Here is a 142,890-nt window from a genome sequence, read left to right as displayed (position 1 = left end):
CTTTACCCACACGACATTACTAACCCGGATCACCCAGCCCGTGGGGATCAGCCACGTCGGGAGACCTCCAAGCTTTCATGACAAGGCATTTCGAAAGCCGACACAGGTTTACCATATGCTGACGAGAGGGGTCCCAGACCAACAACAGGTTAGGTCCCAGACCATACTGTGCCAGGAAGCCCAGGGGTCCTCCCCGACACCACCCCGGCGAATCCACATGTCTCTCGGCATCAAGACTCCCCTGATAAGCTAGTTACTCAGCCAGGGGGTGTCCCATTCCACCCATGTGGTCGTACTTGTCTTATGTTTGGATGAAATTCCAAGGAATCGGTCCTTAAGTGCGAGTGCGGGAAACCGTACACCCGGTACGTTCCCCGGTCCGCGGTTTTGGAAATTCATTTAGTTCGCAAGCACCGACCCAGGTGTCGGGTTTTCCAAGTCTTTTGTAAACCCAAGTTTTACCCAAGTTGTTATTCAAATTTTAAGTTTGAAGGCGTCCGTCGATACTCGCACAGGGTGCACGAATATCGAGACGCAACTAGATCGATACAAGGGGACATGATATAACAATTAACAAAGGAAGGATTAAATGCAACAAATTAGGTAGGTCCGCCAATCTGCCTTGCAGACGGGACAACAGATTAAGTGCGATCCTATCAATGCATAATATTTTTCAAGCAACATAATTAAATTTCAAATATAGGCTCAAGATGTTCAAAGGTGGCTTGCCTTGCTCGAGATCTGGAGCTTGATCCTCGAAATCCTCGCACTGCGGGTCTTCGGGCTCCGAAACTACACGCGAGACGGGACAACTCCACAAACGGCGAAAATAAAGCCCTATTAATGACCTCTAAGCGTGCCATTAGATAGATCTCGAGATTTGAGGAATTTTGGAAGTTGAACGGAGTCAAACGGATTTACGGTTGGGAAGATATTGAATTTCTAAGATTATTAGATTTTCGGTCTAAAGGAAAAGGATTTAATTAAATCCTTTTTGGAAAAGAAAAGAAAAGAAATGAAAAGAGGGAGGGAATATAGACTTTTCTCAGGCGGCTTGGGCGCGGCCCAAGAGAAATAGAGCGGTCCGGCCGAGCTAAATGGGCCGGCCGGCCCAAGACGCGCGCTCGCACGGGAGGGAGGAGAGAGAGAGCCGGTGGACCGGGCTCACCGCGCGTGGTCCCGGGTGGGACCCGCTTGCCGATTACTCGGTTCACCGTGCGGAGCGAGCACGCGGCGCGCGCGCGCGGGCGGGGCTAGGACGCGGTGCACGCGCGCGGTTCGCGGTGGACGCGGGTGCGGCGGGCCCACGCGCAGCCTCGCGGCTCGCGGTGGAACGCGCGCACGGGAGGGGCTGACCGGGATCGGCCCGACCCGATCTCGGCCGAGCTGGCGCCGACGTGGCTGCCACGCGGGCTGGCGGGAGGAAGACGAAGGCGCCGGCCGCGAATGGACGGCGGGCGGCGGCGGTTTCTCCGGGGCGCCTTGCGACGATGAGGGGCGACGGGGCGTACACCGGGATGACGAGGAAGAAAGAGAGGGAGCGAGCCAACGGCTTGGATTCGCCGGAGGGAGTCCGTCGGCGGCGGATTTCGGCGGCGGCAACCGGCGGAGAGCAAAGGGGGAAACGGCGACGAGGTCACGAGGGGCCAATTCCCGGCGGTGAGAGCATCTACGCGGCTACGAGAATCCGTTGCTAGCGTCGGATTGGGCGGAGCTACGCCGAGCGAGGCCGGCGACGAGCGGGTGCTACGGAGCACGGGCGGCGACGGCGGCGAGCACACGGCGAGCGATGGCAACGGTCGGGGCAGCGCCGGCTAGCTACGGGGAGGCTACTCGTGCTACTGCCGAAAACTAAGGGGGAGAGATGGAGCGAGGAGGAAGAACGGAGGGAGGCACTACCGAGATGAGGAGGGGCGCTGTGACGAGAGGCCGATGGCGCGGGAGTAATCTCTCCGGCCTCGGGCCGGGGAAGAGGAGGAAGACGAGCGCCCGGAGTCCCCTTCCGCGTCCACGAACGCACCGGCTCTCCCGGCGCTTGGCGATGAACGGCGGAGGCGAGACAGAGCTCGGAAGGCGGCGGCAACAATGGCGATGGGAGGAGAAGAGAGGGAGGGCGCCTGGGCTTTAAGGGCGGCAATGTCGGTTTGGAACCGACTTGGGTGGTCAAGGCGCGAGCTGGCGCTCGGCGCTCGCGTCCAATCGGCGACAGGGCGGAGGGAGGATGACGCCGGCGGGAGGAAAAGGGGAAAAGGAGGGAGAGAAAGGGGGGCTTGCCCCTTTCTTCTTTGGGAAAAGGAGGAGGGGAGCGGGGGCGTCGCGGCAGAGGGAGGAGGGCTCTGCCTCCGTCCCTTGGCGGCTTGCGCGCGGAGTGGCGGGGCCGAGGCGATGACGACGGCGATGACGGCGGGGCGGTGTGGAGCGGAGCGGCGACACGGGCGACAGGCGCGGGCAGGCACTGACGACGGCGGCGACCAGGCGGTCGGCCACTCGGCACGCGCGCGCGGCTTGCAACGGGAGGCGTGGCGGATGGAGTGGCGCGGCTCGGGCACGCGCGCTGGCTGCGGGGCCGAGTGGCTGCAGGCGCGGCAGGGCAGCGGGGCCGGGCGGCGCAGACGCGACGCGGGCGACGACCACGCAGGCGCGCGCGCGCGAACGACGCGCGGGGAGCGGCAGCGAGGGAGCGAAGAGGAGGGCTCGGCTCGGCGCGGGCGGCTCACGCGCACGCGCGCGGGCAGAGTGGAGAGGGAGGGGCGCTCGGCGCGGGCGGCTCACGCGCACGCGCGCGCAGCGCGCGGGCGGAGCGGAGGGGGGAGAGGGAGAGAGGGAGCGCTCCGGGGGAGGGGAGGGGGAGAGAGGGAGCGCGCCGGGGGAGGGGAGGGGGAGATGGGCCGAGAGAAATTCGGCCCATCGACCCCGGGGGAGGCAAAATAGACTTTTGCGGAGGAATTTGATTGGAATGATTGGATTCGGAATTGAACTCGACGATAGATCGGGGATTTGAGATCTTGAGATGGCACGGACACTAGACGACAAGCAAAGAAACAAATTTCGCAATTAGGGTTTCTAAGAGATAATTTTCCCGCTAGGCGCCACGACGGAACGGGCGCTACAGAACACGAATGAAAAAACTAATTTCATAACTCGCCTGGAAAAAGCAAGACGAATCTTTTAAGCCTAACTAATCCGTCATTAGCACATGTGGGTTACTCTAGCACTTATGGCTAATCATGGCCTAATTAGGCTCAAAAGATTCATCTCGTGATTTACATGCAAACTGTACGATTAGTTTTTCTTTTTATCTATTATATACTAAAAGTCCATTAAACTTCCTACAAACGCTCTCAAGCTGCCATGTGGTGCTCTAATAAATTAGAGAAAATCTTATAAATTCTAAGAAAAAAGCAAAACATCTACCCCTTGATTTTCACTTATTTTGGTCGGTCTAATATTATACACCGTTAGATAAAATTGATCTTAAAACAAACCAAATACTATGGGTCCCACCTTTCCTCCTTCTCCCGTGCATGTGTACGTGGGTATATATATATACACGTACGTACCGTGTACGTACACCCTTCTTTTCTTTTTTTCTTCTTTTTCCATTTATATAATATGGATATATACTTTTTTAAATAACCATAAATTTACAACATAAAGAATCTACCATCATATAACTCACTGGTAACTAAATTAGCTCTACAATTTTTGAAAATAAAATTTAAACCATTATATGTGACCATTAAATTAATAATGTAATATAGTTTCCACTTAAACATGTGTACTCATTATTTTTACTATTATTTTCAAATAATGCACTATTTTAAAATAAAGTTTACACAATTATATTGTGTACCTATCAAATAAACAGTTTAAGATGTATATTAAACCGATGGACCCATTATTTAAATTATCGGAACTATTTTTTATTACATCGGACTATTATTCTCAAATAATGCATGGTTTCAAAATAAAGTCTACACCATTATATTATGTACCCATTAAATTAACAATTTAAAATCTATATTAACTAATGTACACTTACACTAGAACCGGTGGACCCATTATTTAAATCATCTGATATATTATTTGCTAATAAATAAAACGTCCGAAGTTCTTTTTTTTGCCCGCTGCACAATGCACGTCTGCACCTTTACTTTTTGCACGCGTGACAAAGCATCGTGTCTGAGGCATCTAAGGTGATCACGACTACCGCAGCACTACCATTTTGCTACATATCAAATCATATATAGAGATGATGCAGCGAGAGAAGAATTAAGCACTGTGGGTTGTGTTTTTTTCCAACACTTGGCTTTGTTTAAGCTGAAACCGAGAGTTGATTACAAAATAATTATAATGTATTGTGTTATGTCGTATTTGGATTTTGTACTATTTGTTTGTATAGATGAAAGAAATCATTATGTTATAAATGTGAGCACAATATTAACGAATATCAATAGCACTCTTACAAAGACTAGGGTGTTATAAGGGAGTTTAAGATCCTCTTTTTTTTTCCGATTCCATAGTTTGTAAATGGTGTCTTTTTTAAACAACATTTTAACTTTTTAGAAGTCAATTTATTCGTTTATACCCTCAAATAGCTATCACATAAATCAGATAATTCATCAATTTTAGCTGTCCTAAACCCTAAGTAGTACATATTTTTTTTATGCAAGTCATGGTGATCAGTAAATTGGGGATCAATGGATAATCAAAGTCGTAAGATGAATATGTAAGTGCTACTATGAACAACTGTAAATAGGTGTCAAAATTAATTGCTACTAATTAGACATCTAATGGCTTGCTAGCCACATAATTAATTTCTCTCAACATGTATATAAACATGCACGAAGCTGGAACAAATATTACCATATGCCCTATACATATATATTAAGCGGTTAATATTCTAATTACACGTGTTAAGTCCTTTAAAATTTCTTAAAACGCTCTCAAGCTGTCACGTATTAGAAATTCTAAGGGGAAAAGAGTATCAATTACTTGATTTTTCACTTAATCGCTACGTCCAATATTATAAACCGTTAGATTAAATTGATCTTAGAAAAAACAAAATACTGTAAGGTCTCACCTCTCGTCCCATGGCATAGGTATGCACCTACATACATGGGTACGTACGCTTCCCCTCCCTTTTTTCATTTTTCCCTTTCTTCTTTTTTTCCATGCATACACTTCCCTCCCTTTCTTACTATATCATACACCTTCTTGAGATGATTTAATCATAAGAATTTTGAGTATCTTGCTCTTGTATTTTTCATTTGTGGCCATACTACACGGTATGCATATAGATGGACTGTATGATACTTAACTAGCAATAGTTTCTTATTTACTCGAGAAAAAAAATGATTTAAAAGTCATACCTTAAGAAAAAGTTTGTAAATGGTTTTTTAAGATACCTTAAGAAAAAGAACTTTAGTTTGCCCTTCATCTATAAGATAAAATTTTTGAATAAACAATAATTTTACCTTTCAATAATATAAGTGCCCGCGCATGTGCGCGGGCCACCTTCCTAGTTTATATTTAATGCTCTATATATGTGTCTAAAAATTCGATGTGATATTTTTTAGGAAAAGTTTTTGGCAACTAAACAGGACCTAAGTACTCCATGGCCACAATATACATGTGAAAACGTCCGGCGGAGAAATGACCCTGCAGTTCCCTCCCGACATCGTCGACGTGATATGTCTACTTTCAGCTTCTTGTCAGGCCACAAGCCCACAACAAGCTACAAATAGATCACTTTCAGAATCCTACTTCATGCGGCAGCAGGAGAATCTTGCCTGCTTTCTTGCAAATTTACGAGTGCAGTGGACGTCATGCATGACCCATATATACATGGCGGCTCATCGTGTCATCGTAATTAAGTGTGACTACGCGTTGCGCCCGAGCCGTGTTTAGTTGGAGAAATTTGATAATTTTGACAGTGGGGACCCTAGCGGATGCACGTGTCATGGGCTCATGGCGATAACGAACTCTCAAGACAAGGACCTTGATGTGTTAGACAATAGTAGCATATATAGTTAATTACTTACTTTTTCGTCGAAACATGACTAGGTTAATTAAACTTTACTGCTACATTTTGACTGGTGTACAGATATACAGTACAATCCATGATCCCAAAGTCTCCATTTTAGGTAATTGAATTTAAAGTTTACGTGGATTTTATACGGTTTACCACGGTAACCATAATAACAATGAAATGAGACGTAGATAACTCTTACTCAAACGGTATAAAAACCGAAAACCCTGATTCAAACTAACATGGCCCGACCCAGACTATCCGATAATATATCAGGCCAAGATCAGGCTTATCTAGGTCGGGCTCGGGCTCGGGCCTAGCGTTTATGTCACCATCGAGTCGAAGGTGGTGCCATCGATGCACCACCATCGCCATTAATTAGGGCATCCTGATTGCCGTTGGATAACTTGGATGTTGCGACGGCAGTAGGTTACTAGGCTGCTCATGGTGGAGGAGTCCAACACCGGAAGGGTGGCAATATGGAGGCGGCCAGCGAAGATGAGACCACCACGTAGGCCCCTCGGTCACCCCTCTCGCCAGCTGGGTAGAGAGGAGGTGATGGCTACGAGTGGCTTGGGAGAGAGGAGTTGGCGGCGGTGGGAAGAGAGGCGGCGGGGGCAACGAAGCTTTCTTGTGCTCATTGGGGAGAAGCGAGAGAGGAGCAGTGTGTCTTGGGAGATAGATGTGGAGGAGAAGAGATAAGATCGACAAAGGACTTAGAGGAGTAGATAAGATCTGTTGGAACGTGGCTTGGTTTGGCTTGATTTTTATGGAGACCGATTTTGTAAAAAAAAAAACAGCACCTATATATAATATAGATGTTGGTTTTTTAATTAACAAACACATATAATATATTAAAGGTGTCTTTTTTTGAAAAAAAACATGATGCTTATAGCTGCTCAAAGGTGTCGGTTCTATATTTTTCCATTCCATGGGGGTAAAAAAATGTCTATAAATACCAATTTTAGCATTAATTTCCAGACCTAAAGTGCCACCCTTTTGTGATGCTTTTTTTATAGTGTGATTATGTCCTGCAACCTGTACGGGCTTGGACAATTCATGTCCAGTCTTGGTTCCTAGGACAAAAGCCCAAGAGTTGGCCCAACAAGACTATATATGATGGAGTAAGTCCACTTGCCATCCCACATATTTACGTAGAGTTTAATTGGCATCCATAAATTGCAATACTAGAAATCTTCATCCCTCATCTTGGCAAAACCGTTTAAGTCAGATCCCATACCGGTATGATGGATGGTTTCAATGACACTGCAAGTTGATCCGGTCTAATCGTGTTGACTAGGCATTTATGTGGCAAAAGAAAGTGGGCTCCATATGTCATTCTCACTCGACCTCGACATGCATGCTAGACGACATGGGTGACACACTGGCCACGATCTCCCGAGGAGAGGTTGGCCTTGCATTGTGCCATGGCATACACCTGCTAGTAGCTGGTGCCATAGAACCCACCGTTGCTCCCGCCGATGTTGGCCTCCATATGTGCGAAGGCGGTGTCGCAGTGCATCTCAAAGTCAGTCCCACTATTACCGCCCTTTCCACAGTTCTTGAACAAAATTTGGGTGTCAGACACCTACGGGAACTAGGATATCTTGTATAGTGCAAGGCAGTGGTGAGCTGGATTCGCGCGAAGACAAAGGCACCGTAGATGTCAGACTAGAAGGACATGGGGCAGGAGATGCAGGCATGCAGTCAAAGACGAAGAGGTCCCCACGACACTCGAATAGAGATGGAGGCGGAGGAATTTGACGATGACAACAAAGTCTTGTAGATCTTGGTGGAGGCGGACTAGGACAGGAGCATGGAGGATAGCACCACGATAGTTGGGAGAGGGGGTTACCATGCCGGGGGGGGGGGGGAAGCTCTTGTTGGAGCGCCCTCATCAGCCTGGGCGACTCATGGTAGGCACCCGTTGCGGAGATGCGTGTAGTGGTGGCGGCATGCCCCGCATTTGCACCTCCACGTCCTCATTGAGCCTGGAGAGGGTGGAGGCGGCGCTACCGTGGTAGGAGGGGGTGCCTCCGCCGTTGTCAGAGCTCAATGCCCACCTTACCGCAGTAGCTTGCCTCGCGCAGGCCTCGAGGGCAAGGAGCTCGTCAATGTATGCTGCGGCGTTCGGCAAGGAGGGAGGCCTTGTCCATGCCGGACATGCTAGCCCGGGTTTTCCTCCCTCACCGCTTCATTGGCCTTGTTGCTGACCTCCAACCGCCGTTGCCGCCTCCCGCAAACAGGTTCGTCTGCTGTCGCCCCTCTCCCCATTGGTGAGCTCCTGGGGAAGAGAGGATGGGTCCCACATGTTTTTATTTATTTTTTCTAACTAAGATGCCACGTTAGGCAAAACTACCATTCATATTACCATGGAACCTCACTTGGACGGTTTTGTCAAGATGAGGGATGACAAGTGGACTTATTCATTCTTTGTGACTTACCATCCTATAATAGCCACCTTTTTTTTCCCCTGATATGAGCCCAATTAGCTCCTTTTATAAAGGTACCTGCAGGCTGCAGATTCTCCAGGCAGAAAAAAGGCGGCAATACGAAATTCCATCATCCCTGCCACAATTTTTTTTTTGACTGGATGCCGCAAAATGCATTGATGCCGAAAGTGCTTATTGCCTAATTAGAGCTGGAAATGGAACAAACCCTTTAGGGCAATCCTTCATCTGAGCATCAAACAAGAGTGTCCTCATATAGTTAGGCAGAATGTAGCAAGAGACAACACGCATATTCAGATTACATTATTATTATAGCTTCCCAAAAACAAAGACCACCCACTACAGCAGCAAAAAGGGGAAAAATAAAGTGCCAAAAAAAGGTGTGATCGATCAGGTGATGTTCTTGTGCAGATACTATAATCCCATTGCCACACCATGCTGGACACAACAACTTACAGATACGAATGACACCATATCATGCAATCTCTACTTAGTACTAGTAAATATAAATACTTCCTCCGTTTTATATTATAAGTCTATTTACTTTTTTCTAAATCAAACTTCTTAACCTTAATCAAGTTTATAGAAAAACATAATAACATTTTCGACACAAAACAAACATATCATCAAAATATATTCAATGAAACTAGTTTGGTGTCACAAATGTTGCTATATTTTGTTAAACTTGATGATAAGTTTGACTTAGAAAAAAAATGAAACGAGGAGTAGTAATTTATGACCAGAAATGAAAATAGTACTATCTGAATATATGTTGGATGATTGACTCTTCCTATGGCTGCCCGATGCTCGATCACTCGCTACCTGAACAGCAGCCGCAGCAGCAGAGCGCACAAAGGAAACGCTTCAGAATGTGATTCCGCATTTCGCCACGGCGGCAGAAGCGGACCCGTCGACGGCGACGTTCCTCGCCGTCGTTGTGGCCACCGGCGACGGCGACGGCGACGGTAGCCTGTGCCTCCATGTAGATCGATGAGATTGCGAGTAGTGTGCTCAGTATATCGAAGTATTCTACGCTGTAGTTAGTTACCTGATACAAAATGTGTGTGATCAAGGAGATGATCTTATATAGGGTTCAGAGTTGAGAGTTCAGAGTGACTGAAACAGCGTAACTGAAGTCTGAAGACCGAATAAAGGCAATAGGACACAGAAAGGTAACACCCTTTCGGCAGTTATATATATATATATATATATATATATATATATATATATATATATATATATATATATATATATATATATATATATATATATCATGCATGATACTACTGAGGGAGGTTAGTTAGTTAGTTACTACTAGTTAACTAATCAATAATTGCCGCACTGAAAATTCCTAATAAACTGTACTTCAAGGTAACAACAGTAGACACGTTAAGGCTTAAGATACTGCGCGCAAGGAATTTCTTGTGGATACAAAGGACAGAGCAAAGCATCTTGTTACGGCTTGAAAAAGTGATCTTTTTTTTTTCTGGATTGGGATTACTTCAAGCAAATATGTGCCTTGTAAAGGTCATATAATTATTCAAAACAGAAGAGATGATATGGTCAAGATTAAGATTGTTTCAGGTCCGTATATGGTAGGATACCAATACCATTGAGCTCATCTAAAAGCTGAAACTTTTGTGGAACAGCTACTCTTTCAGTGTATACCATGGAGGCATTTATACCGAACATGGGTCCTACAGTCCAACTGAGTCACATAGTCATCAATAGCATCTAATCTTTTCATAAGACCATCACTAGCATCTAATCTACGCTTTAGTCGCTGTATTGGCAAAGTTACAACATTAACAATTCCTATGGTTGCGGTATAGTATCTGAAGAAGAGCATCATCAACTTAATGTCGGCCAGCTTGTGATTAACGAGAACCCCACTCCCACTAACCACAGAGAAAGAGTTAATTAATTATCTTGCTCTTTCCAATGTTCCAGTTGAACTTTGAATGCTAATCTGAATTGCCTAGTGCTCATACAATGTTCAGAAAGGCAGCAGTTGATTCAAACGACCAGAAAGGAAAGACTCAAAGATGCAGTACATTCATAATTTCATATGCCTTTGTACAAAGAATATTTGTAAGACCCATGCTATGATTATAATCTGACTAAATCAAGCTGTTCCAGGTTTGAACGTGTAGTTAGCAACTACGGGCCACAGAAGAGAACCTCTCTTTCAGTCACAAGTCAGTCTCACAGACTGAGTCAGTGATCAGAATATATGCTTTTGCTGGCCCAAAATCAGTTGAAGAACTAGAATCTTTCTCAGTGCATTTTAGGCACTGAACTGGATAACTACTCTCATTTGTCTTCTGGTTTATGCAGAGAACATAGAGCATTTGCTAGAGTATGCAGGGAAGAAAACCTTTTTCAGTCAGAAGTCACAAGGCACAGAATGAGTCAGAGATCAGAATATGAGAATAGATGCCTTGCAAACCCAAAATCAGTTAAAGAACAAGAATCTGTGTGGGTTTTGAGCACATATCATAGGTATTTTAAGCACCGAGTTGGATAAGTATGTGCCAGTCTTCTGGTTTCACTGGAAGAATTTGGGGAAAAAAATAAGTATGATACTCCTATTTATGCCTCTTTTAAAACATGGAATGTTTTCAATTCTTATGAGACTAAACTTACTCCTCTGAATATCTTTGGGTTTCACAAGAAGTCTTATCTATTATTCTTCCCTTTTTTTTCTCTCCGTTAGAAATAGTTTCACGGGATTTAGAGCAAGTCCAGTTTATGTATTAAAATGAGCATTTCATGAATTAATTTACTTACCTACGTAACAATGTGACTTGGTACTACTCCTTGAATGCATAAGGTGCTTGTTTATCATTGCATAACAAAAGTTTGTTAAAGCCAATTAACAAACCGAAATGGTACTCCATCTATCCCATAATATAAGTGATTTTCTTCATAAATTTATCCAAAATATAAGGGGTTTAGGATCCTATTACAGTACTATAATCTTCACCTACAAACTTTTATACTAGTTTACTCCACTACCATATACTTTTATACTAATTTATTCTCCCACCTACTAACTTTTATATTACTTTATTCTTTCACCCATCACCCTTTGTCACATCACATGTCCTTTACTACTTCCTTAATTCTTGCCAAAAAGGGTATAATCGCTTATATTCACGGACTGAGGGAGTGCTTACTAGGCTATGTTCTTCCCCTCCTTCTCCAACTCCACTCTCATTTTTCATGCGCACATAAACAGTGTGTTTTTTCAAATAAATTATACAAAAGTTATTTTAGAAAAAAAATCATATTAATCCATTTTTCATATTCTTTTAGCTAATACTTAATTAGTCATACATTAATAGTTCATCACGTTTTCCATGCGGGGAGAAACTCTTACCTTCCCAAAGCAGCCTTAGAGCAGGTACAATAGCAAGCTATAAACATATTTTAAAGAGATAAAGGAAGAGAGAGAAGAGCAACGGGATACAGATCTATAGCCAGCTGTAGCACGGGCTCCAAGACATAATGTTTGTATGACAGGTAGGATCAATTATTAATAGTATAATAAGCATCTATTGTATGATTAGCTATTACATTGACTATAGATGATTTGAAGTTAGTACTTGGATATACTATTAAACTTGCTCTTAGAGCAAGTACAATAGCAGGCTATAAGCCAGCTATAAACATATTTTAAAGAGATAAAGAAATAGAGAGAAGAGCAGCGGGCTACAGATTTGTAGCCACCTGCAGCATGAACTGTCGAACTCCAAGACATAATGTGTGTATGATAGGTAGGACTAGGTATTAATAGTATAGTAAGCAATTATTATATAAATCGGCTATTACGTTAGTTATAGATGATTTGGAGCTAGTAGTGTGCTATACTATTAATATTAAACGGCCCATTAGGCCGTGCACCTAGGGACGCCCGGGGGTGCGGGGGCGGAGCCCCCGCGAAACGGATCGTCATCCATTTTAGGGTTCCACCATATATATACCTCTTGTAAGCCGCCGTGCGGCGTTGTAACCTCACCCCAGATATGGTGAAGATATTTTACTGCTAGCGCCTGTGGTTTTTTCTCTCCTGTTTTGGGAGGGTTTTCCACGTTAAATCTCGTGTCTTCTGTGATTGATCTATTGTTCTTTGTCGTTTGTTCGCTTATCGTTTCCTAACACTGCGGGCTAATAGCCCATGGCTAAAGCCAACTATTAGTACAATAGATTGTCTATTGACTGACTGAATCTCATAATCAAATAATTAATTATGACATGCACATATCAATGTATATGATCAAGAGTGAATTGTATCATTGTAGCTATTTGTGTTGTGAGATGAACTTTGTTCACCAAACACCAGGATCATATCACAGATCATACCAACCAATTTCTCTGTAGTACTAAAATTACAAAGCACTAGTGTTTGTTGGCAAGAAGAGCTCGTGAGAAAGGAGTGGATTTCTTTGGCTGATTTTCGTCAAACGATGTGGCATCAGAGTTTTTCACGGCACAGTTTTCGCTCACGATCGCATGGATGGAAGACGAAGCACGCGGAAGGTGATGAGATCGCGCACGAACGGCGGAGATGGATTTGCACACCGCTGGGGGAAGGGGATCGCGCGCGGTGGGCGAAAGGGGATCGCGCGCCGCGGGGTAGGCAGTTCTCACGGGATCGTCTGAGGACGTGAGGGCCCCACAAACAGCGTTTTTAGCACTAGGGTCGGCTGCACACGACCAATACTGCGTGGAGAAAAGTGCTAACGCCGGGCGACAATTTAGTCGTCCGCTTTATTCTCTCTCATCCACATAGGAAATTGATGATGTGGCATTATTTTAGAGCCCGCTGAGTCAAATTATTGTACCTGCTCTTACAATGCATCCCCTGTTCCAACTTCCAAGTGGATCGCATACTTCTGTGAATGACGGTGCGACGAACACAATGGCACAGGCGAGCGCCAGCAAGGATGGGTTACACTGACATGTGGGCCCGGACAACTCCGTGACAATGGGACGTCGCGTTGGACGACTCGCCGCTCGGGGTCACCCGCGAGCCGCAACTAGTCCACCGCCCTCTCTCTCGCTTTCTTCTCAAGTCCCAACTCGCGCGAAGCGGAGAGCGAGAGGCGAGAGCGAAGTGAAGCTTCTTCGTGGCGCGCGCGCCTCGAGTTCGTCTCTTCCCTCCCGCGGCCCAGGCAGCGCCGGCCGGCGGCGCTCTCACCCTCCTCGTTTCGTGGCGCCGCGGCGGATCAACGCGGTGATGCATTTTTTATTTTTTCCTGATTTTTTGGGGAAAGTTTCGCGCCGAACGAGTTGAGGGTTCTTCTAACTAGGGGAGCCGAGAGGAGGAGAGAGCTTTTATTTTTTCTACTATATTTGTTGGGGTTTGATTCTGATGTTTTTTTTTTGTATGGATGTTCTAGCCAGTTAGTGTACGGTGACTCCGTGAGTGGAGAGTGGAGAAGGGTTTAGCACTCAAACTTTTTTTTTTCGAACTTTTTTGTGCATTTATCCAGGGAGATGAGACGCGATGCATTTGGCTTGTTTTTTTTCCGGATGAATTAGTTGCTTGTTCCTCGCTCCCGAATGAGTTCTCGACCATTTTTTATTTTTTATTTTTTTTGCCTTGTACTAGATTCGCTGTTCGGAGCTTCAGAAAATGCAACCATGGTGATAGTGGGTGGTTGGTTAGCGTATGAACATCGTGGAGCATTTTTTCTCTAATAATATATTTTTTTCAGGAGGTGATGTTTAATCAGCCTCTTCTGATGGATTTCCTAGCGCCTACAGTTTCTAGCCATTTGTAGATTTTTTATATCGATTCTAATGCGCAGTCAAACGCATGGGCGAATTTTCACTCGCTTCCCTATGCGGTGCTCTGAATTTTCAGTTTCCAGTTGCTGCTTGCTGCGCTATCAAACTAACACCTTGTGTTCTGCGCAGCTTCTCAGCACTTGCTGTCAAGTTTGCCGGCAATTGGTTGTGGTAAATATTAGTCAAGTCTGAAGTCTCCATCTCTCGGAGATAATTATCTTTTAATAAATAGCCCTGTATCCATTCATTTTTGTGGTTCTAATTGCAGCCGTCGCCCTTGTCCTTCTGAATTGGTTATGTGAGCTGGGGATGTGAGTGACAAGGCTTCGTCCTGGATTGGTGGTTCGCTAGTTGCTGCAGTTCTTGTTTTTTTTGGGGAATACTGGTTGCTGCAGTTCTTGCATATCCTGATAGGTGTTTGTGCCTCTTTTTGCCTGTTTCGCATGAATATTTGTTTGATTAGTGATTAGTGTCGTTGGTATGGTTTGAGTTACCGCGTGTGTGCTTTTAGCTACGGATTCAGAAAGTATTTTTGATATAAGTACTGTTTGAGATGGAGTGCCTTTTGGCTTTTAACAGATTTACCTGCTGAAGTATGACCGATTTTTTCATGTGTATGTCGTTATTATGCTTTATGTAGACAGTTTTCAGTCTCTCCTAACGTTCTTTTTAAGATAAAATGACATGTGTACTCTGTGTTTACACCTTTTCTACATTTTGCTTTAGTTTATTATGGTTATCCCTTTCTTGGGTCTTAATGTAGATTCAAGCAAATTGGATAACCAATCTTACATATTACTCTATTTTACCAAGAATGCTAGAGCATGAATGGTGTCCCTTGTATTTAACAACTTTTCCTGAAGAAGCTTTATAAAAATCTGATTTGCTGTTGTTGAGTGCGACTGAAATAGAGCAAGAATTTGCTTGTAGGAATGCTTATCAGAGTAATCTTTTAAATTTAAGCGCATACCTTCTGTATACAAGAATATTATACTTTATATGCAAGTAACAGAGATCATTTTACTTATCTACTTCAGCACTTAATGCAATGTCATCTAATGCAGTGGATGTTGGGTTCCGTGTAAGGAAATGTCTGGCCAAGAGAGAGATGATGTTCCAATGCTAGAGCTACAAAGATTTCCTACTAGAAGTGTATCGATGTGTATACCTGTCAGGGATGATATATATGAAGACTCAATCATATCCCACAGTGGTCCTATTTTCACCCCAGCACCAACTCAGTATACATCCGTGGCTATTCCATCAGGAAACAGAGACATGCTCGATAAGCTGCCTCGTCCAAAGGTTAAGAGCAAACCACATGTTGTTACGCCGGAAGAAGTTGGAATAAGTAACTGGCCTTATGACCAGCATGTTCCGAAGAACAAACACCTGATGATGTACTCTGAGCCTCTGGGACTGTGTGATAATCCTGATTGTGTCGACTGTCCTCGTGCTTGTAAAAACAAAAGGCATTTCCAGAGAAGTTTAGCTCCGTTTGATAACAAGGTGATATTCTCAGTCATGAACACCACTGACTTGCCACCTCCCTTTAAACACATTTCCTTTTGAGAAAAGCATAAGCATATTGATTCATGTGGTGGCTTGGATTGGAGCTCTATATTAAGAGGTCTTCAAAACTATTTGGTTGCCTTGTTATAGTTGTCAAATTTTAGATGTTTATAGATCAACTGACTGACTCTTGATTCATTCTGTGCAACCTTTAAGGAAACAACTGTTTCACACATATTGTATTTTCATGCTTTAGCTGTGGATTATTTGAGTTATCTAAGATCTGTTTGGTTTGACAAATTAAACCATCCTATGATTAGTCAATTATAGGGTCATCCCATGGTTTTGGAGGCATGATCCCGTTCCTCATTTTCCTACCAAGGATATGTTTTAAGGGATGAAGTGGTTACGTACCACTTTACTCTATTCATTGAACCAAGCAAGTAGCTAGCCAGGTTTGAGCTAGAATCCAATGGTTGATTGACCAACATATTCCTCAAACTAAAAGTCCCATTAAACATTCTCAACTCGCCCCTTTCATAAATGTTAAAGCACAAAACTGAAGCAATGTAAAGAAATTTACATTGTACAAATCCCCTAGAATTTATTAAATTCAAGTGGTGTTTTTATTTTTGAACTTTGCAAAGCTGCAAATTTTACAAATGACTTTAAATCATCATAATTGTCGTTGTTGTTGTTATTGTCACTGTCTGTTGTTGACTTTTTGCAATTTCTTGGAGTATTTGTTACTGGAATTTATTCATGTCTCCGTGGCTCTGTGCATCTCTCTACTGATGAATGTGCTATTGATATATCTCGTTTATTATTGTAGTTTCACAACATTCTTTATGGCTACGGTGATCGATGGAAGAAGAAAGCTGGGCATTACCTTTCATACATTCCAATTATGAAGCCACATGATAAGGCTGTTCATCGGTGGAACCAGTTTTTTGTGATATCATGCTTGCTAGCCATATTCAATGACCCTCTGTTTTTCTTCCTATTGTCAGTAGATAAGGTAAGGCTACAAGTTTGACAACTGTTATATGAAAGAATGGACTGAGGCCATCTCTTTACATGTTCATTTCTTTCCTCAATATCAAATGTTGCAGATTTACATCCACAATGGCTCTAACACAAATGAGCCCACTACTATTAGTCTGTGTGAAGTGTCATTGTCAAGCCACTAGTACAGTTTGAACATGTAGGCTAACGCTATAAAAAAATCAACCATAACAGTTCATCTCAATTGTTTCTATTCTTGCAACTATTTATATATAAAATTATATTACAGAGAATGGATCCAATTTAACCACAGTACATATATGTATTTCTGTATATTTGTTTTTTTGTGGTGCAGGATTATAAGTGTATAGTGTTCAACTGGAATTTCGCGATAGCATTAGCTGTTGGAAGAAGTGTGACTGACGCCATATATTTTTTACACATGCTTCTTCAGGTGATATATTAACATGTAATTTATTGTATTTATACTTTTCCTTCTCCATTAAATGAATATGCAGATCCAATGTATTCTTAAGTGAGATGATTGGTTTATTCTTTTAATTTCCTATGATGGGCCAAATACACCTTTTGGATTTGCACAGGTTTTGGGTGCATGTACATTATGGCATGGCTTGTTGGACAAAAAACTGCACATGCCCTTAGTTTTAAAGAAATCTCTTAAAAGTTAGCATGCAAGGCTATTATATTTTTTCCATATGTTGTTTACCATGAAGTAGTAATTTTTGCAGCAGAGGTTTTCCTTCTGTTAAATATGGAAATCTACTTCCATGTTTAGTTTCTTCTTTTTCATGATAGTACTTCTCTATTTTATGAACTATGTGGCATTTTGGTTATATTAAGATTCCAAGATGTATTTATATTACAAATCCAAGAAAAAGCACCATGCTCATACTGTCATACATTAAGTGTTCCCCGCCAAAAAAAAATGCTCATACATTTGAATAACTTTTGCAGTTCAGGCTAGCATATGTAGCACCGGAGTCGAGAGTAGTGGGAACTGGAGATTTGGTTGATGAGCCTATGAAAATTGCTATGCGCTATCTTCGTGGGTTTTTTGTACTCGACTTATTTGTTGTTCTTCCACTCCCTCAGGTATTGTATGCTTTGTTCACTTTGACATATGTTTGCCATATTAGAAAGCGGAGTAGGTTTGAGTTATGTGACCGATGGGTTTGCAGCAATGTTCTTTTTTCCATTCTTCCTTCTTCTGTCAGCACCCAGCACTCTTCATTTCTTCGAAAACCCATTAGTTTTGCTTGTTCGTACTGGTCCTGGTTAATATATTACAGGTGGTTGGCCTGATTTGGCACAGGTGGTTTGCTGTTCAAATGAGCAATAACCAGGCTGATTTGGCCTGGTTAAAGATGAACACTTTGCTGTTTGGCATTGCTCATTTGAAGCACTAAGAGGCTTCTGACACTGTAGTGTGAGAGACTCAAGAACTTTATGCAATTAACAGTGTAGAATATAAGGTAGTTTTCCTACATATCTTCAATCAATATATTGAATGATTGTTCCTAACTAGTGTCAAAACAAATCTATTGGAGCTATATATTTTTGATCTGGTCTAAAGCTAGAAAAGTTACAGACTTCTGCAGGCTAATTGCTTACTACATTATCTGAAAGAGACTGTCCTGTTTTTCAGAAATTACTTTTGTCATATATGTATATCTTTGATGATTCCATTCCTCCTTGATTCAGGTGATGATATTGCTAGTTATCCCTAAATATGTGGGATTATCAAGTGCAAACTATGCAAAAAACTTGTTGCGTGCTACAGTTCTTCTTCAGTATGTACCACGTATTATAAGATTTGTGCCACTGCTTGGTGGTCAATCTACAAATGGATTCATTTTTGAGTCAGCATGGTCTACTTTTGTGATCAATCTTCTAATGTTTGTTTTGGCTGGGCATGTCGTTGGTTCATGTTGGTACCTCTTCGGACTACAAGTAAGTCTCTTCTTTAATGACAATTCCATATGGTATATAGCTATGGGCGCAATTAATCAGATACTTCCCAACCACCCAAGCCTGTTCAGATTGTATTCAGAAAGGCAGGTCTGTAATTCCCCAGATTTGGAACCATATATTTTGTTGCCTATCAGTAGGTTCTGTTATCTTTTTCAAGATTTTTTTTCTTTTTCCAATTATTTGGAGTTGTCATTAGCACGTTGGACATAAAGTTGATTTATCAATGTTACATTTCTGCTATGATCTGGGCTAACAGGTACTGGATTACAGTATAAACTGACCATGCAACACCAAAGGTTGGGGACTCAGGGTGTTACAATATCATACCTGTTTTCACTCAACATTCAACTAAAAATGTTCACCTGGGATATATTCTCATTTGCATTTTTTTTAGATAATGGAAGCTTTATTTAGACTCAGTTAATTACATTCTCATTTGCATGATTGTCCACTTTACTGACTTGTTTTCTTGTTTTATTCGATGATTGAAAAAGCTGTAGTCAGAATATTGTTGAAGCTACCAAGTATATATAAAAAATATATCTCATTTTCATTCATGTTTTGTTGCAGAGGGTTAATCAATGTCTACGGGATTCTTGTGCTGCATCAAACATATCAAAAGCGTTGTGTAATAATTGTACAGATTGTGGAATTACTGGAATAAATAGGACCAATTGGTTGAACAACTCAGACTTAACTGGCTGTTTTGATACTAAAAGCGGTAATTTCCCTTATGGCATCTACCAACAGGCAGTGTTGCTAACCACAGAACCTGGACTTAAGCGTTATATATATTCGCTCTTTTGGGGGTTTCAGGTACCTTAATTTCTTCTTATAAGATGAATTTGTTGTCTTTTATCCATATGGTTAGGAGTGGGTCATTGTATGGGTATCCATTATCCACTCTTAATTCAACTAAAACAACTAAATATGTTTTTTTCTGTCGCGTTACATTTTTAACCAGTAGTATCCAGCTGTATATGGAAAGGAGGAAAGGTTCCAACCTCCTTCCTAAATATCTACTCCCTTTTTTACCCAAAGCAATGGGCCACTGTTGTACTTCTGGTCCAGCTTTTTATCTTTTATATGCCTTTACTGACCTTACTATCTTTTTTATTTTCTTCAATTATCTGATGCAGCAAATTAGTACATTAGCTGGCAATTTGATCCCAAGTTACTTTGTATGGGAAGTAATATTCACTATGGCTATTATTGGACTGGGGTTGTTGCTTTTCGCATTACTCATAGGGTCCATGCAGAATTTTCTCCAAGCTCTTGGAAAAAGGTGTGCAGTTGTACCACAAGTTTATCCTATATGAAGTGTACTGATGAGATGCCAATGGGTTTAGTATATATACATGTAAATGATGTTACACATATGCACAGAATTGAAGAGAACACAAATAGCAACAACAATCAGTTTGAATAATAGAAACTGTGCGGCACTCTGGTAGTGCCTTTTCCTAATGAAGTCTGATAACTAATGTTCCAAAGGGTATATGTTTTTTTTTTGTTTTTTTTGCAGGAGACTAGAGATGCAATTAAGAAGGCGTGATGTTGAACAGTGGATGAGCCATAGGCGGCTGCCAGAAGATCTGAGAAGGTCTTATATCTTCCAAATCAAATAACTGAGATATGAGGAAACTGACCTTTTTTTTTAATTTTCTTTCCTTTCACATTATTAAAGAAGTAAACATCATATTACCTGAAAAGGATATAAATGTTCTCCTAGATCTGTTTACCTAGTGAAATGTCCGGTTTCAGGCCTTCAGTGGGGTAAATGAACTTCAATCCAATTTAAAATGTGACTAAGAATCGAAATGGAGAAAACTGCTACCATCATGTTGTTTTAGTAACAATTTCGAACAAGGGGGAATGGATGAGTATTAGAGATAAATGCTGGAATTATATGCATACATATCTTGATAATGTAAAATGGCTAATATTTCAAGCAGAAGATATAAATGGTTAATAAATCTGACTTTTATTCATGAGTGAAGATAGTACCATTTTTTCTTCGTGTTAGTACTAGTAAAATGTTTTGTTATCAACAAGCTGTAGTAAGTAGTAACACATCAGTAACAAACCCCAAATTTCTATGCTGCAAGGTGAGAATGCCTAAAGCTTTGTGGGTGTGCAGGAGGGTTAGATCTGCCGAGAGGTTCAGCTGGGTAGCTACTAGAGGAGTGAATGAAGAAGAGCTTTTGAGCAATTTGCCAGAAGATATTCAAAGGGGCATACGCCGCCATTTCTTTGGGTTCCTTAAGAAGGTTTGTTGATTGTGTCTTTGCAACTGTTTTTTCCTCTCCATCTTCAATTAGTTGACACTTGACACTGGGTAGGTGCATATTTTAATTATTAATGCAAGTTTTCCTGATAGCCTGGACATATCCCCGTTCGCAATTGCTTCTTGTCTTTCAGATAATTATTCATGTAGTAACAACTTTACTAGGTACCGGTATGAGTTCCTGTTACTGGTACTGGTTTTTTTTTTTGAATGAATACTGGTAGTGGTTTTACTCAGTAGATCCTTACACAGGAAAGGACTGAAAACAAACTTCCTGTAGACCAAGTTAATCCAGGTGGTACAGGTGTAAAATTTCGGTTCTGTGCGGATGTCTTCTTTTGAATTTTGCTTTATGAAAGGAAACAGCAAGTTTTGCGATGTGTATATGCTTAATGATTTCCTCTGTTTTGCCTTCCTTTTTCTTGCGAGAACTCTGTTTTTCTTTTAAGAATAATGATATGCGACTCTGTTTTTCTTTTAAGAATAATGATACGCCACCACCAATCCATTACAGCCCCTGCACTATATAGTACTGGGTGGCTGCGTACTTGTTATCAGAATCAGAATAAGTTCTGTTGCCTATATCATTGGGGTTGCTGTGCCATCATTTAGTTGATCTCATGATGCCAATGCACTGTGCTGGCATAGTTCCAAGTCCAGTTGCACCGAATATGTTTTATGTTCAACTACTTTGTCATTTTTGCATATCATGAAAAATTTCTATGCAATTATTTTTTGGAACTTGAGGTGACTTTAACTTGCACTTTCCTTCTTTCACCATCTATTTTAGGTCCGGCTGTTTAACCTGATGGACAATGCAACCTGGGATGCAATTTGTGACAAGCTAAGGCAGAACTTGTATATTACAGGAAGTGATATTCTTTATCAGGGTGGTCCTGTTGAAAAGATGGTTTTTATAGTCAGGGGTAGATTGGAAAGCATCAGTGCAGATGGAAATAAGTCTCCCTTGCAAGAAGGAGATGTTTGTGGTGAGGAACTCCTTTCCTGGTACTTGGAGCAATCTTCAGTGAACCGAGGTCTGCAAATGTTATGCTTTCTTGACTTCTCGTGCCTTCTGATCTTTCCCTTTATTATGTCATCTAAAATGCTACCATCCTACCGTATCAGATGGTGGGAAGATCAAGTTGCATGGCATGCGTTTGGTCGCCATACGTACTGTCAGATGTTTAACAAATGTTGAAGCTTTTGTACTGCGAGCACGTGATCTGGAAGAAGTGACTTCACAATTTTCAAGATTCTTGCGCAATCCACTTGTGCTAGGTACAATCAGGTAAGAAAATACCCGAGCAAATTACACCTTTATTTTATGAATCACAAAACAATATAGTTAATTACTAGTATTAGGTATTTAGGTTGAGGAAAACCCAAATTAATCTAAGCAATAAATCAAATCGAAGATTTAGGGCCTATTTGGCACAGCTCCACCTCCACCTCCACCCCTCCTGGAGTTGGAGCTCAGCCAAACAGTTTCAGCTCCACCAAAACTGGGAGTGGAGTTGGGTGGAGTTATCTCACAAAATGTACTAGAGTTGTAGAGCTGGGTTTAGGCAGCTCCACAACTCCACTCTAGCCTCAACTCCTAGAGCAATATTTAGGAGTTGGAGCTGTACCAAACAGACCCTTACTCCTACATAATTTCAAGTTCTATTATCGATGTGTGACAGGAAATGTGCGAAAAGTGTATTTATTTCTCCCAAGTATATTTGTCTGTTTTCCAGCAAATAACCTTTCAAAATATTTATCCATTGAGGAGACTAAGACGTACCACCTCTGTAGAATTTTATAGGGTGTATTTTAATTGATAAAACTCTTAAGGTCACACTTTGACAGTATATTCCTGATATCTATAAAACTAACATTTTGTGAAAGTATTTGAAATATAATATACTTGTACTACTACTTCCATCACAAAATGAGTTCATTTTTCACCCACTTTATCAAATCCCATGTAATTGTTTTTCACTTTATCTACTTTCAATGCATTTGTCCCCTACTTTTACAAATTCCAATGCAATGATTGCTTAAAAATGAACTTATTTTGGGACAAACGGGAGGGGGCAAAAAATATCTTATTTTGGGATAGAGGAAGTATAATTTTATACAGTAAATATACTTATAATTTGAATAATCATTAGTCAAAGTTCACAAAGTGACTTCTTTTTCAAATCAAAACACGTGGAGTGTGTAGTTATTTTAGACTTTTTTATTTTTTGCCCTAACTAGTTATTTTAGACTTTTTTATTTTTTGCCCTAACTAGATTCTTTGAAAGACATAATTAGGTTATATTATGGCGGTGTCGTCATGTTTCCTTGTTAACTTTTTCTTAATTTTTTTTTTACTTCATAGATATAGGCACATGGTGGGATATAAACATATAAGGTGAAACAGATGAAGTAGTTTATTAATGAAAATGTTTTGAGAGCTGCTTATTTGTGCATGATTTATGTGATGGATGAGCATTGCTCTCTCCATTTAAAAATATAGGGCATATAAGCTTTGACACGGTCTTCAACATAGAACTTTGACTATTAGTTCTTTTGCAAATATTACCAACGACTATGAAATGAATATCATACAAAGGTATTTTCAAATATGAATTTAATGATATCACATACGTAACACACAAATACACAGCATAAAGACACTCCTCAGATGCGCAGTCTATTGTATCACATAGGAATTTTGAATTTTTCAATTAGTGTAGCTGGAGCCTGGAGGATATCATATTCCCATGGCCCTAACTTACTCTGTTCACTGATGCTTTCGTGAACATGAAAAACAGGTATGAATCACCTTACTGGAAGAACCTTGCAGCAAATCGCATCCAAGTCGCATGGAGGTATCGGAAAAGGCGACTGAAGAGAGCTGAGATGCAAAGGTTGCAATAGAAATCAAGTCGGCAATTTTCGGTTGTACAATCACGATCTACGGGGTATGCATAGTCGGACGTCATATAGCGCCATGTGCACAATCGGCGTATGCATAGTTTGATACTTGGATGTGCATAGCGGACTTTAGCCATTCCACTATTTCTTGTGTGGGGGAAGTAGGCTGTTAGTTTTGGTCTTGTCGGTTTTGTGCAGGTTCACTAATTTGTGTTTCCTCCCGTATAAAATGAGATGTAGAAGACAGCCGATGTACATAAAAAGGAAAAGAAGTTCCCTAAAAACTGTAGATGAAAAAGAAAAGTCAATTGACTAGGAAAGAGGCTTTTCAGATAGTTCTCTGTTATGAAATTGTTACTGGTGGTTTAATCCTTTCCTCCCCGAATTTTGTAAAACGTATTGAAGATTGCAAGTTTGCAATTGGAAAGGACGACCCAACTCTAAACAATACTTTGCTATGCTATCTATCTACGGTGCAAGCGGGCAGGCCCGCAATGGTTCGTGAGTCTACCCACTTGCACCCTTGTATCTATCTATCTTTTTAAGTTGGCAATTTTGCCGGCTTATCCTTGGACCACGTGGCACCCTTAAAATTTAAGATAGATCTAGGAATTACTGATGGTAAGAAAAAAGAGAGACATTTACAATGCACCAGAAAAAGTGAAAAAGTTAAGAAGGGAGGAATGAAGAACTTTCTCAAATGTGAACTAAAATAGTGATATCTATAACCTTCTAAAAACTGATGAAAAGAATCATAGATCAGGATTCAGGGAAATAATCGCAGAAATCTCTACATCTAGACTCTCCAAAAGTAAAGGGGTAGACAAATCCGAGCTCTAACAAAAGGAAAAAAAAAAGGCAAGAACATTGAGGCGATGATCTTTTCCCGGCGCTTCTGCACAGAGAACGAGATCCTAATCCTCGGATAAAGCTCCACAAACGTTGGTGCATAGCGGACGTGGTGCGTCTATCCCCGCCACACACCGCAGCATAGCGAAATGGACGTGGTTGCTATCGCCCTGAGCAAAGCGGCTGAAGTACCACTGACAAGTAGGTCCCATAATATTTTTTACTGTTTTATATGACTAATATGTGGGCCTCATATATTATTTTATTTTTTTTTAGAACTGCTACTGACATGTGGGTCCCATTAAGTTTGTAATGCCACGTAAATGCCATGTAGATGTAACTGTTATGTAGGACAAATAGACGCTATGCCAGTAAAAACAGCCATCAATGATTCAATACTATTCCCTATTAGATTAGAGCTATATTTGAGGGACCCACATTAGACATTTTCGAAAAATCATGTGAACGAGGGAACTAATAGGCTATTCCCAATCAGATTCGAGCTATTTGACGGACTCACATTAGACATTTCTCAAAGATCATGTGGACGGGGAAACTAATAGGTGATGATCTGGCCCAAACAGCCCAATTCTCCCCTAGCCTACAACACACAGCCCATCGCTCGCCCCACCGCAGCACGGCCTACTCCACCCAAGAAAGAGGTAGCCTAGCCTGCCCGCCCATCACCTCGCGGAGAGGTAGTAGTACACTAGTAGTCTAGTACTACACGGGCCGCCACGTTTGGGTGCGGTGTCGTGATACACGCTACACGGCCGCGTTGGAGATTCCGCGACGGCGGAATGCCCCCACTACCCCGCCGTCACCGGTGGTGTGGTGCAGTTTTGTCTTTTGCGTCACTGCGCACCCACCTCGGTTTTCTCGCACCGTCTACGTAGCGTGCGTTCGGTGCAGCCATACACGGAATATATTTTTTTTGGGGGGAGGGGGGGCACAAAATTACTCTGGATTTGTTAACCATCTCACCGGATTTTACGACCAGAAGGGAGAAGGCCCCCCTCCAAAGATCCGTACTGTTTTTTTTCTTTTACCCCATCTGAATTGCACCAACCACGGCAACAATTATTTATGCAGGCTTGGGTGGGTGGTGGTGGATACCCATTCTCTTTTCTCTCTCAGGTGCAATCGTACGTGCAAGTGACAATCTTTTTCTGCATGGCCGATGGCTCCTGCCACTATTTACTCGGAAAATCACGGTGAAAATCCAGGTCCTGCTGCTCGTGCTACCACCGACCGACAGTTGAAAAGGCCACCGCAAAAATGCGGCAAGAATTCACATCGCCGGCGGCCAAAATGTGCACCCCCAAATAGGAAGGAATTCGTTGCGTCGCATTAATGGTGCGCGATATGATTCGGGCCTGGCTCGTCGGCCTTGGGCGGCGGCGCCGCCGCGGCGGCGGGGTTCCTCGCCGTCGCCGGCGGCCGGTGCTCGGTGCGGCCGAGCTGGCTGGCGCCGCCGCGTCCCCCGCCGCCGCCGGTGACGCTCCGCATCCTTCCCTTGCCGAGGTGGTGCTCGCAGAGCGCGTAGCCGACGAGCGTCGGCTGGCTGCACCGCCACCCTCGCCCGTTCACGCGGCTGCACCGTGACCCCTCCATCAGCACCGCCGGCGCGCCACCACCTCGCCGCTTCTTGGCTCCACCGCCGCCGCCGCCATTGCCGACGCTCTTCTCCTCCTCCTTCACATCCACGATCACCGCCGGTGCAACCGCCGCCGCCGGCTCCGACTTGCTGCCCACCTCGCCGCCGGTGCATGGCAATGGCACGCTGCCATTAAGAACACAAAACGCATCATTTGCACACACAAACAAACAAACAAAACATGACCAAAACTGATCAAAAATGTGATCAAAATACAAGTGGCAATCTAGTGCATTGCCCCTGGAACTTGTTGTGCCGAACTCGCTAGGTGCCAAGCAAGATTACGCGAGGGTACAACCAAACCAAACAGGCTGTGGCCTGTGATGCGAGCCTGATTGATCAGCAGAGCTAGAGACCAAACAAAATCCATCCACCCCCAACAAGAAGTGGCCTAAATATAATTGAATTATTATGGGTGGATCGATGCGTCCATCAATCCATCATGCATGGGTGGTGGACATGCCTACAGCCCGTTCTGTCTGACAGGAAGTGTACTACTAAATGTCTAAAACCAATTTATAATTGCACATTTGCATCGTCACCCACTATGAAACAGTAGTAGTAGTAGAACCAAAGAAACTAAGAAAAACAACACTAATAAATGGGAGTAGTAACCTGATTGAATGTGCATCTACTATCATTCTATTGTAGTGTTGTTCAGTCAACTCAAATTTCAAACAGACTTTGTTCTGTCTGCATTTTTTGCAGTTCTTCAGCACTCTTACCTCCTGTGAGCATCTCCAGCTCCTCCATGTTCTTCACCAGGTCCCTTGCTGTCGCTGCAATCCACTCCATTTTCCTGGGATATCAATCGATCGAGTTGAGGCCAAAACACACAAGTTCTTTCGATTCAGCTAGATCTAAGCCATCTGATCCAAGAGTGCAAGAACCAAACAAAATCTGCAAGCAGCACGCGTACCTGCTGCAACAATGCCAGGCGCCGCCTTGCCACCCCGGACGATTTCTTGCCAAGATCCACATTCCCATGGTGGTGCAGCTGGTGCAGCCTCCTCCCAACACCATCGCCACCACCACCCTCCCGGCTTCTTGCTGCCGCATTCTGGGTTGCAGCGGTGGATGTGGATGGATCTGAGCTCTGCAACGAAACACACTGTGGCCTCCTCCTAATCCTCATCGATGAGTGAGAAAGAAACAAAGAAACAAAGAAAGAGAGAAAGAAAGAGAATGAGAGAGATGGCAATGGAGGAGGAGAAGGTCGGAGATTTGGGGATGGTGCAAATTAAAGGAGGAGAGCTTTTGGTTTTATTATCTTTTGGTGATTTGGTTGATGGTGCCTTTGGTTTTTATGGCTCATCATGCTTTTGCCTGCACTTATTTATGGAGGAGAGAAACCAGTAAATAGAATACTAGCAGATGGTGCAGTTTTCAGCACTGCCTTGCTGCTGTCTGTCTGGCTTTGGCTCGGCTTGCACATGCCTCCCGCCGGGACATCGCCGCGGCCGTCCGATCGAGGGAACGGACGGCTCGGATCGACCGGATGCGTACGTCCCCCGTGATGGGTGGCACCGGTTTTGTATCCGCATGCGCAACGCCATGTGCGCTGGGCTAGCTAGGGAGATGCATTATATTGCCGTCGTTCGCAGAATTTGCAATCTGGCACAGTGTACATGTTGGTTGGTCAATTAGCAGGATATGTGTCCAGTGAAGATGACACGCAATCAAAATGTTAGGAGATGAAAATGTTCATGTTCATGCTCATTATTTTTGCGTGTAATTTTTTCAAGCTGTTAAACGGTATGTTTTTTTAAAAATTCTATATAAAAGTTACTTTAAAAAATCAATTAATATTTTTTAAAAAATAGCTAATACTTAACTAATTATACGCTAATCCTCGCTACCCGAACTCAGCCTAAGACCTCATTCGGAAGTGTGCATATTATGTGTGAGGATTTTAAAGGAATTTCGTATGACCGTGTTAAAATTATGGTAAGCCTACACGTGAAATCACGGGTTTTGAAATGCAAATGGTTGTTGTCGTAGGAATTATTGGGGGCTGTTCGATTCAGCTAGGCTGAGGTTGAATGATGCAGTAGACTAGCAGAAATTTTGCTTGCTAGGTCTTTGTTGCCCCGTGGCTGCAGCGTCAGCCGCAGCTAGCGATTCTGAACACAGCAATTATATGTCAATAGGATTGTAGGATTTTGATTATGGTTCAACTGAATAATTGGCTATAATCTCTTGAGCTAAAGGCTACTAGGATTTATTTCCATTACCCAATGAAATGTTAGGGAGATGGCTACGGTCATCTTTGAAATGTAGGAATTGTATTTTTTTTATGGGGTTTTCACATAAACTAGTTCAGTTTCAGTAGCATTAACGTGAAATCTAAGACAAAGCTACACCAAGTTGATCATAGAATAGTTCACCTGATCCTGCCACTTAGAAACGCAAGTGGCTTATGCTAATGACTAATATTTTTATGGGTTAACACACGATGGGTATCTTCTTTTTTTTTTTGCGGGGCACGATGGGTATCTTCTTGTTTTTTGTTTGATACTAAATGGATCGTGCATGGAACGAACGAACAGTCAGATCAAGTGGGGGCAGTGAGAGGGGGGCGGTGATTAGTCAGATTTAGAAGTGGGAGGCTGGGAACAAAGGCTGTGTGTTCAGCGCAAAGTTTAAATTTTAGTTAAAATTGGACATGATGTGACTGAAAAATTGTGTGTGTATAACAGGTTGATGTGATGAAAAATGACTGAAGTTTGGATCCAAACTTTAGATCTAAACACAGCCAAACAGGGACGTAAAGCAAGCAAAATTTGGGTTTGTGTCAGGTCATGGTCAGGGACATGGTGTGTCTATGCATCCAGCTTTTGGCCAGCATGGGGGGCTCAAAGAAGCCAATCTCCTGCAGACTCTGGGCTATCGGCTGTCCATTGCACAGGTGATGGCCTGATGTTTCCACACTTGGGTAGTCATATCCCTTAGCTAATGCATGCTTAATTAGCCTGGCCGTTTTAATCAGGTTCATTTCGGTTTAGATTTTATTCAGTTAATCCCTATTAAAAAAAGATTGAGGACGATTTATTTTATACCGTGGAATTATTCTCCATTAATTCCTTTCAATCACCTTGAAGCCGAATAAGGCCTTAGGAGATTTTTTGTTTTAAATAAAACGCAGTATCCAACAAGTTACACGTGAGATCTTTATTTTAAGATGTGGCGTCTACTGGAAGACATGCATTGACAGGTTAGGTTGTTCCTAATTGTAGCAAAACTTGCATGTCTTTAATCATTAAAAGAAACAGAATTTGGTATCAAAATTCACACCATAATGGTGTGGAAGGACCTTGATGTATGTTTTTTTTTTTTGAATGAAAAGACCTTGATGAATGAAAGGACCTTAGACATATGAGAAAAATATGGTAGTATTATTTTTCACCTAACCACAAGAACTGTGAGCTGGTCTATTTTTTCTGTCGTTTCATACAACCTCTCGAATATTAATCACTCTCCCAAAACATAACTATTTCTAGCTGTTTAACAGGAAAACAAAAGTAGCTATATTATGGAACACAGAGAGTAGATAGTTATAAAATAATCTTTTTTTTGTGTGTGGGGGATTAAAAAAGATACAACAGTCATTTATAATAAAAAAAATCTCAATTCCAAATCTGATCTATGATTGGAGAATATAGATCAAATTTAAGCTTACATATTCATGGAATGATATATTATATACTTCTTTCGTTTCACAATGTAAGTCATTCTAGCATTTCCCATATTCATATTGATATTAATGAATCTATAGATATATATGTCTAGATTCATTAACATTAATATAAATGTGGGAAATACTAGAATGACTTACATTATGAAACGGAGGGAGTAATATGTTAGTTTATAAAAAAATGTGAGTATTGTAATGGCATGCAAAGATGAATGAACATTCTTAAGGGAGGACGGGTTCAAGTTCTAAACTTGACACAAGTACTCGCATTTACTTTACAGCTAATTATTTTTTTTTAGTGATAGGCGACGTACCAGTCGATAGCAAAGCGCCCGTGGTGACTTCGTCAATCTCAAAATATACTAATACAACCTTTCGAAAATGCTTATAGGAGTAGGGTGTGCTTGTGTGTGTTCGTAGCGTTGAGTATGCGTGAGTTATGAGCACCTACATTTGTACTTTGTTTCTAAAAAAATGATTTTCCTGGTTTCCCCACGCCACACAGGCTAGGACATCAAATCTTTTTGGTCCATGCGTCATAGGCACAACTATTCATTGACCAAGTTTTAGAAATTGAGTGAAATGCACCGTTAATACCTTGACTTGCGAGGTGGGTGCAATTTAGTCGCACATTTTGTAAAATGCTCTAACAAGTCACACATCTTATTTTGGGGTGCAAATTACATAAAACATGTGTCGTATGGAGTGTTCGCAATGAAGATATATGCTATGTTAATTTGTTTTGCAAACATGGTCACACGATCCATAATAATACAACGTGCAATACTACCGGTACTAGCTAAAATCCAATTAAAGATGAATTTTGTTATGGATTGCCAAGTACAATATAGTCGTGTTCATTGAAAGCATGGGAAGTAGCATATACATGAAAATATAAATGTTAATATGTAATTTTAATGCTTATCCTGCCCACATTGGTAAGAAATGCATTATGTTATGTCAATATGCACTCCAATTTGAAAACAAACAATCCGTGTGAAAATGTATTTAGTAACATTTACACCATCGAAGCAAGTTGAGTGACTTGTTTAAGCATTTTGCAAGATGAGTGACTAAATGCACCCACCTCGCAAGTTGTGATACCACCGGTGCATTTTACTCTTAGAAATTCCTTTAGAGATGAGTAAATTACAACCCTAACGAAATTGGCTATTCATTGATAAGCATTAGAGTAATGATGGATTTGTGGGTGAATGACCGTACCCCCACGGATTTTAAATCTTGGTGCTGACAATTACTTACACGCAGTGGTGGCTTCATGGGGTGTTCCATGTAGGCCTTAGACCACCCTACAATTTAGCATATTTTTATATTCTTATTATATTTTGAGGAAATGTTGCTATTTCTGTATCATATTTTGAGCAACTTTTGCTATATCAGTATCATGTTTTGAACAAATTATATATGTGATATTGAGTTCGTGATGTTATGATATGTAGTACCGTGAGCCTGCGAGTGTTCATGTAATGAAAAAGAAAGTGTCACTGTTAAAGAATAAAAAGGAAATGGAAATTACCAACAGGACTGAGAACAAGGCTTTGATGGGCACTACCAAAAGGCACTCTCGTGGACTCTCCGGCCCAACAATTTGGTGCTCCCCGTAGCTTCCTGATTGAATCGCAGCTACTACTTAGCAAGTCAACCTCGATCAACCTACCACGTTAACAGAAACTGTTTCTCAAATTACTGAAGGAGTCAGTTTGTATCGATTTTCGAAGATGGGGGAGGGATTATACTACTCATTTTACGATGATTTTATGGTGAGGGATGCACGATAGACTTATTCCTCCTCACACCAAAAGGCGCTCTCGTCATCTCGTGGACTCTTCGGCCCAGCAATTTTGCGCTCCCGTAGCTTCCGCTAAACCTGTCGACTATACTATTTGCTGTTGCACAAGCTGACAGGTTGGCTCAGGATATGTCTGAGTTGATGAAGCGTCGCTGCCTCTTTGGGCGCACCGCGCAACAGAACCAACAGCATAGCCACCATCCTCATCTACTCCAATCCGCGATATGGCACTCAATATATAGCGTAGAGAAATGCAGAACTACACCTGAGCTATACCTGCTGCTGCTGCTGCATACACAAATACAACTTAGCAGTTCCAGAATGCAACGAGGGGAAATGAGAAAGTCACCTGCATATTTGCTATAAAAAAACTGGTTGATGCAAACAGGGCAGTAAGACTAACAAACAGTTGTAAGAACATCTTTTACAATCTTCAATCCTCAAAAGCTGCAAAGCTGGACCAAATCCTTTGGATCCCACATGGACAGCTTAACTATAGAGAAATGTCGGCAAACTCAAGAGGTCGCTAAGGGCCTAATTGTCTCCAGCACCAACAGATTGGTTGACAGTTGACACACCATTGCAGGCTTATGAGATACTCAAAGATTCATTTTCACTTGGACAAAAGTACTGGCATATGAGGTCATCCTATGTTTCAGATTTGACAAAAATAAAATTCCATCATAAGATGTCAATGCTAGGGCATCACCATGTTTTTACAATCCAATAAGCAGTTTCACCTCATTTCCACATTTAACATTCGAAAATCGAAATACATCGAATGGATATTGTCCAACTCATGCTATTTACCACACAAATGAAAAACCATCCACAAAGTAGTCAAGTGGCAGTGTGGTACCTCGCATGTTAGGGCTGTTCGTTGTCACGCAGCATGAGGTTCATGATAAAGTCACAGATGAGATTATATTGTATATCCTTAAATACAAAATAAATGCCAGGAACTGCCAAAAAAGGAATAATTTTTATATCATAGCATCTATACTATTGTCTATTACTCATTAGAACTACACATGAACTTTACAATATGAAGTCCTAGAAGCCTCTAACACAAGAATTTGTGTGCGTATTGAGAGATCTCATCAACTGGCAACTTTACTCTCTATAGGGATTTCAAAATCCCTAGGTCTCTATCGACCTTACTTTTGGTAATCGTGTTGATTATTATCATGGCGAACAGTTCATATACAACTACAAGCACCCTCATCCAGAAAACCCCATACTTGCCTTTATTGTTGGAGCATTTGATGCTGTTTGATCAAAAGTTGGGCATAAAGCAGCTCGTTCCAGGAATCCGGTACTCCAGGAAGGCACCAGTGGCTGCAGTCCTGGTATCTCTCTGGTGATCTTCTCTCGTCCTCAGTCAGGTTCCGTTTGCGATAGATTGAAGGATGTGCATCCTTTCTATAGTCAGTCATCCTTGTTATATTCAAGTAAACAACTGGAGTTTTCATCTTGTGGATCACATCCTCTAAAATGCTCATCTTTGGTGGGTAGGTTGACAGGTACTGTTCATTTCTTATTGGTTCTGTCTCTTTGTCACAGCTACCACCTGAATTCCATTGCCCACCACTGCATATTTGAGAGCACAACAAAATTCAGTCAAGACCCGAGATTCGTCAAATTTTCGCAAAACAAAAAGGCGATATATACCTGAAATGGGATGCTGAATAGCCTCTGAACAACACAGTGGTTTTCTTGGGATTTACATTCGCATCAATCCACCTGGACCAGGTGACAAGAGCTTTGTGAAAGGCATCCACAACATTGAGCTCACTATACACGTGATTACCTTCCTGATAGTAATCCTTCCTGTGTCACATAGAACATATCTTTAATGTTCAACAAGAAGAATGAAATAGAGATGATTGTCCAGCCCAAATAGCAGTGAAGATACCAAGATAAGTTACCCTAGAGAAGTCTTCTCATGTGTCCACCAGTGTCCAGTATTGAAAATTAGAAAATCTGCATCCTTATACTTTGGTGATGATTGCTCGACTATATCAAGCCTAAGAGTTTCTTTTTTCTTTCCATTGCTCACTTTCATCTCCCATTCTTGGACTAGGAAAGGGGAGCGAAAAAACTCCACACTGCAGTTATAGTCCTAAATGACAAGAATTTGCATTAAACAACACTTCCAATTTCTGAAATGGATGCAGTGTATAGTAAAACAGAATCAATCCAAGCTAGGAAATACATACCGTGAACAGGAAAGAGTATGAGCCCTCAGTCTTAAACTCATGCCTACCAGATGCCTCAAAAACCTTCCTCTTATCCTTAACGGAGTTCCTTAAGATGCAGACCAGGGATTCCCACATGTTCCTATTAAGTGAATCACCAACGAAAACCAGTCTTTTCCCCCTCAGCCTCTCCAACATATCAGTTGGATTCAATCTAATATAACAAGAATATAATTAGGCATGTTATGCACTAAGATGGAATAAAAATTCACCAAAATTGATTGCCTGCTCTAGTAACTTTTCCTCACCTCGGGATGTTGCAGCTACTAGGTTGCCACCGGAGCTTCTGGTAGGCTCGATCTGGCCGGCCATTGAGATAACAGTCGAAGGGCTCATCAATGTGAGGGCATGATCCCTCAGGGTAGAGAGGGTACGACTCATCCCGAACCCAATTCCCATGGAACATATCACAGCTGGCCATCTCCTTGATCCAGTCAACCTTTTTATCAGGCTGTTTTTGTGATGCCTGTTTTGTTGATGATCCATTCCCCTTCACCAGCACTTCGCTGTAGTTGCTAGTTTTTGAGTTGATTGCTTGGGCAGGATGATCCTTAGATGAACCAACACTACCCTGCGAAGTTGTTTCCTCCTGCTTACTTGTTGTACCACTACTTCCACCAGAAGCAACTCCAGCACTAGTCTGGTTCTGATTCTTCGAATTTGTCGATGCTACAGATGTCTGATTCTTGCTTGGGGATCCACCCGCTTTCTTTGCGACCATTGCAGTACTAGCAGTCTGATTACTAGTTGAAGCCACATTCCCACTCGCTTTATTTGTATCAGCTCCGCCATCTTTAGCATTTCCCTTCGCCGGACTAACAGTCACATCTGATGTATGGTTGGAATGTCCACTTCCACTCGCTGGCGGAGTATCTGATCTGTTACTCAAATCGGCCTTCACATCTGAGACACTTCCGGCAGAATCAGTACTCGTAGCAACGACTACGTCTTTTGCATCTGTCTTTACCGCAGTGCTATTCACAGCAGCAGAAGAAACACTACTTGCAACACCATTTCCACTTCCTGCACTGCTATTAGATCCAACATTAGATTCACCCTTTGCTGAACTTCCAGTTCCAGTAGAATTATCACTGGATGCTTTAACAGCAACTTCGGTATCGGCCTTCGCCGTGCTGTTCTTCTTGTCAGAAACGGCATCGCCATTGCTGGGAGCTTCACCTCCACTTCCTGACTGCTTATTGGACTTATCTACACTCTCCTCGCCGGTGTTCGCGGAGGATGATTTTCCGGCAGAACTACTGGCTGTGGATGGGGATCCACCCCCATCTCCGGCCGGGCTACTCTGCTCCACCGCGCTGTTCGCCGGGGCGCCGCCACTTGTGGAATTATTCGCCGGAGCGCCGCCGCCGTCGCCGCCGCTTCCCTTTGCAGGTGGAGTGCCACTTCCTGCCAAATTGCCGGGCGGAGGCGCACTCCCACCACCGCCATTGTTGCTTGCCGCACCACCTCCACCTCCACTTCCCGAATGCTTGGTAGACGCAGCTGGATCGACAGGGACGCTGTGCGCTGCGCCGCTCCGCACCCGCGCGTGCTCATCGATCCCATGGCTACTCACCTGGCCGCCTCCCTCGCCGCGGCGCGGCGGCGGCGGCTGCTGCTCCGGCGAGGGGGTGGAGGAGCCGGTGGGGAAGATGGACGAGAAGAACCCCGAGACCTGCGCGCGGTACGGCGCCGTGGACGCGTACACCCCGCCGAACCACGACGCGCCCTCCCCGGCGGGGGGCGGCGAGGAGGAGGAGACGGCCACGTACGCGGTGAATGCCGCGAAGGCCACGGCGAGCACGTACACCGCGAGCCTCGCGCGCCGCCCCGCGCCCGCCGCGCCAACGTCCGCGGCGCACGCCATGCCCGCCAGGCCGCTCTGCTTCCACAGGCCCTTCATCCCGCCCCGCGCGAACGGGCTTAGGCCCGTCTCACGGCCTGGCGCGGAGGCTGTACAGTCGGGGAGGCGGTGGTGGAGGTCGCCGGCGACGGCGACGGCGAGCGGCGGAGGAGGAGATGGCTTCCGTAGTAGAAGTGGAGGGGGGGGGGGGGGGAGGAGAAGGTGGTGGGTGGGTGGATGTGTGTGGGTTTAGAAATTTAAGAGAGGGGGGGAATTTAACTAATCAGCCGCTAAATTTGTTTAGATTTTGCATGGGGGTTCAGCCAGTAACTTGCAGTTGCATCTGAATCTTTTTATTCAACGAGTCAAGGATGTTCAAAGGAGTATTTAACACTTTGATAAGGAATAAAATAGGAGACCACAGCACCAAAAATATTTTTTCTTGTTTGACTACTTTTTTGCTGTTAGTTGATGGGAATTTTATTGTCTGGTTTGACCTTAAACATAGGCATTTTCTGACTTAGATATTTTTGAACAATAAGATAATCATGCCAAATGTCAATCATATACTCCCTCTGTATCATATTATAAGTCGTTTAACTTTTTTTCTTAATCAAGCTTCTTAGAATTTGATCATATTTGTAGCAAAATATAGTAACATTTTCAATACAAAATAAACTTTATATCAAAAATATATTTGATGTTAAATTTAATGACACTAATTTAGTGTCGTAGGTATTGCTATTTTTTTCTATAAATTTGGTCAAACCTATAGAACTTTGACTAAGAAAAATGTCAAATGACTTATAATATAAAATGGATGGAGTAGCTTTTTTTTAATAGAAGTTATAATTCTACCTGCCTATAAACTGCAAGGTTAAAAGTATACTTTCTTAAGAAGGTATAATTCAACACATATAACCTACGTGTACACGTCTGAGTTGTGCACGATATGTACACGCGAAGTTTGCATGCACAAAATACGTTCTCCAAATTACATCACCTTCCTCGATTCCAAAATATAATATATTCATAGTTTTAGAAAAAATCTAACATCCAAAACTTTGAACTAGCAATAATTAATCAAACAATAGATTACAAAAGAAAAATAATAATTATAATCAAGTTATAATGTTATTGACCGTGAAAAAGGAGCTAATAATACATCATTACATTGGGGATGGAAGGGGTAACAAATAGGGACCTATGGTTTGGTCCTTGGAAAAAAAAATGTAATGCAAACCATTTGCGTAGTGGAAACCTAAAAACTATTACTGGATTCACGAATAGACATCTGAAATTTGTCACGTTATTTACTCCCAGAAAATTGTTCACTCCTAGTTAAATCTAACTGAAAGTAAAACTTTTACTCTTAATAAGATAAACAATGTTTAGATCCAACGAAATGAATTTCATATTTCTGCTAGATATTGTTCATCTACCCAGTGACTTTGCTCATAATTATAGCCAGGGTTTACAAAACCGCACGGTTATCGTGCGGTAACCTTTTAAAATTTTGAAACCACGGTCTGGCGATAACCGCCGAATCATGAGGTGACGGTAACCCCCACCCTAAACGATTCGGTAAAGTCTAGGCATAGCCCAGCCCCGGATGCTGCGGCAAACCAGTGGCGGATCCAGGATTTGAGCAAAGGGTATTCAAAGCTGAAAAAAAAATCATACAGAACTCAAAAAATTGGACTGGGAAAATCATACAGGAGTGGTAATGACATGTTTAAAGCCTTAAAGGTACAAACAGTAGCACAATAGTCAAGATGTCTATCTCCAACTGCACACTTGGGGACATATCACTATCATAGGCATTGGGTGCTTCAAGTAGTAGCTGAATAGGACTAGAAGGGGCATTTTCTGGGATCTGAACTTCACTCTCAATGGTTAATGGTTTTGGATCAGAGGTGGAAGCTACTTTCTGAGACTTGGTTGACCTTTCCCACAAAGACTTCAAATCTATTGTCTTCTTCTTCTTCATTTTTCAAATTTCAAGACCTACAGTTCAAATTTCTGACTAATTTAACTTCTAAGCAATAGCAATTAAGCAATGGCCAATCGCTTGGGGAATTTGACAAGAGGATTTATTTTACCAGTGCCAGTCCACTGTCCAGCTGTCTAGGGACCAAGGGGACGCGCCGACGCGGGGGTGCGTCGCCGCAACCGGCTGCCGCCGTGCGCCGCAGCGCCGCTGCCGTCCGTGCGAACCTCAGCTGCTCAGCGTCGCCCGTCCCCGAGGAGGCGGCGGCGTCGTCGCAGGCCACGCCGCCTCCGCAGCAGCAGGCCCAGGGACCAGGGTCCAGGGAGATGAGGCTGGTGGCGATTCTGGCGACGCGCCGAGCCGGCGGCCGGCGCCGCCGAGCGTCGAGCTCTCGATGCCCCGTCGCCCGTCGGTGGGGATGAGTGGAGGCGCGGCGGATTGGGGCTGGGACGACAGAAGGCGTGGGGACTGGCTGACCGGGGGATAGGGACTAGGGTTTTGTTCGTTTTTGGGCCAGTGGGCCTATTCGTTGGGCCAAGATGGGGAGGAATGTATGGTCTGCTGCGAATAAATGGGCTTCTTTTCATTTGGGCTATACATGCTGTACTTCCTTCTAATTTCTCATGTATATATGCATAACATACCTATATATAGTTATTTTTTTTTAAATTCCATGGGTATTCAGGTGAATACCCATGAATCACATGGGATCCGCCCCTGCGGCAAACATTGGAACCGGCCCCTGAGAAAGCTGGCCAGCCGTCACGCTATTTTTGCCCGGCCGGTCCGCACCGACGGCGGACGTGCTATCCCTCGTGTTTTGTGGTGCCTGTGCCACAGCCGCATCAAATTGCGGGAGGCGCCACTGAATCGCTGACATGTGGAGCCGCAACCGGGGGGGATTGTCACGGGGCCACGGGACTCGAGACCGCGTGCCGGCGTGCCGCGAGGCGCGAGCTGTAGGCCGGCCGACGATAACCTAACTGATGAATTGAATGTGGCTGTGTGTCATACGCCAAACATATCGTTAGCACGTACGTCTTCCTCGCGGTTTGCAGCAGACTATCAGGAGATCGACCACATTTAGCTTCATTTATTTTAACGATAGTGCGAAATTCATAACGATATAGAAAAAAAATAATTACAAGATTATAACATGGGAGGACGTAACTAGAAAAAAAAGAGAAAGAAGTTTTATAGGTGCATCGAACATGATGAATAACAAAAGAAGAAGCACACATGCCGACATGCGTGATGCCATGATGTACATACATGATACGTATGCATGGACATATATAGGAGTAATCATATTGCTGACAAGTTAGGTTTTTTTTCACTATCTTATTGGTATCAAATGTGGTAACATCGAGATTTTTCACGAATGATTTTTTTTCCCGATTATACTAAAGACACCTAAGCTCACATATACCACACTTGTACACACACAGATATTTTCTCTTACACATGCTTTAAAGATGGAGACTACTGATAAATCTCTAATCTCAACAAAACCTATAGATAGTGCAATCGCTCATGCGTAGAAAAGCTTAGGCATCAGATTTTAAATCATAGTGGATGGAACATGGACCCACGACTATGGCACCATGCTACCAGCACTGAATTAATTTTGCAACAAACACAAACGTTTGTGTTAAAAAATTAAAGTGGCTACATAAATCGTACCAAACCTGGTTTTATGAAAAGCTTAAAATATTTTTGTTTATCACTTTCAACTCTAAAGCACCTGGATAAATTTAGGTGTGGATTTCGACTACTCGGTGTTATGCAACATGTACTACCAAGGGAAGAATTGTCCCAACGAAAAATAAAAGAACCTTGCAAACTATGGAAACAAATTAAAACAATTTTACAAGGTACAAATCCAATCACCAACCTAAGCAGGCCAGAATCCGTTTGTATTTGCACTTTGCAAACTATGTTTGCTGCTAATTGTGGTCTTAGGCTGCGTTCGTTTGGGTGATAGGGAGTGAGAATGCACATCGTTTTCCGCGTGCACGCTTCCCAAACTACTAAATGGTGTGTTTTTTGCAAAAAAAAATTCTATATGAAAGTTGCTTTAAAAAAAATCATATTAATCCATTTTTGAAATTTAAAATAGTTAATACTCAATTAATCATGAGTTAATGGCTCACCTCGTTTTACGTATCTTCCCAATCTCCTCAATCCCCTTTTCCTCAAACACACCCTTACACGCCATGTCATGTGAAATGTACGCAATTCTCAGCGAGAGAGCCAGAGAGGTTTGGGTTGTTATTAGTTTCACATCAAAATTGAAAGTTTGAAGAAATCGAAACGATGTGACAGAAAAATTAAAAGTTTGTGTGTGTAGAAAAGTTCGATGTGATGGAAAAGTTAGAAGTTTGTTAAAAAAAATTGGAATCTACACCGGGCCGTGTACAAGCGAGTCTGCGACATTGCTTTGCCAAGTCCTCTGCCGAAGAAGGCTGAAGTCGGTGTAGGCTGGACTTTGGGAGACCTGGTCCACAAGCGTACGGAGTAATTTAATACTCTATCCGTCTATTTTTGATAGTCATATTTCCAAATCTGAAAATTTTATTTTTGATAGGCATATTTCAATCTAACAACCTATCCTCTTAATGATTTTCTCGAATTTAATGCGTGACTCTCCATTCTTCCACACATGATTGGCTACATGGATATTGAGAAATGTAAATATTAATTAATCGCTTGTTTACGAGGAATGATTAGTAGCATGTTTAAATAGATGATAAGTAGAATTACTTATCCTTGGTCTACGTGTCAAGATGAAATATGACTATCAAAAGTTGATGGAGGGAGTATTTAGAAAGCGATATTAGTATTAAGGTTAAATTGTGTTATATATTACACTTTCCCAATTTATAATCTCTCGTTTTTCGCGTACACACTTAGTAATCTGCTAAATGACGTGTTTCTTTTAAACACAACATAAAAATTGCTATAGAAAATCATATTAATTATTTTCAAGTTTTTAATACATAATTAACCATGTATTAATCCGTTGCTCCATTATACGTAAAATGTTATAAATCTCAAAATGAACACACTACCGGCACACAGCCCAAGTTTTCTCGGAGACAAATTTGGCTACTCTTCTTCTGTTCATAAATATTTATCGGTTTTGATTAAACATATATAAAATATAATTATTATTTTAAGCGACCATTAGCTCTGAAAGTAGGATATATATATATACTTAGTAAAAAAAATCGATTTTAGACCTAATGCTATAAGTTCGATGCTGCATAATTTGATTTTTTAAAAAGAAAAATATTGGCAAAATATTGCTTGATGACCTAAAATTAAAATTACAAGTATCTGTGAACATAGATAATATTAAATAATTAAATAGTTACACCGAAATAACACATATTATAAAGGTAGCTTCCTCCATTCGTGTTTACTCGGTCACTTTTGGACCATTATCCACCCACAAATACTTGTCCCCAATATATATTTTACCCAGTTTACCCTATCAATTTTCTCCTTACTGTTTTATCCGTCACATATTTGGTGGGTTTGGGATGTTCTGGTTAGTTTTGAAGGGTATAGCATGGCCATTCATATATCCAAGCAAATTATTGCCTAAATATGCATGCTATAGGTTAAAAGCGACGAGTAAATGTGAATGGAGAGAGTAATTCTGAGACAAATCCATACATAAAAAAAAGGGAATTAGCTAGATTGCTGTCTAGAAGCGCAGAGATGAAAAGAACGTGCACGGAATAAAGATAGTATTGCAAAGGAGAAAATTGACGCAATTAGGTACGAACTCACTCAGATTTAAAGTGGGCGCACGGTTGAATCCACTGTATAATTGCTATATACAGAAACTCCACTCTTTCAATTCGGTGGAGCAATTCGGCAGATTTCTACTACTCGCATGCATGCTTGCCACTACAGTACGTACCAAAATTAACACCCTTGCTAATGTACGGCCTGATAATTAACATGACCCATGGATGTAACCAAGAGCCAAGACTAAAGTTGTACTCCTACTGTTACTCCTACTATTCAGTACTCCCTCCATTTTAAATTAATCTACATATAGTTTTTTAATTATTCCTAAATGATCTATATATTTATATTTATTTATTAAGTATATTCGTTATTTGTGTATTGGAGTAAATAAACATTGATGCATGCATCCATGCACACAAGTATTTATAACTCACATGCAATATCTTGATTTGCTATTGGCTAGAAAATAGTGGGGATAGAGCATGTATCGAGTTTGTTGCTAGAGTAAATATGGTATGAGAGAGTTATTAGCTTTTTTTTTTGTCTTTGTGTACCTATGAAATATGTATATCAATTTAGAATGAAGGAAGTAGTAATTATGACTAAAGTATACTATTCTGTAGCAATTAATTAGTGTTGGTCTCCTAGTAATTAGGATCTAAAGCAACAGTGCAACACAATACCCCTCTTTGGGTCTGGCATATCTTACCTTTTCGTTTTTAAATTGAAAGCGCCGCTCTTCAATAGTTTACCAGAACTGCACGAAAACCTATAAAAACTGATAAATTTTGATCACCGACGTACGAAAGCTAGCTACTAAATTAATTGGTTTTCGAAAACTGACCACCGACGGTTTCTCAGAAACCGACCATTTTTTTTACGAAAGCCGATCGATTTGTTAATCCTGTCATGTAATATACTCCCTCCGTATTTTAATGTATGACGCCGTTGACTTTTTAATCAACGTTTAACCACTCGTCTTATTCAAAATTTTTATGCAAATATAAAAATACTTATATCATACTTAAAGAATATTTGATGATAAATTAAATCATAATAAAATAAATTATAATTATATAATTTTTTGAATAAGATAAAAGATCAAACGTTTCTCAAAAAATTAACAGCGGCATACATTAAAATACGGAGGGAGTATTTAATAACCTACTGTCTAGAACATTCTTTGCTAATCACATGCACCGCAACTGCACCATCCAAAGCTCAGCTCATGATTCAGCTAGCGCTTAATTAATTATAATAGGAGTAATTAGATTGTCTTCTTAGACAGATCCCATGCAGGCACTCTTATCACAAAAACCGCTGGTCCGATCCGTTACTGTTTGTGTGGCCCGGTACAGTGTTTTGGTGAGTGGTTCCTTTTCAAAGATTGGATCTTTTTCAGGTGTCTCAATCTTAATTATGTCTTGAAATAAAGACCCGATCTTAATTGTGTCTTGACTCTTTTTTTTTTCTTTTGAGGAATTGTCTTGACTCTTGAGATAACTAATTAAAGGAACATGTCCCTTCACGTTTTGCAATTACTCAACTAATAATACAGTTTCAGGGAGAAATCGCTGATGAATCACATTTCGTAGTTAGTTAGTATTTCTGAAAATTTTGTAAAATCAAAGATGTTTTTCCCAGTACTGAGGCTTCGACTTCTGCTTGTGTGTAGGCTTTGGTGGCAAGGAAGGAGAACGTGTGCATCGTGGATTCCGGTTGTTCGCGGCACATGACCGGTGATAAAAATTGGTTCTCCTCACTCAAGAAGGCATCTAAGACTGAATCGATTATCTTTGGTGATGCTTCTACAAGTGCCGTTCTCGCTACCGGTTTGGTTAAGGTAAATGAAAAATTTGAATTGAAGAATGTAGCTTTGGTTGAGGATTTAAAGTACAATTTGCTTTCGGTTTCACAAATTGTTGATGAAAATTTTGAGGTTCACTTTAAGAAAACTGGAAGTAAAGTTTTTGATTCTTGTGGTGATTCTGTGTTGAATATTTCTCGATATGGAAGAGTATTTAAAGCTGATTTTGAAAATCATGTTTCACCTGTGATAACATGTTTGGTTGCTAAGTTTGATAAAGATGTGATGTTTTGGCGTCGTAGACTTGGACATGTCGGTTTTGATCATCTCACTAGGTTAAATGGTTTGAATCTTGTTCGTGGTTTGCCTAAACTTAAGAAAGATCTTGATTTGGTTTGTACACCATGTCGTCATGCTAAGATGGTTTCTTCACATACTCCTATTGTTTCTGTGATGACGGATGCACCGGGACAACTATTACATATGGACACTGTTGGTCCAGCTAGAGTGCAATCTGTTGGAGGAAAGTGGTATGTGTTGGTTATTGTTGACGATTTTTCTCGATATTCTTGGGTTTTCTTTATGGCAACTAAGGACGAAGCTTTTCAACACTTTCGAGGTTTGTTTTTTCGATTGGATCTTGAATTTCCTGGTTCTTTGAAAAGAATTCGAAGTGATAATGGTGGTGAGTTTAAAAATGCTTCATTTGAACAATTTTGGAATAAAAGAGGTCTTGAATATGAATTTTCTTCTCCTCGCGTTCCTCAACAAAACGGTGTTGTTGAAAGGAAAAACCATGTTTTGGTTGAGATGGCTAGAACGATGTTGGATGAATATAAAACTCCAAGAAAATTTTGGGCAGAGGCGATTAACACTGCTTGTTATATTTCAAATCGGGTTTTCTTGAGATCAAAACTTGGAAAAACTTCTTATGAACTTCGATTTGGACATCAACCCAAAGTTTCACATTTGCGTGTTTTTGGTTGCAAGTGCTTTGTCTTGAAATCTGGAAATTTGGATAAGTTTAAGGCACGTTCTACCAATGGATTGTTTCTTGGTTACCCCACACATACTCGTGGGTATCGTGTACTTATTTTGGAGACTAACAAAATCGTTGAGACTTGCGAAGTTTCTTTTGATGAGGCTAGTCCAGGAACTAGACCCGATATTGCAGGTACACTGTCACAGATTCAGGGGGAGGATGGTCGTATTTTTGAAGACGAGAGCGACGACAACGACGATGACGAGGTCGGCTCGGCCGGTCAGACCGGGCGCCCGGTCTGACCGCCGGCACACCTCCGGTCAGACCGGCACAGGAAGTGTGGTCCGATCGGCCAGGGTCGTCGGCTGAGGGTTCTGTTGATGTTGTTCGAGATGGTTCTCCGGAGATTACTACTTCGACCAGTACTGATACAGAACGTGGATCAACTTCAGAAGTTGCTGCTTCTTTGCACATTCAACGACGACATCCGCCTGAACAAATTATTGGTAATATAGGTGAGCGGACTACAAGGTCTAAGGTAACGACTCATGATGTTTGTGCAAATTCTGCATTTGTTGCTTCTTTTGAACCCAAAGATGTGTCACATGCATTAACTGATGAATCATGGATTAACGCCATGCATGAAGAACTTGAAAATTTTGAGAGAAACAAAGTTTGGACTTTAGTTGAACCACCTTCTCGACATAATATTATTGGAACCAAGTGGGTTTTCAAAAATAAACAAAATGAGGATGGTTTGATTGTGAGAAATAAAGCTAGACTTGTTGCTCAAGGTTTTACCCAGGTGGAGGGTTTGGATTTTAATGAAACTTTTGCTCCTGTTGCTAGAATTGAGGCAATTAGACTTTTGTTGGCTTTTGCTGCTTCAAAAGGTTTTAAATTGTATCAAATGGATGTGAAAAGTGCTTTTCTAAATGGTTTTATATAGGAGGAAGTTTATGTCAAACAACCACCAGGTTTTGAAAATCCTGATTTTCCCAACCATGTTTTTAAACTGTCTAAAGCTTTGTATGGTTTGAAACAAGCTCCTAGGGCATGGTATGATAGGCTTAAGAACTTTTTTGCTTGAGAAAGGTTTTACAATGGGAAAGGTTGACAAAACCTTTTTGTTCTTAAGCATGGTGATAATTAACTTTTTGTTCAGATTTATATGGATGATATCATCTTTGGTTGTTCGACTCACGCTTTGGTTGTAGATTTTGCTGAGACTATGTGCAGGGAATTTGAGATGAGCATGATGGGTGAGTTATCGTGCTTTTTGGGATTGCAAATTAAGCAAACACCTCAAGGTACTTTTGTGCATCAAACGAAGTACACGAAGGATCTTTTGAGACGGTTTAAGATGGAGAATTGCAAGCCAATTTTAACACCAATTGGTTCTACAGCTGTGTTGGATCCTAATGAAGATGGTGAAGCTGTTGATCAAAAGGAATATAGAAGTATGATTGGATCTTTGTTGTATCTAACTGCTTCTAGGCCAGACATACAATTTGCTGTGTGTTTGTGTGCACGCTTTCAAGCTTCTCCTCGTGCTTCACATTGTCAAGCGGTCAAGCGAATAATGAGGTATTTGAATCATACACTTGAGTTTAGAATTTGGTATTCTACTTCATCTTCTATATGCTTAAGTGGATATTCCGATGCTGATTTTGGTGGTTGTAGAATTGATAGGAAAAGTACTAGTGGAACATGTCATTTTCTTGGTACATCATTGATTGCATGGTCTTCTAGGAAACAATCTAGTGTTGCTCAATCAACTGCTGAATCTGAATATGTTGCTGCTGCTAGTTGCTGTTCACAGATTCTTTGGCTTTTATCTACTTTGAAAGATTATGGTCTTACTTTTGAGAAAGTACCTCTCTTTTGTGATAATACTAGTGCTATTAACATTGCTAAGAATCCTGTTCAACACTCACGCACAAAGCACATTGATATTCGTTTTCGTTTTTTGAGGGATCATGTTGAGAAGGGAGATGTTGAATTGCAGTTTTTGGACACAAAGTTGCAACTTGCTGATATTTTCACTAAACCTTTGGATTTTAATCGTTTTGCTTTTCTTCGTGGTGAATTGGGAATAATTCATCCTTTTGGCATAATTTGAGGGGGAGTTTGTACCTCATGGTTTTATCAAGCAATAATATGACAATGAAAAAATTGAGAAAAGAGAGCTTTATTTATACATATGGTATTTTCTTGTACATGCTAGCAATACTTTGAAGGTTTATTTGTCTCTAGCATAGCTTGTATGTATTCTAGTCTTTTCATGAGATTTAGATTTTGCTTTTAAGGGAGATGATGCATGACACTTAAATTCTACTTGAATTGAGCAAATATGCAATGTTGATGCTAGCATATGGTTTGATTTATAAATGCTCTCTATATATGCTTTATTGAATTGTTACTCCTCAAATATCTTTAATTGCTCATTGTGAAAAAGAGAATAAAAAATATGAAAAAAAAATGAATACCGAATCCTTGGAAACAGTCTTGACAACAAGGACGTATTCGATGTGAGCAAAATAATGGGTACCGAATCCCTGGAAACAGTCTTGACGACAAGGACGTACCCGGAATAAAAGAGAAAAAAAATATGAGCAAAAAGGCTCAAGAAAAGAAAAGGTTAAAAGAATTCTCTTGGTTATTTTGTGCGAAAGGTTATTTGAGAAAGAGTGATAAATACAATAGGTATATGTGTTTAGTGTTTATTCTTCAACCTATGTGCTTGTTAAGATGTTGCATTATAAATTGTATGAAATCATGAATTTTGATTGTTGATTCAAGCTTAATTGTAAAATCTTTGGTTCATGGTTATACTTTAATGCATGCTTGCTATATTATAGATGGGTTCATCTTCTTTTTATTGCAACACATGACATGATATGCTATATGTATGCTAAGCTCGTCTACATTAATGAACATAATTCCTATGCTTGATGAAATCATTGTCAAAAGGGGGAGAAGTAATGTGAAAATGTTTTGGAATTTTTGGAATTTTGGAGAAGCAAGGTGTATTTTCGGAGTTGTTGAGAAGAGCTTGTTTTATGGTTCAATTGGGAATTTCTTTCTTTTAAAAAGGGGGAGAAGTTTTCTTTTGGATTTTTTTGAGCACGATGTGTACGTTTGTACGAAGTGTGCTTTTTATCACTTTTGTTTTTATTTTTCCAAACACCAAAACATTTTTTATTGGTTTGCCAATGTGTTCATCAAGGGGGAGATTATAAAATCAAAGGTGTTTTTTATTATTATTCTGTGATGAATAATTGGGTATTAGAGATTATTGGTTTTGTTCACGAAGTGGTTTTGGAGATGATTGGATTTACAGGTGAATCGCAGGTTCGTTATTTTATGTGACCGATCAGACCGGGCAGTGTGTGCCGGTCAGACCGGCGGTGATCGAGCGGTCGGACCGGCCAGCCCGCGGTCTGACCGGCCGACGCTGTGTCGGTTTCGGTTTTGGGTTGTTTGTTTGGATATCCGTGATTATTTCATGATTATGGCTTCTAGATGGATGCTATACGTGTGTAATACTGTTGTTTGTTACTAATCAGTCAAGTTGGAGATAGCTTGGTCTCGGAATATGGTTTTTTTGTTTATTTCATGTGTAGGTGACTCGATGCCTCGGGAGAGTATTTGCGGTGATGGACCGGGAGTCGGCTTGGGGATAAGACGACGTCCGTGGTGGTCAGAGATCATGCGGGATACTTAGGCTAGAGTTGATGCACGTGGTTGATGGAGATTCCATATGGCATACGATGGAGGTATTGTGTGCGTATGGGATACGGAGTCGAATTTGGAAGGAGTCCAAATTTGGTACGATTGGCTATGTAAAGTTTCTTTCTTGTATTCGAGGGTTTCCTAAGGTGTTTAGGACTCTTAATATGAGTTTGGTTCGTGGCTTTAGGCTGCCTACCTCATGTATAAATAGAGGGGGAGCGTGAGGCTTCCCGGTATCGCTTTTGAGAGCAATTGAGTTGAGTTTTGAGTTAGGGTTTCGAGTTTAGTAGAAATTTTTGTAAGGAGTGCTGTTGGTGCACTTTGTAAACATAGAGAGAATCAATAAAGTTGTCATCTACTTTAAGAGTTCTTCGATTTGTGTTTACCGGGTTTCGGCAGTCTAACCGGTAACTCATCGGCGGTCAGACCGGCGGGAGCGAGGCGGTCAGACCGGCGGCGACATCAGGCGCGGCAAGGATTCCAGGGCAGTCCAACCGGAAGATCAACACCGGTCAGACCGGTGGCTACGCTTCGGTCAGACCGGCTAATCTACTCCGATAAGACCGATCTTCATCGAAATTAAGGGTAACTTTTATTTCTGCTAAAAGTTTTCGGTTTTTGGGTATACCAACCATTCACCCCCCTCTCTGGTTGGCTTAGTTCTTGTGATTCGATCCTATAAATTTCACAAGGTTAAGCATGATTCATCCGACGAAAGAAAAGGACATAATCATGATGAATTTAGCATCCCAAGGGAAAAGAGTTTTTTGTACTATTATCACTACTACACTAAAGATGCAGATCCATGGAGTACGTTTGAAGCAAGGCAAGGGCGTGGCGCTTTAATGGTGGCTTTGCAAGTATGGTACTACTAGCATTGTAAAAAAGGTTAAAGCAAAACGAGCAAAGCTCCCCAACTAATTGCTTAATGCCATGCGACGACATGAGCGTAGGCATAAAAGGAGGCATATGTGTGGGAGCTCTATATAATGGGCTCATGTGATCGATCATGGAGCTGTGCTGCACTGCACCATGGCCTGATCTGTGATCGATCCATATCCATGGCTTTAAAGCGAGAAATGCTGGTGATCGATCGGTCGATCGATCTCCCACCGACGATGAGCAAAAGATGGAAGAATCTTGCGAGACAAAAGACAAGCTAGTTACTTGGAACGCACAATGCAGACACAAATTTAAGTTTATAGAAAAAAATAGTATTATTTTTGACCCAAGATAAATTTACTATAAAAATATATTTAATTATTAATTTAATAAACCTAATTTGGTAATGTATATATTATTATATTTTTCAATAAACTTAATCAAATTTAAAGTAGTTTGACTTTAACCAAAGTCAAAAACATCTTATAACCTAAAACGGAGGGATTAATTATTTTTTCCAAACTAATGATTGATTGCCTCTCGTTTCGCAAAAAAGCTATTTCTAACTATTAATCTGAATAAATACTTGTCCACTAAATAAGTACTATTACTCAGGTTGTTTAGCATATATTAAGATTTAAGAAAAAAGATTATGATACCCTTATTAAATGATATGTATGTAAGAGTGGAAGGGTAAATGACAGTAAAATAGAAAGAAATTTGAATGAGAAGTGATTAATGAAACCATTAGTATGTTATTGTGATAATTATTTTGAAACAAATTCAAATCCTAAAAATACAACTATTGGACAGAGGTAGTAATAAGTAGTACTTGGAGTTAATTCCAGATGCCAGTTGCGAGGAGCCTACCGAGAGATCACCGAATTTTCGCAGTCGCCGTAGCGTGCCCACTATGTGCCATCAGCCGAGGGGGCCACAGGTGAGTAAACAGAGCTCGCCAACTTACAGCTTTTGAGGCCAATAGGCGAGCTAGTACCCGGACGTACGGACCCCACCCCTCCCTCGGGCTCAGATCACCGAAAAAAATGGTGAGGCACACGGCACGGGGGACCCCAAGCCCGAACGCGGCATCTGCAGCGCATTTGCCCGCTCGCCACCGGTGCCGCCCGCGCGCTGGACTCCACCGGGTTTGGCTTCTCGCGTCTCGCGGCGCGTCGGTGCAGGGCGCGGTGTGCGAGCCGTACGTCGTTCGAGCGATACTGCCGGTTTCCGCTGCGCGCGCGCGATCGATCGATCGGCTCTCGTTGTCGGGATGGACGAGAAACGTGGGCGAGAGACGAGACCGGGAGACGGCCGTGTCTGTGGAAGTGTCCGTGTCACTCTCGCGTCCTGGTGGCAGTGGTGTTTACTTTAGTGGGGTGTTGACCTTTTGGCAGCGGTGGTGGTATATATGGATGGACGGCACGTTCGGGTGATGCCGGCGCCGGGGGACCATATATACGCATTGCGCAATTGCGCAATTACTCTCGCCATCTCCAACTGCTTTTCGATCGTTACGGGAGGGGTATGGAGTGTGCCAGTGTGTGTGTGTGTGGCATGTGTTCGTTATGCGTATACATGTACGCAAATGGCATCTTTCTTTTCCGGTTCCAATCCTTTGCTGTTGCAGGTTTACGTAAGGGGTGTGTGTGTGTATCCGTTAAGCCAGATCGGGCTTGAATAGGGGCTTCACGGCCCATTAGGAGCTACCTACCAGGAATAAGTTCACTTATGTTCCCTAATATTGACGATTTTGCTATATATTTGTCGACAAATTTTCTCCCAAAAATTTGACAGATGTAATTACAGTACAATCGTAGTGTAATTACACTGTAACTTGCATGTAATTACACTGTAACTATAGTGTAACTTGTATGTAACTTTCAAAAATCTCTCTGTAATATGTTATTTCGGTAAAATGGAGGTTGTGGGAACAAATCCTTATACATATGTGTGTGCCGTGATTTTTTTTCTTCCTCAGCAAAACAAATCTTGTAATAGATATAATGATTCAAAATTACATGAAACTTACGTACAAGTTACACTGTAGTTACATGCAAGTTACAGTGTAATTACATATAAGTTACAGTGTAATTACACTACGATTGTATTACAATTACATCTGTCAAATTTTTAGGAGAAAATTTGTCGCCAAATGTATAGGTGGTCCCAATATTGACGTCGAGTTTGGATCACGTCGTGTCTCTCAACATACAAAACTGGATTATCCGAGGTTCTAGCCTTCTAGGACAGTATTGTGCCTAGTTATAACTAACGTGACGAGTTGACTATGGTCAACATGGCTGAGTCAACAGCAAGACCCACGCGGACCCTACATGTTAGTGGTCAGCATTTTCTTCCTCATTTCTCTCTCTCTCTCTCTCCCTCCCCTATCCTCTCCAGGGCAATGGCCGATGGGGAGAAGGATGAGGCGGCGGCCGACGGGAGAGGAATTGGTAGGCAGAAGGGATGGCGCACAGCAAGCGGTGGGGAGATCAACCAGCGAGAAGAAGGGTGATGCACTGTGGGCGGCAGGGAGAAGGACCACGGCCGATGGGAGAGGAACTGGCGAGAAGAAGGGTGGTGTGCGGCAAGTGGCGGGGGAAGGGCTATGGCCGATGGGAGAGAAGTTGGCTAGAAGGCAGGGAGAAGGATCGCGATCGACAGGAGAGGAGCTGGCAAGGAGAAGGGTGTTCGCTGCCACCAGGAGGCCAATCCAAGTCACTGCCAACCTCTAGAGCTTCGAGCATCAAGCTAGCGCTCGGCTCTCGAGCTCTCTTGTTTCCCCTCTGTCTAGCGCATCTCCTTGCTGCATCGTTACCCTGTGCTCTCTCCATCTCAATTCCATCCACATCCTCGTCAGCCTCTCCACCCCCTCTTCCTCACCAACCACCTGTAGCTCCCACCGCCAACACCCATCACCTTGGGGCCCGAGTCGCAGCCCTCTCTATCAAGTCATCGACATCTTTGCATGACCTAGCGAGTCGTGCTGCCCTTGGGATATTGCTCCGCATGACCTCTACATCTACCACCGCACCCACATCAGCTTCCCACGACTTCGACGTCGCCTCCAGTGAGCTCACTTGCGCCATCCTCATGCACTTTCTTCACAACCACAACATATGTTCCGCCTCCTCGTGAACGGCATCAGCGGTTTCGCTCTCCCCCACCTCAACACCACTCTCCTCACCGCTACACTACTTTGGGCAACCGCCCTTGCTCCATCACAGGGAGATGTACAAACAAGGGAGGGAGAGGGAAGAGGGAAGGAGAGAAGTAAAGACTCAGCATAGCCCCACACCAAGTTAGGCTAAGTCGTCAACGCTGAGTGCCTGAGTCGCTGACTATAGTCAAAGCGTCATGTCAGACAAAACTGGGTGCTATAATGTCGGACCTCATTTAATTCAGTTTTATAATATTAGGGACTTATTATATTTAGTATTACGGTTCAACTGTTTTTCAAACTCGCTCTCAACGTGAGGGATCCAAAGTGAACTTATTCCCAACAACTATAGCAAGGAAAGTAGAGAAAATTAAAGTTTACTTAGTTTGGGCCTCACACATACGAGATAATCTCATGAGCTACCGTGCTACCTGTTTTAAAAGTGCATAAAAAATCACAATAAAATATGAAAAGATTCCGAGAATACTGTAACATATATAGTACCATAAAAAATCAACTCAAAATTTGATTTGCATGTGGAGAAAAAGAAGACAAATTCATGGTCCAAACAGTGTACATTCAAACATTTTACATTACTATTTACATGCGATTTATCTTTTTACGATGGCGCATAAAAGAAGACAATATTAGTGGATAGTAGCGTCCAAATTGAACAAAATGCTTCACTATTGTGTGATTTTCTGTTTCCAGATTTGCATACGGGGGTATTCGGGTTCAGATGCTTTATACATGTAGACTTGAAAACTTTGTACTGAATATGCTCAGTTGATATAGTCAGGTAGTACTACTACGTATTTTAATCAGTCTCTGAATGATCCAGTTTAATTGATTGATCTGTAAAACACGAGTATACCATACGTGTAACTGTTGGATGGACAGTAAAATAAAAGATTTATTAATGTGTACAAAGCCAAACTATATCATAATAATTCACAAACAGCACATACTAACTTACTAAGTATATCTAATGTTAAATGATTCCTTCTTCACAATAGCCATGAACAAATGCATTACGAGTATACTACTGTCATTAATTAGCTGAAACCACTGAACAATGAACTACTCGGCAAGGTCTGCAGGCCCGCGATGCGGCGGCGCCGGCGCCGGCGCCGGCGAGCCACCGTCCTCCGTGACGCCGACGGGGACGTCGGAGAGCGCCGCCAGGAAGCGGCGGACGCTCATGCTCCGCATCGGCCGGAAGCTGAGGGACCTCGACCCCGCCGCCGCCGTCCTGTCCGGGGAGAAGACGCCCGACGACTTGCGCAGGATGAGGTACACCAGCGCCTGCACGACCGCGAACACGGCCACCTTCGCCAGCGCCGCGGCGAGCTCCGGCGACATGGACGCCGCCGCCTCCGCCATGTCGACCATTGCTACTAGCTCTGTGACTGCACCGAGCAGACACTGTAGCTTGCAATCCAAGAGAGAATGAGATTTTCTTATTCTTCTTGTATAGAGACTAGAGAGGCACTGCTAGCTAGTCGATTTGGAGGAGTTCTTGGGTTTGGTTTTTATATAGAGAATGAGCATTTGAGGATTGATGGTGTTGGTGTCATTGGATATTTGGATTGGAGTGAGGCTTGCACGCAACCGGTGAAGTGTGCTGGATTCCAGAGTCCAGCAGATATACGCGGTGCCTTTGGCTTCGATCGGTTTTGTGCTGAGGTTTGTGAAGGAAGGGAAATGAGGTGCAACAAGCCTGCACGTTTCGTTCCCACACCTGAACTTCGGTTTAGCGTCCTTGTGCCATGACCCATCAATCATCATTCATTCTCTGTCTGAATTCGGTTAAATTCTCTGTCTGAACATGAGTGCTCAACTGCTCAAAACTCAGGATCAGGAATTCAGGATCCTCTGCAGTTAAAATCACGTGACTTTGTTAACATGTGGACCCAATAATCCCTGAGTCCATATGTCAGTGACAAAAGCACCGTGCATTCGACTGTAGAGAATCTCAATCCTATAACTCATGTGGACCCAATAATCCCTGAGTCCATATGTCAGTGACAAAAGCACCGTGCATTCGACTGTAGAGAATCTCAATCCTATAACTCATAACTCATATAACTCATAACTTATAGTACTAACTATGGAGGGGACAGCTTATAACTAGGATATTTAATTTTTAAGATTAGTTAGAATAATTCGTTTGAGTTTAATGAAAATGAAGATTAAGTACGAGCGTGTAAAATGAAAAAACCATTAGAGGATGATTAATTAGGTTTTAATCGTTTCAAAGTTGAAAAAAAGAATTTATCTATTATTTTAAAACAATTATATATAAGAAATTTTAACACAAAATATACCGTTTAGCTGTTTAAAATATGTGCTAATAAAAATCGAGATAAAATTCTCATCTCAATAAAAAGGGGCATTTGCAAATTTTCCACAAGTTTTTTCAATTTTACAAGGATGCCACTCAAATGACAATTCTAGTGGTGTTTTTGCAATTTTCTAATGACAATCTTGCAATAACGATTTAAAGCTATGGTAAATTTACAATTGCCCCTAATAAGGAAAGAATAGAGCCTTAGGGCTTGTTTGGCTGGCAACTAAATTTGTCACATATTTTTTTTTTGCTAAGGTGGCTAAGTTTAATCTTGCCAAACTTTTATGGCAAACAAAATGACAAACTAAGCTTAGGCAAAGTTAGGCAAAAAAAAAAAAGAGTACCATAGAGTATATGACATGTATGCCAAGTAGCTAGGAGTTAGGTAAAGTAAAATTGTGGCAGAAACCAAACGCTGTCTATCAAAAAGTGTGGCTTGCCTTAAGATTAGATGTAGCAAATTTAGTTGTAAACCAAACAACCCCTTACTACATGGAGTGGGGCGGTTCAAGATTTCGGTTTTTCTAAGGGCACCCGTAATGGTTATCTATAGGCTCTCTACAAGAGATCCATGTCAGCATATTTTTCTACTTGGAAGATATTAAATAAAGAGAGAGAGCAAAGCTATCTGCTAACTTGGAGATAGTCTATAGAGAAAAACGAGGCAATGCATTAGAGAGCTATAGATACCGATGTAGATATACTATTGAGGTGGTTTACTATTAATCTAGTCTATTGCTGAGATGTACATGTTTTATAGAGAGCATCTTACTTTATTATTGCGAGTGCTCTAAACTAAAGCTAGTCCACAGAGGGACTACATGTGTCAATGTGTTTGATTGTGTGAAGACATGTACTATTGTACTACTTTGCTTGGTTCAGGAAGTTAACGTCAGGTGATATGCTATTCGCCATGCATTGATAGAGCAGAGCCAGACCATCTTCTCAACTCATCTCTCTCGTTTTCCACGCGTACGTGTTTCTGCAAAAAATTTCTATATGAAAGTTGCTTAAAAAAATTAAATTAATCTATTTTTTTAAAAAAAAGCAAATACTTAATTAATCACCTGCTAATCGCTGCTCCGTTTTCCGTGCGGGCAAGTGTTCTCTTGCGTCTAATCGTTAGACCTTTCTCAGAAGGAAGCTGGAATTGGCAAAGGAAATGAGGTGATCCATTTTTTGAGCTTTTTTCTTGTGCGCTGGAGGCTGGACTGCTGGAGCTTTAGAATGAACAAAAACCCAACGGCAGGACAGCGTGAGTTCACGTGGCGGCCAGGAGGTTAATCTGGACGCAGTATTCCAAGGCAAGTTAGCTCTTGCAAGCCAAGCAAGTGCTCAGTGGCTTATAACGTCAGTGTCATGCTTGCTTCTCAAATCCCAAGTCCTTTGCTAGCGTCTCATTTCTTCTAGTGCAGATAGCAGGAGAGATGGATATCCGATCAGATTCAGATATCTTCATGTCTTCAGAGTCTCGCTTTGTGAAAAGCAATTGCTTTATGACATATAAAAGCGCTTTGTACCTTTAGCACAGACGACGCTTTGGCCGAGTGGTTAAGGCGTGTGCCTGCTAAGTACATGGGGTTTCCCCGCGAGAGTTCGAATCTCTCAGGCGTCGTGAATTTTTGTTTGTTTTTGTTGGGAGTTCCAGTGTACCTCCTTTTTGACAATGGTTATGTTTCATTTTTTTAATTTTTGTTTTACCTCCTTTATGACAATGGTTATGTTTCATTTTTTTAAATTTTTGTTTTCACAGTTACAGTGTACCACCTTTATGGCAATATTTTTTTTTTGTGAGATTGTTAAGAATAAAATAATTTTGTCGTACAATCGTTAAGTAAAAATAAACTCCTTTATGCCAATATTTTTTTTGAAATTGTTAAGGGAAAAAAAGAATTTTGTTCGTTACGGACAAAAGAACTACTTTATACAGAGAATACTTTGCAGTAAATCGTGAAATTGTTAAAGAAAAAAGAACCACTTTATACAGAGAATAATACGCAGTAAATGAAGCCATCATGGAATTAGAATTTTGGTCTTTCTAAAAAAACGAAATTCATGTTTTATGTACAGGTGATGGAGGATAGATACAAAGTCCTTCCAAGTTTTCAGTCTTGTTTCACTTTGAACTAGCCTATATTGCCCATTCGCACGACTCTAGACATTTTATTATGTGGTACGTGGGAGTGGTAATTTTTTTATAGGTTTATCGTTGCTCATAAAAAACATAGTTTAGACATAGGTTAGGCTGAGTTTAGACATAGGTTAGGCTGACTAATATTATGATAATACACTAAATAACTTAATATTTGTTACAAATTTTATAAGTTATTGTCCTACAGTTCTTCGTGGTTGCATGACCCCTTACTTTTTATTGGCACATGCTTTTTATAGGCTATGCACAAATATTTGTAGGTTTTTAAGGAATGAGTTTGATTTCGTTTAAATTCGTGTGAAAATCATTTAACTTATATTCGGTGACCATAACTGTGCATGTCTTTATAGTAATTTTTCTCAAATATATTAAAAATAATTGTTAGAAACAAAATTAATCAAATGAACATACATTTTGTATATACTCGAAAAGTCGAAATAGCTCAATCTTGACCCATGAATCTTTAGTTATGATGAGGGTTTATTTGTAAAATAGTTTTTACAATAGATGCAAACAGTGGTGGAGCCGAGGCCCGGCCAGCATGGGCAGGCGCCCAGGCTCTACGGGCTTGTTCACTTTGATGCCATTTTCAACCTTACCAAATTTTAGTAAAATTGTCAAAAAAAAGTGGCTATATTTAGTTTGCTGTCAATTTTTGGTAATTATATAAGAAATTCTACCAAAATTTTAGCAACTATGCCAAAATTTGGCAAATTTTGGCATTGCCAAATTTTGGTAAGGTTTTTTTTTTCATCAAAGTGAACAGGCCCTGCCACATGCATCCATACATTATAGCTAAATAAAATGCTTAGCCATTAGTCTAGCTGCACATGCGCCATTAGATTAGCACTAATTATCATATTTAGTTATTAGCCAGCAACCCAATTTTGCTTCTATTCATTATAAAATACTATAGTATTTGTGTTTACTTGTTACTTTATGAGGTTTGTCCAGGCTTAATTTTTTTTCTAGATCCGCCACTGGTTACAGATCGTAAATTATATGTATAACATTATACCTTCATATGTTTATTCTTTTAGCTTTTCCCCTCCTTTCTTTCTTTCCTTCTAGTAGTTTCATCCCCGGAAACTTCTTAAATTATTATTTTTACTATCCAGCTAATCCAACGATTAAGATTCATTTATCCTCTTTTATCTTGTAGTGAATCCAACGGCTAATATTTATCGAATGATGTGGCTCATCCTTATTTCATTTTGAGTTTCACCTTTCAATAGTTAAGATTTGGTTTATAATAGGGAAGACAACTGCTCGACAAGTATCATGAACATTTCTGTATTGTACTATTCTTGATGACAATATAGACATCTTCGCAAAATATACAAAGACACCATATATGTTTATTATCACGGCTGCTTCCATATTTACAAGATACAGAACAACAGAGAAAAGGTTACACCAACAAAAATAAGTAAAGAAAAATAAATAAATATACAACATGAGCTCAATATGTATGAGCAATGTTAACTGGGTAACTACCTGTGTGCACACTTCCTCTGTAAAAATCATGTTTGAATCAAAACTACTGCCAAACTGTTACAGTTTACAACAACCTTACACACCTCAGTATTAGGCTGTTTGTTGCATCCGTTTCCATGTTGCTCACACACCTCAGTCTCTTAACAAATTTGGGCCCTACCCGAGTCGTTCATAAGACTTGAACCAGGTGGTCGGCTGGTTGAACAGCCTCTGCCTCTCCGATCTCCATAACAAGGCCATTGAACTTTTGCCCTCAAACACCTTCTCTTGTTGCCATGGAATCATGCTTCACTACTGCATCCTATGTTTAATGATAAAAGGTATTTGGTTTGCCAGATTTTACCAGCTTCGCTTTGAGCTCTGTGTTCTCCCTTTGTAACCGTTCAAGCTCAGCCTTCAGCACAGCATTGTCATGTCGAAGCCGTTCTACTTCTCCTTCAATGGTCGTATCTTCTCCCTAAAAACAGCAGAGAGAGAGAGAGAGAGAGAGAGAGAGAGAGAGAGAGAGAGAGTATTAAGGTTTTGCACTCTTGAAGGAAAAATAACATAGGGTAATTAAACTACGCAGCTAAACGTGTCAGTGTCAAATATTTACATTGTCCTGTTGGTGAGTCAGAGGCAGAGATGGAAGCTGCCCAGTGTAAGGAGCGCCAAGCAAGACCTCCCTTATGACTTCATGTGCTGCCAAGCCGTCAATACCCATGTTCTCATAGCTCCAAAATGCACCTAGTGTTCCCAAGAACCCCTCATGGCACAGAAATGTTGTTTGAACTTGGCCTTTGGACCTGAGAGCAAGAAAAATTGTAATGAACTAGTAACAAGTCAATCGCATTGAACTGAGCATTAAAGTGTTCCTGGATAGCAAACTTAACAGGAATTTCTTACCAATACTTGAGGGAATGGGAAATCTTGTCCATAGTCTTCTCATGGCCACAGATATAAGCACCTCGGAAGAAAATTCTCTTCAGACCAGAAAGATTAGCTACAAAGTAGGCTATCTAAAAGAGAAACAAAATGAGGTCAGCACATTATTGGTGAATGACACCTAGTAACTCAGATATCTGGAAATACCTGCCCAATGTTGTAGGTGAAAGAATTCAATAGAGCTGCCGCAAGATCCTCTACTTTGTATTCCGAAAGTCTACTTGAACTCACTTTTCCAAAGCTAGCTGCAGTAGTGGACGCAGGAAGACCAATCTAACATAAAGAGAATAACAAGTGGACATTGTGATTTTCAATCACTAGAGTAATGTAACAAAAAACAAGAGTCAATTACATATTTAAATGGAAATAAAATGGTGGACAGAAAAAATATATGCTAACATTTGCTAACCAAACTATGGATACTTCCACCAAAGAACTAAGGGTGGAAAATAAAAAATATATGTATTGTATTTTTAGTTAGTTGTTTGGCTTAGTAATGATTAATATCACACAGGACGTTTCACCAAAAAAAAAAATCCTTTTGTCAGAGTATGGGTATATATACCTTTGGGTAACCATGCTCCCCATATATGTCACCAACAGTCAAATCAACAGCTAAATTATTGCCTCTCTGGCTCAACTCCAAGAATTCATCATAACTAATAACAAAAAAAAAGCAATTAATCAGTATGAAATAAAATCCCAATATTAATATAAAATAAACAAATCATAATGAATACTGAATATTACCTTGAACAACCAGTCAAAAGCCTCGCCAGACCAAGGATAGTGCCCCCACCTAGGTGAGATCCTATAATCCGCTCAAACTTCCCATTTCCAGTTACCTGCCTCACAAAACAATGCTCTATTAACAACTGTCCTGTAAATAAAATACTAAATGCAATGAGAAGCTGTGTATTGGCAAACCTCTATCATGCTGACACCTGATCCAATATTAACAAGGAGATAAGGAAATATGTTTCCATCATTATGTTCATCTGTTGATGTCTCATCAATAGGTGTTGCTGATTCATGGATGTTCTCCTACAGCAACATAAAATAGAGCACAAGAAACTCCCACGTTTGAGCTTGGAATTAGAAATAATCCTAATGACATAAACACCTATTGGAAAATATCAAACAGTTTACAAAAGGACATGTGTTGCAAATAGACTGATGCAGATAACACCTCCACTTGTGAATTACTCTAGATTTTGTGTAATTTGTATCTAGTAGCACATAAACTTTTTCTTAGATAAAAAAACATAAAGAATGAGAGCCAAATTTGTTTTCTTTCTTTTTGGAGTAGTAGGACAATGATAAACAGTCAACAGTATTTTCTTAGTAACTCACTAACTCACCTCCTCTTTCATTTCCTCAAGGTTCATGTTTTTATCTCCAGAATCACCATAACTCATTAAGGCACCAAGAGCTCCTAAATACCCTTCATGTTGCAAGAAGACAGCTTGCATTTTACTCTGCGACCTGAATAACAGACCTCGCATATTAAAGTCCCAACAAATGGAATATTGCAATTATGAATATACAGTTTTATATAACTTTTTGAAGAAAAATGACATCCACATTGATACACTTAAAATTTTAGGAAGTTTTAAGTATTTACCAGAAGTCAATTGCATAAGAAATATTTTGCATCGTGCTCTTATGTCCACGTATATAAGATCCACCAAAGAACACTCTTCTGAGATGCAAGATTGATGCAACAAGGAAAGAAATCTGAATGACAAATACCATGATTATTTTACCACAACCAGTAACTGAAAACATAGTAACAACAGAACCGCATAAGTTGAAAGGTAAAACAAGAGTTCTTTCTGATAAAGTTTTACCAGCATGTTTGAGGTCATTTGCCTAGACTGCTTTCTGCTGAAACATTCTTAAGTTTAAACATGTTTCTTTTATCCCTACCTAGGTTCAGAAGAAACCGTTGGTTACTGTGCTTTTCTTATTCCAAATTATAACTGCATATTCCCAGGTAATTTCTTTCAAGAAAGTGCTGTTAACTAGTGTGGTTGTACCATAGATGCACACAGCTGAGGAAGGAACCAAGAGAATTTAACTAAGCTCCTCTGTCTTACGTTATCCACTTCCAACATAATCTGTAGTGACTTAATAGCTAGAAGAAAGATCGAACAAAAACTCACTTGTGCAATGTTATAGGTAAAGATCGAACAAAAACTCACTTGTGCAATGTTATAGGTAAAAGCGCTCAACAATGTGGATGCTAGATCTTCAGGTCTGTAATCTGTTAACTTCTTCTTAGAAGTGATAACTTTCCCAAAACTAGAAGCAAGAGTTGAAGTTGAAAGTCCTTGCTGGAGCATATAAGAAGGGACCCATAAGATGTAAGAACAAATATTCAATGATGAAATGAAAGGATCAACACTTCAAAACTTAAAAGATAGCTGAAGATAAATAAATAGGTGCATGTCATTAATAATTATAATAATCCTAGAAGTCATACTGCTTTGTTAATGATGCTAAAAGAATAAATCTGTTGCATATAAATAAATACAATCAAGTATGGTAGAGTTAGCCCGCATGCAAAAGCACGACTGGCCTACCAAAACTAAAACAAAAGAAACAAGGACAAAGTGAAAATTAAATTTGCAAGACAAGAGGTCTTGGTCAATCAAATAAAACAAGAAAAGGGTAAAGGCAAACCTTCTGGCAAACAAGTTCCCCACATATATCCTTCACAATTAGATCAAGAACAAAATTGTCCCCTTTCTGGCTTAATTGTAAGAACTCGTCATAACTAGAGAATTATACCATATCAGTGAGGAAACAGTAGCCAAGACAATATATGACATAAAAGTATAGGGATTACCTCTTACAGCCTGTTAAAAGTTTTGCTAAACCAAACATTGTTCCGCCACCAATATGTGTCCCAGTTACCCTTTCAAATTTCCTATTTCCAGTGACCTACATTAAACTTGATAAAACATGTTTATATGAGCTGCATTGTAAGGCATTTCCATACAGGTATCATGAGGAAGAAGTGCAACCTTTAATATGCTAACTCCAGAGCCAATGTTGACAAGAAGGTAAGGAAACAAGTTATTTGGGGAAATATCAACAGAACTTTTCTTTCCATTCATGTGTGTGAAGGCTGCTCCAGGAACACTCTGCAAGAAAGTATCAGTTTAACCAAAACAATCTCCAAATAAGAAATAAATATCCAGACGATACAGACGATAAGTTGCCTGCAATTTTCTCAAGAATTTGGTGGTCCCATCCAAAATACAAATTGAAAATCTACAGAGTGGTCAAGATGTGCAGTGATTTATTTAACGGCCACAATGAATATAGATGCATATGACTGACCTGTAACAAAAAGTTTGCTCCAGAAACAACACTATCCATTTCATCAACCTTGTCAAGACAAACTCCTAATTTCTCACGAAAATCTTCAGTATATTTATATGCTCCACCACCTGAGGCCTGCAGACAGTGTTGATCACATTAAATTCTATTCAGGTCAACAAAGAAAAAGATGATGATAATATCATATATGTTAGATCAATAACTAAGGCTGCTAAATCATATATTCAACAATGTTTCACGTCTTCACACAAAGCTGTGCATTAAATGCTCGAAAAGCATACTTGCCAACATCTATAATGATGTAGTGATACCATACCAAGGAGGAGAAAGCCCTGATTTGCTAAATAAAATAATATTCAAATAATAATGATAAAAAGTTATACTCCGCTGCTTGGGGATACTGCAACATTGTTTCTGTAACTCTGCATCGGTTGGCAATGCAACTCCATGAATTAAATTCGAGAATTAGTTGTGTCAATTAAATGCAACTAATATGATATACAAAATGTAAGCAACTAATTTCTATGTTTGTATTTTTTGAATTCCACCGAATAAATATGATTTCAATGGATTGTAGCAGCAACATCCAATCATATGATAGTAAACTATTGAATGCCATACAAAGCCCATCATACATCCGCTATCACTAGTGAGCAATAATGAAGCCATTCAAAGCTCTTGATTTTTCTTTGGGTATGATAATAGGTAAAACATTCATATGAACATGCAAATAAATGTAGAGGAAACAGCAGATTGCTGGAATGGTCTCCACTTGCATTGATATCTTGATTTTCCGGACCACTAATACATAGCACAAGAAAAATCATACCTTCAATGCTATATTTTCTTTGCTTGAACCCATAGTTGATCCTGTAATTAAAAAAATATAATTAAGCTCACAACAGATAGTTCCAACATTTTTCTTCCCACGAACACAGGAAGCTCCAACAACAGAAATTGTAATTTTGGTTGCAGTAAAAATCGCGTCATATATATAGCCTTCTTCACGCCGGCATGATGGAGTGAAACGCTTGCAAATGTCACCGGCCATGTCCAACAGCCACAGTGAGCTTGCTTTGTTGATCACGAACAGACAAAGATGCCAGCATGAATAGCCACAGAAATTCCCAAATGTGATGAGCTCCTACAGGCTACAGTCCTAAATTGAGAGCAACTAACAATTCCTCATCAAGTATTGAAGTCCCACGCCAGTTAGGCAGTTACCATCCATAGTTTTTGCAGTCTCAAAAACTATGGAGCTAGAACGCTAGAGAATCAACCAAAATTCAGCGCAAAAAAACGCACTACCATTGCGGTGGACGAGACCCTGCGCCCTGACGAAGTCGAAGCACTCCTGCATCCTCCGCCTCTCGAACTTGGCGAACCGCAGCTCCGCGCCTCCGCCACCGCAGCTCGCCGTGTACACCAGCTTTATCAGAGTCCCTGCGGAAAAAAAAAAAAACACCACCCCGGAGCGAGTTCATCCACCACGATCGTCTACTTCGCGCGTGAGAGAGCGAGGAAAACGCGCGTACCTCCGATGTCGAGCGCGAGGAGCGGGGGCGCGGCGGGCTGGCGGGGGAGGAACACGGGCGGGCTCCCGCCATCGTCGGCGGCGGCGCCGCACGCGGGGTCCACGCGGATCTCCGCGCCGGAGAGGTCGACACGAAGCCCACCCATGTCGGCGTCCGCTCCTTCACCGCCGGGATCCCGCAGCCGGCATTTGCCTCGGCGGCCGCCGGGGTTGACTGGGGGCGCGCGCGGGGGGATCGTGCTGGCTTGATCGCTGGCAGCGGAGGCCCAGGAGGAGGAGAAGGAAGGAGAAGTAGTTGGAGTTGGAATTATTTGGTGGGTAGGTGGTGGCGGCGTGGTGGGGTGGTGTGGATCAGAATAGAGAGAGGCGCGTACAGGTTGGATTTGGGAATTTTTGGCCGGGTCGGAGCCCGGCGTGCCGGCCTTCTCTTGGACTCTTGAGAGTCCTGGATTTTTCACATTTTTGTCCTTTTAAAAAACTTATTTTGCAAGTAGATCCCTAGAAAAACTTATCCCAAAAATGGTCCTTTTGGGGGCGCCAGAGTGGCTGGCGCCGTCGTTCAACAGGATGGCGCCAGCCTCTTTGGCGCCGTCCCACCGCCGACGTGGCGGGGCGATGCTGAGGTGGCTAGGGGGAGTGCGCCAGAGTGGCTGGCGCCCCCCCCCCCCCGAAATTTTTTATTTTTGTTTTATTTGTTTGATATTTTTTTCACGCTTAGAGATACACAAGAACCAACCATAGAAAAATTAAACTCAAATAGACGTAATATGTGACATGTAGAATTTTTCCTCTCCTCTCCTCTCTCCGAACTAGTGCAGAGGAGAGAGATGTGCAACTTTTTTATTTTTATTTTATTTTTTTGATATTTTTTTCACACTTAGGAACTCACAGAAACCAACCACGTAAAAAATAAACTCAAACGGACGAAATATGTGGCATGTGGAATTTTCCAAAGCTCCACCGAAAAACTTCTCTCCTCGAAAACACAATCTTGCAAGCGGAATTTGGAGGTTTTAATATCGCCGAACCCGGCAAAGCTAGGGAGAATCGGATGTAACTTTTTCTGTAGATGTCCGTGCATATATTATTTGCCTGATTCCGAGTCCGTATGAGAAAGTTACGCCTATTTTAATAGATGGCATATTTTGTCCGTTTCGGTAGAGTTTTGGAAAATTCTACATGTCACATATTTTGTCCGTTTGAGTTTATTTTTTACACGGTTGGTTCCTATGTTCTCCTAAGTATGAAAAAAATATCAAAAAAATGAAATAAAAATAAAAAAAATTGCATCTCTATGTACTATTTAACTTACATATGTCATTTCATGTGGTTATATTTTTAATTAGATTAAGTAATTTCATATAGTGGTAGAGTGTATTATGTTTAACATGCTGATCAAAAAGTTTTACTAAAGGAGTTATGGTCTAATTTTAGTGAAGGTGCAAAGTAAACTAAGTGGTATGCTAGATATTTTCGGACTTAGCTAAGTGGTAGTTCGAGTTTAAATTTTTTTTGCCATGCTGGCGCCCTCCTCCCTGGGACGGCGCCAGCATGGCTGGCGCCCTCCTCCTGCCACGTCGGTTCGCGTGCGCCACGGTGGCAGGAGGACGGCGCCAGAGAGGCTGGCGCCGTCCCGTTGGATGACGGCGCCAGCCACTCTGGCGCCCCAAAAAGGATCATTTCTGAGATAAATTTTTTCAGGGGTCTATTTGCGAAATAAGTTTTTTAAAAGGATCAAAATATGAAAAATCCAGCTTGAGAGTCTGGCCGAAATGGAGCTGGATTTCTTACATTTGGGCATCTTAATATAAACTTATTTTGTAAATAAACCCTCAAAAAATTAATTGAGGATATGCAAATTTTGCTAAAGAATATCGTGACTTCACTGTTTTAGTTGTAAGACACCGCACGGAGTGACTTTTGGAGAATAAACTCTTAGAAGTTAGATATTTGCTGCTGGACACCACACCTATTAAAATAATAATTTTTGGTTAAAGAGAAGAGAGAAATCGCGTGAAATGTCATAAATATCCCTATACCTGCATGTCAGTTATTCCATCTCTCTTCTCTCTGTCCCCTCCTTCCACACTGATTGGTTGGCGCTGCATCGCATCTCCGCCGTGTAGGAGCGCTTCCCGAGATCAAGGTGGCGGAGTGTGGCGTCGTAGGGCTCGACGACATCTGCGAGGAAGGTGGGCCTTGTGAGGCGATTGTCTGGGAGGGAGAGACGGCGGAGCACCGAGAGGTGCAGGAGGCTTACGAATGAGGAAAGGCATACCCCGACGACGAAGAGCTCCTCAAGGAACAGGTAGCGACCAAGGAACAACGCCGAGGGGGAGGCGGGGGCGGCTAGCTGGCGTGTACGCGCCGCTAGCGCGCACTCCCCTTAAGTTCCTCTATTAGTTATAGTATTAGGAAAGATTTTAAAAAATTTTTGTTGGAGATTTTTTTATTAATAGATTGAAAATTTTTAAGCTAGATTTAAAAACTTTCGATTTAAGATTTAAATTTTAAAGTCAAATTTTAAAAAAAACTTTCAACTCAGATTCGAAAACTTTCAACTCTAGATTCGAAAATTTGAAAACTTCCAACTTGAGATTTGAAAATTTTCAATTTGAGATTTGAAAGCTTTCAACTCGAGATTCGCAAATTCAGATTTGAAAATTTTGAAAACTTTCAATTTGAGATTTGAAAATTTTCAACTCGAGATTTGAAAACTTTCAACTCGAGATTTAAAAACTTTCAAGTCCAAATTTGAAAACTTTTAAGTTAAGATTTAAAAATATTACTAGTAAACTAATCACTAGTAAAAATAGGAAACTAATCACTAGTAAACTAATTATGATTTTTTCTCCTATCCATGCAGTAGCAAACTGTGGAAAAAAGAAAAAAAAGAGAAGAAACAGCGGTAGAAAAAAACTGCGAAAAAAAGAAAAAGAAAAAAAGAGACGTGCGCGTATGCGGTGGGCCTTGTGGGCCGGAAGTGCGCGCCGGTAACGCGCGCGCGAACTAGCATTCCGGGGGGGAGGCGGCCCATGGTGGACTTGACTATACCATCGAGGGTTAGGGTCTTGGGGCGTTCTTGACGGTCGCTGCAATGGCGCGCTCCCACACAGCGGCATCCTCTTCGGCAGGGGCTGCGATGGTGGCAACAGCGCTAGCCATGGCTCGAGGCGGTGATGCAATATGGCACTGACCAACTAGTGTGAAATGAGTGGATAGAGAGAGAAGAGATATGAGAGAGCTGACATATGGGTTCATAGGTATTTCTGCCATTCACGTGATTTCCGAGCTTGACTTGTCAGCTAGACATCACCACCAAGAAGTACGGTGTTGACCTAGCTCCTGGGTACATCAGCGTGATGTGCCCCGGCTGCCACGCATATTGCCAACATTTCCAACATAAGAACATGTAACCTCAATGGCACTTGGCATCGATCCAGGATCCACATTAGCAGTTAGGTTTATAGGACATATTTGTGAAATAGATCTTATAAAAGGTCTGTAATGTAAAATACCAAACAACGGAACCGTGCTGGAAAATTTCCTGCTCGTCGTCTTTTCTAGGCACGTTTACGTAATTACGTTACGCACGCGTACTCGTGCTACTATTACAACTCTCCGCGACCACAAAAAATCGAGAGAGAGAGAAAAAACGAATCCAACTTAGCAGAAATTTTCGTGTACCCATGAATCGGAAGTCAGATGCTAGTCAAAAATGATTTTGCTAATCTTTATCCATGTGGAGTCACCATGGCTGCTTCATAAGTCATCGCTTACGTAAACGAGCGTTCGTATTTCTGTGTAGAGAAAAAAAACGAGAGCTCCATCATTATACTCGGCAGGTTTTTCTTAGTAACATATCACATTCATCTCAGAATATAACAATTTAAAATAAATAATGTCCATCCTAAACAAGTACACTTCTGGTCCCCTTATTTTTTCGGTGCTTATCCATCTTCGATTGCTACGTTATAGTACGGATGGAGTAATTGTAACATGCAACGAGTACACTTCCGGTCCCCTTATTTTCTCGGTGCTTATCCAAAGTTGATGCGGTACTACCACTAAACTGCAAATGTTGCACGCAGGACAAAACAAACTGCAAACATTGTCAAGTTTTTCCACATCAATAATAACAAGGGCCACCATGTCATTACGAATGATGGTGTTTGACAACGAAATTAGTACGAACATACACTCTGTTCAGTATGGGATGAGCAAACCTGAAGCTGACAGCCATGAGGCAGCACTCGGTCGGAGACGGTCACAGTCAGTCAGTTTTTTTTTTTTTTTTGAACAAGTCACAGTCAGTCAGTTGCCATAACTGACCATTTTCCTTTGCCGATTCAGCAGCAACGCCCAACTCGGCAACTTCCCCTGCTGCTAACGAGAGAGTATTAACAACCCCTGCTCGCTCCATCGCTCGGTTCCGTTTTGAGTGCACGGCGAAAACGCAGGTTTTGTTTGTACGTTGGCGCGTGAGCAAGCAACCAGCGAATCAATTAACTGCAGCTCATAACCGGCGTGATAGTTTGGTACCGTGACATAGGGCCTGTTTAGGTCGCGAATGAAATTTTCTTTGTGTCATATCGGATATACGGATATATATTTGAAGTATTATACATATACTTATAATAAAATAAATTATAGATTCCGTCTAAAAACAACGAGATTAATTTATTAAGCCTAATTAATCCGTCATTAGCAAATGTTTACTATAACACTACATTGTCAAAGCATTGAGCAATTAGGCTTAAAAGATTTGTCTCTATTTTTACATGTAATTTGTGTAATTAGTTTTTTTCTATATTTAATACTCTACGTATGTGTCCAAACATTCAATGTGATATGATGAAAAATATTTGTTTGGAAACTTAACAGGCCCATAATCGAAATAGATCGCGAAAAAGCTATTTCACTGCTATCGCACGCCCTCTCTCCGTGCGGCGCAACCACATGGCATGTGCGGAGAGAGCAGTCTAGTTTTTTCCCCATTTTTTTCAGTTCTTTCTAATTTTTTGGTTTTTTAATACATGTATATATATTTTTTATACATTCACATTGTATGCGTATACATAAATTATATATAGTGTATATAACTTTGTATGCACATATACCATGTATATAACATACCCTCTCTGCCCAGAATTTAAGTCTTTTTATTGGATATGACACGTCTTAGTTTTACGAATCTAGACAAAGAGTCCAAATTTATAGTACTAAGAAATATCATATCCAACAAAAAAAAACTTATATTCTGAAACGGAGGGAGTATATACATGCATGTATACCTATAGAGAGAGCATGGAGAAAATTTTTTTATTTCTTTTAATTTTGAGAGTTTTTATTTTTTAGCCTTATTAATAGAACACTCTAAAAAGTATTTCTAAATCTAAATCTTTTGGTCACGCCAGCCTGTCTGGCGCGGCCAAATAACTCTATCACGCCACGTGCAGCTGACATGGTAGTGTTGGCGTGGCTAAAAAAATTCAGTTTCCGATAATATTTATTAATCTCTACTAGTAGTTAAAAAAATAAGAGGTGCTTCCATCGTCCGTCAAAAAAAACCATGGGAGAAAAAAATCGGGCGAAAAAAAACTATGTCCGATAAAAAAACGGACGAAACAAACAGAAAAATCTGCGGGCGAAAAAAAACCGTGTGAAAAAAAAACAAACATGTCCGATCAAAAAGGGCGAAAGAAGGAAAAAAAACCGGAAAAAAAAGAAAAAAGTAAGTCCGATCCAAAAGTAGGGGCGATAAAAAGGAAAAAAAAAGAAACGAATCTGACTCGGTCTACACGGTAAAAAAGGGCGAAAAAAGGAAAAAAAATTTAAACGAATCCGACTCTGTCGACGCGGTAAAGAAAGGGGCCAAAAAGAAAAAAGTATTTGTCCGATTCCAAAGAAAATCGAATCCTATTATATGTGACACGGCGTGGTAAAAAAACAAATTGAATCCGATTCCATCTATGCGGTAAAAAACAAACGTAAAATTTTTTCTGTCCGGTTCCAAAAAAAAAGTTTCAAAAAAAGTTTTCCGTTTCTCTATCTCTATCTCTATCTGTATCTCTATCTCAATCTCTACTACTTAAAAATTAAAAAGTGTTTCCGTCGTCCACCCGTGAAAAAAAGCGTGAAAAAGAAATCGACAAAAAAAATCGAATCTGATTATATCTGACGCGGTAAAAAAAAATTAAAGACGTTTCTGACATCTGTAGTAACGAAAAAAGGACGAAAAAAATGAAAAAAAAAAGGAAAATCTGATTCAATATCTATATATACCTAATTAAAAAAATTTGTATGGCTTATGGGTTATAGTTTTCGTCCATAAAAAAAATTCCATTGCACGTGCGATTGATCCCGCTTTAATCCCTCTCCGATGAAAAATAATAAAAAAAAAAGAAAAGAATGAAAAAAAAATGAGAGACCGCATCAAGTTTAGACCTAAATTCTAAAGAAAACACTACTACAAGAATACAAGATCAGATTCAAGAACACTAAGAAAACGCCGACGCCGAAAGGGGAGGATGTCGCCGTCGCTGCTGAACCGCCACCGCCGTCGCAGGGATATCGGTATGTCGGGCCGCCGCCACATTGTTTTGAGAGAGAGGGGGAAGGGGAAATGATTTTAGGGTTAGGGTTTGGGCTGTTGAACTTTTATATAGGTCGGGATGACCGTCTATCAGATTGGACGGCTCTGGCTTCTCCCGCGTCAGGCCGAACGCCATTCCCAGACCGCCCACACGAAATAAGTTCACTTTAGGTCGCTTAAGTTGTTCCTCCCCGATTCTATTTCTAGGCCGTCCACACTATTTGGCCGCCTCATGGACCATGTGTATGCTCCGTATGGAACAAGTTCACTTTAGGTCACTTCAGCTGAACTTTTTTATTTCATTATAAATATATTTTCTTAAAGAGCTCATATCATGTGAAACTAAACCTTAATCATATAATATTTTTATATTTGTTATAATTTTAATTACCCGTCGCAACGCACGGGCATTTTTTCTATGTAAAAAAAAAGACCACGACATACGAGTGAGAGATATATACCACACACACCCACAGGCTTATTTTAACTAAACCGGCAACAGATTTTCAATTACAGGTCTAATTGTTTTATTTAGGTAATTAAATTTGTTTTCATTTATATAATTAGTTTGCTCTATTTAAGCTTTTTGAAAATTGCTAAAATTTGAGAATAACTTTCCTACTTCGTATTATATTATTTTTAGCTAATGGAATTAATGGAAAATTGATTATATATTTTTATCTTTTTACCAAAGGTCACTGTAATTTTATTTCATTATTATTATTATTATTATTTTATATTTTTTTCCCACCAGTATACATGATTAAAATTACCTTTACCCGTTGCAAAACTAAAAATTAAAAAGGTCTAAAAAATAAAAAAAAAATGGAGCATGGAGGGGAGAATAGAGAAGGGGCGGACTCACCGAGATCGGAGAGGCAACGCGCGGCGTCAGAGTCGTAGCCCATGATGGAGAATTGGAGATCGGATCGGATCACGCGATCACGCGATCACGCGGGTTTTTTTCTCGGAAAGAATGGGGGATCACGCATGCGGGGGAATGAAAGGGACGGACGGTCGCTGTGCGGTCTGGTTAGCGGACACAGGGATCAGGGATGGCAGCTGGGGACAGTAGTGACCAGTGAGATTGCGGAAGCTTGAACCAACAGGAAAATCATCATGTGCCCGCATACAATGATGATGCAAGTCATCCACGAACAATTAAAACTTCGCCAAACTTGGTTGACTTTTGGCGATTTAATCCACATGCGTCTGGGCCATCGTAAGATGTTGTTTACTACTTGTTTTCAAGCTTTAATTTTTAACGTAGAAACATAAAAACACCCGATTTTAAATCGAAATATAAATTTGAGTCGAGACATAAAAATATACTTCAAATTGTTAGCGTACAAACTTACCTCGAGGAACCAGACGTGATTTCAGGGACCGTACGGCCTTTTCAGTAAATTCTAACGGTTTTATATTTTAAAGTGGTGTTCATTTCTAATGAAGATGAAGATAAAGTTAGGACACGGAAAACAAGAAAACCACTAGTGCATGCTTAATCGAATTTTACTCGCTACAAACTTAAAAATAAATTTGTATCTTTCTACGTAGAAAGTTTTTTTTTCATAAAATATATCGTTTGACCGTTTGAAAAACGAAAACCTTAATGCTCAGGCCTTAGTGCTTGGGCCGGAGGGCGGCATATCAGTCTGTACATTTTGCAGTTTCGGGCCGAAACGAGGACGAGAAAAGCCCAGTTCCGCCGCGCGCGCAACACCGAGCCCAGCCCAGTGGCGCCGTAACCAACATGCAGATTCGGTCCAAAACGAGGCGAGACAAATTTAACGACGCGCGCCGTGAGACGACGTGACGACCACGACGATGAAGCGGATCGATCTCAACGTCGTAGCGCACGGCGGCAACGAATCCTCCGGTGATATGCACGCGAGAGCACGTGCAGGCGTTAAGTACACCGTCGGAATGAATCGCCGATCGCTACGAATCTGGAGAGTGGAGAGATCGAATTAAAATGATTTTGCGGTACGACGATCCCCACATGATGATGGACCATTTTAAATTTATGAATTTCTGTGTGTATAGAATGATCATGGTCGAGTACTACCCAAGGGAATTTTAATTGATGTTTATCCCCTTTGGACCATTCTTTTTAAGAACTACCTCTGGACTTGCTTTAATTACGAGGAATGCTATGTGCGGTATTCCATTCGAACGAAATGGTACATCTGAAATATTATATCCTAATACCTAACCGGTATCGTAAGTATCACAAGTATCACATAATATCGATTAGATATCACCACATTTAAACGAGATACAATCCCTATTTTTTTTATTTAGATATACATATGAGTGAATGTGAGCCGTCTATTGGAGAAGATCCAATGAATTAATTTATTTATTTTCGTGATTCGTTTTATTATTGAAGTTACTTTAAATATAACTTATATATATATATATATATATATATATATATATATATATTCAATATGATGAATAGTAACAGCATCACGTATAAAAAAACAGTCTTATCGTCCAGAGAAGTGATTATATCCTCATGATCACACAGAATATCTGGGATCAGGGTGGCACGTGTGGAGAGAGCCCCACACGTATGATTAGCGCAGAAAGTCACTTTGGTCACCTATCAAGGAGAGCCGAAAGAGAGGAGACGGCACCATTGTTGACAAAAGTTAGAAGATTCTTCCTTCCTTTATTTAGTCTAGCTATATCTATATCTATCCCTCGCATGCTTGTGTAATCTTCGATGCTAATTTGATTAATCAACTTGCAACTATCTCATAATAAAGAAATGCCAAAAGCTCCAAGGCAAAATTTTAACTACTCTGTATAATTGTGGTATCAAGCTCAGTTAGACCTGATCGTACGTATTAATATTCCAAGGCTCCAAAATCTAGAACATCATCGCACGGTAATGCTGCTTAAAGCCAGGTAATGAAAGAGTGTGTTTGAGAATCAAAATTGCATTTTCTGCTTTGGCTGAGGTAATCATATATCATATCATATCTAGTCGCAACCGGAATACCAGAGCTTTTACTAGATTTCAGCAGAGAAAAGAAAAAGAGCACCAGAAAAGATGGAGACAGGAGCTTCTTTGTATCGCTTGGGATGTACGGCTTAAAATAAGTCAAATGGTATATTTGCAAACGAAAAAAAAATTGTAAATGAACTTTTTATGTAAGTGTTCTTAACGATCTAAAAGCGAATGCTGAAAAATAAACTACGATGAAAAAACCTCAAAATTAACTCTAGATTTAAGTTGAAAATTTAAATTTTGATTTATAAGTATAAACAGAAGTGAAAAAGATGAGGCAAGAATTGTGTGCTGTTGCCAACAAAAGAAGATTCTAGATAACGCAGAACAAAGAACTTTTGACCTAGAACATTCTTGGGTCCTTTTTTATGTACCTTACCATTGTTCATCTAAAAGCTTGAAATATTGTGTCAACCATGATATTTGAACTCAAAACATCATGATTATAATATCATATTGAGCTGTATGTACTAGTTAATTCACCTAAAAACTAAATTAAGCTGGTAGAAAAAGAAGAACAGATAGCTTATACCACAACGCTTTTGACTGTTCCTCGCAGTACACACTCACTTATATCTTTCAATTCACTCACCTTATTCATCGCGGTACACACTCACTTATATCTTTCAATTCACTCACCTTATTCATCGTGGTACACATTTACTTATATCTTTCAGTTCACTCACCATATTCATATATACTTTCGCAGATCCTTATCGTGTGTCTGGATGTAGCTAGGTAATAAAAAGGTGGAATTGTTATAGGGATATGGAAGAGATGGATAATTGGGACTATTTCATTCTCAATCCCAATCCCAACCCTATCCACATATTTATAAAGTAACAAGACATCTTTTATACTATTATATGGAGTTTGACATATATAAATTAGCATCAAACAACAAATAGTATGTCATTAACAAACATAACCATATCTTGTCTTGTTACTGTATATGCTTAACAATAACAGCAAAAAAATTATACTACAAATACCATTATCATAGAAGTAGTAGCTTTGCATCAACTATTGTTAACATATATAGTTACATTTTTATGCAGTTTGCAAAACATGTTGAAATCAAAGAAGAAAATGAGTCGAAAACAAGTTGAACTAATACTTTCACTATCAAAACCGGTCGTTTCTTCACCTGCCATCATAATTTAGTGAAAATGTTTTCTCCCATCCTTATAGAGGTATATACCTCCTAACTGATTGAGAGGTTAAAAAAGAACAATCAAACTTAATAAAAGACAAGCTTATAGTTGGCCAACACTTTTCTGATTTTCGGGAGGCGTAGAAAGTATACATAACTCATAGTGCATAGATCCTGGAGGTATACATCTCCTAACACTATGCACTATAAGGTACAAAATGCATATACCTCTCAAAAAAGGAAGAAAAATATCTAGAACATAATAAAGTCATAAAGATGGATTCCCAATTCTATTCTAACTTATACAATTAGTTTTGATACCTCTCCAAAAATAGGAGAAACCCCTTCAGGTAAATATGTAAGAGTATATATATCAATACCGGAAATTCGCTCGAAAGTCACAGGTAAATTGGATTTAGTTACTATGATTGGAGATCGGACAAGCATAATTACACGGCACCCAAATGCCATCTGCTCGAGCTAGAGTATTGAGGGGGGTACCCAGGAACCCGGTCAAGAAAAAATATAGTTATACCTAACCTATTTTCATCATGTGTGCACATCTCTCAATACAAATTTAAATACCCGTATTAGCTTAAACTTAATATAAAACAGAGTAAATTAAACAAGTGGCATCCCTCCATCTCGCTCTAGCTCCGCCCTTGTGCTCAATTATATATAGCTCGATCGTCACCGAGCTTAGCTCTGATTAACCAAGAAGCCTCTGCTATATTTTCACCATGGTTTTACATGCACGAGCTTTTGCAATTCTCATCGGCGGCTGAGCAGCGGGAACCACCAGCTCTGGAACGACGACTGGTACGACACCAAGAACAGCACCAGCACCAGCACCAGCGCCACGCCCCACGGCGACGACGACGCGCCGCCGCCGCCGCCGTGCCAACGGCCGTACGGCGAGCCGCCGCCGTCGCCCATGCCCATCAGCTGCGCGAGGAGGTACATGAGGCCTCCGCCGGCGCCACGGCGGTCGGCGGCGGCGGCGGCGGCGCTCGCGGCCCATACCTGCACGGCGACGATGAGCAGCAGCGGGGAGAGGATGAGGAGGACGCGGAGCTGGTCGAGCAGGCTCTCCACCGCCTCCTCGCACCGCGCGTACAGCGTGGTCACGGCGACGAGCAGCAGCGTCGCGACGAGGAGGAGCGCGTGCGCCGACGGCCGCTGCGACCCGCCGACGCCGCCGCCGCCGGCGACCCTCGCCGGCTGCGCGTAGCCGTAGTAGTACGGCGCCGGCTGGTGGCCGTTGTAGTAGGAGTAGTAGCCGCCACTGCTCGCCATGCTCATGTGCAAGAATCAATCAATCGATCGATCACTTCTTTTTCTGAAATCTAAACTGTTCTTGAATCTTTTTCTTGTGCAGATTTACTGCTACACACATGCTTGCAAGCTCATGGAGAAGAAGGGGTTTATATAGAAGGCGAAAGCGATGGAATGGAGGTAGCTTTGCTTGAGGTGAGAGCCCGGGGGATTCCATTCCTTGACGATGATGCTGACGTGCCACCAATGGCTGCACGACGCGTGGCGCCGACCATGAGAATGCTCGTCATAAAGTGGGCCCGGCTTTCCATTGTGTGGTGTTGTTGTTGTACTTTAATTTGGGTGATGGCAAAAGGTTTGGATCTTTGTCATCAGATGGAGCTTTGGTTTGATTCTTGGGGAGAATGATTAATTATGCACTTTGTTTCATCATTATTATGCGTTGATTATTCCTAGCTTACAAAAGCTCATTAGTGACTCCCGTTTGGTCCTTAAAGAGCAGTATTATTTGTGTACGTATGGTGTATTATACTCTCTGGTACAGCAATCTTTTAGGCCCACAAAATGCAATGCAGAGTAGTACAGTGTTATAGATTACTCGAATAATTGTCATGGTTAACTATTGCCATCTAACCACAAATAATACTACTTTTCATCGTATTATAGAGTAACATAATATATAAGCACAAAAGAGTAATTGTATTATAGAGTAGTAGTACTACACTACTACTAAATTTTCGGTTATTAGATTATGATGAATTAAAGTCGCATGGTTATATTTGTCACACTGACCATTAGATAGTACTCCTATAACACCATTTCAAGCATTTATAAATTTTATGTTGAAAAAAAGAGATGACTAAAGTTTGAAGATAAATAGAAGTACTACTCCAGCAAAAGCAACATGCTAACAGGTCAGGAACACTTGCAGACAAGGGCTAATAGTCAGCAGCAAATTGAATTAACCGCCAGCCATTCCCAACCCAATAAATAGATAGTGTTCATAGCATTGAATAAGCTGCCACCTAGAATAAAAAATGATGTGGCAAGTGAATAAATGAGGAAAGAGAAGAAAACCATGTCTTACATGAGACATTGTTTCTACACAATATCCAAGACATCATGTGAGATAAGTAGTATTAAAGTTAAATATGAAATAGTGGTGTTTGCATTGGAAAAATAGTATCTAGTACTAGTTTCTTGATGATGTAGAGTTTATGGAAACTATGTTTAGGGTTTTGGGTTGGGAATGAGCTTAATATTCTGCCGTTCTCTCACTTTTTTTTGTGCTTGTCGTGATCACGTTCCACTGTTCCCAATGTCGTCATGTTTGAAGAACACTGCGAGCTCAACTCTGCTCAGCCACATCTGAGCCCGATGTTACAACGCAAGATCGCTGATTCTCTGCAACGTGTAGCTATGTCAAACCAGAAGGCAAGGAAGTCAATTGAGTGCAAGACTTTCGGTTGCCAAGGCAGACATACACACATACCATCAATCTTTTGTCCAGAGGTAATTGTATTACTCCCTGCGTTCTATTTTATAGTGTAGTTATAGGTTGTGTGTCTAACATTCGACCATTTATCTTATTTAAAAAAATTATATAACTTTTTAAAAATAAGTCACGCATAAAATACTATTTATATTTTATTATCTTATAATAATAAAATACTAATCATTAAAAATTTTAAATAAAACTGACAGTTAACGTTAGATAAAAAACTCACAACTGCATTTAAAATGGGATAGAAGAAGTATTTGTCTACGCGCTGACACCTTGTACTGTACTACGCCTCGCACGAGCCGGCCGATCGGTGCTTGCAGAAAGTTGAAAAATGCGAGCAATTTGATCGACAGGACGAGATCGATCAATCGTTCATCCGCTTCGCTTTCTGCAAGGTTGATCTCCACCACGGAAAAGTTCAGCGTTAATGCTTCCGATGAACAAGATAGGCGAGTAAAGAGGGCTATCAAAGTTTATTTGTCCTACCAAAATTCTGGTATTACCCCAATTAGGCACGGAACCAAACATCTCTACTGTACCAAACCTTGCAACTAAACCAACACGGAATGACTACAAAAATACTATGAAACAGGAAAGTATTCTTAAAAAAAACAAGATAGTATAAAGGCATGTTCACTTTGATGAAAAAAAAAACTTTACTAATTTTTGGCATTGCCAAAATTTTGGTAACTTACTAAAATTTTGGCAGGATTTCCTATATAGTTACCAAAATTTAATAGCAAACTAAATGTTAACATTTTTTTGGCAACTTTATCAAAACTTGGTAAGGTTGAAAATTGCATCAAAGTGAAAGTATATGCGTTCTCTTACCGGAACAAGAAAATGAAAACGTGATCTCAAAACAAAGAAAAAACGTGGCAAATGTTAAACCATGTGTGCAGTCTAGCACTCTTCCAAAGCCCAGATCTGGTTGTATACTTATCATATCATGCTTACGCAACCTAGTGAAAGAGACTGAAGACAAAAGACAAGATGAACGGACAAATAAAATAGTTTACATTACTTTACATATATTCACACATTTGTAATTTGTAAATCAATCGGGAGCAGTTAGCAGTGAATATTCCAGCAACAAGCACTTACTCACGCTGGAAGCTTATTTCAGGAGTATACAGACAGCAAACTTCAGACTGGAGAAGAACCCAGGTACAGCTGCTTATATGGAGTACAAAAAAAGCACCCTGCTTATCTGGTACAGCTGCCTATACATTGCTGAAGAGCAGACGATTGGAAGATTGTTTTTCTACCACGACCTGCTTCAGTGCTTTCAGGCCCATGATCCATTGTATTTGGAGTCAAAATCTTCTTGGTCAATTCCCCTGGTTTTCTTCAAGTTTGCCAGTACAGTCCACATATTGGCAAGCTCCTTCTCCAGGAAGGCTTCCTTCTGTTTTGACTCCTCAATTTTCGTATGAAGTTCTGCCTGTCTTTGGTCCTTCTCCTTCAGCATGGCCTCCAGAGCATTCATGTCTCCTCTGCGAGCTGGTTCATATCGTTTCGTGTGGCTTTCCCTCCTAGCTCCCCTCGGACCATGGCTTCCTCTTCTTTGGTTTCTTCCTGATGCCAACTCGCTGCTAAGCCTCTCGTTCTGCTTCATCAGTTTGGTGACTTTTACTGATAGTGCCTTCAACTCAACACTGGTCACTGAGGCGAGGCCCTTGGCATATGTACTTTCCTCTAGAAGCTTATGGTTACAAGAATCTAGTTGAGATTTGGCTTCAGTGAGTTCAGATACCCTCTGCTTCAGTTCATCAATCTCTGCCTGGAGAGAAAATGTGTAACATAAGAGCACCATTCTAGGTAATACAAGTAGCATTATCCAACAAGAAACTTTAAGCTTGACTTTTTTTTTTTTGCATATTTACATTTAATTTTTGAATAGGACAAATGATCAAACAGTATGTTAAAAGTCAACGGCACCATCTATTAAAAAAGGGAGGTAGTATTAGATGCTAACACATTTCATGATAAAACCTTCCCACAAATGTCAACTTCCGGTGCCTTTGTTTTGAAGCACTAATTCCCATGTCATCCCATAGGAATACTAACACTACTAATTATCAGCACAAGTGTACATCATCATGACAGGACAGCATGGTTTAAGTACAGAGCACCAATCACCTGGCTACAAGCTTCTCATTGGTCAATCACTCAATCTTATGAAGCAAAGCAGTAGAAAAGAAACAAGATATATGACTAATATGAGCCAATAAATGGCTGGAGGAACAGTTTAATTTCGATTTTATCCCTGAGAATCACAATATACTTCCTCCATTTCATAATGTAAGACTTTCTAGCATTGCCCATATTCATATAGATGCTAATGAATCTAGATATATATGTGTCTAGATTCATTAGTATATATATGAATGTGGGCAATGCTAGAAAGTATTACATTATGAAACGGAGGGAGTACATATCACTGGCTTGAAGTTAGAATGGAAGGAAGCAGGACAGCAGGCCTAGAGTGCAGAGAAAAGGCAAACCTGTGACGCCTTTTTCAGAAATTCATCAGATACATCACTGGGCAATGGCTTTCCTTTGTGAGCTTGAGATCCTGTTTCTTGGACAATGCCTGTGTTGTGCTGAAATGTGGTTCTTTCTGACAACAGAAACTCTTGGCACTCACTTGCCTGATAGCAAACAGGGAAAACTATAAGTAATACTACAAGCTTTTGTCTTGCTCCACGAATTTTACTAATCATCTTTTGCTCGTCTTTCATTAATCTGCCGTCTGCTGTTTTTACCAGCAGTAATTAAAGAAAAAAGTGATGTTCAAAATGGAGACATAAAATGACTCTGCAACACAGTCAACAACACGGAAACAAATACTCCTTCCGTTCCAAAATATAAGCATTTCTGGCTATGTACCTGGATGAAGGGATGTCCAGATACATACAAAAAATGCTTATACTTTAGAACGGAGGAAGTAATCTATAGCAAAACTTCTTTGCACAAATTTGCAGGCTATCAAAGATCTACATGAGAAAATGAAATTTTCAATCTTTAGCTGCTACAGGCTTTTGCCTTTTGGCTTGTCGCAAGCGGTGCACTGCAGCAGATGTAAGCACTGGAAACTGCAGCCTCCAAAGGTGGGCTGGGTGGCAAGAAATAAGAAACAGCCGGCAAAAATTATGCTGTTAGTTACAATTTTCTTAGGCCTTTAACCAACTCGAAATAAGAGTATTAGGATATCTACTTGATAACAGAGATAGGTTTCTTAGTAGTCAAAACGTTCAACCGCATCTCTTACAGGTCAAGCAGATATATATTTTAAAGAGAGTATCTACCAGAGTTTGCAGCCTTGGTTGCGAAAGCGCCATAAGGCAACTACCCTACCCTCAGTCCTCAAACCCACAACCAACCAATGTTCACAGCATTAACAGCCAGATTTGTGACTGCTATCATCTTGTTGAAGGAAAATAAGATTCTGTTTGCGAAAACATCAGTACATCACTACAATCACTGTTTGGAACACTGAAAATTCTACCTTTTGTGCTTTCATGCCAATAATACCATATCCTCCTGTAGATACTGCATGGTGTAGGAGTACGACAACATTGTACCACTTTAAATGGAAAGGCCCTAGCATGATGTTACTATGGAAATTTGAAATGCTATTATTTTCATCAATGCAGATCCTTGGAGTACTTGTATAATTGTATTACCATTTTGTCCCACAAGAACCTTATCTTCAGTTCCCATTCCATCTAATACTTTTTTTTAGAATGATGTATCTTTCCATTAAGAGGAGAACACAATGCTTTAATGTTACCAGCCAGGAGCATGAAGCTCACTGCCAAAGAACAGACGCATAAAAGAGCAATTTGTTCACCTCAAGTTGAAACGCTTTCTCATTGAGTTGCTCAGGTATTTCAATGTAAGGCTGCACAACGCCAAAACCAATGTAACAATATGATATGTATATAGTTAGAAGAACACAAAGTTGGAAATCACACTTGGGTGCAGGTAAACATTACCAGTGAGAGTTCTAAATTATCATGCATGCCTCGACTATTTGACATTGAATTAGAAATCCGCCTTTCTAAAGATGCTATTTTCTGCTTATTGAGCTTAACCTCATCATTGACCACCTTCATTTCCATCTTAACATAGACAGAAACACATTTTAGAAAACAAGAGCGCTTATAATAATATATCATAGAGCACACCAGTGGACAGTAGAAAGATTACCTCAATCTGTTCATTCATTGCATTTTTTCCAGCTTCCTCTGATAGGCGCTTTAGAACACTTTGATGGAGTGCAACCTCCCCTGATAAAATATTGAATTGCTCTCTCAATATGTCCACATGATCTGAAGTCTTTCTACTAACCTGTTATTATTTGACATAAAAGATCATGCCATCACTATTTTTTACAGATATCTGCTCAGACATTTATAATAGAATGTACATCTATCAAATAATTAATCCGAGTCCCAGACTATTGCTGCCATGCTGTTCCATTACTCCTACTCAGCCTTCTCTTTCTCCCAATCTCCCTTGAACTCAAACTTTAACCATTCTTTCTGATTTGTATATACAGAAAACACATCTACGCTTGTTGTTAACAAAAAAAAAAAATGAATGTTCTAAAAAAATCTAACAAAATTGTGGAATGTCTTCTATGAATGTTTGATAGCAACCTTTACAATTTTCAGTTTAGTCCTACTCTGATTGGAAATAGGCGGTACACAATGTTGGTTCACTTATTCCTTCCCTAGTGTGAGATAAAAGGCAAATTTTTGAGAAAAAATAATCAGTGTTTAGTTGAAAATAAAATGTTCTAGAGAGGAACATCAGTACCAGATTATAAATATTTTTGGCATAGAAATTCTGTCCAGCTAATGAGAAATTAACATTAGGTGTCAAGCAACAAATTGAAAAATCATTGAGCACAAATTTTGTACCAAAGGTGTTTCCTGGACAGGAAGGCTGTCAGAAGGAAATTCTCTATGGCCAACACATAACAGATTAGCCGGTACATTCTCAGCAAGCATATAATCTGACATCCTTTGTTCTGATGTGACATTAAAAAATCCGATCCCCAGAGGTGTGGAAAGGGCAGGTAATGATTTGGTCGAACTAGGGTTTTCACCATCCGAACTTGTCAGATTAGTAGAACCACTATCACACTTCTGCATGCAGTCAAATCACAAAAAGGTCAGTAAGAGGAAGAATCCTAACAAACAAAAGCAAACTCAATCATTATATTTTGGTTCCATAATCTAAGTACAAATCTGCAAAGAACATTTGAAGAATTCAACTTGCATAATCATTTAGAAACAAATGATGTCATATGGCCACGGAATATGAGTATTACATGCAAGGTTACACTATCATAGTATAGGATTGTCATAATGGAAGTTAGCAACATTAGTAAGGATGTGAATATGTGATTCGCAGTCCCCTGTATTCCTTAAAGGTAACCATTCCTCTGAAACCTTCATAGCTTAATATAAGTGATACATGAAAAAAAATGGTACAACTCTTCACTATGATAGAAAGTGTTTAAAATGCAGTGGATTAAACATCATTCATGTGCATACCCGTAGATTCAGCCAGTTAAGGTGTCCTTTCTGATTTTCCGTCTCCTCCTTGGGGGAGCTTTTAAATTTTTCACCGAATCCTTCGATAGGAACAAACAACATATTGCTTTCATTATCCAGTATGATGTCTTGCCTTTCATATGGGAGATATGCAAGCTGCAGTTATAAGCAGCTCACAAACTTTAAAGAACTTGAGGTACTAAATATAATAAATATGGCACTGTATTCAAAATATCAATACAAGTTCATTCGAATTATAACATTTAGTAAAATTATTTGAGTAATCAGACCTCCTCTTCACCAAAAGAATGTCTTCGCCTTGGGCAGTGAGACGATTTAGTAGTCCGACTTGCCTTTGCGGAAACCAGAATTAGTTCTGTTAGATGTTCTATCCTCTCAAGCAAAGCAGCTTTAGCTTCTTCTCCTTGTTCCAGTCTAGATTGAAGCTTGACATTACAATCTTCTAGCTTTCCATGTGATGAACTTGTGTTAGGAATTAAGAATCCACCAATGAACTGAATGCATCATAGGTGATTATAATAAAGGCATAATGCACCCAAGTGATGGCAATAGATATGGTAAACATTTTCTTTCAAAAATGATGGGTAAAGTGCATACCAACAAAACCACGAAGCACTAATAATGCAATAAGTCCAAAATCACCTTTTGTTTCCAACAAATGATGTTTCTTTTGCATGGTGTCTTCTATAGGGGTTCCAGTACGAATACTCCTTCTCAGCTGTTCAAGTTCTTCCTTTAGTTGACGAATTTCATTTTGGTATTTCTTGATTAGAGATCTTGCATCCATAATCTGAAATTCATGAATGTATTTGCAACAATAAGAAAATACCTAACAGGAGATTAAACAATGGGGACAATTTTCTGATGAATAAGCATATCTACCTTATTTTGTGTTGCTTGGATCTCAATGTGCTTTGCACGGTGGGCAAATTTTAATGTATTATGTGTCTCTTCAGAATTGCTTGATGCTGGAGTAACTGTGCAAATTAACTGTACCAAAAAAAATTAATGCAAATATTTGATCAAATAATGAATGTATTTTAACTTGTAAGCAGTGCCTGAGAAATTTACAGAAACACGTCCTTGACCACTCAATGATGACTTTAGCAACCGCGTTAATTTTGAATCTCGAAATGGAATGTGAGTAGCTTTCTCATCAGTCAGTTTTGATATCACCTGAAATATACAACCTAACTTCTTTTAGTCAAAATAAAAAAAATGGGTAACTTTATTCTTGCAAATAAAAGAAGGGAAGCTCCTACCACTGGAAAAATGGGTAAAGTTATAAAATATCAAATAACAAAATTGCACGAAATGAATAAACTTAAGAAACTGTATTGTCTTCTTTCCCTCAGCAGTTACTGCATGCAGAAAGTATACCTGTGGACTGTGGCATTGGAAATTTAGAAAGGATTTAGAGTCTAAACTCACAAAGCCACAGTCCACACATACATTCCAGAAGCAATGAAATGGCTAGGCTTACAGAATCTTAGTAGCATGAGTACAGCATGTCTATATTTCAATATTAGTGGAAATTTACATTATTGAATGTCGATTATATAAATGAGGACTACCTTTCCAAGAGTCAGCAGGCTTTTATTGATATAAGACCCTTCTTTCTGGTGTACTCCTGCAGTTTCAACCCTTGAACTCTCAGAACCTGCCAGGTCGATGAGGTTCTGCAAATGAGTAAGAAAACTAAGAAACCATTGTGTTTTGGTTGCATGAATATACATAAAATTCAAATATGGATTAAATAAACAGACATATTTGGAATGCAGACATGCAGGTGCGTAACATATGTGCATATCATTTTAGTAGTAAGAGTGATGGGCTAAGAAGAAAAGGGGAAGAGAAGATTATCATCCCACCAGCTGAGATAAGGTAACCGCTTCCGCTTCGTTAGACTGACCACGGGGGCTACTCTCTATTGTCTGCATGAAAAATCAATTGAATCATATAAAAGATGCACTCACAATGTCAAATGCAGGTCTTTTTAATAAGAGTCTAATTCCTTTCTAAAATAAGCACGATGTTGCTTGCTGATTTACATGCATCAATCTCAATAGAGATATATACACATCAAATAGAGGGATTCACTTTTTTTTTCTTTTAAGTACAAACAGAAACAATTCTCTCTCCTATTACCAGTGTGAAAATTGTATGGCTTCTGCTACTTAGCAGATTGAAGTTAGTGGATCCAACATGTCTAAGCTCTGAAAAAATAGACCAAACACAATAAACTGTAAGTGCATTGATCCACAATCAAGTACTACAGACCCAACAAAATATGAAGCACCAGATACTAAGAAAAGAAATTACACATGTATAAAGGTGCATTTGAACAAGGCAAATTTTGCTACAGGACATTCCAATTTTGTGGTTTTAGCCGTAGGACACCACATGAACTCACTTTTGGGGAAAGACACTCCATAATCGTGGTAATTTGCCAGTGGACATCACGCTGATTAAAATAATGTATCCGTGCTGATGACACGCTAGGGGTCCCAATTTTTGACGTGAAGTGATCGAAATGCCCTTGCTCACCTGCTCTTTACACGCTTCTCACTGACCCCAGACACTAGCCGGGTCAACAACAAGGTGGGTGAGCGTTTAAATGTTGCCTTTTTTTTACACAACCAAGTGTGTATTCTTGTTTGCAGTGATTGGATTGGTTCCTCGTTCTTGGTTGTTTTGGTGTCAGAAGATGATATTTTGGTTTGTTTCAAAGAGATTTTGCATTGCGGTGATGGGGGTGCTCATCTCGTGTCCGGTGGATGATGAGACCGCGGTGGAGGATGGGCAGCTCGCCGCTCCGGCGGCGTGGACGAATGCGGTGCAGCAGACGGTGCTCAAGGCGTCGCTGGCTCCGGCGGCAAGCTGCAGACTGAGCTTCAAGATGAGGGGGGAGCAGCAGCAGAGCCTCCAGGTGGAGACCAAGATCTTCGTCACCTCGCTGCGCGCCGCGCCGGCGCCCATGCCGATGATGCCGAGGGATCTTTGTGGTGTCCAAGTGGGCGAGGGTAAGAACACGAGCAGCCAAGGTGCACCGGAAAGGCGCAAGGGTATTTCAGTCACTCCGCATCAAAAATCGGGACCCTTAGCACTTTATCAGCACAAATACATTATTTTAGTCGGCGCAGTGTCTGTTGGCAAATTACCACGATTATGGAGTGTCTTTTCCCAAACGTGAGTTCGTGCGGTGTCCTACGGGCTAAAACCACGAAATTGGGATGTTCTGTAGCAAAATTTTCCTTTGAACAACTGGCAATCAGTTTGCATAAATGTTCAATAAATAGCAGGCATGTGCATACAGGGTGAATGCAGTATCAGCAGCCCCCAACGCAGTTGGTCCAGGACCAAGCCTTGGCACCAGAAGGGGGATCAACAGGGTTGATTTAGTCAAGACATAAGTCCAGAAGTCCAGTTGTTATCAACTTGCTATATTGTTTGGTCAGTACTCTAGTTCTTGCAAATCAAATGAGGATTAAGCCTATGCTGGTGCCCGCACATCTTGCTCAATCAGGACCTTAGCTTTATTACGAGCCAAAACAGCTGTGCTATTCTGTTCTACAGGTAGAATGAAATTCCTCTTTCATCCACCACTTTACTAGTCTTGGCAGGTGATAGGATATTGTTAGCTGGCTGGTTAAAGTCGCAGTTATGCTGCCTATTTGAGTCCCTGCCTATGGTGTTTACAGGATAAGAATCAAAGATTTAACTTCTCACTTCCTTTCTCTGTTTTCTCATCTATTTCCTGAAGTTAGGGGTGCCTAACCTAGGCCCTTGACAATTTGGTACCAGAACATCATGGGAGGTATTGGTAACAAAGAGGCCCGACAGGGCCTGCTTGAATGAGGATTCAAATCCCTGAGCTTTGGTCAGTTCCATGATGGCAACAAGATAAAGTCAAGGCATTTGAAGAAGAAATTGAAAGACTGAAGGAAGAGAATAGACTACAGAATAATCTCTTGGTTGACTTCACAAACCAAACACAGTGGCCTTATATGCCAGCCACCTCCTGAAAAAACAACTAAGGAAAGAAAATTAACTGCAGGAATCATGAATTGTGGATGAAAATACTAGCATCAGCCCAATGTTGGTGAATACCACGCATGTGCAACCGTTGCACTGAATACCACGCATGGCCATGCAATAATTGCACCACATGAAACAGAAATTTCACTAGGTACGACAAAGCAATTTGCTTAGATGCAGGTAAGTGACCTTTTACACTTTTAGCTCTCAGTGGTAATCCATTTAGTCATCTCTCTCAAAAAAAGGTTATTCCCTTTAACAACGGCAATGCAAGATGTAACCCTTCATCCAAAGCAAAAACGAAGTAGCATGTTTGCAATTCATATAAACTACTCACTGTAGTTTTATATGAGTTGATTCATGACACACTACATATGCACTAAGCTCTATCGCCTATTTCATAAGAAATCTAAGGCAGGTAAAAGATGGTCTCCAATTACTTTAACTACCAATTCACATCACCTTGTCTATTATGAGGATTGAACTTTGTAACATGATAGTTCAATTGGTGTCTATCGAAAAGAAGATAAGTTTGTGAATTAAGGATTATCCTTGGCAAGCAATCATGATAATAAAATGTGCATAAAACAGACATCTAAAACCTTAGAGAGGAAAAAAAACCTTCTCCAGCTGCAATAAGGGACAAAGCATGTACAGGAGATAACACTGCTTCTTCCTTTATCCCTTCAACAATTGTTCCCTGAGATGTAATAAGCAAAAGTCAAGAATAATCAGCAACTTAGTTCAAAACGATAATACAATGTTTTGAACTAAGTTTATTTGTTATCTGACACGAATCCAGCAATAATACAATGAATCCAGCAATTCACAGCTTATTTGTTATCTGACACGCGATCAAATCAGATACTTATTCCTCCATCAAGTGATTTCTATATTGGGAACTCTGAATGAATTAGGCATATTCCACTGGTCAAATTAACTCAATTATGGCCCACATTTGGACACATGCATAGCACTACTTATCTTTTTATGAAAGGGATGCCCCCCTATTTCCATTAAGGAAAGAAAATCATCCACGAGTTTTACATCCACCATAGACCAACTACCTAACAGGGAATTGGAGGTATTGCCAATTATTTCTCTTCCTTTTGAAATCATGGAAATTCCACGGTATCCGACATTAATAGTGAGTTTTCATAAGTATCCACACTTTGTGGATCAAAACGATCCCATAGTACATCGGCCAGTAACTGTCTAAGTGAAAGTGTACAACAGATTGTGAAGATTGTGAAGACTAAGACTAAATGGTAGTATGACAAAGACTTCATTACTTAACAAAGGAGGCTTTCCATACCTGAAGATCCTCCCTAATCCGTAAGTTCTGCCCTGCAGGATTTAGTAGATCATTGACAACCTGTAATAAGTAAATATCTCTAATTAATACAATATAAAACAAGCAGCAAGATTATGTAAGTTGATTAGTTCAGAACAACACACTCAACATAAATAATATGGCATTCATTTTTTTCCAAAAAGCAGCTCCAAAACTTTTTTGGCAAAAAAATGTAAGTAAAACAGGCATGCACAGATAGCTAGTTTTTCAATCACATGAAGCAACTCTGGCTACAAGTTGTTAATTTACCCCAAAAAAAAGGAAGGAAAAAGGATTGCAGTGGCTATACTATTTTCTCTCTTTTCTTTAGTTGATATTTTTAAATATAAACTATGGTTAGGTGTTGTTTCTTATGAAAACAACCAGAAAGGTACATAGGATCTACTCCCTCTGTCCCAATTTAGAGGGCGCCAAATTTTTTTAACCAAGACCAAGGGCTCGCATACAAACTACTTTCTTCCTAAATTGCACCTAATTAAACGGGATGTGAATGGTTTGTAACGGCTACATGCATGTACAAGTTAATCCTCCTGGTCCCACGCATCATGCGGCTGGCCAAATGGTGCATCATTCAGTTATTAAGCCCAGGTATCCAAGGGTCATTCACATGCATGTGAAGGGATACTCCCGGGAGAATATCAGCAGAAAAACAACCACGCCCTGTAAAATGGGACATCACCAGAAAATAACACGCCCTCTAAATAGGGACGGAGGGAGTACTTAGAATTAAAATTATCACGATGACAGAAAATAGACAAACTGGGATGATGATAAACCTCGTTATATATTTCCAAGTATGATACACGAAGGAGGAACTCTCGATTTGGGGTCTACAGATAAAACATTAGTAGAAATATAAGAAAAAACCCATAGATCACGCCATGACAAAGGCTTGATTGAATTATGGTGGACAGGTCATAGGTATGGTTACCAAAGACTACCTCTTGTATTATATTGAAAATGTCCTTCACAGCCAAAGGTATTACCCCTGGGGATATTTGATCACCCTGCTCATTAAATGAGTGTAGATGAAGAACTTCAGAAATAAATGGTTTCTAGAATATGTAAAGCATTACAGTCTACTAGTAAAAGTAAAGAAAAATACATACTAACGCGAATGGCACGCTTCAAGAAAGAGATACAATTATCGTTCTTCAATGAAAGGATCAGTGGAACAACTTATAACCAGATTATTTGGCAGAAAACTAACTCTACAGGATTACAGGAGTAAGCAGCATATCTGATGTACAGTCAAGTAAAATTAAATAAAAAGTTATGTTGGATCTGTAATGGAAATGGAAGGTAATGCAAATCTAGATTGCAGTGTAATTTACAGACAATGTTTAGTACTCAGCACCAAGCTGGAATCACATGTCCATATTACCCAGAAAATTTTGGATGACTTCCATTATAATTTATGAAGTATACTCAAATGAATCAGTCATTAACTACCATGTTTATTGAAAACATAAGTATTTAAAGCAACTTCCTTGATCCACATGTTCTTACATGCATTGTATGTGTCTTTCCACTGCTTGTAACCCCGTATGCAAATATTGTACCTGTGGCAGAGAACAAGAAGCAGAAGTTTGACATTCATCCCAAATAATAGAAGCAATAAATAGTTGCGGCATCTTTCACCACTGAAGATCATATTATATGTGAAATTTCAGATGGATCATTTTTTTTCCCAAACCGCAAAGCCTTCAGTTATGTTCCCAGCATATCTTGAACATTTTTGAAACTCAAATAAACAATTGAATCATTTCAAAGTCTGCTAAAAGAGCAACAACTATTCTTCATTCTTGTAACCATAAAAGTTTATTTAAATAACAAGAAATATAGGAATAAGAGAACAAAAGATCAATACCATTTATTCCCTTCATGGCACCATTAACAACATATTGAGCCACAGCATCATATATGTGACGTGTTGTTGTTGTTGGTCCAAAGACTCGATCTGGATATGAAATCTTGTATTAGCCTCTGATAATTGTTTTTTTTTTAAAAAAAAAAAAAGAGTGTTGTTAGTCTTGTGGGTACTCTATTAGTTACCTCAGAAAGGAAGTATTTTATCTTTGCATTGAACATAGTTACCTCAAATATTATATATACCTAGGTGGGCTTGATATGAGTTTCATGTATTATAAACAGTGAGTTGAAGAAGAAATCAAAAGCAAATTAGGGCTTCTAAATTTGATACTGCATTAAATGTAACCGAGCAAATTCAAGAAATTCAATTTAGATGGGATGGTAAACATGAATTCCTCAAATGTTTACTGAGAAAGTTAGATAAGTGCCGTCATAAAGATGTGTGAATTGGAAAATACCATCGCATGTGAAAATTATATGTCATATGCAATGAAACAGCCAAAAATTACAGTGTTCAGGCATATTTTGCCCCAATATGCATGGTCACCCAATCATTAACAACATCTTTTATTTGTATTGTGACAGCAACACAGTCAATGCCTTGCATGAAAAATGTGATATAGTTCATGTATTAACAAGTGCAATCAAACCATAAAGATCAAGCAGTACCAAATATCCAGGTTGATGTATTTATCAAGCACATATAAAAATTAACCAAGACTACAGTTGTTACCCTTTAACTAGTTTGAACTTTGATGAATATATTGGTTATTACTTCCTACATCAAGCAGGCCACCACATATCCAATACAATTATACAATTGGGGAGTCAGTAAAATCCAGTAAATTCCACATTGATATATCTTGAGAAAGCAGCTACTCCATTTTGAAATAGCACAAGTTCCACCAATAACTCCCCCTGTCCCCCGTACCGAATCAAACACATACCGTAGGCATACGCGAGGTTGGACTGCTCGCTCCGCGCTACGGTTTCGCCGTCCGCGTACCACGCGATCTTCTCCCCTCGCCGAACCTCCCGCGGGCTTCCCCACACGCACCATGAAAACCACCGCCCAAATCAATCCACCATTGCCCCCCAGATTCCAAACCCCCAAAAAACAATCAACCTGCAGGCAAACGACCCAAACCTGAGGGGACGGAAGCGGACGGCGACGGCGACGCTCTCCTTGGCCGCCTCGGCCTCGGGCGCCGCCTTCGCCCCCGCGGGGAAAGCCCCCCTCCGGTGCCGCGACGCCATGGGGTCAGTCAACCACCGCCACGGCCACCGCAATACCGCATGCAGGCGCGTGCGGGAGACCTAGCGGCGCGCGGGAGGAGGCGCGGCCACCGGCGGCGGCACGGGGTGCATCGATCGGGGGCGGTGATGGACCGTAGACGACGACGACGACGACGCCGCGGCCGTGGAACTCGTGGCGCGGTGGCGCCGGCGAGCGTGGTGCGGTTGCGCGCGCCTCCGGGGCTCTCCCATTTTAAGCGTCGCCTCGATTGGCGAAGCTTTGCTAGAAGCCTAGAATAGTAAAAGGAAGGAGATGAAAACGGTGGGCCATTTTTTTTATTATTATTATTTTTCGACTCTTTTTTTTGTTTGATGACATAAAAGCGAATTTGCTATATAATTATTGGTAAATTTGACTGACGTAAATATAATATAATCATAATGTAATTATATTATAACTTGTATGTTTTTTTAACTTGTATGTACCTATAATATAATTTTGAACTCTTCAATTTGCTTTAAAATTCGTGCATGGAGGTAGTAAAAAGAATCACAACCAACACAGATTAAGGAGATTCAGTACCATTACCTCTGTTCTCACAAAAATAGCATGTCTCCTAAGGTTTTCTAAAAGCTACATATAAGTTGCACTGTAGTTACATGGAACATACCTTTGCTAATTTTTGACAACAAATTTAAAGCGGAACCACCTATAAATTTGTCAACAAATTTTCTACTAAAAATTTGACAGATGTAATTATAGTACAATCGTAGTGTAATTACACTGTAACTTATATGTAATTACACTGTAACTTGAATGTAACTACAGTGTAACTTGTATGTAAGTTTCACATAATTTTGAATCGTTAGATCTATTACAAGATTTGTTCTGGTGAGGAAGAAAAAAAAATCATAGCACACATATATGTGAATGGATTTGTTCCCACGACCTCTATTTTACTGAAATAACATATTACCAAGAGATTCTTGAAAGTTACATACAAGTTATATTATAGTTACAGTGTAATTATATGCAAGTTACAGTGTAATTACACTACGATTGTACTGTACTTACATCTGACAAATTTTTAGAGAAAAATTTGTCGACAAATATATAGCAAATTCGATTTAAAGCAAAAAGATCATGCTGGTAAATGAGCTGGCCCGGCTGGGTCGAGAGCTTACGGCTGGGCCGGGCTTGCTGATTTTCTGGTGGCCCAGTAAAGGGAGAGGAAAGGGTGGCCCGCCTACAGGCTGGGCTGGCCCGGTCTGCTTGCCTGGGTCGCTAGGGTGGAAGAAAAGAGGTTGGCTGTGCTGCCTGATGGGCTAGGCCTTCTGTTCGGCTAGTTAGGCCGAAACAGAAAGGGTCCCTAAGCCTGACCCCTCCTAAGTTCACTTTAGGTCTATGATCTAAGAATCCAGTTTCAATCGTGTCCCACAAGCCTCAACCGTAAAACCGACTACAACGCATCATGATATCTTCAGAAAGCTCTCTCCTAGGGACCCTAACAATTAGATGAAAGGTTCAGGCTTAGAAGGATTTTCGGGTAGCCCAAAGCAAGGTTAGGGTTAACTCTCTCCTAGGTTAGTTCTACCGCGTTAGATCAAGCCCATTATGAGTTAGAGGTTGAAATGGTTTTTGCAACCAGATTTAGAGTGTGTTTGGCAAGTCAAATTTTCAACTTCTACTCCATCGTTTTCCGTGTGCACGCTTCCCTAACTGCTAAGCAGTGTTCTTTTTCAAATATATATATATATATATATATATATATATATATATATATATATATATATATATATATATATATATATATATATATATATATATATATATATATATATATATATTTGAAAAACATATTAATTTGTTTTTAAAGCTTTTAGATAATGCTTAATTAATCATGAGTTAATGAATCGCTAGGATTTATATATGTGGAGGACAAGTTCCCAACCCTTATAATCAAACACAACCTTACATATCCTTTGGAAATACTTTTTGGTTAGAGAAAATAACACTATCTTTATAGTTAACCAATTTCATTAGAGAAATTTGATTTGATTTATATTGAATTAATTTTGGCACGGGCACATTGTTAACGACCAAATTAATTTGGTAATCTCAGTGTCGGAGATGAAGATCAAACCGAAGCGGAATCCAAGACAGAGATTGTTCTGGAAACAGAGCAGAAATCGGCTAAGTCCGAATCGGCTGTGACTAGGATCGGCAGAGTTCGAGTCGGACAAGGTTGGCCGATTAAGCCGATTCCGACAATGTGACTCGGTACACGTTATCGGGTTGAGTTAATGTGCTTCATGAGGATTGCCATGCATGAATAGAGTCCTGGAAAGGCAATTGTATCTATTAATTAGGATATTTCATGTAATTTCCTTAGAGATAAGTTTGGGTAAAAGTCTACCACAAAGACTTATGGTATCCTAGAGTTTGTTAGAGATAAAAGTCGTGTCCGACACATACATATTTTATAATCTCGGGTATAAATAGACCCCGAGCCCCATGTAATACAACAACACACGTTCAATACAATCTCGGCGCATCGCCACCCTTTACTTTCATCTTGTTCCGACGAGTTCTTGCTTTCGGGTTGAGCTGCATCGGTTTCGATATTCAACTAGAGGTAAAACTTGTTATGGCGGCTTGCCTTCTCGGGATTAGTGCTTCCATCTTTATGATACTCTAATCTTGTTTATGTAATTCGTCGAGTTATCATATATTCTATATAATCTTTGGCAATATTGTTATATAACCTCCAGTCGGCTAACATCTGTCGCTAGAAGGCAGCCGATCAGGTTAGATACCAACGTTGGCTTAGATTATATAGGATATCCACCACCCTATGAAACAATCAAAGGCTTGATTGTCTAGATATTGTCTTTCTTTTCATACTTATAGCTATATCAGTTGAATTTGACCTTATAAGTCGTGATTAGAATCTCAATCTCTAGCTTGCTTTCTGGTTGCCAATTGGGGTAGCATCGGGGTTTCAGCCGATCTTACCTGATTTAACTACTTTATATCTTATATGCTTGATTGCCATGTTAAATCTGTCTTTTATGTTAAGATATTGTTGCGTTTAAGTATATCTTATATGCTTGATTGCCATGTTAATATAGAGTGGTATCGGAGTATTAGCCGGTACATGCTAGATCTATCTGATCGGCTATGAACATATATAATCTTGTTGTTAATGTATATTTTGATCTAAGTGATTTATACTGTCTCGGCATGGCGACCGATCTATCCCAATCACTTGATTTAAGTACATATCGACATAAAGATTATATATTGTTAATATCTATAGCCGATCGAGTAGATTTAGTTTTCCTTGCTTATTAATGACTGCCAATCGATTCACATATGACATCGGCTCAAAGGTAAATGATATGTCATCGCATCTAGCTGATCGGCTATCGTTTATGGATTTAACCGTGGTTTCTTTGTCTTTATTTCTTGTTGATTGCAGGATCAAATCAACTGGCACGCTCACATACCTAAAGGCAAGCCTTTGGACATGCACTGGAGTTAAGCAGATCTCCCAGGCCTCGTGTTTTCACATCAACACACATAATAAAAGGAAGAAACCATTAAGATCTAGCATGATGCATGTTATTGCAAAAAACAAGTACTCCCTCCCATCCCATATTATAAGAGATTTTGGGTGATTTGGTACATCCTAATACTACGAATCTGAACAACTCTGTTCAGATTCATAATATTAGGATGGGTCACATCAACCCAAAATCTCTTATAATATGGGATGGAGGGAGTAGATGGTTCCCAACTTTTATAGTTTCCAGGATAGTAACGGGAATGAGATGAAAACAGTGAGCCATTTTTGAGTTTATTTTTTTTACTCTTTTTCTTGTTTTTATTTTTCAGGGCTAATTTTTATTGACATTACTTTGGAAAGAGATGTGCTTGCTAGCCAGCAGTGAGGGCGTGTGGTTTCAAGTGATTCCTGAGACGCTCACATTTTCTTATTAATAGTGCAATACAAAGGGTCTTCAGGGAAAATTTATTCATCCTTCAAAGGATGTTCTCGTATTTTTGCATATCGCTCAAAAAATGGAAACTATGTGACATATCACTCCAAAACATGTAACCTCAAATTACATACATACAAATAAAAAGCAAATTGGATTGTTAATTGTACGCACTATTCGCATTTAAATTTGTAATTTTTGTTTTTGCTTGTATGAATTTAATCTTACAACATGTTTATAGAGTGATACATCACACATTGATCTATCCTTCCTGCAAAATTATTCTCAGAATCTCAGCCCTTCGGCACATAGCAAATGCGAGAACAAATGCAAGATGTAATTAGGTTTAGCTAAAATTTAAAACAAAATAGCTTCGAATTCTTTACCTCAAAAAACAGATAAAAGTAAGCATTATACATTCAGTAATTGTGACAAAAGCCGCACACTAACACATGACAAGAAGCAAATCAAATCAAAGAAATTAAAACCCTTGCTATGAAAATGATCGAGACCGTGGCAATTAACCTAATAAAAGCAAGTTAATTGAAGAACTACAAACGGAGTTCCAAGCTCACAACCCCGGCCTCCTGACCCAGCTCAGACCTACCCATCTTCTCCGGCGCCGGCAGCTGCCACGACGGCAGCGAAGGCAGTGACGTCACAACGCTCATCACCACGTTCTCATCCTTACCGGCTCGACACCCCACCAACGCCGCCGCCGCTGCCTCGCCGTGCCGACCGCCGCCGGCCACCGTACCAAAAGCACCACCACCACCACTCCCCATCATCGGCGGCGACGACGACGACGACGACGAGGCTCTCCACAGCGCGGACACGTCCACGCCGGCGCCGTAGGCTGCAGGCCGCGCCATGCCCATGGAGGTGGCGTACAGCCCCGGCGGCGCCACGGCGGAGCTCGCCCACACCGGGCCGTACTGCGGCGACACGGCGGCGGCGTGGCCGCCGTAGCCGAAGAGGGCGGCGCCGCCGTAGACGAGGTGGGCGGACTGGCCGAGGTAGTGCGCGGCGGCGAGGGAGGCCTCGAGGTGCGCGCGCCGCGCGTGCTGGCGCTCCCGCTTGTGCGCGTTCTGGTGGCCGCCCAGCGCCTGCGACGTCGGGAAGTTGCGGCGGCAGTAGTGGCACTCGAACCTCCTCGTCTCCCCCGCCGCCGCCGCCGCGCCGCCGCCTGCCTCCTCCTCCGCCTCCTCCTTGGGCAGCTGGCCGTCGACGACGACGACGACAGCGTCGTCGTTGGAGACGACGTCGCGGCCGAAGAGGCGGATGGTGGCGTCCGGCGCCGCCGCGGCGACGCCATGCATGCCATGCGGCGCGGCCATGACGACGTCCGTCGCGAGACTGAGCTGTGCAGTGAGCTAGAGAAAATATTCAGTTTAGTTTTGTGAGTGTGAGAAGATGAGGGCGAGGGTTGGTGTTGGTTTTATGGTGATCGCTCAAGAGACCAAAGTACGTGAGCAGCTGCGTACTACTGCGGCTGCATGCCTATGGTCTGTCAGGTGCATCAATTCCCCTTAAAAAAAGACGCGAACCCATCACATTGGGAGCTAGCCGAAAGATCCCTAGCCGTTTCTCGCATCAATTCCCCTACGCGTTTGCATTTTTTTTGAACGACTCGCACGAGACGGTGCGAAGTTCTATTGATAGAGCAAGAAAAAATTACAAGATTACAACCCTGGAAGATCGTAACCAGAAAAAAGGAAAAATAAACCACCACCCACACACCGACATCGCCAACACAAACCTAGGAGAAGGCTAGCACCGGACCGGCCACCGCTAAGCGTGACCGACCGCCACTAGACCAACAAAGGGACCCAGACGAGATCATGCAAATCCACGACTGACGCACCGATGCCCCACCACTACACAAGCTCTGCCGACTTGTGGGACCCCTGCACCGGCGTCCCCCGTCAGCCAGCCTTCGAGCGCCGAAGATCGCGCCACACCCACCAGCAGCTCCTCCTCACACCTAGGTCGCCTCCTCCACCGCCGGCCACGCCTCTCGCGCCAAGCCGGCCTCCTCCACCGGACGCGCCTCTCGCGCCAATCCGGCCTTCCTCCATCGGCCGCGCCTCTCGCGCCAAGCCGGCCTCCATCTCCGCCGCCCGCGCCTCTCGCGCCGAGTCGGCTTCCGCTGCCATCGGCTGCGCCTCTCTGCGCCAAGCCGGTCTCTGACCCTCCACCAGACAATGCCGCGCCGGCCAAATGTAGCCGTCTCCCACTCCCTCGGCTAGCCGTCTGAGGCCACCATGCCTCTGGTGACCGCGATCACGGCCACCACCACCACAGCCGCTGCTGTTGAACGCCTAGCCACCTCGCCGTCGCCATCCTCACCGCGCACCTCCACTTGCTGCCACCAGCGACCCACATCCGCCGACATCGCCAGCGCCTCCACAGTCACAGCCGCCGCAAGTCAACTGCTGTCGCCGCTGCCACCGACGCCAGCCACCACCTCCGCGAACAGCCGCCACTGCCAACGGCCGCTTCGCTGTCGCCGTCTGCCACGTCGCCGCCAAGTCCTCCATCGGCGTCGTCAGCCGACACCGTCGCTGCCAACTGCCGCGACCACCACCGTCGCTATCGTCGCCAACTGCCGTCGCCAGCTGTCGCAAGTCAGCCGCCGTCGCCGACCACCACCACCAGCCACCTTCCAGATCCGGCCAAGAGGCGCAGATCTGAGGGAGACCGCTGCCGTTGCCGCCGAGCACCACGTCGTCGCCGCGTAGGGACCACCGCAGCCGCCTTCGCGCCCTCTGCCAACGCCATCGCCATCCCCGCCGCCTACATGCACCATCGATCGACGCCTGCAAGCACCATCGGCCGGCACCGCACGCGCCTGCCTTCGCCGTCGCCCTCCCCGCCGTTGTTGCTGCCGCCCTCCCCGCCGCCAGCCGCTGCCGTCACTCTCCCCGCCGCCACCCCGCCAGATCCGGCCGGAGCAGCTCGGATCTGGCGGCCACCGCCGCCCCGTCGTGGGCGCTCCCCTCCCCGAGTGCCCGCCCGAAGAGAGGTCGCCGGCTTCGTCCTTCCCTGCCTCTACCTTCTCCCGTGCGCCCAACTCGACGCCGACGCTGATCCGGCCAGCTCCACCTTTAGGTCCGCCCGCGCCAGAACCGGGGGTGGCCGCCGCCGCGAGCCCTGCCGCCGCCATCCTCGCGAGCCGCCGGCTTTGCCGGCCACTTGCTCAGGCGGTGGCGAGGCAGAGAGGAGGGTGGAGAGGGGTGGCGGCGGCGGCGGCGGCGGCTAGGTTTCGCCGCCCGAGTCGCCCACGGGGGACGACGCGGGGGCGTGACAGTCCGTTTGCATTTTTTTTACGTGTATGGAAAATGTACATTCTTCTTATAAGGATTTTAGAGTTGTTTAGGGCAGTTTAAGGTTATTGTAAAATTAATTTATACACCTGCATGAAAGTTTATTTGATTGGGAAAAAAGCACGTCTTGATGTATACAGGTACCACTGTACCAGCGTGTGGTATTGGACATATATACTTATGGGGCCAGGTAATTAAACATATATATATGAGGCATGTTAAGAGACGGTGTTAACTCCACTTTGAAACAAGATGCCACTTTGTCAACAATGAGATATTTTAAGTACGTTACGTTGGACAGGTAATAGTCCCTATACCTATTTTTTAAGAAAGAACTAGTCACATATGCTCCTGCGTTGTAATGGGATCTAAGAAACGTGGTTTGATTTGATCTGGAATTTTTTCTTGGTATTTTTTTCTACCACATTGTGTTTTATAGGTAGAGGTGAAAGCAGTTTTGGGAAGGGAATTTTTTTTATATACATGAAGGGTGTGATAGGGAAGGGAAGAAAAACGAATGTGCTTTTAAAGTAGTAGAGACGACAATGATCAATAATGTTTAGGCTAGATATTTGGCTTAAATCAGTTTACATCGTAATGCAAGACTGTCAGTAACTGGATGTATGATGGTCTTTCGATTAAATTCAGGTTGTTCATTTTTTTTCTCTGATATAATGGGGATATGGATTCGTTTCATATTGGTAATAGAAAAGGTTTCTACTAATAATAGAACTCATAAATCAACTCCTACTAATGATAATACTGATGATAAAATACTAAAATACTACTAGTATAGACGACTTTAAAGGTAGTTATAACCAAATATAATATATCACGGAAAAAACATTGATGGCAGAGTGATGGAGTCGTGAGTGCATATATTATGTACACATATGGATACATTTTCAATAAGTGTCACTGGTCTTCGTCTTTTTAAGAATGTGTACATTCATTGTCTTTGTCTCTTTAAGCATATGTACATCCATGGTAAGTATAGTGTAAATAAGTTCACTTTTATACATGATCATCGAAGAATTGTGTTGGGCCGTTGGTTTTCACAAAAATGCTATACACCGCACATAAAACATATCCAGATTTATATATATAAGTGAAATTTTGTGATGGAGTAGTACCATGTTTTGTGATGAGACCCATGTATCATGCATGCATGTCTCCTGTCCCTCTAGGATTGCTAGCTAACTATAACTGGAGAGGTTCTTGATGGATGGGAGCTAGCTATTTGCTAGGCATCTGGGTGTGTCTGCCCATCCAGTCACAAAGCATGGCCACAACCATGGAGGACACAGGTGGTCCTCTTCCTCCTCCTCTGGCCTCTGCCTGGCCTGTGCTTAATATAATAATGTGCATGATAATTACCTTAGCCATTCACTAGCTAGACCCCATTATATTGCAGGACTGACACTTATGAGAGGATGCCAGGTTAAGACAATGCTACAACCTTTGCATTGCTCTGAACTCTTCTGACCTGGCCAGTGCTTAATATCCATCATACTCCCTCCATTCCTAATTATAAGTATTTTTAGAATTCAAATTTTATACCGCCTAATATAAATATTTTGGGACACCGATTTCAATACATGGTAATTCATTTTTAGCCATTCATGTTCTTATTAGAAGGAAAATCCAAGCAATTCAAAATTTAACCAATAAAATGACTAAATGAACATTTTTTCTCTTATACTTAATCTTTACTAATTAAACAATCTAGATATGCATATATTTTAAGAACAAAGGAGTAGTTACCGGTAACAATGCACTAGCTAGCTACATACTCCATTCCATGAAAAACCAATCTAGTACTAGATGTGATATATCCTAATATAACGAATCTGGATAGAATGTGTCACATCCACTCCTAGATTACTTTATTTTTCGTGGGACGGGAGAAGTAGGCCCCAGTGCAGGAGGGACACTTATGAAAGGATGTCTGGTTAAGACAAAGCTTCAACCTTTTTGCATTGCTCTGAACTCCAACTCTGATATATAGTGATATATATCACCGTTCTCCCATTATCTGCGTGTCATCGATCGATCTCTTGACAATGATTTCTTGCAAGCTAGGTCGTCATCTCTCAGCTTTCGTCTTTGTGTGTGTGGGATCTACTACTTGCTGTTGCATGCATCCTGCGTCGTCGACAGTTTGCAGTGTTGATGGATGGGGTATGGTAGATTGCTTGTCTTTCTCGCTTTTCCTGCGTGCTAGAGCTGGTCTTTTCCACGACTTTTTTTCATCTCGAACTTTCATGTGCAATGATATGAAGGTCAGGGCAATAATCGGCCGGGTCCTCCACATTATGAAGGAAATTCGAGTTGCTGCTGAGTGCCATAATTTTCTCCTGTTTTGTTGTTCACAAGGGCGGAACTAGTATATATTAGGGGTGCTTAGGAACTCGGTCAAGAAAATTTTTTAGCTATACTTCATCTATTTTCACCACGTATGCACCCTCTCAATACAAACTTAGGCACCCGTATCAGCTTAAACTTAATCTAAAGTAGAGTAAATTAGGCAAGTGGCACCACCCTCTATTTCGCTCTCACTCCGTCCCTAGTTGTTCAGCAAGGACAACATTATATGTGTATATAGTTCACAAGTTATATATATGCGAGGGCGGATAACGAACAACTCGAGTCGATTTGGTTCGGTTTAATTATTTGAGCTCATTATCTTAACAAATCAGCTCGACTTGGCTCGTTAACCCTAACAAACTAAAAGTCTAGCTCGCCAGCTGGCTCATTAAACAAGTTAGGCTCTATAATTTAAATCTATCATTTTATTACGTGCTAACATATATAATATAGTATACACTACATAGTAAAGAACTGACAAATACAAATAGTTTGGATATAGCTAAAACACAGGTTAAGAAGCACTAGGTATACAAAGATACAGTGGCGGACCCAGCACAAAATTATAGCTATGGCGAACTTTCTAAATGTACTTAGTACCGAAACACTTTTTATAAAAAAACACGAACATACCAAAACATTAGTATATAATGTATATGATAAAAAAAATTAGTGTGCATATCCAATAAAACTATAAGTAAATAATTTACTGTTTTCAATATAGGTGAAGATTTATTCCTGGAAGGTGAGAGCCCCTAGAGCCATCCAAATGTTCCCATTCCAAATTATTCTCCAAATATTTGTGGTTAGCGTTAAAAAAATAGTAATTATACTTTTGCTCAATTCCTTAAAGAACAATTCCAACCGATGCAAATGCATCATCACTTGGTCAATGCATGATAACTTGTTCCACCGTACCAGTATTAGCTTGTACTAGTACTAATACTAAAAGATTAGTGCTTATTGCCCCCATCATCACGGTAACCACCAATGAAACAGTCAGTAGTGTTGTTGTTTAGTTGATAGTTACTGCTGGCAGATAGGTATGGCAGCTGCCACACCTTGCCACAAGGGAAGGTCCGCCACTACAAAGATATGATGATCTCTCGTATAACAAGCTAAACGAATAGCTCACATCTCATTATAACTATGAGTTAATTTCGTAGGCCAGACACGCTCCCTGTCGTCCACGCGCGGGCGCAAGGGGCGAACCCCAAACCCCCCCCCCCCCCCCCGCCGCCACCCTCCTCCCCCTGCCTCGCCGCCGTCGGAGCGCGCCGCCGGAAACCGCGCGGCCGCCGGGATGGCGGCGGCCCGTTCACCAGCACGAGGAGGCGACACGCGCGCCGGGAAGGCCGCGTGGCGGCGCGTCACGAGGCGGCGGATCCGCCGCCGGCGGCGGCGGATCTAGCCTCCCCGCGGCTGGATCCGGCACTCCCGCCGCCGGATCGAACTGGACAATGCGGGGGACGACGCGAGCGACGGCGGAAGGACGACGGCTGGAGGCGCTGGTGGGAGGGAGTGTGAGACGGTGGCGGCCGGACGGCAGGAGGCGCGGGCGATGGCAGCAGTCGGCCGACGAAAGGCGTGACGACGGCAGCGGCTCGCCCGAGGGAGGCGCGGCCGGCACCGACGGAGGACGGCGGCGCGCATCGAGAAGCAGCTGGCGACGGCGGACGACGACTCGGTGCGACGGAGCGGCAGGCGACGGCGGAGGACGGCGCGGCACGCCGAGGAGTGGCTGAGGGCGGTGGTGGAGCTCCCGGTGGTGTTGGCTCCCGGTGGTCGGCGGTGTTGGCTGTGGTCGGCGAGGCGATGGTCGACGCATGTTGCGCCGAGGGGTGCGATGCCGACCCAGCGACGGTGAAACCACTGGTTCGTAGCGGCGGTGTGGCGGCAATGGTGGGAGGACGGAGGCGACGGCGATGTGACCTGGCTGCCCAGCCTGGTCGAGGCGGCGACGACAGTAGCGCCATGAGGAGGTGTTGAAGCCTGTGGCGAGCTTCCTTTCCAGGCATATGTCCTTTTGCGGCGGCGGCTTGCGGCCATAAGATGGCCACGCTGGACGGGCGAGTATGGGGGAGAGGGGATCCATTCTTCTCTCACCCTCTCCCTCTCCAACCCAACCACGTGGATGGAGATGAAGCGTAACGAGGGTTGAGATTCTTCTTTCATGGCCGACCGACGTCGAGGCGTCGGCGCGGTGGCTGCGCGTCGAAGGGGATTCGTTGGTGGTTCTCTGCTAGATCTGACATGCACTCTTTAGAGCGGGAGAGTAGAACGGGCGAAAGCCTAGCCTTCGGGCTGGCAACGGCGATGCCTGCGGGCGCCGTTTTTCCCTTGGGGCGTTGCTGTATTTTCTTTCCTCTCTCAGTGAGTTCTTCAGGTGAAAACCATGTCCTGTCCTAGGACGGGCGGCGGCGGTGCTATTGGCGTCGTTTCCTCCTTGGAGGCGTCGTTTAGAAGACCCATTCCTTAGGGGTGTTGTATGCTTGTCCTGTATTTAGCATTAGGATCAGACGTAGACGCGTGGTGTAGATGTATTTTTTTCCCTGTCTATAATCTCCCAGTATTATAGACTTGTATTTTTCTCCTGCTTTATCAATAGAAATATCGTACTATCTTGTGCGGGTTGTTTAAAAAAAATTATAACTACGAGTTCGAGCTGATCCAAACCATTAGTTTCAAGTTTCTTTTCCCATGTATATGAAATGGCGTGCATTGTTGGCCATTACAAGCATATTATTAGTAGGTCTACCGTCTACTGGATAGTATATATACGTGAAGCAACACCAAGACTGATGCACATGTAACAACCGGTGATGAATTAATTGGCGGTACACGTGAGTGTTTTTTACTACTACAGATCAACTGTTCCTGATGAATTGTGGACAACAGCTCTCTCCTGTTCTTTTCAAACAAACAGATCGATCAAAACGGCTGATATATAATGCCAGTTCCTAAACTAGTCTAAGTCTACTCTATTACTTTCTGCTGTTCTAAAATAACTTGATCTTTCATTTTATATGCCAGAATGTTTCATTCCATTATTAAAAAGACAATAAATCGGTATTGATGGACCGGTGAGAGTATAAGATCAGGCGAGAGTTGATAAGGGGAGTATTGAAGTAACAAAAACTCGTTCATTTGTGGACCGAGGATAAATGAGATGAAAGAAATAAATTTATTTTAGAATAAATAATTGAGATTAAAAGCAAACTTAGTACTTATACACATATAGTACGTGTGCTCTGGGCTCTGGGCCTTCTGGCGTACACGTAGGAGTACGCTACTTTGTCAGGGTGGAAAGGGCCTGACACGTCCAAAGTACCTGTCAGAGAAAAAGCGTTCCATAGTTGAATTGGAGGCGTAGCTAGCTAATTAAGATCCTGGTATTTTAAGTCTCTATCACATCGGATGTTTTGACACTAATTATAAATATTAAACGTAGACTATTAATAAAACACATCCATAATCTTGGACTAATTCACGAGACGAATCTATCGAGCCTAATTAATCTATGATTAGCCTATATGATGCTACAATAAACATTCTCTAATTATATTAGATTAATTAGGTTTAAAAAATTTGTCTCGTAAATTAGCTTTTATTTATATAATTAGTTTTGTAGGTAGTCTATATTTAATACTCTAAATTAGTGTCTAGATATAGAGACTAAAATTAAGTCCCTGGAGCCCAACACCACCTAAGCACGTACTCAACGACGATCTCATACTTCCATAGTTAATTCTGCACTCTGCTCTATAGATCTACTCCCATGTGCACGTACCATAAGTTTATTTTTGACTCATTTTCCAAAATAAATTAATTTCTGATTAATCATTACATCAAAGTTTATAAAAGTAAAATTTAATTAAATTAGAAGTAGGTAATGTGATAAATAAATATATTGAGATTTGATAGAGTAAGGATAGGTATTATAGTATTTCTGTTTTTTATATTGGTATGTGTGAGATGGGTGAAAAACAAATTTATTTTGAGATAGGGGGAGTATATACAATGAGTGGGAAATGGTCAAAAAGAATATTATTATTATTATTATGTTATTTTTTGTGAATTAATTTAACTATTTATTGTAAATTTAATATGACGCTGACATGAATTAAATATAAATAAGTTTTATATATTACTAGAAACGAAAACAACCAATTTATGGATATCGCTGCGGTTGAAAATTTTCATACTGTTTTCACCGCTGGTATACTGCAAAGTGCGAACCGACCTTAGCTTTTCTTTGTCAATGACGAGTGGATCGAAAAGAGTTGATTTCAGGCCGGGTGTAGATGATGATCAGTAGCAGTGATGGGTCCAAGAAGAAATAGCAGGGAGGTTTGTATAAATTAGAACAAAGCTACAATCCCCTCTATCATCTATACTACCTCCGTCCTAAAATGTAGCTATTTCTAGCACAGTACTTTGTCCCAAAATAAAGCTATTTTTCTACCTACCTTCTCCTCTCAACCAATCACAACCATTCTTTTTCATCTACTTTCTCTTTTCAACCAACACACACATTCTTCAATCATTCTCAACTACTTTCTTAATACCCGTGCCAACCTCAAAAATGCTTACATTTTGGGACGGAGGAAGTATATGACAAAAAAAAATCCTTTGTGAGGGTTTCATTGGGACTCCCATGATCCTCACGCTAGTAGTGGAGGCTCGAGCACCCCTTACGCTGGATCCGCCCCTAATCGGTAGCTGTAAAATACTCCAATGCAGGTAGTATAATCTACTACTACTAACGTATATGTACCCAATATATACTGTATGCATAGCTACGCGTACCAATATAATGTACCATGCATGCCAGCTACGTTGTGGGATGTGACCGTTCTGCCTGATGTATACTCCATCCGTCCAAAAAAAACAAACCCTGGTTTCCGTGTCCAACGTTTGACCGTCCGTCTTATTTAAAAAAAATATAAAAAAAAATTAAAAAGACAAGTCACACATAAAATATTAATCATATTTTATCATCTAACAACAATGAAAATATAAATTATAAAAGAATTTCATATAAGACGAACAGTCAAAATTGGATACGGAAAACCAGAATTTGTTTTTTTGGGACGGAGGGAGTACGTAAGTACTTCCCGGCCGGAGAGATCTACAAGAGGGGTTTTGTTGGCCATTTGCACATCTCGTCGTCGTTCGTATCCACACTCTTTTCATGAGAGCGTACGTATATATATGTGGAACGGTGTTTTTCACCGCACACGTTGGCTATGATCGATGATAATTCAATTATCACATCCAAGTAAAATAATAGGTGGGGCTAAATAAGCTGGACAGAATTTTAACCCCTTTTTTATATATAAAAAATTGTAGAGAAAATTTAGTGGGGACTCCAATAGAGTCATAGTCCTCACGCTGGCAGCGGGACCGGAGGGGCTCGAGCCCCTCCGCTGCCATGGCATGTCTGTCTCTCTGATTACCACGGTCAGGGACGAAGCCAGGATTTGAGATTAGGGGGGTGTAGGGTGAAGATAAACCATGAGACCGAATAACTAGTCCTTTAAGAATAGTCACCGTCAATAACAAGCAATGCGTAAACTAGTCCTTTAAGAAAAACTTAAATTTTAGCTCTTTAATAATATCATTGGAAATTTAAAACTAGTCTTTATTGCTAAATTATTTTAATGTAAACTATTAAATAATCTCACAAATAAGTATCATCTATTTTACTTTGAAAAATATGAGAAATCACAAACTAATTTTGTAGATCATGTCTCTTGCTAATATTTTTAGACTTGCTAACTAATTAAATTGATAATACTTTCAAGCTACACAAAATAAACTAGATAAATACTTATCTTAGCTAACTTAATATAGAGTAAAATACATGAGGGTGTAGTGGTGGTAGTGTTTGGATAGGGGGGTGTTGGCACCCTTTGGCACCCCCTTACCTTCGCCACTGACCACGGTGCTCTAAAAAGTCTTTTAACTTTAATTAACTGCCACTGTATCAAATGCTGGCACGTAACTTAACTACACATACTACTGTTGGTTGTTAACATATTGCACGATCGCAGCAAATATATGTATCAGTATATAGTAACATGCGTGCATGTGGCTCGCAAAACTGTGTATCACGTACAAGCTGTCTAGCTATATCAGTATATAATAGTAGAGGGTACTTTTCACTGGGATAGAAACAACCATGTCAGTAAGAGTACACTGACATCTCTCCATATACCATATAATTACCGGCCGGTTTAAGTACAGTACTAAGCTGGAGTAGCTGGTGTATATAATACATATGCCATGAGAATCGAAATGTACATGTACTCTCCCCATTAGTCTTGTGTTGACGTTCATTTGGTCACGAGTTAATATGTCATTACAATTCTAATCTAACAGCGCATACATGTACGAATATGTGTGTGCAAATTAAGAGGGGGCACATGTACCAGGAGCCAACTTATGCTGCTGGATGCACGCACGCACGTACCAGAAACCGAGTGGAATTAATCGTGACAGGCAGCTAATGCATAGCCGTGTGACGAACGGGCAGGCCGGATCGACCGATCTGGCATGAACGGAGACAACAAATTCCAAAATTGATGCGTTTACTTGATTGGATTGAATAGGATCACATGAAGGTACATTTACGTGATTACGGGCTGGTTTGGTTTGTGGCCTAAATTGGCCTTACCAATTTTTATCAATGTTAAATCTTGGCAACTTTTGGTATGGCTAATTTTAGCAAAGGTAAAATTGTGTTTGTATTAAAGCCAAAATAGCCTAAATTAATGGTTGAAATGGCCTATTTTCTTAGGCATGCCAAAATTTGGCTCTGTAGGCGTTCGCAGTACTGGTCCGAAAGAGTTCAGAATAATATGTGTGTGTGTGTGTGGATTAAGTGATTAACAGTGAAGTCGGAAACGACTGACCTCGGTGAATACTCACTCATCAGTAACTGACACTCGCCACTGTCGCCAGGCATGCCTGTGTGCGTGCAAGATTTTTACGGTGCGTGGGCTGTGGGCTGGCCTACTCGCAGTCGTGGGCCTAAGCCCAAGCAGTAGAAGCTAAAGGCTAGTTCATTTTGCTACTTTTTCCCTCCCTAGGACGATGACGGGCAGAAACGGCTAGATCCAGCGCCTTCTAGCGGGATCTGGTATCCCGGTTTGGGGCAAGGCATGCTAGTGGGGGTAAGCTCGATGAGGTCGGGGGCTAGTGGCACGAGCGGTAAGAGATGGTAAGAGGTGGAGGCGAGGCGACTGGGTTGAGTGAGAGTAGCCAACGAGGTCTGGCTAGTAGAGGTGGTGCGGTGCGTCCTCAGTAGAATTGGGCATCCCCGGCTGAGTCGACAAGTGGCGGTCTAGGATGAGCTAGGCTGGTAAGGGAGAGGTTCGTGACCGAGTGCCTCAGCGGTTAGAGGTGTACTCCCTCCGTCCCATAAAAACCCTCCGTCCCATAAAAAACCTACCTAGTACCGGATATGACGCATTCTACTACTATAAATCTAGATATACATATATCTAAATTCATTTGTACTATAATTTGTCATATCTCGTTCTTGGGGGACGGAGGGAGCAGGCAGTTGGCTTGAGCAGGAGCAGCCATCGAGGTCTGCCTAGTCATGGCAACGCACGTAGGTGGCCCATGGGAGGCCTAACCGACGGAGGAGTGTCCAGTGGTGAACCCAAAACGAATAGGAAAAAGTACCCCGAAGGTCCCTCAACTTATCATCGAGTTACAAAATCATCCTCTAACCGTAAAACCGGATACAACGCATCCCCCAACTTACAAAACCAGTGCAAACCAAGTCCCTTAGCGGTTTTGACCCGATTTTATCTGACGTGGCGGCTGAGTCATCGTGGGACCCACGTGGGCCCCACATGTCAGGATGCCACATCAGCAGACCGGCCTCTCCCCTTCTTCCCCTTTCCTCCTCTCTCTCTCTCACTCCTCTCTGGACTCTGTGCAGGGCCGGCCGGTGGTGGGGAGGAGGTCGCCGGCGCAAGGAGGTCCGACGGCCGGCCGGCGACGCGGTGATGGAGGGACGGGAGAAAGGGAGGGCGGCGACAGGGCGAGGCGGTGTCCGCGGCGGAGAGGCAGCGGCGGCTACGACACGGGGCGAGGAAGTCCGACGGTCAGCCGGCGACGCGGCGGTGGCGCGCTCGTAGTAGTCGTGCTCGGCGCCCATGAGCCCGCCCCACCGCTCCAAGTCCCTGACGGCGAAGCCGCTGCCGTCCGCCGCCGTGAGCTCCACGCCGATCGCCGCGTCCGTGCCGGCCTTCCAGATCCACCCGGTCCCCATGTAGTACAGCATGTACACGCACTTGTTCTTGTCGTTGTCCCCGCCGTCAACCAGCTGTCCACGGCGCGGCAGCGCCGCCACGCCGCCCGGCGATCTCGATCCGGCGGCCTACACGCGCGTATGCAATTAACATGATCAGATCAACTCACAGGTCACAGCAGAGCAGAGAGACGATCAGAAAAGAAAATGCATGTACCAAGACCACCACGGAAACGAGCGAGGCGAAGTGCAAGAATCTGTCAGCAGCCATTGTCAAAGGCTTGAAGAACTCTCTCTATTCCAGAGCAGATCACAAGCAGGTGACAATCATGTAATGCACAAGGAGAGAGAGTATGGGAAGTAAAGTCAAACAAACGAGTACTACATGATGAGCATTTTTAGATGGATTTAGGACTTCACGAGTTGTCTAAAAAACTGATAAATCAGGTACGTTCGCCTCCTCCAGCTCCGCGTATGTGAACCTCGCCGGCAACCCGGGGATGAGGACCTCGTCGCCGTCGCCGTCGTCTTCTTCGTGTTGCTGGTCCTCGCTCACATACGACGCCTGCTGCGACGACAGCATCGGCAACTTGAACCAGCTGCGGTTGCCGCCTAGCTGCGGCCATGGCGCCGCCGCTCGCCCGCCGACGCCGTGTCGCCGCCGCCGCATCGCCGGCCGGCCGTCGGACCTCCTCGCCCCGCGTCGCAGCCGAAGCCGCCTCACCCTACCGCCGCCCTCCCCTTTCACCTGTGTCTCCGCCGCCGCCTCTCCGCCGCCGCATCCGCGGACACCGCCTCGCCCTGCCGCCGCCCTCCCTTTCTCCCGTGCCTCCATTGCCGCGTCGCCGGCCGGCCGTCGGACGAGTCCAGAGAGGATTGAGAGAGAGAGAGAGAGAGAGGAGGAAAGGAGAGGAAGGGGAGAGGCCGGTCTGCTGATGTGGCATCCTGACATGTGGGGCCCACGTGGATCCCACGATGACTCAGCCACCACATCAGACAAAACCGCTAAGAGACCTGGTTTGCACTGGTTTTGTAAGTTGGAGGATGCGTTGTATCCGGTTTTGCGGTTGGAGGACGATTTTGTAACTCGATGATAAGTTGAGGGACCTTCGGTGTACTTTTTCCAAACGAATAATATAGTAGTTAATATGGGCTAAAACAACTTAAGATTGAAATTCTTTCCGGGGTCACCGACCCCGGGAAGTATAGTGTAGGAACGCCCTGGGAGTGTCTGTGGCAACTTCGTGTTGGTGGTGGTGGGACGATGGTGGGTGACTTGGTGGAAAGGGGACTACGGCGACAGGGAAATAAAAGACTCCAAGCAAAAAGCTAGCCCGACTTGTGGTTTTCTGCTATTTATGCCTCAGGATGTCTGTTCATCTACGACACTTTTGGAAGGAGAAAATCCTCGGTATGCACCTGAAAATCCTCTCAATCCCTTATGTGCCCCTTAACTTTGCGTCATCTCCTACTTACCCCTGAGTTTTCATTCTGATCTCCTCAATGCCCATTCCGTTAGTTGACCATGAGTTGACCGTTTTGAGATTGACTATATTACCCCTCTCTTATACATGTGTTAGTTTAGTGATAAAAACACAATTATTTGATGAAAAATTTTAAAAATAAATCTAAAATTTTTGTATGAATTTTTAATTGACTTTTATGAAATTCGTACACCATTTACATCAAAATTTGAACACAATAAATAAATAATTTTGGTTCATAATTTCTAGCTACAACTCTTATATAGATTTCATAAAAAAAGTAAATTTGTTCAACAATTTATTTCTTTTTTGAATTTTAAAACAAATAATTATGTCTCATTTGATTTTGTCATGAATTACAATTTTTCACATTGTGAATTATGAAGTAGGTAGCATGTAAGTATGGAAAATGCACGATATGATCATTTTAGAAAAATCCAACGGTCAACTCTCGGTCAAATAACATAATAGAGATAGAGATCAAAATGAAAACTCAAGGGATGTAGGAGATAGGGCAAAATTAAGGGGTACAGAAGAGATATCGAAACTTTTCAGGTATGTAGGGGATTTTCTCCTTTTGTAAGTCATGAGGACGACAGACCTGTGCGAGGGATGAGGGGATCTTTCTTCTCTCACCCTCTCCCTCTGCACTTCTAGGCTATGGTGATGACAGGGAGCCCACCTTCTCTGCGATTAATTATCTAGGTGGGTCGGAGATGCTCCCACCTTCTCTGCGATCAATTCAAGGGGGTTCGGAGTAGGGACGCAAGCGGGGCGGGCAAGCGGAGTAGGTTTTTTAGCCTGCTTATCTTACTTATAGTTCATTTTTTCTTCTATATGGGAAATGAACTAGCAAGCGAATTTTTATGCGGGCAGCGGGACTACCCACTTGCATCCCTAGTTCGGAGATGGTAGTGCTTCTGTGGTTCTTGTTCTCATGGCAACAAGTGGTCACACATAGCATGACAGGCTTAGTGCTAGGTCCCTCTTTCAACATGGCGTGAAGTTGTACTTGATACGTGGTATAGGTAGTTTCTATTCTTTTCTCTAGCTATAGCCTCAGGCTATAATCTTTTTTTTTTTCACCTCGCACTATCTGATGCTGTTTGACGTTCTTTTCATCACCGCATGATGCTTAGCAACCGGATCCACAGCCCCCATCGTAAATCTGTCGTAGAACGTTTTGCATTCTTGACCAGTAATTTGGGACATTTTTCCACAGATAAAAGTAATGGCGACAGAAAAAAAAAGTAGAAGAGAAGCACTTTTAATTTAGGATGTTAAGGACATGCAGCTTCATCCTATGATAAATATAGGTTTGTGTGTGCAAAACATGCCGAAGCTATCAGACTAGTGCAACAGAAAAAACGGGAGGAATAACTTATGTACCACGTATATAGAGCGTAAACAAGTATGTAGCATAATATTGAGTGAGAAAAACTCATCTGGAATTCCCATTAGTGTCTGACAAATGGGACCTTTCGATCTGGCGGGTAATCTGCGAAACTGCATAGTGAGAGGCACTTGATGCGGCATAATAAGATGTTACAGTGAGCTGAGCAAACGTTGGAAGCGCATATGCTGCAATAAATAACAGATCATTAGACATTATATAGGCACTAGTGATAATTCCACGTACATTGTGTGCTGCATGAATACTTGTGCTGGTGTAAAAATCTGCATGAGCTCAGAACACCTTAAGTTTGATAAATCTATGCAAAAGAAAAGATGGAAGACATATTTTTCATCATATAGTCTAGCAAACTTAGATGACACAAAATTATAGCTCATCTGAAGATGCAGACAGAAAGAACTAGAATGGCTACAGGAATATTTTCCATTGTCCATTTAGTAGCAATAATGCACAGAAAATTACTATCAAATATGGTAAAAGGTAAATATCTGCACAGGATTATATCACACTTAACCTCTCCCTACCCTCTCACATGAGCAATGCCCATCCTTATGTATGTTAACCAGCTACTGTGCCCCAATTACAATGGCAGAGAGCTGACACACCCCGGGCCCAAACATAAATAGCTCTGGAAAAAAATAACTAGATTTATATTACATTGAACCTGTAGCTTCTCTCTTCCCTTTGCTGCAAATACCAAATGTCCAAAGTCCAAACCTAATCAATGTTAGCTAATGTGCTGTGTAGCAGATAACCTGACATTCTGGCTACATTTCTAGAAGAGTAAATTGATTGTGGAAAATTTTGGAGGATCTATGCTTTTGGATTCAAACAGCTTTGCCAGCCCAGAATTAATTCTTAACTCTAACCCAGCAAAGTTAGCATGATCCCATATTTGTGGCTTAGATCTGGTTCGCCTAAAATGCTTTTAGGTAGATAGAACTGGATGGTTAAGGGTTTTTGAGAGAAGAGGAAATAGTATTTGCCATTATGGATAACTTCGCTATGCTATTAATTGTTACATTGATAGAAAATGTAGAAGTTAGTAAGCTTCATCTATTGCTTTGATAGGGATTAAAGTGAGCGATAACTGACGCATGATCCTACCCTGGTCGAAAAACTCCTTTCTATTGCAGTATAATATGTAATTTTGCAACGTTGTCAATCCTGACACGTCCTCTAATAGTGAGTCATAACTTCACTACTAGATCTGCGAAAGGATGAATGTCCAGAATGTTCACTGGGTTAGATCTAAAAGACCCTCATAACAAGGTCTTCAGTGTTGGAATATTTGTTGTTCCACAACCATATATCAAAGGTCAAACAAAGGGAGAGATCCATTATTTCAAGTGTTCCTCCTTTTTATAGAACTATTCTACTATTCTTACAGCTAGTTAGGTTTCGTAAAGAAAATAAACCAGCGCGTGAACAAAAGGGAAGGAAAGGGACTTTTCCCGCTTCAGGCTTCAGTTATAGATATGTAAATCAGGATTCTCAGTGTAAAGTGTAAACATCATAAGCTAGCAAAAAAAAGTGATAAAATCATAAAAATAACAAGTACTCACAAATTAACAAGATTTACTACTTCTATCAGACACATCATTTTTAGTGACTAGTTACCGCAAGGACTTACCCCCAAATAAAGCGCTGGTACCAGAGAACAAGAGCAATGGAGGCACCTGGACAAACAAAAGTACATATCTCATCAGTTGAACAACAAAGCAGCAATGTTTAGTTGTAAAGTACACAGATTGCAAGTAGTAGACCAGATTTGCATAAGTATTTTATAACACATTTGAGCTTATCTGAAATTTCAGTTTCATCTTCATAATGCCCAAGTTCTAGAAACCCTTTGACCAAATGCACTCCTTCAACATTTTTTTTGTCCATTGAACAAATATCTAGCTATTACGTTTGAATAACATAGTTTTTCAAGAACCATTTTGAATTCAAACAAATGCCCCATACCATATTCTTAAATCACACACACAAGCATTGTAAACTGAATCAGACTAAATTGAAGGATATAGTGACTCTTGTACAAGAAGGTAAACACTGAGTATGTTTCTCCATTAACTTATCATCCTATAGCATGTTTCACACTTCAAAAAAAAAAAAAAAACTACAATAGAAAAGAAACACTTATATGGTTTATTTCTAAAAACAAATTGGGGTAAACTGTCACCACAGTCCATTCTAAATACCTGATTGTATTATGACAGTTAACCTTATAGACTACATCTACCTGCATTGAACTTGAACATATGTTCAACCATGTTGGAGGATCTACAGCTAGCATAAGCTTTTCACATAGCGTAGCGGAAGCTAACACTAGCGATCAAACAGCCCAAAGTGGATTAATATAAGTACGTGCGTACTCGAACATGAGCTTAGATTCAAGCCATACCCCAACAAGAAGTTGCAGCCACTTGGGCCCCTTCACATGCTTCTGGACGAACGGAATCCCTGTTCCAAATCCACCAGCAAACAATTCATCACTCAGAGAATCTAACTACCATCTAAACAGCCGCATAAACCTAGATTGAGGGTTTGAAAACCCCAAATCAAACGCAGGGAACTCTTTTAAGATCGCAACCTGTATTGAACCCGTGCACCGCACTGAGCATCGCGCCGGCGCCCGAACCAGCCTACAGCGACACCAATGACCACACACACAAAGTTAGCTGCTACAAATTTCGCCATCTCGCGAAGGTAACTGAGAAAAATCTAAGCACTGGGACGAGATGGGGGTTACCACGGCGGTGGCGTCGTGGAGCACGGAGGTGATGGCCCAGTCGCCCTCTCCCTGCGCGGCCATCAAACAAAGACAAACAAGGTCAAGGGGCCGGGAACGGCGACCTGAGAGGAGGGAGGAGAGGAGAGAAGCGTACGGAGGAGTTGGGGGTGAGGAGCGAGAGGCAGCGAGGGCAGCGGGCGGAGCCGAGGCCGGGGTTCATGGTGGGGTCGCGGTGGAGGTGCGCGCCGCTACGCAGCTTCTCCTCGTACACCTCCCGGGTCCCCATGGCGGGCGGCGGCGGCGGCGGCGGATGCGTCTCCCGAGCGGTGGCGCCGGCGGCGGCGGTGCGAAGGCCGAGCGGTGGGAGGAGAGTCGTGTCGTGCGACGCTTTCCCGGCTCGACTCGGCCAGGCAGGGAATTGAACCGGTTTGATCTCGCGATGGTCAGACCCGGCACGACGACTCTATCCCAAAAATATAAATATTTTTAGTTATAAATTTGAATTTATAGTTGTTTTATAGCCAAACGTTATTATACTATTACTATTTTGGAACGGAGAAACTAATCTTTATTCAAGGGTCCCGATCGAGCGTTACCTTTTTTTTTTCTTTTACAATGTTTTGGTATTCGATGCCCAGCTCTGTATCAAAATTTATATAAAAATACTACAGAAGTACGATGAAATCATGATGATGCCAGTATGCTACCTAAGTATCAGATTTAATACCTATAGTATATGATGTCTACCGGAGATAGCAGATCCGATACTTACAGTAGCATATTAATGTCAGCTTGATACCTACCATATCTAGGGGTATCATATCTAGCATCGGAGATACCAAATTCGATACCTATGATAGCATGTTGACATCAGCGTGATACCTATGTCAGTTCTAGGGGTATCATATCTGATACCAGAGGTAGCAGATCCAGTACCATACTGTACCTAGATACCACATCTGGTACCTACAGGGTATCATGTCTTGTATTAGAGGTACCAGATCCGACATATATAGTACCATCAACATGGTATCCAATGGTACCAGATTTGTACCCTACGATATTGTGATGGTGTCAGCACATTAACTATTGCGTTGCAACGGTATACTAGTCTATAGTCCTCCTCAAATTTATAAGCACTGATAATCTAAGTGGTTAAGCTTCAACTTATCTGAGTTGGGTTAATATGATTATTTAAAGCAACTTTCATATAGAATTTTTTTTTTCTAAAACACGCACTGTTTAGCAGTTTGGGAGATAAAGTTGGAAAGATGAGATAAGAACATAGCCTTAGTGAAGCACATATTAGCACACGATTAATTAAGGATTAGTTTAAAAACTTAAAAAAATGATTAATATGATTATTTAAAACAACTTTCCTATAGAAGTTTCTTTTTTTTTTGAAAAAAACACACCGTTTGATAGCTTAAAAGATAAAGCTGGAAACACTTAGATAAGAACACGGTCTTAGTGGTGAAACTTACCTGTATAGGTTCAAGTTCTGGACCTGACAATGAAACGTCAGCTAAATTGTAGTCTTAGGGTGTGTCTGAGGAGAAAGGGATTGAGGAGATTGGGAAGATACGCAAAATGAGGTGAGCCATTAGCGTATGATTAGTTGAGTATTAACTATTTTAAATTTTAAAAATAGATTAATATGATTTTTTAAAACAACTTTCTTATGGATTTTTTTTTTTGCAAAAAAGAACCGTTTAGTAGTTTGGAAAACGTGCACGCGGAAAACGAGATGTTTTCTCTCAATCTCCCAGATCACCCGAGAACGAGTGCGATTAAGAAGAGATGTGAATTATTCTAGAAAAAAGATTGAACGATAAAAATTCAGTACATTTTGAAACGTAGGAAGTAGTATATTGTTCTAGTTTGAACCGTGCTGGTCAATGACAAGAATATAAAAACGACGGTTAGATTCATTCATAATTGATGTAAGATTTATCGATTTAACTAGCAGCCGAGGAAATTGCACTAACCCTATACCATCCCACTTGTTAAACAAAAACAGATCAGAAATAGTTTCATCCGAGACAACTTTCTGGGCGCAACAGAAATTTGGATTGCGATACTTGTGGCAGCAAAATTTCACCGATTGAGGGAAGCAATGCCCTTACCCTTAGTTACAAAAAAAAAAAAAAAAACAATAGCGTCGAATGATAACTCATAAAGTCTGTGTTTAGTTCACCCCCTACTACCCCAACTTCCAACTTTCCATCACATCACATCTAAAACTTTTCTACATAGAGTATAAAATTTCAACTTTTTTTCCAAACTTCCCACTTTTTTCAGGAACTAAACACAGCCAAAGTATGCCAAAGTATAGTATAGTAGCATTTATTTCATACTAGTATGTGCATAGGGACAACAGTATCTGTGGCTACCCAGAAAGGCTTCTCCCCAGCCTGGCTACCCAGAAAGGCTTCTCCGCAGCAATAGCAATGAGCAATTCTTTAATGTTCATAATTTCATATCAAAGTTAACACCAGCAGGGCCAATATCTGTTCATAATTTCATATCAAAGTTAACACCAGCAGGGCCAATATCAAAGCAATTCTTTAATGCTCATAATTTCATATCAAAGTAAACTACACCAGCAGGGCCAATATCAAAGTTGCTGAACCATTTCTAACATACAGTAAAAAGAATCATCAAGATAAATTTGAATCCCAAGCAGAATAAAAGTAACTTCATTTGTTCACTAGGAATAGTGATTACATCTCTTCAGCTGAGCTAAGTATCAAAACAAATTGCTGCTTGATTAGTCAAAATTGACAAAAAAATAATAATGATAATGATACAGTTGAACAAGTTTGAAAACATGATGATTGCTTCAATTGAAACCACCAAATATGAGTAACCTGTTTACTCGAGGTGTGCTGCAAACTTTCAAACGCGATCAACGTGCAAATAGATCAGGAAACGAAAGAATAAAACGGCATTCAACTTCTGTGCTCTTGAAAGAACTAAGCCAATGTTTAGCTCACAATCTACATCAAACCAGTTCAGATGGGATACTGAATTCACCTTGGGGGAAAGCTAACAAAACCCTGTTATACCTTAAATAGATCAGAAAGAGCTGCACTAAAAACAAATGTGCTTCCTGTTAAAAGTAGCCTCTTTTGTTACATAAAGGCTCTTGTGACCCCCTAATTACAGATAATTAATAAACCTTTAAAAGCCAGGTCTCCAATGACCAAGCTGGGGTTGCTGATAAGCCCCTACCTGAGGGGCTGGTGTAGCCACACCAACTCCACCGTTGGGACCAATTGCCGATTGGACTTGTTGATGCACCATGGGATGTGGACTTACAATTGACGAAGGCTGCTGTGCATGGTACAAGCCTGGGAATTGCGCATGGGAGGATTGAGCTGTAGCATTGAATGATGCATTCCCAGGATTCGGCACAAAAGCACCAGATGTTGCTTGACCTGATAAATTGAAATATGGGGGACACTGCAAAGTCGGCATCTCTCTAGGTGTCTGAATCCAGATATCAGATGTCTCCACCTGTAAAAAGCATCCCAATTAGTGAATAGAGTAATGCGTACAGGAAATACCATCAAGGCACGCTAGCATAAAATAGAACTACTATTGAACTGTAAGGAAGAGGTAGAACAGAATTCATAAGTTATTGCTGTTCTAATTAGACTACCACAGTGGCCTAAGTAAATAGAGTAGGTTGTGGTATTTTAAACAGAAGTGCATAGTTCAATTTGAAACAAAGCAGGATCTTCAGTCATCTATAAATTGTACCTGTGGGGATGGTGCATAAAGGTTGTTATCCTTGTATTTGATCCTATTGACATCATCGACACCAACAGCCCCTCCAATAACACCAACACCAGGAGAGCTAAATGTAAAACCAGCTGGATGAGTATAATTTCCATAACCAGAAGGGCTACCAGCTGGAACAGGTTTATATTGTGAAACTCCATACTTCATGCCACCTGCTGCTAAATGTGAACCTCCTCCTGGCATCTGAAGATAATTGTTTCCATTTGATGGATAGGGGATATTTGTTGGAAAGTTTGGCATAGCCATGGGTGGGACATAAACTGGAGAATAGATATGATGACGGTATGGCATGAAATTTGGATAATGTTGCATATGAACAGGAGGGTAGAGCTGTGCTGCTTGTTGTGGCTGGGACATATGTTGCAGTTGTTGAGAGATTGCAACAGGGCTGCTGCTCACGATCTGTGAACTAATGGCCTGCAAAAGAAGAATAAATGGATGAGATCAGGTGTCACAATAACATTGAGACAAATAGTACTTGCCCTCAAGACATTGTGTTAAATAAAGTGTTGCCAGGGATTTGATCTCAGTCAACAAAACATTATTATTTTTTAAATAAAAGAACAAAGGTAAGCTCAAGGCTCATGACCTTGTTGGTTAACCTGACATACACCAATTTTAAGGGGGGACATAAGTTATGCTTTGGTTAGGTCCAACCATATCCAGCTGAAATATTAAATGTTGAGCATGGTAACTAGCCTTCTGGCCAAACTAAAACAGTCCAATCAGGCCAGTTTATAAATCAATGCAGGTTAAACCAATGAAATATGACCAAACTTGATTCATTTGCAGCCCTACGCAACATGATACCGAGTAAAGAAATAGAAGCCTGGAAGGATAAATAACAGATGGGTGGGCAAAAGGTAATGAGAAAGAAAGCACAGAAGAAAGTAAGCATTGGGTTGGTTGCAAGATGATAAGTAGTGCCACCTCAGATGTGGAAGGGAGTACTTGTGAATGTACATTAGATTCTGGTATTCTGAACACTTGCACGGCATTATCTGCTTCAGGATTTTCCGAAGGGTACCCCTGCTTACAGATAGGGAAACAGATGGTGAGGAAGCTATAGCATTCCATCAAGAGAATATGCATTCAATGACAACCAAGTACAACTGAACTCACCGGTAAATTTACCTGAGAAGGGGATGCCATTACTTGTGGATGTACATTAGGTTCCACTAGTCTGTATAACTGTGCCTCATTACTTGGATGCATATTAGGGTCTTCATGACCATATGTCTGAAAAAAGTAATAGTTTTACTCATACAAAGATCTGAGAATGTCAGAAAAAGAACAGCCTACAAAATAAATACTAATCTAAAAATAAATGCCAACAGAAGTAATTCTTCAAAAATCTTAATCAGCAAACTAAAAAGTAGAGGTGTTCCCGTATAGCTAACAATTCTTCATTGACTTACTGAAAACGCAGTCAGATTTGAGGCACTCTGCATATTTTGGCCATCAACAGGTGCAAGTGGAGTATCACTCTGAACCAACCCAAGACCATCATCGTTCTCAACCTCTTCGCCATTCATTTCTACGCTATCCTCAGATGGTGGCAAGGATATCTCGGCTGTCAATGTGGAAAGATTGAGTTGTGAAGATCTTGCTTCCACATCTACCTCATCATGTCCAGCACGCAATGAGTCATCTTCAACAACAAGTTGAACTGGTTCTTGTACACTACATGTAACAAAGAAAATAAGACAATGCCATATTTGCAGGAATGCTGAAAGCTCTGATATGAAAATCCACACCACATTTAGGTATGGCATGCTAAATTAGAGCCTTTCTTTAGCAACTAACAAGCAGTATTGCATTAAGTTACTGTAGGTTTCAAAATACTCACTATTTCACCATGATTACATTTCCAAAAGACAATATCAAGAAAATAAGATGTTATAACTCATAAGTAGGTAGAAAAGTAAATGGAGCATACAGAACATTTTTTTAGCTATAGAATGCATATGTCAATTCTATGCAGTAATGAAGCAATTTCAATGGACAAATTTGCTTGTACTTATTTTTAAGTAGTTGTATATATTGCTAGATAATCTGTATTCACGCTATTGGCATAGGATCACCCAACTGTTCTTGTTCTTCAGATTCCGATGGACTTTCTGAGCTTGATACTTGGTCTGCACCAGATCCAGGGGAAAAACTGCCAAACCTTAATCCTGTCTGCTCATACTCTGGTACACGGAGATGTTCTGGGATAATAACATGCTCCACCTCATGTATGCAAGCTTGAGAGGTTTTTTCACACAAAGCATTCTCATCCAACACATTAGAATTTTCAGTGTTGCTAGCTGAAGTTGTTATTACATCTGTTCCATTGTTATTATCAGTATCAATGTTGGAAGACTTCTTTGTTGATTTTGGCTTCCACTCCTTTGCCGGCTGTGTGACTGCAGAGGAGAGAGAGAACATGTATAACAATGTGAATTTCACTGATGTGGCCCAAACACCCCATGTCAGACCTCATAATTGATGTTATCAGAGAATATAAAACATGAAAAGTAAGCTACACATGAACTACTTAGCCATCCAAACGGAATTTCTGATAAAAATGTGTAAAAAGGTGATTGGAACAAGCGACAGGTAGACAAGGAAGACAGTCAATTGAAATATATATGAATATCCTTCAGTGATTCAGAACAAATGCACATCACTTACTTCATTCTCGATTCATGCCAAAATTTCTTATTGGCATAAAGAGAAATGCATACCCGTCCAGGCCGTCCTATTATTTTTCTATATGCACTTCATAAAGGAAATTTCATCGTTGAGCTACCATATTAAAGAATCACGTCAGAACAAAATGATGTCAGGTCTGTCTTTTCCTACATCATGATTTGAATTGCTCATCTTCTAAGTACTGACTACTAAGCAGCCAAAATTTAGTCCTAGCAACCAACAAACAACAAGAACGAGCAATCTATGGAGTGATATGGGAATATGTTAACTTTTCATCTTCAAATCTTGAGTGTCTCTATTGCAAGAAAACAAATATGGTCACTTTTGATACACTGTTGCTAACCAACTGAATAGCACAAATAACTTTGATGATTTGCTAACCAGAACTGAATGACACAAATAACTTTGAAAATGTTACCTTTCTGGTTGCTGGCAGGACCCTGCTGATATTTACTACTAGAGGCAACAAAAGATCTGCCACCAGATCTGCCACGATGTACTGAATCTAAAGCAGTTCTATGAACGGACTGCATGTTTTTAGACATAAAATGGCGTCCAGATGGTCCACCTGGGACAAAGTTTCCCCGCTGATTATTTACGTGAGAACCACCACTTTGTACATGCAAGTGAGAACTTGAGCGGCCAGATGGTTGCCTTTGCACATTAACTACTCCAACATGGCGTCGAACGGATCCAACAGCACCTTCAGCAGCTTTCAAATTTGGTCGGGTGTGAGCTGGATCAGAAGTAGGAGGGTGTTGCTCATCCTGGGAGTTCTTCAAATGTGGCTTCACATATTTCTGAGCAGTGCCCTGAGCCTGTCTCTTCACTTGATGCACGTCAGAGTTGTAGCTGTGCTTCGCACCTTGTGTTATCTGGCCTTCTGAAGTTGTAGCAGGAGGATGGTTCCGACCGGTTTGAACTACAGGCACACTACAGAACAACAATTCATTAAGCAAAATGTTAGTTTAGTATCAAGGCACACAAATGCAAGACAATTGGTCATCCATTCTTTTAGTTAGGTCAGCAAAGATTTACCAATTCCAGTAGAAGTATTTTAGTTCTGGCTGTAAAACAATTTTTGCTAACTAGTACATCCATTCTTTTGTGTGTGTATGTTTTTTTACTTGTCATAGACTCATATGGTCCTTGAGATGTGACTCTGGCAATACTTTTTATAACTTTACATCAAGATATTTATATATATACAATTTTCATATAACAAATCGAAATAGGTCCAGAAAATATTGGCAATCGAGTTTTGAAAAGGTTGAGACATGGATTTTAGGATGCAAGAAAAGAGAAGGCAGTAGTTACAGCATCCAAGAATAGCAAAAGTAAAGATCTTGAAAAAGGCACCGCAGAACCAATGAAGCAGCAGTATATAATCTTCCAAGCAAGAAAAGAAAACAGCATATCAGGTTAGACATGGAAATGGTAAAAGTAAAAAGGTTTAATGTTGCTTGATACTCCCTCCGTTTCGTAATGTAAGTCATTCTAGCATTGTCCACATTCATATAGATTTTAATGAATCTAGATTCATATATATGTCTAGATTCATTAACATCTATATGAGTGTGGGCAATGCTAGAATGACTTACATTATGAAACGGAGGAAGTATATAGGTGTTACCCAAACCAACATTGTCTAACCACAAGGTACTTTATTTACTTCAATGTTGCCATTTTTTAAATAAAAAATATTACTACTCTGCAATTATACATCAACTACAAACATTACAATGAACAAATAAATATACAGATGATATGACTCACATATGATTTGACCCAGATATAGATTAGGTCTCAAAACTAGCCAACATAGGGTACCAAACGTAGTATGGGCAAAAGAGAAAAAATAACCAGACAATACGACAATCATACCTCCTATCAGACACTTTTACATTTGGTGAACCTTTGTGTCCTAGCTCTGGTCTGTTTTCAACCACACCATGCCTGCTGTCTCTCACAACCCGAAATTCCCGATTAGGACCTACATTAAGCCATGTCAAACAATTAGAAATGTAACCACTTTTTTTTCTCAATATTGCCCAACTTATGGCGATATTATACAAACCATGAGATTCAGCTGTGTTACCAGATGCCTGACCATGGCTGTAAGCTCTTCTTTGGTCATTCTCAACCCTTTGTGTGCGTGGCTTCGTCCACTGTGAGTTGTGCTCAGCTTGTGCAGAAGCATCAGGAACAGTTTTCTGTCCAGCACTCTAAAACAGCAACAGATATGCATGATCAAAAAGGGTGATCCATAGCAATGTGTGACTTTAAGCAATGGATTAAACATCACATTCGGAGCAAAATCTCACATGTGGGCATAAAGAAATTCAACACAACCAAACTGTAACATGAAGAGCCTCAAAAACTAATAAGATTGTAATTAGATGGAAGATGTAGACTTTGAATCCATCTCAGTTTCAAATTACACACTGTAAAATTATGGCAAACCTAACATTAACAATTGAATTCACATATTCAGGCGTACTACATCTTGGTATGTAAATGGAGGTTTGATCATATACCATCCCTTTAGAAATTGAGGATTTACTCTCCTGTGCCAATGACGTATGGATTCATCTAAGGTAATTGCATGTGGGTCGGGAGGGTAATTCCTCAATTTCAATCTTAAAAACAGTGGGTATATGATCAAATTTTACATTGTAGTTTGCTGTCACAACAATGATTGTCCTACGACTATAAGAAAGGTATACGAAGCATAACTATTTGTGTAGTTGGCTATGAGTTAATGGGCTACTGCCAAAAGAAAATAGTAAAAAGACATTTCTCAATCCTCATTAACATGAGTCCAAAACTGCAAAAATGTATACCTCTCTTTTCTTGTCCCTTTTTCTTTTCACTTCATGAAATGGATCTGCAAATGTAAACCATGAAAGGAATTAGACTATGAAGATAAATACCTAATACAGAAATAATATCATCATCTATAATAATAAGGAAACTTCACAAATATTAAATAAGCTGAATGCGACATGCCTGTAGGCTGCAATATCCCCACTGACTAAGTTTTGGGGATAAGAACATCAAGTGGTTGTACTAGCAATTCAGTTCTTTTGGTAAAACCACTAAAGTATCAGTACCACCACGCCCATCTACTCAAAATGACATAACACCCTTGTATCAGATAAATCCGTGTGATTGACCGCTTGATTAATCAAAACCATTAGTAAACCCAGGGTTCTAAGCACTAATCTATCACACTAAAAGGCCCAAACCAACCCACCTATATGTGAGCAGATAAAAGCCCTAGAAATATAAAACCAAATATCCCAAATCAACCGCAAAATCAACAACTACGCCAGGTGCCCCAGATCGTACAAAACCCTAGCACGCTAGCCCCCCAATCCCAATTCCGCGAGCCACGCAAAGACCCGCGCCGTGACATCGACCCAATGCAGGGAGAAATCACACGACCAAAACCCTAGGTCGGCCTCACGAGATCGAAGCACGCCCAGATCAGGAGGTGGGCGGGGGTAAGGCGGATGACCTTGGTTGAGGAGCTTCTGCGTGGTCTCGTTGGGGTCCATGTTGCACTCGCGGAGGGCGGCGTAGATGTCGGCGTCGGAGTGGCCGCCGACGACCTCCTTGATAGACTGGATGGTGGACTGGATCGCCGTCTGCCCGCGCCCCGCCGCCGCCCCCTTCTCGGTGCCAGCCCTGCCCCCGCCAGCCATCGCCGCCGCCGCCGCGAGATCGCCCGAACGCTACGCCGGAGGAGCGCGTGGTGGTGGTGGTGGTGGTGGTGATCGCCGCCGAAATCGCATCAAACGACGCGCGGCGCCCGAGGCGAGCTAGGGCGTGGGTTTTGGTCGGGAGGGGGAGGAGTGGGTGAGTGGTTGGGGGCCTCGGCTCGCTCGGCTTGGCTTGGCTGGGTGCGCCGTTCAAAGGGGGACTCGCGACTCGCGACGCGAGAAGGGGGAAAATATTATTATTATTGTTGGTTTATTTATTTATTTATATTTATTTAAAGGAAAAAGGGTGGAAATTGCGGGGTGTTGGGTTTGCACGAGGCGGTGGTGGAGCACGGGTTTTACGGCGGAGCGGCGAGCGGTAAATGCGCGGAGGGTGTTAAATTACGAAAAGACGTTTATACCCCCCAGGTAGGGATGGTTTGGTGTCGGGGTCAAGAGGGGCTGAAGCGTCATTTAGTTGTGTATATAGGGGTAATTGCTCTGGGCCGGGCTGGTGTACTGGGCTTTGCGCCCTTGGTGACTGAGCCGGTGTACGGGTCCATTACAGCTGTTTTTTTTTCTTATTATATTTTTCAGCCCTTTTGTTCTTTTTCTTATTCCGAATTCTTCGTTCTATAAATCCATACAGAAACAAAATCATTTTTTTGAAAGATTATGCGCATGTCATCATGACAGTACAATCTTGTTACATAATCTTTCAAAAAATTACAACGTCAAAAGAAATCTTTCAGAAAAAGCTTCAAAACAGCAGCATGCACTGACGGGTCCCAAACAGCTAAGCTGGTCGTCATTTCCACGGTTGTAAAGCCATTTTCACCTCATTGCAGTTGTGCATTTGGTCAAGCGGCGCATGTCTTGTGGCCTGCAGATTCTCTCCTGACATCAACCAATGGGTGGAGTACAGGTCCTCTCTCCTCTGCATTTCCAAAGGGAGGTTATCCCTGCACATTTTTTATACATTTTCCCTCATCAGTCAGACAAAAAAGGCACAAAAGAAAACAAAAATGCTAAAAGGTATTTCACCTTATTGTTTGGATCATAGAATGGTCGATTTCACCTACGACAGTTGCTTCCTCGTGCCCTGCTGTTGCAATGACTTCCCCAAACTGCAGAGTTGTAAATGCAGAGTAATTTTTAGCTTCTAATCCTGGTGGAACCCAAATTAGCATGTGGAAGAAGAATAGCTTTTGATGCAATGGTGTGTTGTTACTGGTCCAATAAGACTTGAATGGCCCCAGATCATGTAGTCCGATTCTGCATTAGGGTCTCTAGCTGGCGAGCAGGTCACCACAAACAACTGAAACCAAGAAAATTTTCTGAAGGATGAGAAAATCACAAAACTCATAAAAGAGTGTAATGATGAACTCATTCGTTGATGTGGATTACCTGATTGTCAACAGCCCTGCAGGAGAGAGAGAAACAAGGAGGAATTAGACAGTTAATTATTTGAATTAATGTAAGTACTCGTCTCAATCTGAAGATCTGAACCTGATCCCAAAATGTACAGATAAAAGGTGATAGAACTGCAGAATTGCTGAAAAATCGAGAGTTGATGTAACCTGGACTTCTGCATAAGGTCCCATAGAAGCTGCCCGGTGCTCATGTTAAACGCAGAAGGATAGCATATCAAGTGTGCACCTGTTTTTTCAGAAGCCATGAGATGTGACTTCTGAATTCTAATTGAAATCAATGCAGCAGTTGTTTAATAAAGGGTCTTCTTGGATTTCAGGGATTTTGATCCAAGTATCTCTTGTCCCTAGTGATTGAAGCTTACCTCTTGATCGATACAGCATTGCCAATTCTGGAAATCGGATGTCATGACATATTCCAATGCCAATCCGTCCAACATCTGCATCACATCGACCGATATGGTTACCAAACAATCAGAGTGCGAACAAATTGTGTACCACAGAAACTTCTTCAGATAACTTTACTACTAGCAGAGTTGAAGTGTATGATCTTAGAGAACATGGTAGTACTAATTTGTTATCACACAGTTGCAGACATGCTATACATCCCCTTTTCATTCTTCAGCTTTAAGTTTCCAGTAAAAATGGTGAGCTCAGGACGTACCAGTGTCAACTATGGTAGGCTCTTGACCAGCAGTGAATGTGTCAGATTCTCTGAAAGTGATGTCTCCTGGGATATCAATCTCGAACAAATGCAGCTGAAATTGTCCATCAACCAGGAGTTACCTCAGTATTACACTGATTAGCACTTGACACAAATTAACTACTCTCTCCATATTTTGACTTTTTTCCCTAAGTCAAGTTTCTTCAGTTTATACCAAAATTATAAAAGACGTAGCAATATTTTTAACACAAAAATAAATAAAGTATCAAAATATATTTAAAGTTAGATTTAAGGAAACTAATATAATGTTGTAGATGGTTAAACTTAAGGAAGCTTAACTTAAAAAAAAGGTTTAGAACGTCTTGTAATATGATAGTAAAACAGAGGGAGTACATTCTTTCAAGATGCTTACTTTCCTGTGCTTGGCTTTTATCTGTCCATCCGGCCCGATCACGCAGCAAGTGTTGAACAGCCGCCCGGATGATCTCTCCGGGATCGACCCGCCCACGATGGTGATCCTCCTCCGGGCGGCGACCTCCGACAGCATCGAGACCGACGGCGACGCGCCGCCGTCGATGTCCTCGCCGTGGCTCGGCAGCGTCTCCATCGAGTACGGGCAGTTCCATATCTCCTGAAACAAGACGCCTCCATCAGAGGGTGCCCCTCCTGCAACCTTTCTACTCGTCATGAAGGCAATGTTTTTTCTCTAATTATTCTTATGAACGAACGCAACATGACATTGTAAGTGGTCTTGTTACCACGATCCACTGAGATCCAGCCCGTGTTGCACGGACTATCAGACATAATCAGTACTTCCATACGCATTCCGCTCATCAGCTACTGGTAGTAGTGACAGGCTGACAGGCGAGGAGAAGGGAGGACAATGAGAGAGACTTGCCGGGAGGACGACGAGCGTGGCGCCGGCGGCGGCGGCGGCGTCGAGGCGGGCGCGCGCGCGGGCGATGTTCTCCTCCTTGCGCGGCGACACCGGCAGCTGCAGCAGCGCGACCTTGTACTGCAAAACGCCAGCACAGAATGAGCACACGCTAGCTTAGCTCGCTCTGCCTAACCATAATTGGCAGCACCACCAAGAACAAGAAGTCCGAGAACTTGTCGGATTGCAGGCGATGGCGATGAGTGCGTGCGTCACAAGAGTACCTTGGTGGCGTTGGGTTGGGGAGGAGGGATTGAGACAGCGGCCATTATTGGAGATGTGGAAGGAGACCGGGTGGGATCTCGAATTCTCGATCAGTGATATGAAGGGGGAAGAAAGGAAGGCTGCGGGCTGTTGACCTGCTGCTGCATGCCTTTACATCTTGATCAGTGATCTGAAGGAGAAGGCTACATCAGATAATGTCAAGAATATTGTTGCTTTTGCTAAAGATGATGTGGATTTAGGAGTAGATTCCATGTCATTTGCCCATTAACTTGTGTTTATAATTGGTGCTGTTTGATTTGATCTTAATGGAGAATAAAAGACTATGTTTGGTACGGCGATTGGATCGTGATAATCTCGTTTGGTGCAGTGCAACGGCTTGATTTTTAGACACTTTTTACCATTTGTCAAACGGCAATATTGTTTCATTCCGACTAGTGATATGCCCGTATACTGTAACGGGACCAAGTCCGGTTCAGATCCCACACCAAAAATTTATAAGTTTGAACACCCGCAAAAATATTAAATATAGACTAAAAAAATAACTAATTGCACAGATTGAGACTATTTTGCAAGACGAATCTTTTAAGCCTAACCGCTCTATGATTTGACAATGTGGTGTTATAGTAAACATGTGCTAAAGATGGATTAATTAGGCTTAATAAATTCGTCTTGCGGTTTAATGATAGATATTGTAATTAGTTTTTTATTAGTGCCCAAACACCTCATGGGACACCCTATATAATACCCGATATGACACGCCAAAATTTTACACCTCTAGATCTAAACACCCCCTAAGAGCGAGTACAATAGCAGGCTACAAGTCAATTGTAAGCATACGTGGAGGAGAGAAGAGAAGAGAGAGAAGGAAAGCAGGCTACATATTTGTAGCCAGCTGCAGCACATACTCCAATACATTGTGTGTATGAGAGGTGAGACTATATATTAGGGCCCCTTTGAATTACAGAATGAAAAAGCGGAGGAATAGGAAAAACATAGGATTCTGACAGGAATGCAAGTGTAAAATAGAGGATTACAAAACACAGAAAAAACATAGGAATGACTGTTTGATTGGGCCGCAGGAAATAAACAGGAATTCGAGAAGAGATAAAGACTTAAAGGATTCTTTCAACGAGGTTCTACCTCATGTTAAATTTCCTCCAAAACTTACATGGGAAAAGACAATCCATATGAATTTCATAGGAATCTATAGGATCCATTCCTTTTATTCAAAGGGCTATATAGGAAAAAAAATCCTATAGGAATGAAATCCTCTAAAATTTCTATGAATTTCTTTTGAATCAAAGGGGCCCTTAGTGGTGTAGTATATACTTATAGGTAAACATTGTAAGAATGATTTATTAGATTGACTATAGACAATTTAGAACCAGTAGTTCACTATACGGTGAAACTTGCTCTAAGGAAAAAAAGTATCAATGGTTTTACGGTCTGAGTGCTTTATGGATCAATGGTCGTCCCATGGCATTTTTTGGTTTTCTAATGGGACGAGGTAGTACCAAATAATAATATATGGCATACTCTTGTGTTTGACATGCCATGTTCTTAACCGGCAAGCACGGAAAACGGAACGATTCATTAGCACATGATTAATTAAGTATTAGCTAATTTTTTTCAAAAATAGATTACTTTGATTTTTTTAAGTAACTTTTGTATAGAATTTTTTTTCAAAGCACTAGCAGTTTAAAAAGTGTGCGCGTAAAAAATGAGGAAGATGGGATGGGAAAAAGGTACTCCTAGAGCATCCCAGCAGATCTTCTATCCCACCCTCCATATGAGAAATGGCGTATGGAAGCAAAAAAAAAAGAGAGGCTCCAGCAAACACTCCAAAACATCCTCCAAAAATAGACATCCGCCAAATGGCGTTTCTCTCTCCTCACGCCATCCAGTTCTCCCGCCCCCATCTGGATCGATCCCACCTTCGCCGGCCGCCGTCGCACGTCCCTGTCCTCCCTCTTCACTTGGTATGGCGGTGGGGTGGCGTGCAACATCACAGCCGACGTAGCAGGAGGCGGCCGGTGGCCAAGGCGGCGGCTGTGGGCAACGACGGCACAACGAGTGAGACAGGCGGCGACTGGATCGACAGCCAAGGGCGGCGGGGATGGCGGCCGTGGGCTGGCGCGGCGGCGCTTGGCGTCTGGGAGGCGGCGGGATCTGACCGCCACATCTGCCCATCGCATCCGCCTCCGCCTGCCTCCGCCGACCGCCGCATCCGCCTCCGCCTGCCTCCCGCCTCCGCTGACCGCCCGCGCCCGCCCACCTGCTTCCGCCCGCGCCCGCGCCTGCCCGCTCCCCTACGCCCGCGCCCGCGCCTGCCCGCCCCCCTCCGCCCGCGCCTACGCCCACCCGCCCCCCGCCTTCACCCGTCGGCCGCCCCCTGCCTGGTAGAAGAGAGAGAAGAGAGAAGAGGAGAAGTAGAAGAGAGAAGAAGTGTTGAGAAAGGAGAGGTAGAAGAGAGAAATTAATTTAAAATAGATAGCAGTTGAAAGATAATTGTAAAATATAGGATGAAGATGTAATATATATGATCTGCTGAAGTAAAGAGAAATATGGAGTGAGAATCTTTTTGAAGGATCATCCAAATAGCAATATGGAGGATGAAATTTAGACCATCTGCTGAGATGCTCTTACACTAGCGGATTCTAGCAGCCTAGCGGCCGTGTACAGTCAAACAGCATATCGGCGTGGGCACGCACCTGCGTGTGCTGCTCAAGTACGATACGACGCCCCCCCTGCAAAGATCCCAGTATCCCACAGGCGGACAGGCATACAGTCGCACACAGCACGCGATCACGCACGCAGCGGCCAGCTAGCGGCAGCCGCAACGACCCATCGGCTCGCCAACAAGCCAACGCCGCACGCGGCACGCGGCCGCACATGATTCCACGAGGTGGCATGCCACACGCAGCGCGCCGTGGCCGGCGCCGCCGAAACGCTTTCCGCGGCCGTCGTCTCGCTCTCGCCCCGTCAGCTTAGCTTCGAAATGAGTATTCTACACGAGCCGCCAAGATTTTTGCTGGGCAAACAGGGGTCATCAGCCCAGTAAAAATATAGGAGTACTACCACTCCCTCTTATACTAATCCTTCTCACCAATCCACGATAAGCTCGCCAGGCCTTCAATTTGTACTACCTCGTATGGATCTTTGCTGCCAAATTTGCGTCGTCTCCTCATACATTTCCGTTTATTATATTTCCTTCATTTCACAATATAAGTAATTCTAGTATTTTCCATATTCAATAAATATGAAAAATACTATAATGACTTACATTGTGAAACGGAGGGAGTATAATGCAAAACTAGTTCATAAGCAATAGATATTTCATTCAGCCACCTAACAACACAGTAGAGCTAGTCCATAGTAAGAAATTAGTAGTAAAAGTCACCATATGTATATGGGCTACCTATATAGAATAAAATATGTTATTTCTCTTTACTTCATCTCTCCTCTTAATACTACTTACTATTTGTATACATTGTGAAGATTGTAATAGTTAAAACCCACATATGTAGATCCCATCTATATAAACTAATTTGGCTATATACATTTGTGTTGCCCTTTAACACAAGTTAGCAGCGTGGCCCAGTGATCAGATGGCAATAGCTTTAACCAAACTCCATAAAAGTGAAGAGTATAAGGTGGGCCCATGTAAAGAAAATATAGATGTGAGCCTATGTGGCCAAACAATGTAAATATTTTTTTATTTGCTTCTTATTAGCAATGACTTGGTAGCAGTTGTTATCAGCTTTCATAATATATATGATCCGGTTTGAAAGGTGCATTTAATGTCTATTACCTGTTTTTATTTCACATCGTGGATGCTCTAACTTATTTGGCGTTCTCGATAAAATTTTAAGGTAGATTAATTTCACATCTTAAAAGCTTTAATTCCCATGTGATAGAAAATAACTGAACATGCCCTCAAGTGCCAAGTGCCCTTGGTGATTTATCCTCAATAATGCAGTGCAGGTTTATTACTGATCTGAGATCACCTATGCGGCTATACCTGCGCCAGTAAACACGTGGATATGAACCCCCAAAAGGGCCAACATTATCTGTCGCCGGGATACACGTCAGATGGAAAGATTGATTGATTAACCTGCTCCCAATCTCTCATGATGTACAAAAGGGGTGTGTTTAGTTCACGTTAAAATTAGAAGTTTGATTGAAATTGGAACGATGTGATAGAAAAGTTGAAAGTTTATGTGTGTGGAAAAGTTTTGATGTGATGAAAAAATTGAAAACTTGAAGAAAAAGTTTGGAGCTAACAAGGCCGAGATGGACAAGTTATCTTCAGTGTCTGAAGAATTTTCATTCAGTGTGCTTGTGTGCTGACGAACACTATTCATAGTGGATTAGCTTTTGCCGTGTTAGCTATCGACGACTCACTTTCGGCCTTCCGGAGCCAAGAATCGCCGGGCAAATGGGAATACACATGATCAACTTACCTGTAGCACCTCTCGCCGTGCGGCGGTGCGGGTATCCATCAATTCCAGCCCCTTCTTGCTTTTTATAAAGCGTTAATATTCGCTAATTTTGGGACAAAACCTCACGTTGGAAAAAACAGCATAATAAACAAATGTAGTTTTCATATACATTTACAAAAGTTGTGTTAAAAGTTGTGCGTATCTGGAGAAGAAGAGATATTGAGAGGAGACATAGATTGTATTGTGTGGACAATGTGTAATAATGTACACGGTAATGTGTTTTTGACTATCATAGACCAAAAAGTTCAAAGAGTTGTTTGGTTTTCATTATAAGAGGGAGGGTGACTAATTTCAAATCTCAATAGGTGTGGAATTATAGCAGAAAAAAATTACATAAACATATCAGTAGGAAAATAAAATCACGCACTATCCTTTGTTTTGTTGTTTTTAAGTGTGGATTTATTCCTCTCCACATTTCTCTCAATTTCTTTGTAGGTAGGAGGGATTATCCAAATAAGATCTAGAAGAATTAATTTTATATCTTAAGAGGTATAAAATAAATCTTCTATAAATCCTCTTGAGGAGAAATTAATCGAATAAGTCATGAAAGAAGAGCTCGGAGATCAGCAAGAAATCATGTGATCTGACCTTGGTACATATTTATGCAGGACCATCTGCAAGCGATATGCTTAGTGTTGTTTATTTAAAGATAGCATTTATATTTTCATTATGGAGAATAGGGGTGTTAATCTAAGGGCATCAATGGTTAATGAAACAACAATGTTTAGCATGTGTTTGTATTAAAACTTCATTTAGCTGATATGAGTAACTTGTGGAAGATGAGAAATGCCTAGGAGTCTTCCGGCTAGCTCCACAAGGTGGTGGGCTAGACGACCTGGGTTCAAAGCCTCACCCCTCCTAATTATTTGATATTAGGTCCTTCCCTAATATTCTAGTTTTTTTAGTAACTTGTGGAAGATGCTTATATATATATATATATATATATATATATATATATATATATATATATATATATATATATATATATATATATATATATATAGTAAATTTGTTTGGTGCTCCATGGTGCCCGGGCACCATTGTTGAAATTGAGTATATACCCAATTCAAATTAGTATGAAACTTTTTCAATTACTTAGGTATTAACATTAACTACTTTACTAACTAGTTTAAAGCAAGTTTGAACTGAATTTGAACTTGTTTTTGTTAGATTTTGATTCTAGGTATATAGCATCCATACATATAATTTGTTAGGTATGTAATCATGGATTGTGAAATAAAGTTAAATTTGAGTTGTTTTGTTGATAAGTAAAGGTATAAATCAAATTATTATAACTAGGTATATACTCACAATTTGAAAATTTTGAAAAATTTGAGTGATTTTGTGCATTAGATACCATGGTGCCCGGGCACCATGGTGCCCCATATGAGTGTCCTATATATATATATATATATATATATATAGATGCTTCATGGCATTAATTGTCATGTTTTCTCTTCATAAGCATATCTACACAATTATTCGAATATGTGCTTAAAAATGAAGCACAAAAGGACAGGTATACTCACAATATACATGGTCAGAACAGATCATTCGTCGATGATATTCTTCACAAGTATGCTCTTTTTATATTACCATGTTTTCTCTTCATAGGTATGCTCTTTTTTGTCTTCATAGATAAGCATCTATATAAGCTATTCAACCATTCATCCATTATTCGATGAATTCTTGGGCCTGTTCTAAGAAAAGGAAGAATGGATTAATGGGACATTCTTTTTTAACTTCTAAACAATAAGATTTTTTCAAAAAAAACTTTATATATACCAATCTTTAAAGAACAATTTAAATTTATTTTAAATTCATTTGTGGGAGGAATGTTGAGCTATTAGGAGTTACATATGACACGAGCATTTTACATGTGTTTGTCTTCTACAGCTGCTTATTGGACGGGCTACTACTTACAAGAAGAAAAAAAGTGATGTAAAAAATAGGGTTTATCTTTCTTTTAGGGATTATTCTTGTATACTTTATTATTAGCAAAACAGAAACTAAACAAAAGATGCAACATAATTTAAGCTCTAAAATCACTGTACTCTAAAATTCATAAGCCAACGAGCAACAACCAAACATGTACTATACTCTTCTGAGGCATCAGCAAACAACAATGTATCATTATCAACTATTAAAGTATCAGCAATGTATCCTTAACAATTAGTAAGTAAGGCAAGACTTAGCAAAAGTAGATAATTGTTGTTCAAGATCTCACGATGTGTACGTAAGATGCAAGTTTCACAATTAATAATATAAGAATGTACCAACAATATGCATACTCAGAATGCAATAGCATAGATAGAGAAGAAGGAATTAACACATAGCCGAGAGAACCAAAGATTCTTTAGGCTCTGTTTGGATAATGGGTTAAGAGGGGTGGGATTGGAATTGGGATAGGGATATGAGTGGAGGGTTGAGATGAAACGAGATATGAAGAATGAACGGCTAGGATTAAATGCTACTTTTCTAGAAGGTGGGATAAGATTTCCCCATCCCATTATCTAAACATGGCCTTATTTCTTTTGCTAGCATGTTAATGCTATTGTTGGGTTTTTATTGTTTATTACTATCTTCATAATATTTATTACGGATATTAGGCCGTGTTCGACAGCTGAGTATTAAGAGAAGATTTCTCTCGTCCTCAATGCGCACGCTTTTAAATTACTAAACAGTACATTATTTTTTTAAAAAAATATATAGAAAAGTTTCTGTAAAGAATCATATTGATTGTTTTTAAAATTTTAAATAGTTAATACTCGATCAATTAATCGTATCACCTTCTTCTACGTATAGGGTGTGTTTAGTTCACGTCAAAATTGAAAGTTTGATTAAAATTGGAACAATGTGACGGAAAAGTTGGAAGTTTGTGTGTGTAGGAAAGTTTTAATGTGATGGAAAAATTAAAAGTTTGAAAAAAAAGTTAGGAAGTAAACCCGGTCATATTCTCGCTATTTACCTTTTCTTTTCTCTAAAACGCGGCCTTTAGAGCTGTATTTACTGCTACTACTACTTTGTGGATGCTGTGGATGCCCTGATGCAGCCGATAAAAATGGCCCGGCCAACCAGTCAACCAAAAACCGGTCCCGGTCGAAAGTGCGCCCCAGCTTTCGAGTTTCGTCTCGAACACCCTTTTCTTTAACCCCCCGGCTCGAACTTCCAAAACGGCCACGGCCACCGTCCCGTTCCCCCCCTCCTCACGCCTCGCCACCCCACGCCCATCACTCCCCCTCCGCCGCTGGCCGCCGCCGCCGCCGCCGCCTCCTCCACCCCACTCCCTGCAGCCTCACTCGCGTACGTGTTCGCCGCCCCCATGGACCCGCCGAACCACGCCAAGCCGGCGGGCCCCGCCAATGTCGACCTCGTCCTCCTCATCCCGCCCGACCATCCCCAGCCGCAGCTCCACCCCAACCACCACCAGCCGCAGCAGCCGCCGATGACGCCGACGACGCCGTTGCCGGAGGCCGCAAAACCTCCCCAAAACCCCGAGAAGACGGCCGCCTCGAGCCCCCACGCGCCGTCCTCGCGCCCGCCGCTGCCTCCCGCCTCGGCCGCGCTCCTCCGCCGCCGCTCGTCGCTCACCAAGCCCAAGTCCCGCTTCGTCGAGCCCGCGGCCCCGCCCTCCTCCGCCGCCGCCGCCGCGGCCTCCTCCACTTCGTCGCACGCCTCCCCCGCGCACCCCGCCGCCGCCGCAGGGGGCGGCTCGGGGGCGGCTTCCACGCCGCACACCCCCGCGGAAGCCGACGACGAGGAGGAGGTGTTCCCCAAGGAGGTCCGGCGCAAGTCGTCGGCGCGCTGCCGCCGCAGGATGAAGCTGAGCGTGGAGCTCCTCGTGCTCGTCCTCTTCCTCGCGCTGCTCGTCGTCAGCCTCGTGGTGCGGCCGCTCAAGGGGGCTGGATTCTGGGGCCTGGAGATCTGGAAGTGGTGCGTCATGGTCATCTGCGTCTTCTCCGGCCACCTCGTCAGCCATTGGGTCGTCACGCTCGTCGTCTTCCTCGTCGAGCGCAACTTCCTCCTCCGCAACAAGGTGCTCTACTTCGTCTTCGGCCTCAAGAAGAGCGTCCAGGTCTGCCTCTGGATCGGGCTCGTGCTCATCGCCTGGTCGCAGCTCTTCGACCGCGACGTCGGGCGATCGGCCAAGACGGCCAGAATTCTCAATTATGTGTCCAGGTTTCTCGCCTCCGTGCTCATTGGATCAGTCATTTGGTTGGTCAAGACGTTCCTCATGAAGGTGGTGGCATCCACGTTCCACCGGAAGGCGTTCTTCGATCGGATTCTGGAGAATGTGTTCGATCAGTACGTCCTGCAGACGTTGTCGGGGCCGCCCGTGATGGAGCTGGCAGAAAATGTGGGCCGGGAGGGTAGTGGTCTTGGGCGGGTGAGCTTCACCAAACCGAAGGAGGAGAAAGGCTCGCCGGGTGTGATTGACGTGATGAAACTGAGGAAGATGAGCCAGGAGAAGGTGTCGGCGTGGACGATGAAAGGGTTGATGGCGGCAATCGGAAGCTCAAGGCTGTCAACGATATCTAATACGATCGAGAGCTTTGATGATGTTGATGGCATGGAGCAGAAGGATAAGGAGATAAATAATGAGTGGGAGGCAAAGGCAGCTGCATCTGCCATTTTCAAGAACGTCGCAAGACCCGGCTATAAGTAAGAGGATTATAATAGTGAAGTAGTCCAATCGTTTGGATATTCCCAATCGTTTGGATATTCTTTAATTTGTGCAATTGTTTATTGGTGCAGGCACATTGAGGAGGTGGATCTGCTAAGATTTTTCAACAAGGAGGAGGTGGATTTGGTGCTTCAAAGGTTTGAGGGAGCATTTGAGACCAGGAAGATAAAAAAGTCTGCACTGAAGAACTGGGTGGTAATTGAAAGCTCTAACAGAAACATTGTTTCCATTTATGTTACATGCTCTATGTCCTAGTGGTCATTTTGTCCTAGGATATAGGTTTTCTCAAATGTTCCATATATTCGTTGAGTTTCATCCGCAGCAGTCAGAATTGTGAACATGCCCTTTTATAGTACTACTACATTAGAATTCTAAAATTTGAGCAACGCATTTAAGCTGTAAACATTACCTGGAGTTATACAATTTGGACATGGTGAATTTATTATTACTACCTTATTGTCTCCTTTTCAAGTTCTTTTTGAGCATGTAACAAGTAATAGTTTATTTTCTATAACTCAATTTAACTATGTGAAAATGGAAGTGATACATCCTAAGCCAATATAGGATGGCTGTGGATGGGCTTATGTGTTTGATATGCGTTGATGCTCCGTGTGTAGACTAGAATATTTGAAGCTCATCTATTTGTTTTCCTGCCACCAGGTAAAGGCATATCTTGACCGCAAATCACTGGCACATTCTTTGAATGACACAAAAACAGCGGTTATGCAACTTCACAATCTGATCAGGGTTTTAGTGATTATTATAATCATTATCATCACTTTGTTGTTGATGGGCATTGCGACAACAAAAATCCTCCTTGTCATCTCGTCCCAACTTTTAGTTGTGGTATTCATATTTGGAAATGCCTGCAAGACTGTATTTGAGGCTCTTATATTTGTATTCATCATGCATCCATTTGATGTTGGCGACCGCTGTGTCATCGATGGAATACAGGTAACTTTTAGACCACCCTATTACCAGTACCTGTTTCAATTGATTTTCATATGAAGTTCTGGTACTGACTTTTATCTATGCTGATGTTAGATGGTTGTCGAAGAAATGAATATATTAACCACTATTTTCTTGAAAAATGACAATGAGAAAGTATATTACCCGAACTCTGTATTATCAACAAAGGCAATCAGCAACTTTTATCGAAGTCCCAATATGTATGACACCATTAATTTTACGATTGATGTTTCAACTTCAATTGAGAGAATTGGAGCTTTGAAGTCCAGAATCAAGGGGTGAGTTCTTAAACTGTCTTGTTTTCATCTTGTTTAGAATATTTTTTAGGAAAAGGACGACTCCAATATCTCAACATTCCAATGTTAGAGGCATACCACATATCATATATATTGATATGAATCTTTATGTGATATATATAATACGAAAGTTATCTGAAGTTGATTACATGTTATCACGTCTCAGTTACCCCTAATTCCTTTTGACTTTCAGGTACATAGACAGCAAACCGACGCACTGGTGCCCTATTCACACCGTAAACTTAAAGGACATCTTGGACGTGAACAAGATCAACATGTCGCTGTGTGTCCAGCATACGATGAACTTCCAGAATATCCGAGAGAGGAACCTCAGGAGATCTGAGCTCGTCATGGAACTAAAGAAACTGTTTGAGGAGATGTCCATCACCTACCACCTTTTGCCCCAAAAGGTTGAGCTTAGCTTTGTCGGCCCAAATCCAATACCCATTGCTCTTCCACAAAGCAGATAAACAATGGGAAAGCTAACAACTGATGACCGTACCATGGTGGTCAAGGAGGCTGACAGCTAATGACTTTACAGTTTGTACTGATGTTCTTCAAAATATTTTTGTACATGCCTAAGCCTCCTGTGGGAATACTTTAGCGTATGCATTGTATGGAAACGATAATTTGTGCCTGATATATACGTTATATATTCCACGTTGGGTCACTGAAATTGGAAAGCTCGATAGTTGGGTATTCTTCTTTATGGCATTTGCTTGATCTATACCCTGTTAGGGTTATAGCAGTGTGACATGGAGTTTTGTTGAACTTCACATGCCACCTAAGCCGAGAACGGTGTTAGCTACATGTTTCACAATGCAAGTTACTTATAGTGAGCGGGTCTCATTAGTATCATTCTTTTCACATTTCCTCCCCCTCCCCCCCTCTCTCCTCTCTTCCTTTCCTCACCGCAGGGAAAGTCGGGTGGAGGGCGGTGGGGCCAAGCGTTCACCAGCGCACCACCCCTGCCCTCGGAAACAGCAATGCGGTAGCGGGGGACGGCAGGAGCTCGGCGGTGCGAATCAGGAGGCATCGGCCAGCGAGGGCATCGTTGTCGGGGTCGGGGCATCACCGCTTCACCACCTCTGCAGCAACTGCCACAGGCGACCTTTTGTCGTCGCCACCGGATGGGACAACGAGCTCAGGGCGGATCTAGCTCGAACTCAGCGCCCCTACTCCTCTCCCCTGTCAGGCACGGCTCGAAGTAGGCGGGAGCTTGGCGGCGCGGATGTGGCTTCTCCGGCGAGCTTCTCCCCCCCTCTCTCTCTCTCTCTCTCTCCGGACATGGGTGGATGTGATTCCTATGTCTAACAAAACTTGTTTTCTTCTTACAAGGTTCTCGAGGCCAAACGAGGGCACATGAACCCGGTGAAGACATGGTCCCCACCCCCTTCCTCCTCCATGCACACAATCTGCCTACGTGGATAGACATTGTCACACGTCACGTGTGTGCACCGTGAATGCCCTTATAACCTTTTGGGTTTTATAGGTAGAAAAAAACAGACTGAACACTGCATATTGGATAATATAGTTAGAGTTGTAATTGCGACTCTGCGAGGAGCACCTGATATGTGTATCAGTTTATCCTAATAATTTTTGCACCCTAGCATAGTTGTGTTGTGTCGATTTTGGAAATCGACAATAATAAAAATGGTAGCGGACGAGACTAAAAGTAGATGTATGCGGAAGATAAGGATTTATATAAGTTGACTCTTGATATGAGATAATATACAACTTCTATTTTGATGGATGTATTCCATCGATTATATTGTGGGTGTTGAATATTTTGTGTCCTTAAGAGGGCTCTCTGCCCAACTTATACATGTCCGGGGGTAGGGTTACGAGCCTTCAACCTAGTTAGATACGGGGCAGGGTTATAAGTAGGAAACCTAATAAAATACGGCTTTCGGTTACCTTACATGTACATGTTAGTATTCAACTGAAGCTCTATACCCTGATTTGGAATAAAAGGCCACATGACGACTAAGTTCTATCATGTTACGTATTACATCGATCCGGCCCACCTCCTATTTATTGTCATATATGTATATCGTGTGGGTACTCGGTACATATCCTCCATAAGTAAATGGTGAGAGCCCAACTTCATGTGGACCGGACCTAGCCACCTAGGCTCTGTTCAAGGAGCTTTTAGCAGCCAGAGTTTATTTTAGAATCCCCGTCTCCTTTAAAAAGCTCAGTTTCTTATTCAGACATAGAATTAGGTTGTGTTTTTTTTAGGGCTTCAGAACCCATCCCTCCAAAAAAAATGAAAATAAAAATGGATTAATATGATTTTTTTACATGCAACTTTTGTATAGGAGCTTTTTTCAGAAAAACACGCCGTTTAGTAGTTTAGGAAGTGTGTGTGCGAAAAATGTAGGAACTTGAGTCCCGGTTCTCACCTGCAGGTAAACCTCCTCACACCTCGAGCCCAAACCAATTCAGTCCATTTCCCTCCCGTTGGTCCAGTCCAATAATTTCCCGAACTATTTCAGCCCATTTTGTCTCCACCTCAACAGGCCACCGTTTGGAGCAATTACATATAACCCAGACACGGAATAAGTTCACTTTTGGTTCCTCAAGTAGCCGTCGAATCTGGAATTCATCGAACCACGATACCAAATATCAAATATGATACGTCCCTCAATTCTCCAAACAAGTACAAATAAAAGTCCCAAGGTGGTTTAAACAGTGGTTTTGGCTAACATGGCACCTACGTAGCATTGACGTGGCACTTAAAATAAAACAACACGGAGTCCACATGTCAGTGACTATCCGGTTAAAAATAAAAAAAAAATTGCAGCGGGACCCACGTCATCTTTCCACTCTTCTCTCTAGTGTGCGCCACCGGTTTACCTCCATGTGCCCGCCGCCATCCACATAGAGGCGCCGGTGAACCGCTCGTTCCGGGCATGGCTGCGGTGGACAGCAAGATCGTCACTGCCACGCGTCCTCTTCGTCTTCGCCTCCATGGTCCCACCAGGTGATGTCCCCAACGGAGAAGAGCAGAGAGGGTCAAGTTGGGGGCATCGACGAAGAAGACCAAGGACGGGGCTGTCAGGGGCGGGGGCGGCGACAACCTCCATATCCCGGTGGTGGCTTTCAGGTGACAACGTTGTTCCAAGCGGAGCGACGGATCTCGACGACCGGTCGAACGAGAGGCATCAGCGCGCCGTCACCGACAGGGCTCCGACTTGAACGGGCCGCCACAGTTGTTGCGGGCGAGCGGCATGGACGTCATGCCACCGATGCTCCTCCTAGGGCAGCCAGGAGTGGAAGGGCGATGGATGGAGGAAGGCGTCACCGCCTCCGCTTCCCAAAACCTCAACCGGCGACGCGACGTGCTAGCTCCAGTGACCATGTCCTTCCTTGACGACAAGGACGACAAGGCCTTCCTCCTCGCCCTAGCGCCCACGAAAGAAGCTGCGGTGGCCTCCTCCGACTCCAAGAGTCGCCGCCTCTACATGACCTCGTCACCGACTTCAACTAGTCCTCCCCTTGCCGCTGTCCTCCAGGGGTCCT

The 142,890-nt window shown here is 41.7% G+C and overlaps 11 protein-coding genes, 2 non-coding genes and 1 pseudogene across 19 annotated transcripts; 3 read left to right on the top strand and 11 right to left on the bottom strand.

Annotated features, from left to right (window-relative positions):
* Positions 1-13,556: 13,556 nt before the first annotated feature.
* On the top strand, positions 13,557-24,428 carry LOC4340443 (probable cyclic nucleotide-gated ion channel 20, chloroplastic). Of its 2 annotated transcripts, XM_015788564.3 has the most exons (15): positions 13,557-13,720; positions 14,407-14,448; positions 14,546-14,691; positions 15,342-15,786; positions 16,622-16,807; positions 17,150-17,248; positions 17,770-17,907; positions 18,517-18,765; positions 19,357-19,602; positions 19,926-20,071; positions 20,312-20,389; positions 20,927-21,056; positions 21,864-22,110; positions 22,202-22,364; positions 23,878-24,428. In XM_015788564.3, exons 4-15 carry the CDS (start codon positions 15,367-15,369, stop codon positions 23,981-23,983), a joined length of 2,208 nt encoding a protein of 735 aa, XP_015644050.1. In that variant the 5' UTR covers positions 13,557-13,720; positions 14,407-14,448; positions 14,546-14,691; positions 15,342-15,366; the 3' UTR covers positions 23,984-24,428. The 2 variants fall into 2 exon arrangements, with proteins under 2 accessions (XP_015644050.1, XP_015644052.1); XM_015788566.3 differs by lacking the exons at positions 14,407-14,448; positions 14,546-14,691.
* Positions 24,429-25,935: 1,507 nt separating this feature from the next.
* LOC107277165 (uncharacterized) lies at positions 25,936-27,763 on the bottom strand. Its single transcript, XM_026026291.2, has 3 exons — positions 27,406-27,763; positions 27,212-27,285; positions 25,936-26,612 (listed from the first exon to the last, which is right to left on the bottom strand). The coding sequence occupies exons 1-3, from the start codon at positions 27,619-27,621 to the stop codon at positions 26,180-26,182; spliced, it is 723 nt and encodes a 240-aa protein (XP_025882076.1). The 5' UTR covers positions 27,622-27,763; the 3' UTR covers positions 25,936-26,179.
* A 5,125-nt stretch (positions 27,764-32,888) lies between these two features.
* Positions 32,889-36,291, bottom strand: LOC4340442 (protein trichome birefringence-like 1). Its single transcript, XM_015785902.3, has 5 exons — positions 34,497-36,291; positions 34,210-34,402; positions 33,919-34,112; positions 33,662-33,820; positions 32,889-33,580 (listed from the first exon to the last, which is right to left on the bottom strand). Exons 1-5 carry the CDS (start codon positions 36,149-36,151, stop codon positions 33,238-33,240), a joined length of 2,544 nt encoding a protein of 847 aa, XP_015641388.1. The 5' UTR covers positions 36,152-36,291; the 3' UTR covers positions 32,889-33,237.
* Positions 36,292-53,305: 17,014 nt separating this feature from the next.
* Positions 53,306-53,916, bottom strand: LOC4340441 (uncharacterized). Its single transcript, XM_015787061.3, has one exon. It carries the CDS (start codon positions 53,802-53,804, stop codon positions 53,493-53,495), a length of 312 nt encoding a protein of 103 aa, XP_015642547.1. The 5' UTR covers positions 53,805-53,916; the 3' UTR covers positions 53,306-53,492.
* Positions 53,917-56,295: 2,379 nt separating this feature from the next.
* TRNAS-GCU (transfer RNA serine (anticodon GCU)) lies at positions 56,296-56,377 on the top strand. Its single transcript has one exon. It is a non-coding gene; the product is annotated as a tRNA-Ser (tRNA).
* Positions 56,378-58,191: 1,814 nt separating this feature from the next.
* On the bottom strand, positions 58,192-64,538 carry LOC4340439 (pantothenate kinase 1-like). 2 transcript variants are annotated; one of them, NM_001421373.1, is made up of 17 exons: positions 64,219-64,538; positions 63,992-64,126; positions 63,513-63,553; positions 62,684-62,800; positions 62,365-62,484; positions 62,187-62,281; positions 62,021-62,114; positions 61,540-61,671; positions 60,960-61,072; positions 60,697-60,820; positions 60,263-60,379; positions 60,086-60,180; positions 59,901-59,994; positions 59,483-59,608; positions 59,297-59,409; positions 59,007-59,196; positions 58,192-58,868 (listed from the first exon to the last, which is right to left on the bottom strand). In NM_001421373.1, the coding sequence occupies exons 1-17, from the start codon at positions 64,361-64,363 to the stop codon at positions 58,719-58,721; spliced, it is 2,001 nt and encodes a 666-aa protein (NP_001408302.1). In that variant the 5' UTR covers positions 64,364-64,538; the 3' UTR covers positions 58,192-58,718. The 2 variants fall into 2 exon arrangements, with proteins under 2 accessions (NP_001408302.1, XP_015644087.1); XM_015788601.3 differs by having other exon boundaries at positions 58,251-58,868; positions 61,501-61,671; positions 64,219-64,537.
* A 10,832-nt stretch (positions 64,539-75,370) lies between these two features.
* Positions 75,371-76,384, bottom strand: LOC4340438 (uncharacterized). Its single transcript, XM_015786308.3, has one exon. The coding sequence runs from the start codon at positions 76,284-76,286 to the stop codon at positions 75,756-75,758; it is 531 nt and encodes a 176-aa protein (XP_015641794.1). The 5' UTR covers positions 76,287-76,384; the 3' UTR covers positions 75,371-75,755.
* Positions 76,385-78,759: 2,375 nt separating this feature from the next.
* Positions 78,760-92,128, bottom strand: LOC9268532 (kinesin-like protein KIN-7G). Its single transcript, XM_026026398.2, is given in 23 exon segments — positions 78,760-79,546; positions 80,271-80,417; positions 81,620-81,670; positions 81,765-81,890; positions 81,979-82,119; positions 82,695-82,922; positions 83,334-83,489; positions 83,624-83,800; positions 83,997-84,020; positions 84,022-84,144; positions 84,237-84,344; positions 84,426-84,530; positions 84,929-85,033; positions 85,226-85,288; positions 85,503-85,570; positions 88,014-88,092; positions 88,708-88,767; positions 89,523-89,576; positions 89,688-89,753; positions 90,256-90,308; positions 90,617-90,706; positions 91,566-91,660; positions 91,766-92,128. Coding segments are annotated over 23 exon segments (2,724 nt in total). The 5' UTR covers positions 91,876-92,128; the 3' UTR covers positions 78,760-79,051.
* A 4,125-nt stretch (positions 92,129-96,253) lies between these two features.
* LOC112939353 (zinc finger protein 8) lies at positions 96,254-97,323 on the bottom strand. Its single transcript, XM_026026399.2, has one exon. The coding sequence runs from the start codon at positions 97,191-97,193 to the stop codon at positions 96,408-96,410; it is 786 nt and encodes a 261-aa protein (XP_025882184.1). The 5' UTR covers positions 97,194-97,323; the 3' UTR covers positions 96,254-96,407.
* An 11,908-nt stretch (positions 97,324-109,231) lies between these two features.
* LOC9266494 (uncharacterized) lies at positions 109,232-110,432 on the bottom strand. The gene is made up of 2 exons (XR_010741890.1): positions 110,036-110,432; positions 109,232-109,947 (listed from the first exon to the last, which is right to left on the bottom strand). It is a non-coding gene; the product is annotated as an uncharacterized protein (transcript).
* Positions 110,433-112,542: 2,110 nt separating this feature from the next.
* LOC112936022 (uncharacterized) lies at positions 112,543-115,852 on the bottom strand. Its single transcript, XM_026026363.2, has 6 exons — positions 115,608-115,852; positions 115,472-115,522; positions 115,313-115,364; positions 115,124-115,182; positions 114,350-114,395; positions 112,543-112,883 (listed from the first exon to the last, which is right to left on the bottom strand). Exons 1-6 carry the CDS (start codon positions 115,737-115,739, stop codon positions 112,744-112,746), a joined length of 480 nt encoding a protein of 159 aa, XP_025882148.1. The 5' UTR covers positions 115,740-115,852; the 3' UTR covers positions 112,543-112,743.
* A 2,541-nt stretch (positions 115,853-118,393) lies between these two features.
* Positions 118,394-125,842, bottom strand: LOC4340435 (uncharacterized). 5 transcript variants are annotated; one of them, XM_026026358.2, is made up of 11 exons: positions 125,478-125,842; positions 124,801-124,844; positions 124,035-124,182; positions 123,842-123,950; positions 122,376-122,890; positions 121,350-121,668; positions 120,679-120,943; positions 120,383-120,499; positions 120,191-120,289; positions 119,219-119,677; positions 118,394-118,972 (listed from the first exon to the last, which is right to left on the bottom strand). In XM_026026358.2, exons 1-11 carry the CDS (start codon positions 125,662-125,664, stop codon positions 118,637-118,639), a joined length of 2,598 nt encoding a protein of 865 aa, XP_025882143.1. In that variant the 5' UTR covers positions 125,665-125,842; the 3' UTR covers positions 118,394-118,636. The 5 variants fall into 5 exon arrangements, with proteins under 5 accessions (XP_025882143.1, XP_025882144.1, XP_025882145.1 ...); XM_026026359.2 differs by having other exon boundaries at positions 120,395-120,499; XM_026026360.2 differs by having other exon boundaries at positions 124,056-124,182.
* A 463-nt stretch (positions 125,843-126,305) lies between these two features.
* LOC4340434 (omega-amidase, chloroplastic-like) lies at positions 126,306-129,037 on the bottom strand (annotated as a pseudogene).
* A 7,647-nt stretch (positions 129,038-136,684) lies between these two features.
* On the top strand, positions 136,685-140,035 carry LOC4340431 (mechanosensitive ion channel protein 10). Its single transcript, XM_015785798.3, has 5 exons — positions 136,685-138,078; positions 138,172-138,295; positions 138,761-139,054; positions 139,145-139,347; positions 139,559-140,035. The coding sequence occupies exons 1-5, from the start codon at positions 136,739-136,741 to the stop codon at positions 139,833-139,835; spliced, it is 2,238 nt and encodes a 745-aa protein (XP_015641284.1). The 5' UTR covers positions 136,685-136,738; the 3' UTR covers positions 139,836-140,035.
* Positions 140,036-142,890: the final 2,855 nt, after the last annotated feature.

Source organism: Oryza sativa, chromosome 6 (assembly GCF_034140825.1).
Source record: "Oryza sativa Japonica Group chromosome 6, ASM3414082v1".
Taxonomy (NCBI): Eukaryota; Viridiplantae; Streptophyta; class Magnoliopsida; order Poales; family Poaceae; genus Oryza; species Oryza sativa.
Note: the sequence above shows the minus strand (reverse complement) of the source record. Positions and strands in the feature narration are given on the sequence as shown.

Coding starts and splice junctions, on each gene's coding strand:
- LOC4340443 (XM_015788566.3), top strand. CDS start 15,367: ATGTCTGGCCAAGAGAGAGATGATGTTCCAATGCTAGAGCTACAAAGA. Junction 16,808..17,149: donor TCCTATTGTCAGTAGATAAG/GTAAGGCTACAA, acceptor TTTGTGGTGCAG/GATTATAAGTGTATAGTGTT. Junction 20,390..20,926: donor CTGCCAGAAGATCTGAGAAG/GTCTTATATCTT, acceptor GTGGGTGTGCAG/GAGGGTTAGATCTGCCGAGA.
- LOC107277165 (XM_026026291.2), bottom strand. CDS start 27,621: ATGAGGATTAGGAGGAGGCCACAGTGTGTTTCGTTGCAGAGCTCAGAT. Junction 27,286..27,405: donor GCCTGGCATTGTTGCAGCAG/GTACGCGTGCTG, acceptor TTGATATCCCAG/GAAAATGGAGTGGATTGCAG. Junction 26,613..27,211: donor GCTGGAGATGCTCACAGGAG/GTAAGAGTGCTG, acceptor TCTTAATGGCAG/CGTGCCATTGCCATGCACCG.
- LOC4340442 (XM_015785902.3), bottom strand. CDS start 36,151: ATGAAGGGCCTGTGGAAGCAGAGCGGCCTGGCGGGCATGGCGTGCGCC. Junction 34,113..34,209: donor CATACTCTTTCCTGTTCACG/GTATGTATTTCC, acceptor CTTGTCATTTAG/GACTATAACTGCAGTGTGGA. Junction 33,581..33,661: donor TATTCAGCATCCCATTTCAG/GTATATATCGCC, acceptor TCAAATATGCAG/TGGTGGGCAATGGAATTCAG.
- LOC4340441 (XM_015787061.3), bottom strand. CDS start 53,804: ATGGTCGACATGGCGGAGGCGGCGGCGTCCATGTCGCCGGAGCTCGCC.
- LOC4340439 (XM_015788601.3), bottom strand. CDS start 64,363: ATGGGTGGGCTTCGTGTCGACCTCTCCGGCGCGGAGATCCGCGTGGAC. Junction 63,554..63,991: donor GGGTCTCGTCCACCGCAATG/GTAGTGCGTTTT, acceptor TTTTAATTACAG/GATCAACTATGGGTTCAAGC. Junction 60,181..60,262: donor CAGGTGTCAGCATGATAGAG/GTTTGCCAATAC, acceptor TTTGTGAGGCAG/GTAACTGGAAATGGGAAGTT.
- LOC4340438 (XM_015786308.3), bottom strand. CDS start 76,286: ATGAGCATGGCGAGCAGTGGCGGCTACTACTCCTACTACAACGGCCAC.
- LOC112939353 (XM_026026399.2), bottom strand. CDS start 97,193: ATGGCCGCGCCGCATGGCATGCATGGCGTCGCCGCGGCGGCGCCGGAC.
- LOC112936022 (XM_026026363.2), bottom strand. CDS start 115,739: ATGGGGACCCGGGAGGTGTACGAGGAGAAGCTGCGTAGCGGCGCGCAC. Junction 115,183..115,312: donor GGTGCACGGGTTCAATACAG/GTTGCGATCTTA, acceptor GATTTGGAACAG/GGATTCCGTTCGTCCAGAAG. Junction 112,884..114,349: donor TACCAGCGCTTTATTTGGGG/GTAAGTCCTTGC, acceptor TATTTATTGCAG/CATATGCGCTTCCAACGTTT.
- LOC4340435 (XM_026026358.2), bottom strand. CDS start 125,664: ATGGCTGGCGGGGGCAGGGCTGGCACCGAGAAGGGGGCGGCGGCGGGG. Junction 121,669..122,375: donor TCCTGCCAGCAACCAGAAAG/GTAACATTTTCA, acceptor TCTCCTCTGCAG/TCACACAGCCGGCAAAGGAG. Junction 120,944..121,349: donor GAATCTGAAGAACAAGAACA/GTTGGGTGATCC, acceptor TGTTACATGTAG/TGTACAAGAACCAGTTCAAC.
- LOC4340431 (XM_015785798.3), top strand. CDS start 136,739: ATGGACCCGCCGAACCACGCCAAGCCGGCGGGCCCCGCCAATGTCGAC. Junction 138,296..138,760: donor CTGCACTGAAGAACTGGGTG/GTAATTGAAAGC, acceptor TCCTGCCACCAG/GTAAAGGCATATCTTGACCG. Junction 139,055..139,144: donor GTGTCATCGATGGAATACAG/GTAACTTTTAGA, acceptor TGCTGATGTTAG/ATGGTTGTCGAAGAAATGAA.